This window comes from Malus domestica, chromosome 09 (genome assembly GCF_042453785.1).
Source record: "Malus domestica chromosome 09, GDT2T_hap1".
NCBI lineage: Eukaryota > Viridiplantae > Streptophyta > Magnoliopsida > Rosales > Rosaceae > Malus > Malus domestica.
In genome coordinates this window covers 7,154,982-7,268,881 of record NC_091669.1, presented here as the reverse complement: position 1 = coordinate 7,268,881, position 113,900 = coordinate 7,154,982, and the positions used below count along the sequence as shown (strand labels likewise).

The 113,900-nt window shown below is 38.8% G+C and overlaps 13 protein-coding genes, 2 long non-coding RNA genes and 1 other non-coding gene across 23 annotated transcripts; 10 read left to right on the top strand and 6 right to left on the bottom strand.

Moving 5' to 3' along the window:
- The first annotated feature begins 2,072 nt into the window (after positions 1-2,072).
- LOC103442581 (putative zinc finger protein CONSTANS-LIKE 11) lies at positions 2,073-7,102 on the top strand. Of its 2 annotated transcripts, none has more exons than XM_070805400.1 (5): positions 2,073-2,362; positions 3,613-4,511; positions 5,450-5,638; positions 6,308-6,645; positions 6,744-7,102. In XM_070805400.1, the coding sequence occupies exons 2-5, from the start codon at positions 3,828-3,830 to the stop codon at positions 6,868-6,870; spliced, it is 1,338 nt and encodes a 445-aa protein (XP_070661501.1). In that variant the 5' UTR covers positions 2,073-2,362; positions 3,613-3,827; the 3' UTR covers positions 6,871-7,102. The 2 variants fall into 2 exon arrangements, with proteins under 2 accessions (XP_070661501.1, XP_008379603.1); XM_008381381.4 differs by having other exon boundaries at positions 5,417-5,638.
- A 6,713-nt stretch (positions 7,103-13,815) lies between these two features.
- LOC103429079 (uncharacterized) lies at positions 13,816-17,352 on the top strand. 2 transcript variants are annotated; one of them, XM_070805012.1, is made up of 5 exons: positions 13,822-14,759; positions 15,480-16,013; positions 16,109-16,319; positions 16,643-16,793; positions 16,875-17,117. In XM_070805012.1, exons 1-3 carry the CDS (start codon positions 13,953-13,955, stop codon positions 16,217-16,219), a joined length of 1,452 nt encoding a protein of 483 aa, XP_070661113.1. In that variant the 5' UTR covers positions 13,822-13,952; the 3' UTR covers positions 16,220-16,319; positions 16,643-16,793; positions 16,875-17,117. The 2 variants fall into 2 exon arrangements, with proteins under 2 accessions (XP_008365448.1, XP_070661113.1); XM_008367226.4 differs by having other exon boundaries at positions 13,816-14,759; positions 16,643-17,352.
- Positions 17,353-18,154: 802 nt separating this feature from the next.
- On the top strand, positions 18,155-20,411 carry LOC103429078 (uncharacterized). The gene is made up of 3 exons (XM_008367225.4): positions 18,155-19,332; positions 19,471-20,001; positions 20,110-20,411. The coding sequence occupies exons 1-3, from the start codon at positions 18,544-18,546 to the stop codon at positions 20,221-20,223; spliced, it is 1,434 nt and encodes a 477-aa protein (XP_008365447.2). The 5' UTR covers positions 18,155-18,543; the 3' UTR covers positions 20,224-20,411.
- Positions 20,412-25,460: 5,049 nt separating this feature from the next.
- Positions 25,461-29,377, top strand: LOC103429173 (cysteine-rich receptor-like protein kinase 10). 4 transcript variants are annotated; one of them, XM_029107968.2, is made up of 7 exons: positions 25,461-26,801; positions 27,198-27,320; positions 27,518-27,657; positions 27,744-27,954; positions 28,109-28,346; positions 28,432-28,573; positions 28,711-29,377. In XM_029107968.2, exons 1-7 carry the CDS (start codon positions 25,973-25,975, stop codon positions 29,038-29,040), a joined length of 2,013 nt encoding a protein of 670 aa, XP_028963801.1. In that variant the 5' UTR covers positions 25,461-25,972; the 3' UTR covers positions 29,041-29,377. The 4 variants fall into 4 exon arrangements, 2 of the variants coding, with proteins under 2 accessions (XP_028963801.1, XP_017186102.1); XM_017330613.3 differs by having other exon boundaries at positions 28,432-28,577; XR_011571615.1 differs by having other exon boundaries at positions 25,467-26,801; positions 28,109-28,339; positions 28,711-28,850.
- A 1,058-nt stretch (positions 29,378-30,435) lies between these two features.
- On the top strand, positions 30,436-32,497 carry LOC139188140 (uncharacterized). 2 transcript variants are annotated; one of them, XR_011571353.1, is made up of 4 exons: positions 30,436-30,747; positions 30,879-31,046; positions 31,238-31,702; positions 31,957-32,497. It is a non-coding gene; the product is annotated as an uncharacterized lncRNA (long non-coding RNA). The 2 variants fall into 2 exon arrangements; XR_011571352.1 differs by having other exon boundaries at positions 31,238-32,497.
- Positions 32,498-40,655: 8,158 nt separating this feature from the next.
- On the top strand, positions 40,656-41,747 carry LOC103442578 (uclacyanin 1-like). The gene is made up of 2 exons (XM_008381377.4): positions 40,656-40,884; positions 41,088-41,747. Exons 1-2 carry the CDS (start codon positions 40,716-40,718, stop codon positions 41,639-41,641), a joined length of 723 nt encoding a protein of 240 aa, XP_008379599.1. The 5' UTR covers positions 40,656-40,715; the 3' UTR covers positions 41,642-41,747.
- Positions 41,748-44,295: 2,548 nt separating this feature from the next.
- LOC103442910 (leucine-rich repeat extensin-like protein 3) lies at positions 44,296-44,895 on the bottom strand. Its single transcript, XM_008381696.2, has one exon. The coding sequence runs from the start codon at positions 44,893-44,895 to the stop codon at positions 44,296-44,298; it is 600 nt and encodes a 199-aa protein (XP_008379918.2).
- An 8,047-nt stretch (positions 44,896-52,942) lies between these two features.
- LOC103442577 (beta-amylase-like) lies at positions 52,943-57,088 on the top strand. The gene is made up of 8 exons (XM_008381376.4): positions 52,943-53,582; positions 54,427-54,495; positions 54,610-55,008; positions 55,105-55,269; positions 55,364-55,627; positions 55,716-55,925; positions 56,294-56,533; positions 56,614-57,088. The coding sequence occupies exons 1-8, from the start codon at positions 53,349-53,351 to the stop codon at positions 56,827-56,829; spliced, it is 1,797 nt and encodes a 598-aa protein (XP_008379598.3). The 5' UTR covers positions 52,943-53,348; the 3' UTR covers positions 56,830-57,088.
- LOC103442907 (putative pentatricopeptide repeat-containing protein At3g11460, mitochondrial) lies at positions 56,891-59,215 on the bottom strand. 2 transcript variants are annotated; one of them, XM_029107967.2, is made up of 2 exons: positions 57,743-59,215; positions 56,891-57,561 (listed from the first exon to the last, which is right to left on the bottom strand). In XM_029107967.2, exons 1-2 carry the CDS (start codon positions 59,115-59,117, stop codon positions 57,506-57,508), a joined length of 1,431 nt encoding a protein of 476 aa, XP_028963800.1. In that variant the 5' UTR covers positions 59,118-59,215; the 3' UTR covers positions 56,891-57,505. The 2 variants fall into 2 exon arrangements, with proteins under 2 accessions (XP_028963800.1, XP_008379914.1); XM_008381692.4 differs by having other exon boundaries at positions 56,891-59,117.
- A 123-nt stretch (positions 59,216-59,338) lies between these two features.
- On the bottom strand, positions 59,339-59,411 carry TRNAA-AGC (transfer RNA alanine (anticodon AGC)). The gene has a single exon. It is a non-coding gene; the product is annotated as a tRNA-Ala (tRNA).
- A 2,190-nt stretch (positions 59,412-61,601) lies between these two features.
- Positions 61,602-66,556, top strand: LOC103429074 (formin-like protein 3). The gene is made up of 6 exons (XM_008367221.4): positions 61,602-62,338; positions 63,106-63,871; positions 63,961-64,420; positions 64,509-64,711; positions 64,868-65,103; positions 65,213-66,556. Exons 1-6 carry the CDS (start codon positions 62,180-62,182, stop codon positions 66,077-66,079), a joined length of 2,691 nt encoding a protein of 896 aa, XP_008365443.3. The 5' UTR covers positions 61,602-62,179; the 3' UTR covers positions 66,080-66,556.
- A 1,057-nt stretch (positions 66,557-67,613) lies between these two features.
- Positions 67,614-68,819, top strand: LOC103429075 (STOREKEEPER protein-like). The gene has a single exon (XM_008367222.4). The coding sequence runs from the start codon at positions 67,614-67,616 to the stop codon at positions 68,817-68,819; it is 1,206 nt and encodes a 401-aa protein (XP_008365444.1).
- Positions 68,820-75,599: 6,780 nt separating this feature from the next.
- LOC103442573 (protein VASCULATURE COMPLEXITY AND CONNECTIVITY-like) lies at positions 75,600-76,819 on the bottom strand. The gene is made up of 3 exons (XM_008381375.4): positions 76,468-76,819; positions 76,137-76,342; positions 75,600-75,998 (listed from the first exon to the last, which is right to left on the bottom strand). The coding sequence occupies exons 1-3, from the start codon at positions 76,564-76,566 to the stop codon at positions 75,821-75,823; spliced, it is 483 nt and encodes a 160-aa protein (XP_008379597.1). The 5' UTR covers positions 76,567-76,819; the 3' UTR covers positions 75,600-75,820.
- A 1,592-nt stretch (positions 76,820-78,411) lies between these two features.
- On the bottom strand, positions 78,412-89,716 carry LOC103442574 (histone-lysine N-methyltransferase ATXR3-like). Its single transcript, XM_029107966.2, has 20 exons — positions 89,487-89,716; positions 86,722-89,305; positions 86,502-86,558; positions 85,152-86,333; positions 84,610-84,983; positions 83,968-84,525; positions 83,700-83,800; positions 82,520-83,570; positions 82,337-82,408; positions 82,011-82,121; positions 81,827-81,927; positions 81,184-81,283; positions 80,987-81,082; positions 80,635-80,802; positions 80,416-80,541; positions 80,267-80,320; positions 79,551-79,798; positions 79,348-79,456; positions 78,953-79,255; positions 78,412-78,866 (listed from the first exon to the last, which is right to left on the bottom strand). The coding sequence occupies exons 2-20, from the start codon at positions 89,174-89,176 to the stop codon at positions 78,690-78,692; spliced, it is 7,443 nt and encodes a 2,480-aa protein (XP_028963799.1). The 5' UTR covers positions 89,177-89,305; positions 89,487-89,716; the 3' UTR covers positions 78,412-78,689.
- Positions 89,717-93,417: 3,701 nt separating this feature from the next.
- LOC103442576 (uncharacterized) lies at positions 93,418-94,244 on the bottom strand. Its single transcript, XR_011571557.1, has 2 exons — positions 93,779-94,244; positions 93,418-93,651 (listed from the first exon to the last, which is right to left on the bottom strand). It is a non-coding gene; the product is annotated as an uncharacterized lncRNA (long non-coding RNA).
- Positions 94,245-101,992: 7,748 nt separating this feature from the next.
- LOC103411262 (scarecrow-like protein 32) lies at positions 101,993-104,016 on the top strand. Its single transcript, XM_070805518.1, has one exon. It carries the CDS (start codon positions 102,265-102,267, stop codon positions 103,594-103,596), a length of 1,332 nt encoding a protein of 443 aa, XP_070661619.1. The 5' UTR covers positions 101,993-102,264; the 3' UTR covers positions 103,597-104,016.
- Positions 104,017-113,900: the final 9,884 nt, after the last annotated feature.

The following is a 113,900-nucleotide window of genomic DNA, read 5'->3' as shown; positions in this document are numbered from 1 at the left end:
ATTCTTCATCGCTGGCATTATTCTTTCAATATAATTTTTCAATCTGTTTCTTTATAATTTAGGGATTTAAGGGTTTAGGAATCTTTGACATTACAGTCCTGTGTGGTGCAAAATATATGTCAAGAAGATTTGCTTCAATTGGTTGTGCTTTGATATTAGTGTTATTAAGGTTTTGTAGATCGCTTCATTAATACAAGTACATACATAGATATATATACATACATATATATACACACACACCAAGAGTTAATTTGGCAATGAATGATTGGAATTATATTTACAAAGTTGATCATCGATTCAATTTACGTGAACCCTAGCATATTGACAAAATACAAATGTAAACCCTAGCACAGCTTACGACTATGCAGGGTGCAGCAACCCAAAACTGCATGCATTACATGTACTAAGCGTTACAGAATTAATCAGTGTAGCAAATTGCAAAGCACTACATATTGAACAATAAACAAATTAACTAGTAACCTACATCCGTTCAATTTCATAACGTGAGACAGAATTGAATTACTCGATTAATTACTTATACGAAAGGTGATTACCGATCGAATTTCAGTGGTATACGTAGCTATATAAGTTGACTCCACATGTCCACATGATTCCCACCACTCTACCCCAATAAGCAAGCAAGCAACAATGTGGAAGTTGTTGACAATTTTGGTTGTGGTTCTTCTGGCTGCTGTAGCAGCTCGTGCTGAGGAGGCTCACTTTGGGCCTTGTGTCATCGACAGAGACTCACCATGCAATGGGAAGCAATGGGGGAGGCGGGGAGGAAGGGATTATAACTTTGGTGTTCCGGCACACACGGTTAACTCCGATCAACCAGCATCTAGCCCCGATAAGCTCAGTTCTGATGATTTTGTTGATACTCATTATCATATTCCAAAATCAGAGCCACCATCATACCTATGATCAACAACTTCTGAAAATAAAAATACATTTTCATTTTCTTACTTTTTTTCTTGGAAGGTCTTAAATAACTTTTTTCGTAAATTTATAGTGAGTGTGGTCCATGAATAAAGAAGATGAATTTGTTGAAGTTCCATGTATGGTGGTGCCTATGGTAGGAAGGTTTTATTTGTGAGATGTAATATTATCATTATAAACTGATATTTATAGGAATGCCATGTTATTTACATAAGGAATAACGTTCTTTGTGGGGGTCTCTTCTTTATATACATTATTTAGCGAGCACCTTGTTTATCATATTTTTTTTAATTAAGGAAAACAACTTACATAATACTTAAATTGTCACATAGCGTCTCATGCAATAAAACAAGAACATTTGAACAAAAGTTTACAAACGTCATTATCTCATTGGCACATAACGCCACTGTGACAATGTACTCGTACCATATAAATCCATCTACTAATAAAAGTGCATGTATATGTGAGATCCAAGCGAATTAGAGTGGTGATTGGTGAGTAAATGCAAGAATATATCTACGTTGCAACACTCCTATACCAACGTAAATCACTCCATGGAACCTCACAACTATACCCCAAAACACAATTCATCGTTACCATTGCATCTCTAGATCTCTCCTACGTATGAGATGATAAATACCAAATAAAATGTTCAGTGATTACCAAAACAAAAATAAATAAATAAACAATGATTTTTATTTATTTTTTGTGAAAATAAAATGATCTATAAAATGCACAAAAACACCTAAAGATATGCCCCTAAAGTCTCAATGAGCCAAGACCACAATTGGTGAAATTAACATATAAGATTTCACAAAGAGAGTTTGATTCCAGGAGACTCCAACACATGTCACTGCCATATCCACAACCTTATACATTAGAATATTCAAAATGTTTTTCTTTTGAAACAAGAATATTCATATAAACTTAAATGTCTAAGTTTCACATAATTGTTCATCAATGTTATTTGTTCTTAATATAATTATGTTTTTTTTTTTTCAGTGAGTATTCTGTTTTATCTAATATTAATACAACTAAAACTGCGGGGAGCCTCACAAGTTCCAACCAACCCCATCGAAAAATTTGATTTACTAATTAATTACTCTGCTTACCTAATTAGAGTAACCCTAGGCCTCAATCTGAATACACAAAAGCACAACTGGTGTTTCCAAGAGCTAAGAATAGGCCTTACCGTAAGGTCTTTTTGGCTTCGATACTTAAATCTCTCACCTAGAAGCAACAGAAAGCAGCAGAGTTATGAACAGCGAAATCGAGAGCAGTAGTGATCGAAGCTTCAACCAAGCTGTCGTCAACATTAAGTTTTACAGAGGACTCCCCAAAAGGTTCGACCCAAAGTGGAGCAAGAGCTTGTTGGGTCCTAAGGTCAATTGTTGAGGTTAATTGGCAGAAACCAAATAAATGGGTGGGTGTTCATTCTCCTTATTAACTGTGCTTCTCACTTTAATTTGTTTATTTCAAGGATTATGAATTTTGTACTTTTGAGTTATAGAGTAAATAATGATTAACATATTGATTTGAAGAAATATCGATTTTGGATCGGATTTCATGCGGCCATCAAATAAAACTTCGAGATAACATTTGCCATCTCATTGAAGATACTTTCAGAGTCTGTTTGATTATGGTTTTAGTTTGTGTTTTCCGATCAGAACCTTCTGGTGGACGGAGCCACAGTTGTGGATGTTCGGCCCATGGTTGATCAGTAAGCTGTGGCCTTTAGCACAGTACCTTAATTTTTCACACTGTGGCGAACCAATCTATGGCCTTTGGTGGGGTTATTTTTTAAGGAATGATCATTTGCTTGTATATACTTTAGCTTTCGGTTTTTGGCCCGATGAATTCGCAATTTTGTTTTTCAAAAATTGATTATTTGTTTCATTAAATATATAAGTTTTTTTTGTTGAAGTTAAAAGGATGGATAGATTGAGAGAATAAACCTGCTTAAGATTGGATTCTCCATGTTAATAACTTCTTAACTCATAAAAGGTCTCTCCTAAATCCCCACTTCACATCTGTGATCTTTGTATTCCGAGCTTCGCTGACTTGTCGATCAGCTTGTGATTGAATTTCTACACTGGCCCACACCTCCTTTTTCCACATATTCATTGACAGGCCCACATATTGCCACGTCTCAACTACCCAGAAACCCTAGGACCGGCTTGAATATATACAAACCCTAAAGAACCCTAACTACCTTTTACTTACTCAGCTGATGAGCTGCGTCAATGTCAAGGTTTTGAGTTCTTATTGCTACTGCTACCTTCTCACCGTCGACACTTCTTGTTTTCAATAAAAAAAAAATCATTTTAATAATCAACAAATTTTGGTTTTGATGCGCTTACTGATGGAATGCATGTTTGATCCTGATTTTGTTTTGATGGTTTCAGCAGGAATTCACTCCATTTCCGGCCAGTGAGCGCTTATTGCAATCGCTCTAATTAGTTTGTTCCAGTTATGATATTAAAAAACAAACATAAAATTAATATGTTTTACATAATATTTTCGAAGTGAAATTAAAATTGATTGTAACCATAATCACTACCATTGTTTTGGAGCATAGTTACTCAGGTCACTGGTTAGATATTTGTATTTCTTGATCTGTGAGTGTTGTGTTGCTGATATGTTTTTGTTTTTTGTTGTTTGAAAATGATGAAGGATAAGAGAAAGCCTTTTTGTGGTTGGAGCTTAAAACCATAAACGAGACGGAATCCCGCCATGATCCATGATTTCCAGTCATAGATCGTAGCTAGGAGGATAAGCAATAACAGTAAGAAGGGTAGTATTAGTAGGTTAATTAGAGAAGACGAAAGCTATTTATCTTCATATTTATATTCAGTTCACATATATTTATCTCCACCAATAAAAAAACAATGGAGCCTCTATGTGAGTTTTGTGGGATGGCAACGGCAGTTGTCTACTGTAAAGCGGATATGGCTCGCCTTTGCTTGTACTGTGATGGATGCGTGCACTCAGCTAACGCTTTGTCACGCCAGCACCCTCGTTTCCTTCTATGCGACAAGTGCAATGCTCAGCCTGCTATCATCCGATGTATGGATGAGAAGACGTCCTTATGTCAGAGCTGTGATCACTGGAGTCATAACAATACTAGTATTAATGGAATTACTACTGCTTCAGCAGGAGGTGGGATGGGGGGACATAGGACACATGCATTGACTTGTTACACGGGTTGCCCTAGTTTGTCTGAGTTTTCGAGAATTTGGTCGGTTCTTGAAGGATCTTCTTCTTCAGGTGGTAATTTTGAAAGTAGTAACTGGGATCAGTCACTTGGATCAGCTGTAGTGGCAATAAATCAGGATCAGACTAATTACATTAGTAATAATGGTTTGGAAGGTAGAGATAATAATGACAGATCATTTGGGGTGGTTGTCACTGCTGGCAAGTTGAATGGAGGATCATCATTAGATCAGTCTTGTGGCCGCAAGTTTGATCCTTGGATAGCCAGTAGTTCAACTTTGATTCCATCGAATCCGAATTGCACTCCTCACGGGAAAGATCAAACACCTTTCTTGCCTCAGGAGTCTAGCCTGCTAAAGGTAACGTTCTGTACTAGCTAGTTATGGTATTTTAATGCAACTACATCTTTAATACAACTATAGATTAACATATTTTTGGTATCCTTCTTAAGACGGTTTGGATAATTGGATCTTATTAAGAATTAGATAGTTTCACAATCCCATATTGAATGTGATTCAATGATCTGAACCGATTATTTGTTAAGTCCCCATTCAGGGATCATATTACAAGAAGTCAATTAAATCGGAAACCATGTGGTCATCCAATTATGACCAAATAAATTGACGAACATAGTGTTTCCGATAAACACAAAAATGTTCGTATTGATTATCAAATGGTCAAGCGATTTTTCAATTTTTGTTGATTCTTTGCAGGGAAGATTCTAAAGAGGTCGCACTTGGTGCGATGGCAAGTGCCTTCGCCCATGAGCGGTAGGTCTCGGGTTCGAGACTTGGGAGCAGCCTCTCCATAAATGGGGGTAAGGCTAGCCGACATTCACCTCTCCCAGACCCTGCGTAAAGCGGGAGCCTTGTGCACTGGGTACGACCTTTGCAGGGAAGATTCTCATATGAGGATATCAAATTAGACAGTTCGGATTACTGAAGCACATTGCAATGTGACCTCAACAATGTGATGTAATTATTTATTTATTTATTATAAAAAGGGATCCTCTTAAGAAGGGAATATATACACAAGGGTTTGGGAGATGAGTAACAATGCAAGTCAATTTTGTGGCAGTAAGAACTTTAAGAGGGCCTCAAAAAGACAATAAATATAGTTGCAAAAACCATATAGAGGCACTTTTAAACTAGTTTTCTTCATCATTCTGTGCTATTTAATAAATTCCTTATAAGTGATTTGTTTGGGTTTTGCTTGTTTAAGCTTGATTAATGCATTGCTATACCACTTATCACATGTGCTTCAGGGTTGTACCAATTTTAAAGATCTTGCAATTCAGGATAGCAATGTCCTATGTGATGGCCTCAATGTTGATGATGTTCCACTGAACTTTGAAAATCCTGATGGGATATTCTGTCCACAAGTTCCTTCTCCATACCAGTTTGAGGATAGAGAAATGGATTGCTTGTTAATGGAGAAAAGCTTATCAGTCACTGAGTCTATTGGTCCTAATGAGAATGCTGCACAGGTGCTCGCATACTCCAAGTTAATTTCAGATTTTCTCGTGAAATCATCTTTCTTTTATTATATGATGCCTCTGATTTGAGATATGAAATTAATGATAATGATTAGTTAACAGAAATTGGTCAAAATGATAGTTTTTCAACCCTTGCTGAAATGGTCAATTCTCAAATAAAAGTCGTCAATATACCAACACTAGCTATGTTATTAATATTTGATCAATATGTTGTTAATATTTGATTTTAATCGGTTCAACAGTTGAGATTTTATTCCAAATATTAATAGCCAACTTTACATTACTCAATGGTATCTTAGGAATGAAATGATTCTGTTGACACAGGATATAAGGTTAATTTCGTGGTCCATTTTTCCACATCACTTGGTGCAGCTCTGATTTGGTAGGTTAAAAACATGTGACTATTAGGAACTGCTAGTTACCATATTAACAATTATTTTTTATTTTTTATGATACACTGCAAGAAATAAACATTTGTCTATGCTTTGAAGTTCAAGGAATGATTACTATGAGCTAACAATTTGAAAGAAAAAAAATGACTGAAAAGAAGATGTAAAAAATGACTGAAAAAGAAGAATTCTTTTCCTTTCGTTGCAAATCCGGTTGCATTCTGACTTGACCTGATTTATTCACAATGCGCATGATTATTGTTTTCCTTAGGCATCATCATCAGGACAACAAGACCGTGCAGCATTTCAATCCTCTTGTGGATCAGATACTGTTATGTCAGGCATGAATGGTAGTGCAAACTGCTTACTCATGAATCCTACTTGCAGCAGAAGCATCAACCTTGGATTTCCTGCCGCCCAACAAGTTCATCCGAGCATGTCACTTACACTGTCCAGCATCAGCAGGGAAAGCAATCCTGATTACCAAGATTGTGAATTGTCACCAGTCTTTCTAACCGGAGAGCCTTGGGAGTCAACTTTGGAGGCTAGCAGTCCACAAGCAAGGGACAAGGCTAAGATGAGATACAAGGAGAAAAAGAAAACTCGCACGTACGTGTCTAACCTATGTATATTAGAATGGCATATGCACTATTTAAGGCATACTTGCTTTACATTTACTTAGAGTTTTTTGTGTTTTTGATGTGTAGGTTTGGTAAACAAATAAGATATGCCTCTAGGAAGGCCAGAGCTGATACCAGAAAACGCGTCAAAGGAAGATTTGTTAAAGCTGGCGAAGAATATGATTACGATCCCCTTGTGACAAGGAGCTACTAAGGCATATATCAGCAGAAAATCTCTATTTCTTCAGCTGCAATGCAAGGCCTTATTGGATAAAATAATCCACCTACATCCGTGCGCGCATCATGTTCCTAGTACTGAGATGACTGTGATTCCATAATCATAGAAAAATAAACCCCACTTTTTTTTCCTATGAATTTGCTTTGCATAAATATTCTGAACTCAATCATGTTTTCAATAATGATTATCTGAGTCACCATTTCTTTAAGTTGCACAAATCATTCATTGGCGTTTCTAAATGAAGCCTTAAGTTCACAACAATTAAGAGCATCTGACAACTACTTGGATCAAATTGGTAACTGACTATATACTATATATTCAGTCAAAGAATTTAGCGAAGAACTCCGCAAATTCTACGTCCCTACAACGTACCTTTGCTGCAAACATCCCTAACTACAACTTACATTTTGCAGCAATGGTCTCTGTCATTGTAATTTCCAAACTATTATGAGACAGTGGTATACTATATCAATTGTGTATTGGTAATTGGATATCAGGATTGCATACTAAAAACCTCTCATCTAAGCCATATATATCTACACTGGTTTTTCTTAAATGCAAGGCATCTTACCAAGTAAACTTTTGCACTTTAGAAATAACTGAGCACAGCCTTGCCAGAACAGGCTACTCATTGTGGAGCACGATCATCATATAATGTTCGACTGAGAAGGTAGCGAGAGGTTTGCAACGAACAATACTGCACAAATATGAAATAGTAAGTAACACCGTTCCAATGGCTCTAAACTTTTTCAGTAGCAATTTACAAGAATAGCTTCAAGTAAAACAATCAAATTGAGATACAACTCTTTTGTGTGAAGTATGATAATCATCTGAAACTGGTTGTACTTATAACCATTTCTTAATAAAAATCCGCTCCAACTTCTAGTTTTAGCAGAATTGGATGATTAATTTAATTAGGATGAATTTGAAAGGATGCTAGTAGGTAGTTAGGCAAAAGACGGAGCTTACATTTCTGTGATACTTACGATAATCAATAACTAAGAAGCATTATCTCAGTAATCTTGGTCCTCATGCCATTAAATTTAAGATTACAAATACATTAATAAGAATTTAAAGTTAATGATCTGACAAAAAAAAGGTGAATTCACAATTCCATAAATTCAGGACTCCATCTTCAATACCTCACAGACTACATTGGTTCTCTTATCAATTAACGATTCAAAAGACACAACACCACAATAGAATAAAATCATATAAAAAGAATAACTCAAGAATTAAAATGCATATCATAGAAAATTAAAAGAAGGCCTTTTCTGTTTAGCTGACCATGCACTGGTTTCTATCTACCCGACAAAGAATGGTTGGAAACATCACCTCCACCGCAATCCCAACAACATATCTTCGAGTAAGATTCTGGCATGTCTTACACAACAAACACCTGGCATGCCTTAGGGCTAAGAAATTAGCCCCATGAACCCATCGGTCACATTTCCGGCACAAAAATGCATCATCTGCTAGGCAATACAATGAAGCCCTTGAGTTGCATAGTTCACAACAAACCAACCTTCTTGAAGGAATGATAATTGGTGACAGGCAGAAGCCACTCTCTTGTACTCCTTTGCACATTTTAGAAGCTCAAAAATAATTTTATGTGACAATGGCCAAGAAGTTGGAACCAAAAAAAGCCATTTATAAGATGAATTCTGTCCTGGAATTTCAAGTCTCCAATGACAACCATGCATGCTCGACTAGATGACAAATGTATCATTGTTATTCCTTTACTTAAGTTCCACACAAAACTTGGTCTATAATTATTTGTAAAATAGGGCTATTAGATTAACCAAGTATACCACTAGTTTTGTCAAAATAAAAACCACTAATTTAGGAAAAGCAAAAGATAAACATGATTAAAGTATAAGGAAGCTTTATGAGATGACTTGGTGCGAGGTTTTGAGCCATAATTTTCTTGGTGGGTGGTTAACCAGTCAATTTGATTACCAAAGAAGAAAGCATTTGTTTATATTTGTATGGACTAGAATTAAAGCCTTTTCAAATTCGACCAATATTGTCATAGGGGTTGTATATATGCATGGAGAAAATGTCTTTGTTCATGTATTGTTTATGGTGTTGACACATTAATCCACTTGTACGGTTGGAATTGAAACCTTCAACTTCTTATATGACATGATTGCCATATAATCCTGCAATAGATATACTGATCAGTTTGTTATTATTAATAATTGGACTAAAAGGACTTGGTTTGGTGTGGTTTTATCAATCTCAAAAGGCACTTTGTTGTCAAATATTATGAATGAGGATCCTCTCCGGATCCTCTTTGTGAGGATCCTCTCCGGATCCTCTTTGTGAGGATCTCAGGGATCCTTCAATCGTGTCCATTCATCAAATATCGTACGGTTAGAAATTATTGCAAATTCTTTTATTTAAAATTGAATATAAACAGTATATGAAGAAAACTGGCCGCACAATGTACGATAAATGGACACGATTGGAGGATATCCGGGATCTTTACAAAGAGGATCCGGAGAAGATCCTCATTCAAATATTATGTCCACTTGTTTGATAAACCTTTTAATTCACCAAATTAATTGTGTTAAAAAACAAAAAAAGGTGATGGATGCCACCAATAATATGGGTAATGTTTGAAAAAAAATTGGTTTGGTGCTTAAAACATATGGAGTTAAAAACATTTTCATAAAGAGTATCTATATATATATATATATATATAACTGTTCACACATAATTGGAAATAATAGAGGTGACAAATGCAATGTGTGTGGTTCAACTAGTTTGGTAGGGAATATAAGAATTTCAGTCAAACAAGAACGGGTTATATTAGCTTTTTTTTCATATGACAACAAAACTTTAATTGATAGTAATTCAATTTCTCTTTTCAAAATGAGTTATAAAACGAGCACTACAACTCAACGGTACAATTTTAACATTGAACCTCACATAGTTGGTTCTAAAGCTGAAGACTGATGACATCCTGGGACTGCCCGGTTTGAATTCAAGAACATAAATCTCATTAATAACTTGAGCTTTCTTTGCTTCAATGTGCTCATCCACTTTCTCAATGGAAATGAAGAATCTTGCTTCTATTTGAAACAAGAACATTAACAATATAATGAGTCTTATTTTGGTTTGCAACAAATAGCTTGAAGACGTTAAAGGTTTCTAACTTGATTGTCTTCCTTGGATCCTTGAAAAGGTTCATTAAGATTACTATGTTATTCCGTGACCACGCTTATTGAATCATTACATCGAAATTTGTACGATTTTGGCGTTTGTTGATACAATTTGGAGCCTCCAACAATTGTGACTGGTACTGTTGGAAAATCTGGATCCAATGCACAAAAGAACATAATCAATAATCATTCTACTAGAACATAATAAATGTAAAAGGTAAAAAAAATGAAGTAATTACTATAGCTTGAACTTTAAGTAATTATATGAGGTTTTCCATTTGCACTGACTTCAATAATCACATTATCACATCCCTCCCTGCCCAAATTTCTAAAAGCCACTCATAGTTTTCAAAATGGAATTCAAGAAAAGATGATAGTGCCTAGTCATAAGCTCCTTGAAAGTAGTTACAGCATTCAACGATATGTCAAATTTGGAGTTTGAACGTTATAAAAAATTTCTTCATGTGGTCTGATTTCAGGACATACTTTGCAATATTCTGTTGGCAAATGCATACTTTTGCAAATTTGAAATGACATGAGTCCCCAAGCCTTGAAAGACAAACACTGACGAGCCTGAAAGTGTCCTCTTGAAAAACTCTTGGGTAAGTTGTGCACAAGAATTTATTTGGTTCTGAATCAATCATCTCCATATACAACAATTCTTGTCTCTAATATTACTTATGTTGATTCTTCCATCTTTTACTTGTGCTTTTGCGTATCATTGTTTTGATGACTGAAAATCTAAAACTCATGCATGTGCTTTACAAGCTCTATAGGCGTTCTCACCTTTAGCTTGGAAAGACCATTCATTGTTAATTTTATTGTCATCATAAGATATTCTTCATTAAAACCTCATACTGTGTTTCATACTTTGCATTTGTAATTCGACCTTAGAATGTTAGGGATTAAGGCGAAAGCGGGAAGAAAGAGATGAGATTGTAAAATTTTAGAATCTACAGTCCCACAGGTATATCAACTTAGCTTTCTATTTCAATGGTTAGTTTTCTCCAATATCTCAATGTATCTAAATTTATCCTCAGCAAATTTGATTCTTCACAGTTAAATGGTATTTTATATCTACAACAAGGTGTCGATAGAATGATGTTCACGTTAAATCCCTATTTACATGTAAATCTCATGATCATTAATTAAAAGGAGAATTGATCGTTTTACATAAAAACATGCAAAATACACCCAACTGACCACTCTGAAAATTGACAAATTGGACCTGTAATTTTGTCATATAATAAAGATGACCATTACGTGATATTTCAAATTAATTATGCACTATTACAAATTTTATCTTTTTTACTTGAAAATATATGACTAACTTGACATATCGTTAATGAAAGTACATCATCCTCATTTTATATAAGTCTTTATCCCCTTATTAAAAGAAGAATACTTATGTTCATAAGGCGTATGTAGTTTTGTATTCAATGTTACGTGAGACCATTTGTTTATGTAAACTCTAAATAATGAACAGTTTACGCTAAACACTTTGATCTGCTGGCAGATAACACGCTTATTTTACCACAAGTATTGAAAGTAAAAAAGCTAAGAAATTTGGGAATATAAAAAAGTAACGAATGTGAATCGGATCAATAGTTATCTTTGTTGATATAGAATACTTGCTTTGGAGTGTATACGACTACGTGTTAATAGAGGGACTAACATTTTTTAAGGCCTGTTTGAGGCTACTTCTAGACTATGTTCGACAGAAAAACCTAAAGGTATTATTGTGCCATTGAATTGATTTATGGAGAAACACATGTCACGTGCTCCTTCAAAAAGTATTTTCAAATGCTTTTCTAAGAAATAGTATTTACGAGTACTTCTAACAGAAACACATACCCTACTTACATCAATACATATCCTACTTACAGCAAGACCTAAGATAGAAATAAAATTGGGCCTTAGCCCGCATGAAATATGGTATATCGGCCTCTCGAACAAACGACAAAAGCGTAGAAAGAATCAATGATTGAAAACGTTTTTAAAGAAAAATGTTTTTGAGTTTTAAAAGTGTTTTAAGTGTTTTCTATGAGAAGTATTAGTATATGCTTCTTTCATAAAGTACTTAGATATTTTTTTAAGATTTATTAGCATTTTTACAAAATACTGTTTTTAAAAACGTTTTCAATCATTTTAAAGAAAAATGCTTTTGAGTTTTAAAAGTATTTTAAGTGTTTTCTATGAGAAGTATCAGTATATGTTGTTTTCATAAAGTACTTAGATATTTTTTTAAGGGCAAAAGATTGTTTACTACCCTCATGTTCCGTGGTTTTCAACATTTAGTACATCAATTTTTTTTCGTCTCAGAGTCATACCTAAAGTGTAAATTTTGGGACAGTTTCATACATCCGTTAGTCAAACTGTTAAGTCTCCCGTTAAGTGATGACGTGGCGCATATGTGGACAATGACTGGATGTCACGTGTCATTAAAAATATTAAAAAAATTAATTAAATAATTAAAATTTAAAATTTAAAAATTAAAAAAAAAAAAAACAAACCAGCCATTTTCCCCCTTTCCCCCCGTGCCCCCAACCCAGAGGAAGAAGAAGGAGAAAAAAAAAAGAAAAAAAAATTGTCTGCCAACCCAGAAGAGGAAGAAGAAGGAGAAGAAGAAGAAGAAGAAGAAGGAGAAGAAGAAGAAAGAAAGAAAAAAAAAAAAACAGAATCTGCAACACCAGAAGAAGAAGAAGGAGGAGAAGAAAAAAAAAAAAAAAAAAAAAAAAAACCGGCTGCCAACCCAGAAGAAGAAGAAGAAAAGGAAGAAGAAGAAGGAGGAAGAAAGAGGAGGAAGAAGAAGAAGAAGGAGAAGAAGAAGAAGAAGAAAAAAAAAAAAACCTGAATCGATGAATTCGTCCCCCCCCCTCGCGACCCACTTGTTCCAACGCCTCCACAACTGCTTGGGCTTTGTTCCTGAGTTCTACAGGAGTCTAATGGTGGTGGTGGTTGACGAGATTTACTTCAAAAATGGCGGATCGCCGTCACACCACCTTCGCCGCACCCCTCACGGTTTCTTCCATTTTTACCACCAAATCTCTCCAAATTTGGGATGTAATAGGTAGAGGGAAGGTCATGAAGTTGATTCTAGGTGGTTAGGTAGTGCAATTTGCCGGAAAAATGGGTGAAAATTTGTCGGAAAACAAAAAATGATGCGGGTCGGGTCGCGGGTCAAGGAGAGACCGGCCGTTCCTCTCCTTCTCCCCTCCCTCCTTTCTCTCCTTTCCTCCTCCCTCATTCGCCACCTCATTTCTCTCTCCTCCTCCCCTTGGCCGAAACTCTCTTCTTCCTCTCTTCCTTCTTCTTCCTCCTTCTTCTTTTTCTGGGTTGCAAACGGCTTTTTTTTTTCTCCTTCTTCTTTCTCTGGGTTGGGGGCACGGGGGAGAGGGGGAAAATGGATTGTTAATTTTTTTTTTAATTATTTAATTAATTTTTTAAATATTTTTAATGACACGTGGCGCCCAGTCATTGTTCACATAGGCGCCACGTCATTACTTAACAGGAGAACTAACAGTTTGACTAACGGATGTATGAGATTGTCCCAAAATTTACACTTTATGTATGACTCTGAGACGAAAAAAAATTAATGTACTAAATGTTGAAAACCATGAAACTTGAAAGTAGTAAACAATCTTTTGCCCATTTTTCAAAATTTATTAGCATTTTTACAAAATATTATTTTTAAAAATATTTCAATTTAAAAACGTTTTCAGTCATTTTAAAAACATATCTAAGCAAATTATCACATTGCCCTCACTTGCTCTGGTGGATCTAATCAAACAAACGCATGAATTCGTCACCTTCTTCTTCAATCATCGTCACTCTCCCCGCGACTGCGACTGCGACTGCAACTGGTTCATCATCTTCTCTGTAACTTTTTAAATGTACCAGAAAATCAAACGAAAAACCAACTCCGCCTGCAAAGCAATCCGATACCGATACCTCTCTCTCTCCCTCCCGTCCGTAATGCCCAGAACCTTAACCCTCGCCCGCTTCAAGGCCCTCCTGTTATTCCTCTCCATTTTCCTCAACCTCTACTTCCTCTTACTCCACGCGCCGCCGGCCGTTCTCTCCCGCTACACTTCTTCCCCCACCACGCGCCTCCACCTCGTCTTCGCCATAGCCTCCTCCTCCGGCTCCTGGTCCCGCCGCGAGCCCTACCTCCGCCTCTGGTGCTCCCCCGCCTCCACCCGCGCCTTCGCGTTTCTTGATCGCGCCCCAATCGACTCCTCCGGCGAGAAGTCCGTTGCTCCGGTCGTCGTCTCCGGTGATACCTCCCGCTTTCCGTACAGTTTCAAGGGAGGGCTCCGTTCCGCGATCCGCGTGGCGCGCATGGTCAAGGAGGTCGTTGATCGCGGCGAGCCGGATGTGAGGTGGTTCGTGTTCGGCGACGACGACACGGTGTTCTTCGTGGAGAATCTGGTGAGGACGCTGTCAAAGTACGATCACGATCGGTGGTTTTACGTCGGGAGCAACTCGGAGAGCTACCAGCAGAATGTCAGGTACTCGTTCGATATGGCGTTCGGCGGCGGAGGGTTCGCCATTAGCCATTCTCTGGCTACGGCTCTGGCGAGGGTGTTCGACTCGTGCTTGATGAGATACGGCCACTGGTACGGAAGCGATGCTCGGGTTTTCTCCTGTGTGGCGGAGCTCGGTGTTGGGTTGACCCATGAGCCTGGGTTTCATCAGGTAGTGAATTTAGTTAATTTTATCTGCAATATCAAAAAAAGTAATTATCTTGATAAGATTTTAAAGATTTAAGCATGCATTATCAGAAAAAGTAATTAACTTTATAAGATTTCGATGATGTAATGCCGAAATTGGTTTTGGTAGGAAGGAAAAGGAAAGTAATTGCTTGATGGTGTTGGATGAACTGATTGTGTTTAATGAAAGCTTTGCTAAGGAATGGTTTCGGCTTTCTTCTATAACTCACCTTTTAGGTGGGGGAGGTCCGTTCGTAGGTGTTCCTTAAATTTATAGAGAGCTACGAAATGGGAGGACAAGGCATTTAGCTCATAGGGCTTCCGAAGAAACAGAATGAATGAACATTAGAACATTAGTTGTATGACTTGAAACAAGTTTATACTACATTTTCTGCTCCTCTGCTTCGTTATGTTTGTAATTGGAATATGATGCAATCGCATTGCTGGTCTGGTTTTCTAGTTTATAGTTTATTTTCAAGTGTACAAACTAAGTTAACGATTTTGTTGTTGATAGGTTGAATTGCTGATTGAGTTATGTTGGATTTCGTTAATGATAACCGGAGTTTTCAGATCATGATATAGTTTTGATTGGTGGTCCTTTGATCATCCGTTGAATCCCATTTGAGCTTGTTACCAATGAGTTGTTGTGAACTTATTTCAAGTTATGTGCTGGATTTTAGGGCACTTATTACTTTCATATTACCAGGTCGATATGCGGGGGAATTTGTTTGGAATGCTATCTGCACACCCGCTGTCACCTTTGGTGTCCCTTCATCATGTAGATGCCACAGATCCAATCTTTCCTAACATGAACAACACCCAAGCTTTGGAACATCTTTTTGAGGCTGTGAATCTTGATCCTGCCAGGATATTGCAGCAAACTGTTTGCTATGACATGTCGCATTCGTTGACTGTTTCAGTTGCGTGGGGTTATGCTATTCAGGTGTATGATGGCAATGAACTCCTTCCAGATCTCCTTTCTCTGCAGAAAACTTTTATGCCATGGAGGAGGAGTGGTAGTATCGATGCAAGTCAGTACACGTTTAATATGAGAGATTATCCTAGAGATAAGTGTAAAAGACCAACTGTATTTTTCCTGGAAAGTGTCGTATCCAATAGCCATGGCATCTGGAGCAACTACTCCAGGCACAATGTGGAAAACTGCTCCAAAGCAAATGCAATAAAGAATCTGGAACAAATCAGAGTGTTCTCACAGAAGCTAGAGTTTGATCCAGATGAGGTATTGCTTCACTAATATTGATGTAAACAATAAGTTTTCTCTCATCTTCAGTTTTAGTCAACGCCATTAACTACTGTCCACTTGTTACAATCCAGATGAAGGCTCAACGCCGTCACTGCTGCGAAATTTTGCCGTCGTTTAATGACTCCATGACTATAAACATTAGACGGTGCAGAGACAATGAGTTAATCTCCATGAATTTCTAGAGTTTTCTGTTGGATAGTTGCTCTGAGTACTCAGTACACTTAAGTAGATGCAGAATTCAGAGAACCACGCACACTTTTGGTATACCGTCATCTTATCAGGGTAAACACTAATGTCTTGTCTTGTTCCTAAATTATGTTTGAGAAGTGCTTAAGGAAACCCTCCCTCTCTCCTCGCATTTCATTCATTCATGTGATTTATATCTCACGATTAGTTGACATAATGGAAAATCTGAGTTTTACTCGTGTTCTCTCTTCATTATTGGGCTATTAAGCTATCGGACATAGGTTGTTCACTTGGTTAAGAATGCTTGAGATTCCTAAATTTTATTTTTATGAAATGGACCTACAAGCGGTCTGTTATACGTGATATTATGTGATGTGATCTGCACTTCATAAAGCTTAAGTTCCTTTTCTTCTTGACAGGAGGAGGAGGAAGAGAATATACTTGGAAGAGATGGCTATTTATCTTCTGATCAAGACTAAAATAATTATTCTGGAATGATGTCCTTGAAAACACTAAATCAAAAGAAAAAGATTTGCCGAAGGGGGAAGTCACTGTGAAAATCTGCTGCCAGTTAAGGTTTCGACATCTGTTAAGGCTCAATCTTGGTTAAACTTTTCAGTGGCTAATTATCTCTGGGAATTTGATGGACAGACAAAAAGGAAGTAGAACGCCATTCACACATCTGCTGGTGGAGACTACCCCAATAAATGTGGAAATCCAGAGGATTGAAATGTAACTAGTGAACTGATAGGTATGTAATGTTTTCATGTCGTAGGGTAACTTACGTTTTGAGACATCAAATGACGAGGAATAGTTTCGAGAATAAACATTAATTCGTTGGATAAGCATGCGAGGGAAATATTCTTCAAATGCTGGCCGCGTTTTCATGCCGCAGTTAGAGTATCTTGCTGATGAACTGTAGATGATAGATTGCAGAGTATAGGGTCTGGTTTTGTAATGTTGGAGCTGGGGTGAATGCCATACTTGGCACGCACACCTATTCCATAATCTGCTTCGTCCTTCGTCCTTCGTCCTTCGTCCTTCGTCCTTCGTCCTTCCTCGTTCAATTATTCTGGATGATAGCCCTTCTTCCAAACCATTGAAGTCTAATGCATGTGCATCCTTTGAATCTGCGAGTAACCTAGTTTGTGAGATTTTAAATTATTTATGAAGCTCCAGCATAGGATGGTGTCATGTTTCTGACTTCTCGGATCTGGTCGTCATAAAACAAATTAGAAATCAAATCTAACTCGGTTGCTTGCGTTACCATGTTTTTGTGATTAATTAGCTTAATGTATCGGGTTTATACGTCTTAATTAGCTGTATCCATGGATCTTGTATCTGAACATTGCTTGTAGATTTTTCTAAGCAAACATTTAATTACGAGCTAGCGGATTGTCACTCAAGTGATTAACAGTAGATACTTGCACTTAAATTCCCGTCGATTTTTACCTTCCAAATATCGTTTGTATAAAAAACATGTAATTTGCATATAAACATATTTTACATGCATTGATCACTCGGGATAATCGTTGGCTACACCGAAAATGCTACTTTTACCACATATTTATACCATCATTTGTACTATTTTTCTAATAGAGATGATACAAATGATAGTACAATTAGGTAGTATGTGTAACATTACTCGAGCTGCACAAGAAACCTCAAATATGTGAGTATTTGTTTCATTGGATTTTTTTTTTTTAAATTACACATAATCTTGGTTATTCATCCAAGAAAAAAATGAAATAAAAGGAGAACTTACAAGCATTCCGTAACACGTTTACACTTTATTTTTGCCAAGCCCGTTAAAGTTATTTTCTTTCTAAATCTTGGATCTGAAGTTGCTGCTTTCTTCACGTTTTGCATTTAACAAAGATGTACATAATTAAATCTTTTGTTTTGCCAAGTCCTAATACGTTTTAACACGTAACCCCTCTTCTTAATCTCTCACACTCCAGTCAATGCCATTGCTGTCAAGTAGCTGACCCTTGACTCTAGTCTAACCTAACGCATCAGCTCGATGCAGAAAAAGAGACACATTGTTTTAGCCAACTTGGTTCAAATTAGGTCTGCGGTTTTTGTTTTCTTTGGGTTGGCAGGAAATGGAGGACTTTTGCGTGAATTCCACGCCTACCCCATGTTCTTTTGGAGATTTGGCTAACTAAATAGACTTTGGTGGAGAAGAATACAGGTCAAAGTTTGCATCTTTCTCTTGCCGTTGATAACGCTTCACAATCGACATCTTGGTTTTGTCCCACACTTGTATTCTCTAGATACATTTCTGTTTTCTTCCTTTGTTCTTCTTACTTTCCTTAAGATGCTGCTGTTTCCTCAGTCGCCTTCGAAAACCCAAAATCCGTCTCGGTTGATAAACCTCTTCATAATCTCGTCTTCCGTCTTCACGCTCTTTCTTCTCGTGTCGTTCTTCCTTGTGTTTACAAGCTCAAAGCTTGCATATATTAGTTCTTTGTCTCAAGATGCGTATTCCCCGCCCTCAACCTCTCTCGAGCACATTGTGTTCGGGATTGCTTCGAATCAGAAATCGTGGTCTGCTAAGAGGAAGGAGTACGTCAGGCTCTGGTGGAAGAACCAATCCATGAGGGGATGTGTGTTTCTGGATAGCCTTCCGCCTGATCATCACCATCACGCCAACGATACCTCTCTTCCTCCAGTGTGTATCTCAGGTGACACTGCTCGTTTTCGTTACACTTACAGAGGCGGTCTCAGGTCTGCTATTCGCGTTGCGCGTGTTGTTTCTGAGATCGTGGCGCTTAACCATACGAATGTGAGGTGGTATGTCTTCGGAGATGATGACACGATTTTTTTCCCGGAGAATTTGGTGAAGACACTATCGAAGTATGATCATGGGCTGTGGTACTACATTGGGACATCCTCCGAAGTTTACGAGCAAAATAGGGTGTTCGGATTTGGAATGGCTTATGGTGGTGCAGGTTTCGCTATAAGTGCCCCGTTGGCAAAAGTACTGGCGAAGGTGTTTGATTCGTGTTTAGAACGATATCCGCATCTCTATGGAAGCGACTCTAGGATTTCCTCTTGCTTGGCAGAGCTCGGCGTTGGGTTAACACGCGAACCCGGTTTCCATCAGGTACCCTTTTCTTCGCTCATCAAATTATATGTGACATTAAATTTCAGTAGTTTAAATCGAAATTTCAGTGTGCTTGTTTGTTTGTTTATATGTCATAGAAATAATACTTTTGGTTTTGGGCTGGGAAAATTGAATCAGAATGACATTCACGGCGATATGTTTGGTCTGCTGGCTTCGCATCCAGTGACACCTTTGGTATCCCTGCATCACATCGATCACGTAAACCCCATCTTCCCCAACATGACGACTCTCAACGCTCTGCAGCATTTGTTTAAAGCTGCCAACGTTGATTCTCAAAGAATGTTACAGAAAACAGTCTGCTATGACAGATGGTTTTCGTGGACTATCATGGTGTCATGGGGTTACGCTGTTCAAGTATACGGAAACCATATTCTTCTGCCGGATGCCCTTCCCGTGCAAGAGACATTCAGCCAGTGGAAAAAGGGAAGTGTTTTAACAGGAGCTTATCTCTTTAACACAAGAGAACATCACAAGGATCCATGTCGAAGGCCTGTTGTTTTCTTTCTGGATGATGTGTCTTCTGGTGCGGGTAGAATCAAGAGCACCTACAAGAAGTCTTACGAAAATTGCTCCTACGACATGGCTTCTCCGAGGAGGTTGGAGGAGGTCAAAGTGTACTCACATAAGCTAGACTTTGATATGAAACAGGTATTGCTTACAATATTTCGGACATACATTGCTCGATCACTTGAACATTGTTATACGTCTTGATGAAACTTATATAATACTAATTCCATGTTTTCGTGAATTAATCAGTTGCAGGCGCCACGAAGACAATGTTGCGATGTATTACCTTCTTCGGGCAACAAGGTGATGGAAATCGAAATCAGAGAATGCAAAGAAGAAGAACTAATACACATGCATCCGTAGGGGTGTTTCGTATTTGCATATAGCCGGATTAATTACACAACATTATTATATCGTCCAGATAAAAAATAACGAATTATTGTAGATGTTAGGAAAATTAATACTACTTAATTGTCTAATCCAATGTAAATTAGGAATGCCATTGTATTCGACATTGAAATGTGTTGTCTCAAATTCGACTGCTTTTGTCATGCCCCGATCCCAACATACGTTTAGGATCGACACGTGACGTCACCAAATACCCGTATCTATCATACCCCTCCTCCGGGATATGGGTAAAGCACAATTCAATAATCGAATCGCATAGTAATTTTTCGTATGCTTTATGGCTGCATCTAACCTCCTTGTTAGACTGCCTATGTACCCTAAACAGGAATCAAGCCATTCATAGTTCGTCATGCACTATAATTGACATATATCACAGTCCGTTTAAGCCGAAAGGCATAACATTTCTCAATCAATCAATAGAACTTGACAAGCATGAAATTACTAGACTCAGGGTTACATAACAAACCCACCTGAAAATCATGATTTCCCTTCCATCTTCTATATAAGTCATTATGTCGCAACATGATACCGCAATTCACAACATATATCATATCAAAGAACCGACGAAGCACAATACAATTTTCTAGCCACATTAATTAACTAATTTGACCAAAATAATAACAACTATAACCATATCTTCTAAATTCATAATTTATGAAATCATAATCGAATCATAGAAAATCCTAAAGGAGTCACCCAAACGTCCAACAGCTTTTCTAATTCAATTCACGAGATTCTCAAAACCATTGCTCACAAATATACTAAAACTAAGGCTAGAGTGACACAGTTAAGCCAAGCCTACATATCTGCAGCTGATATCAAATCTAAGAAACCAACAAGTCAAGTGATGAGACTTTTGTTTGTACCATACTTGACTAATCCCGAAACTACTGAGCACCGATCAATGTTATACCGTCAAGGACCCAGAAGAGTTTCCCTCCAACCAGGAGGCCAATCATAATGCGACACGTGTCGACATCAGAAGCCAATCAATGCGCGACACGTGTCAACATCAGAAGCCAATCACAACACAACACGTGTCAATGTCAGAACAAAGCTAGAAACTCTTCTATAAAAGGAGATCATTCTCCCACAATATTTCCTAATGTGATTTGTACTAAATCATTCACTTGTACTCACTGAAGGAGAGCTTGAACCTATGTACTTGTGTAAACCCTTCACAATTAATGAGAACTCTTCTACTCCGTGGACGTAGTCAATCTGGGTGAACCACGTACATCTTGTGTTTGCTTCTCTGTCTCTATCCATTCACATACTTATCCACATTAGTGACCGGAGCAATCTAGCGAATGTCACAAACTTAACATTTTCTGTTGTACCAAAGTCCTTACTAATTTTGTGCATTGTTGACCACTCAACGAAATCCAAACCAGGAAACGATTCTGGACTATCACTCGACGGAATCGCGGAGTAAAAGGGATTCCGGACCATCACTCAACGAAATCCAAACAAGGATACGATTCCGGACCATCACTCAACGGAATCGCGAAGTAGAAGGGATTATGGATCATCACTCAATGGAATCGTGGAGTAAAAGGGATTCCGGACCATCACTCAACGGAATCACTTGCACTATCAACTTCTCATGACCACTAACTATCTTATCATACAAGCATAAAAGTTATACATAATACTTCTCATAAGATTCTGGGTTCACATCGTCCTAGAAACAATCATACACATCATACTGATCATACATATCTAACCACATTTCATAAACGTTTCCAAGCTACAGTCGAATCACAATTAATAAACATAGATCGATGCTAAAAATAAAATAACACTTCAATAGAAAGCACATTTAATTAACAAGTATAACTCAATATGATGCCACTAATACATATATCGAGACACACATCAACCGAGAACGACACGTCATCGTGATGAGCCAACTAAGTTCCATCAAGCCGCAACAACAAACTAGAGATAAACGATACTCTATAGTATAGCACGTTGACTAGAACGTCAACCGTCGATAAGGTAGGTCCATTAAGATCAACAATATAAGGTTATTCAAACCGGAAGATCCACACATCGGATTTTCGATCCGTAAGTTCTCAAAGGTCCAACAACTAATAACTAAGGTGCTCACAAAATTGTACGACGATCCAACGATCGAATTGTCGTCAATCATAAAAACAAGTGGTGGTCCAATTTGATCACCACATCAAACAATTGAATTTCGGGAAACCGAGCTAGACATAGGTTCATAGGGTCACTAGAAGGTATTTGGTACTTAGACAACACTCGTGGACGGTCCCACGTACCGCTACACGCGGTGGTAGCCAAGGTGGAGGGTTTTGAAAACCTGAATTTTCAATATTAACTAAATGAGCTCAAATTTATGTGGTAGCTAGAGCTCAACAAGGGAAACACTTTTTACAACTAGGCTGACGATAAATTCTAACCAGAAACCGTCCAAATTCGCCGGAGAAATTCGGATTTCTAGGGTTCTAAACACCCAACACTAAAATGAATACGAAAGCACAAACCAAGCATACCAACTTGAAGATTATGAAGAGTAGATGAAGTTTCATACCTCACTCAAAGGAAATGGTTGCCGAAGTCACCGAAAAAATGACAAAATCGCCGGAAACCCACGGAACTTTGCTGCCTCGAACTGGAAAAATGGATAAGAAAATGGGAAATCTAACACTGCAGAGATATAGGGCTCGTCAAAAGCTTTTCATGGACACCAAGATCATCCAAAACGGAGCTCAGATGAAGAAGGTACAAGCGGGTCAAGTTTGTGGGTTAATGGGTCCAATTCACCCCCAAAACGGGTTAGCACCTACCCCCCTTCCCATTTTTTTTCAGAAACCTTCCCCTTTGTAATTTGATTCCTCCTTCTCCTTCTAACTGATTGGTCCTCTTATTTTTGCTTAAATCTAATTAGGCTTCTTCCTTGTGGAAGTTTAAATGATTTAAAATCTATAGTTTAGTAAAACAACTTCAAATGTTCGTAACTATACCGTTATAATTTGGACTCGCAAACGACTTTCACCTATACGTTCATAGTTTCAAGATCTATTCGAAATTATAAATTGTGACCTCGAAAGGTCTACGGATTTTAAATAATTAATTTCCAAACTTCAAATTTCGTAACTAGTTTAATTAAAATCTAAACTCAAACAATTTAAAATAAATTCTCGAGAAATAATATAAAATCTCAATAATACAAATACGTAGATTATAACAGTGAAAACCAAGAACGGGATTTCACAGCTTTCTTGGATGGAGGTTTCAAGGATCCACAAACCTAGGAAAGCCTAAATTCAAGCAAATTTGAGTTGAAATATATACAATGTTGAGTAAGGAGGACACATGAGATTGCTTAAAAAGCATTTCATATGTACCAATACATCAAGCTTTCGCATCAAATATCTTTGTTATATTTATTTACTTTGGGCATAGTTGGATTAAGAAATAATGCACCGTGTGAAAAGAAAAATGGTGGTTTGACTAAGCAAAAGATTCAATCTTTTTCTTTTGTTTATGTTATCTTGAAGTTTGGGACGTTCCTCTAATTAAATTTCATTGTCAATAAGGGAGTAACGTTCGAGTCTTCGATTATTAAGTACACCTGTCTCTCACTTCACGTGGTTGATTTGGAAGTTCCTCTATAGTGCGACATCAAGACACTTCTTACATTGAAAGTGTTGGAATTTATTAGGTTTATTTAGGAAATTTATTAGAGATTTGATGTGATTTTGTAGTAGGGTATTTTTGACATTTATGCATTAGGGTTTCTTAGGTTTATTGCTATATAAATAGAGCTTGTAATTTAGTTTGAGAATCAAGTTATTCACAATGTAGTCTCTTAGCCTTTTGTAACCGTTCCGGCATTCTCAGTTTATTTAATAATATTCTTATTATTCTTGTTAGTCTTGTTCGTTGCGCACTCTGATATTCAACTTGGTATTAGAGCAGATTCGATTCTTCGGAATTTAATCTGTTCTAGATGGGTATCAATTTGTTCATCCGTTTGTCCGCTACGTATCAGTTTGTCATGAAGTTGGTTCGGAAGTGGCACTGGCATGGAAATCTTGCACTGGCACTGGAATCTTGCACTGGCACTGGCATGGAAATCTTGCATTGGCACTAGCACTGGCATTGAAATCTTGCGCTGGCACTGGCATTGAAATCTTGCACTTGCATCGGTGAAATTTCATATTGAAATTGGCATCGGAAATTAGCATAATGAAGTCTTGCAACCGCATCTGCTTGTTGGCAACCCCATGTCATGTACCGCTATGAGTTTGACGGGGGTGTTGGAATTTATTAGGTTTATTTAGGAAATTAATTAGAGATTTGATTTGATTTTGTAGTAGGGTATTTTTGGCATTTACGCATTAGGGTTTTTTACGTTTATTGCTCTATAAATAGAGCTTGTAATTTAGTTTGAGAATCAAGTTATTCACAATGTAGCCTCTTAGAGTTTTGTAGCCGTTCCGGGCATTCTCAGTTTGTTTAATAATATTTTTATTATTCTTGTTAGTCTTATTCGTTGCGCACTTTGATATTCAATTGAAAGGTCACCAGTGCATTGAACTGTATCGTAAATCGAATCGATGTTAGGTTTCTAGAATTGTAGCTTCCCATGAGCATATGAAGGTGATTAAACATAAAATTTTGTACATAATCGAGTAACAAGTCACAAACTTTTTCATCGAACAATGGGGGTGCATCAACGAATTTGGCGTCTTTGTCACGTAAAGAGCATTGTTCGTGTCACCGTCACTAGGTATATGTATGTGCATCTGCTCGGTATTTCACAAACAAACCTTTGTACCAAATAATAGCACCTTGACTTGGAGGACATCGCTTCCGAAGATCTCGATCTACTTAAAGTACACATATACAACGTAAATTCCAAATCAACCTATTCAAGTTGGTTTCTCATGTCCCGAGTAAGAAGCTCCAAACTTATGAAGGGAAAAATAAAGATAAGAGACTCGAAATGGTTAGTATTTTCGACGAAAATATGTTGAATATAATTGAATTAATCCTAACGCGTGTTTGACGCGAAATGCCCTAAACACAAACATGTTGACTTCGCTCGCGCATTGACGACACTCAGCAAGGCGTGTGAACAAAACTCAACAGGTCTCTCTCACATTTCCCAATTTTCTATTTGCCTATATATGCCTGTTGGCCGGCCAGGAGTGAACATCGCATTTAAAAAAGAAGAAGGAAGCCATTGTTTTTTTCCAAGTCGTTGCTTAGAAACGAGTACGTACTTGTTTCACTTTTGTATTTCTCTCTTAACTTGGTTGCTGAGAGGATGGTCATGTACGTCGTGTTTACTTTGACTCTTTCATGGTATGCGACATTTGGATTTTATGTTTGGTGTTACTTTGATCTTCGTAGAAACAATGATATTAAAATTATGCAGACCTAATGAACTACACGTAGTCAGATTCCGAAAACTACATTATGCATATATAATCTTTCTTTCACCATTTTTAAATATAAGTACTTGCTTTATATTCAAACCATTTTATTGTTTTTTATTTCTCCATATATAAATTATATTTTCGATGACGAAACGTCGCGGAACATGTGAATGCATGTGCTAGTATGTTGTTCTACTTAGAATGTTGCAGGGGACAAGTTTATTCAGCATTGGGGTTTAATTTGCTGCAATTTTTTCTGCTCCTAATCCTTTTTATCATCTTTTAAAATGAAATTTCTTGCATTATACGTTTCTTATTTTCTCCTTATTTCATGCATTCTTCAAATTTACTATCCCGCTAAAGCGCAAACGATTTACTCTTTTTCGAACTGTAACACCGCTGCCAATTACTCTTCCGGGAGTGTCTACGAGCAAAACCTAAATCTTACCCTCACTTCCCTTGTTGCCAATGCATCTCAAACTGGATATTACATCACAAGCATTGGTCAGAACAACGATGTGGTTTATGGCCTTGTTCAATGCCGCGGCGCTCTCTCTAAAATCGATTGCCAAGCTTGTGCAAATATAGCAGCAACTGAGATCAGGCAATTCTGTTTTAGCAAGAAGGAGGCTTCGGTTGGCTATTTAAATTGCTCGTTGCAGTATTCGGACCGACGTTTCTTCTCTACCTTCGACAGTTCCCCGAGGTTGACCTTATACTACAATCAGACAGCAAATGACCCAGTCTTTTTCAGAAGTCAGGTAGACAACTTGGTTAACAACCTATCATCAAACGCTGCATCCAATCCTTCAAAATTTGCTATCGGGGTCACCAATTACACGGATTCCAAAGATTTATATGGCATGACTCAGTGCACCCAAGACCTAGCAGAAAACAGCTGCTTAACGTGCCTGCAGCAGATTGCCAGTTATGTACCGCCGGATGGATTTGTTGGGTATACACTAATTTCTGAGAGCTGTTTTCTCCGGTATGAGATATATTCATTTTTCCTGTCACCAATTCAACATCCACCACCTCTAGCGGCACCCTTTCCATTTCCTAATTCAACTCCATTTCCTAATTCAACTACTACTGGTGGCACTAATAAGACTACTGGTAAATTTTTAGGCTCTTTTGATGCATTCAAAAGCTTCCTGTCATGCACATGTAATATCTGCAAGATGGTTTTCCAACGGGAAATGATTTCTGCACATTCTTTTCTCCTTATGCACGTATACCCTGTTTATTTTTGTTCCTTGATTTTCCTTTGCTTTATTCGATTCCAATGCCAGAAATAAGCAAGGGTGTGCATCAGGAAAAAGTGGAAATCATTTCCCTTTATCCAATTCCTCAAAGTTAACTAGTATGTTAGTCTTGATAAGAATCAATTGCATCAAATCAATCATCATGTTATTAACTTTGTCAGCATACGAAACTTTTAGTTTTATGAATTGAGTACTCCTTTAGAGAATTAGATATGAATAGAGTAGTAATAATTTCAAGTTTATGCAGGAAAGGAGAAGATTTCAAAAACCATAGTCATCATAGTTATCCCACTTCTTTTGGGATTGCTTGTGGTAGCCACAAGCTGCGCTTGTTTCTTGTTGTGGAAAAAGACCAGGAGAAGTGGAGTTGGTAAGTAGAACATACATGCTTCAATCGCAAACGTTAACTTATATTATAGTTTAGTTTTTATTTTTATACCTGCAATATTGGAGAAGGGCGAACCGAAACTAGGACTTCTCCAGCGTATACATTCACTTGAGCTACAAGCTTTCTGAAGACTAACTTATATGCCCCTGAAGACATTAACTTTGCATATTTTCATGCAGATTATCTTTCGGATGTTCGTGAAGATGGTAACAATAGTAGGGATGCACTTTTGATTGGATTAAATACACTTAAAGTTGCAACCAGCAATTTCTCAATAGCATATAAACTCGGAGAAGGCGGATTTGGTCCAGTTTACAAGGTACTTGCAGTTCAGTTGTAATCAATGCATTCTCTACAATTTTATGACATTTGTGTAAATGACTGTGTCCATATATACACCTCTAGGGAAAACTGCCCGATGGACAGGACATAGCAGTGAAAAGGCTGTCACGTAGTTCAGGCCAAGGTCTAGCAGAACTAAAAACGGAAGTAATTCTAGTTGCTAAGTTACTGCATCGGAATCTTGTAAGACTGTTAGGGTTCTGCTTAGAAGATGAAGAGAAGCTACTCGTCTACGAATACCTACCCAACGGGAGCTTGGACAAGATTTTATTTGGTATGAATTATCAGTTCCTTAGTTGTTTGCTTTTAATGGAGAATCAGTATGAATTACCAGTCCCTTAGTTGTTTGCTTTTAATGGAGATTCAGTATTTTTCTTTCTTGATCACAATAATGTTATGTTCTTATTAAACTTAAACTCTGAATATAGGTCAGGGGAGAACATTTAGTTTGGAATGGGAAAGAAGGTTCAAAATCATTGTAGGAATTGCTCGAGGGCTACTTTACCTGCATGAAGATTCTCAGCTTCGGATTATACATCGAGATTTGAAAGCCAGCAACATCCTGTTAGACGAAGACATGAACCCCAAAATATCTGATTTTGGTTTAGCCAAACTGTTCGGCGAGAGCCAAACTCATGGCAATACGAACCGGATTTCTGGTACTTTGTATGTCACAAACTTAATACCTAGTTAGATATTTACTGCTTATTGCTTGATACATGATCTCTAACACTACATTCACGATGTGCAGTGGATACATGGCACCAGAATATGCTAAAACTGGAAAATTTTCAACCAAATCTGATGCCTTTAGCTTTGGGGTTTTAGTTCTTGAAATTATAACAGGTCGGAAGAACTCTAGCTTCCGCACCTTCTCAAATCTACAAAGTTATGTAAGTACGTAAAAAATAATTGACATGATTAATGATTGAGTTTCACAACATGACAACATATATAACACGTTAACTTGACTGAACAAATTTCTTAAAGTTATATTGACTTGAAGTTAACACTTGAAATTGTCACATAGGCATGGCAACATTGGGCAAATGGAACATCATTGGAGCTATTGGATCCGAGTTTGGGAGACCAGTGGCCTAGATATGAAGTTTTGAAGTGCATCCACATTGGGTTGTTATGTGTTCAAGAAGCTGCGGCTGAAAGACCTACTATGTCAGAGGTTGTTATGATGCTCAATAGCTACACTATTACCTCCGTCGTGCCTTCGCAGCCAGCATTTTATGTCCGACAGGAAAGCTCCGCCAACTCACAGAACTTAGCTGCATCTGAGCTCGATATGTTATCAGAAGCAGCTCAATCAGTAAATGATGTTACAGTCTCTGAACTCTATCCTCGCTAGGTTAGCTAGCAATTGCGCAATGTCCTAATAACTGGATAGATATTAGATATCTCTTCTAGCTAGCTACCTAGCCACAAAGTAGATTAAACACTCAAATTATTAGTCTATGGGAATATTTTTGCTCAACACACTCAAGTAATGGTGATGTTCACCACCCTATATATCACTGTTTGATGAGTTTAAACTTTAAAATTTATGTCTATTCACCACTTGATGATGGTAAGCAAAAATGGACTCTTAGTTTGCTGTTTCTCATTTTTTGTTATACAAAAATGTAGGTCCTCAAAGAAACTTAGAAAATTATGTATACATACTTTGATTTGATTTTTATTGATCAGTAGAGTAGATGATGTCAACTTGCTCAAATTGTCAAACCACTAATACCAACTTATCTTCGATGAACTCCTTAGAAGCTCTAGCAAGATTTTACTTTCGCTAATGTAGGACGACTCTTTTTACTTTCACATTCTCGAAAAAAAAACAACCACTAAAGAACAATTTTCTTTGCTTGACATCGACTTTGCAGGCCAGGGGAAAGGCAATTGTTTACACCAAATTATTAACATTCATCACAGAATGTTTTCTTTTGTGGTGATCTACTGAGATTTTTACAGTTCTCTCCTGTCCCCATTGTTGAAATCTTGTTTACCAAACCAAAATTTGGTGTACCTTTATCTTTTTTGGTAAACCAAACCATAATTTGGTGAAGCTATAATTTAATGTTCTTCCATATCATGCAGATTCCATCAGCTGCTGAAAGTTTGTAGTGGAATATGTGAGCATTTTTTGTTTTCAGTAGTAACTTATAGATTCTATTTTCAAAGCAATTTTTCAATATATTTGAAACACGATCACATGACGTTATATTCTACATAAATTATAAGAAACGAATTTATTTTGTTAATATACCTTAAAATAAGACTTATTCTTATTTCAACATGTAAAAATTTGGTGCCATCTTTTCGTAATATTGCATGGGGTCTCATTGAAGCTGCATCTTCGTAATTCTTATGAATCTAAGTTTTTTTTTTCATGAAACAGAATATATGAGTGCTTGTTGGTTTGGTTAGTTGTGCAAATATGTGGAAATAAAACGTGTTAGTGTTTGATTGGACCACTTCATGGTATTTTTCTAATATACTTGAAACATGATCACTTGATGTTATATTCTACATAAATTATAACAAGCGAATGCATTTGGTACAATATTAACTCTGTCGTTCATTTTTATTATAACACGTGAAAATTTGGTACAATCTTTTTGTAATATTGCATGGGGTCATTATTTCATTGGACCACTTCACGGTAGCTTCATACTTTTTCTTATTTAACATTCTGCTGGGTTGGAATATTAGATTAGGTGAACGATATATATACCATACGAATGTGAGGTAGTATGTCTTCGGAGATGATGACACGGTTTTTTCCCCTGGGAATTTTGGTGAAGATACTTTCAAAGTATGATCATGGTCTGTGATACTACTTTGGGTCAAACTCCAAAGTTTACGAGCAAAATAGGGTATTCAGATTTGGAATGGCTTATGGTGGTGCAGGTTTCGCTATAAGTCCCCGTTGGCAAAAGTACCGGCGAAGGTGTTTGATTCGTGTTTAGAACGATATCCGCATCTCTATGGAAGCGACTCTAGGATTTCCTCTTGCTTGGCAGAGCTCGGCGTTGGATTAACATGCAAACCCAATTTCCATCAGGTACTATTTGTTGAGAATAAATCTCACATTGATATAATGAGGGATCTTGCAAGGGCTTTTAAGTAAGTTAAACTAATCTTCATATTGTCAATTGATTTTATGGTGGAACCTCAACTTTCTTTCGGTATCAGAGCAGATTGGCCCACGTGTGAAGCCGTTGCCACATGTGCTCCAAGTCACCCAATTTGTTGTGTGTCCACGTATTTGGCTTGAAAATTCGCTACATATGAGGGGGCGTGTGAGAATTTGAAGATAAAAGAGTCACATGAAAGAAGAAACCTTGCAAACTCTTATAAGAGGTTGGGCTACTTCTCATACATCTAATTTGTTTTATGGTAGAACCTCAACTTTCTTTACCATTTTCTTAGCTCATCAAATCAAATGCGACATTCACATTTTAGTAGTTTTAATTTGAAATATCCGTGGGCTTTTTGTTTGTTTCTATATCATAGAAATAATATTTTGGTTTTGGGTTGGAAAATTGAAACAGAATGACATTCACGGCGATATGTTTGGTCTGGTGGCTTCGCATCTAGTGACACCTTTGGTATCCCTGCATCACAAAACAGGAGTTTATACTTTTAACAAAAGAGAACATCACAAGGATCCGTGTCGAATGCCGGTTGTTTTCTTTCTGGATAATGTGTCTTCTGGTGCGGATAGAATCAAGTGCGTCTACGAGAAATATTACGAAAATTGCTTCTACGACATTGTGGAGCCTAAAATAATTCAAAAAATTCCAAATGTGACATGTGGACTTTTATTCAAGAAAGACAAGATTGTCCTCAATAAATGGGCAGACTTCTCAGATGCTCCTACTCACACCCCTGGAGGTTTTAGCAGCTAAATACGATTGTCCACATCTCACATGTCTTTGGCAATAAATTAAAGATAATGATTAATTACCCAAATCTTATCTTTAATACATTCCCAATTAAAGATTAACTCCAATCAAGTAAGTAATTATAATTTAAATAAATTAAAGATTATCACATTATTATCTCAATATATTATTTCCTATTTAATATCTTGGGAATATTTAGAAAATATCTCTCCATTAAACATTATGACTGACCCTAAAAAAGCCCTAAACACTTTACTCTCTCGGAAAAACTAACTTAGGCATCGGAGATCCATTGACCTAACCCCCCCCATCTCGTGGGCGTGTGAGGCTTAGGTCTCTAATAAAAAGTGTTGATTGTTTTGCAGGTGCATTTTTGTCAAGACTGAAGACAACGGAAATTTGCATTGACAAATTAGTGCTTTCATTGAGAGCTGATTCAAAATACTCGAAGAAGCCTCTCGCATTTGTTTTTTGAATTTTCTATTACGTTGAATTTCTCACACGTCGTATCAATTAATTTTTTTTAGAAAAATTTCTTGATCAATCCCTGGAGAAAGGATACAATGGTAGGAAGTTCAGCTCAATGGGCCCAAGCTCAAGTGGGTCAAAGAAGTGAAGCTCAACCTCACTACAAAGAACTTGCATCCCGTCATTGAAGATGAGACAGACAACTTGGTTAGCGAAGCTGAGAAAACCACTACTATGATCTTCATCCAAAGACATATTCATGATGCCCTGCAAACCGAGTACCTTGCTGAGGAGGATCCACGAGCACTATGGGTCGCTATGGCTGATCATTTTGATCACCAAAAGGACATTTTCTTGCTTGAAACAAGACATGATTGGCAGCATTTGTGCTTCCAAGACTTTAAGTCTGTGAATGAATATAATTCTGAAGTTTGTATTCGACCTTCTCTGCCATTAATATTGCCATGCAACAACAATATAGAGCTCAGAAGTTTATCAAGTTTTTTTATTTGATTTCTATTTTACTTCTCGCTGAAAAGCAGAATCAGTTGTTAATGAAAAATCATCAAGCTCGACCTACTGGGGCGACTGTCGTGCCTGAAGCACACTATAGCACGAACCAACACCCAAAACATCATCATAGGCATGGCAGAGGTGGCCAAAAGCCACCCCATCAAGGTCAACATAGCCAAGGCCCACCTAAGGAAGGAAACAGCCCAGAAGCGCCTTAACCTTGTTCCCAAGGCCCCAAACTTCAGGAATAAGGGCAAAGCATCTGAAACCATGGATGCAGACATGTGCTATCTCTGTGGTTCAAAGAACCATTGGTCCCATGTTTGCCAAGCTCCCCAGAAGGTTGTAACTAAATATCATTCTCGTCACAAGAAGTTTGAATCAAACTTTATGCAAGTGGACGAACTGGATAGTACCAAGATGGAGATTTCTAACTTTCAAGAAGTCGTTACCCCTATGGAATATTAGAATCCTATACATAAACTATTTTTCTAGTTGAATTTTAGACATCAGGGCCGAATTTCACATAGTGGCCGAACCCTTCCTTTGTGTTTTTGGTTAAATTTTGAACAATTTCCTTTTATGATTGGATTATTTGTTGGTGATTTATTTTTGGATATTGAGTTTTAATTTGTTACCATCCTTGAAAACTTAAATTATTTTGAATGGATATTTGTTTTTAAGAACTTTTATGCATGTAACCGATTCAAATTAATTTTTCATTCTAGGTATGACTAGTGGAGAAGCTAGTTGTCTGGTAGATAGTGCAACCACGCACACCATTTTGCGTGACTGCAACTATTTCACTAACTTTATACCTAAAAATGCACCTCTGACAACCCTCTCATGCCCATCTAACCTGATCGAAGGATACAGTAAGACACGTATAATGTTGTCTAGTGGTACAATTTGGACCATTGATGAAGCACTTTATTCTCCACATTCTGAAAGAATGTTGTTGAGTTTTAAGGACATTAGAGATAATAATTACCACACTGAAACCTATGTAGAAAATTGAGTTGAATTTATGTGCATAACTTCCTATAAATATGGCCAGAAACGTATTCTAGAGAAGATGAAATGTATCCTAAGTGGTCTGATACTACGACCATACGCCCTTTAGAGAGCCATTATGTGGTCAACCCTACCTCTGGGACCGCGCACGAAATTTGGCATGATCGTTTGGGACATCCTGGATGAACAACGATGCTTCGTATCCTCAAATCACACACAGGAATCCACTAATCCATTAAGCCTTCTTATAACAAAATTTGTTCGAATCATCCCATTTTCTACAAAGGATTCAGGGGGACATTTGTAGACTAATTCACCCTCTATGTGGACCATTTAGATATTTTGGTTTTGGTTTACGCTTCCACATGTTGGTTACACGTGTGTTTGTTATCCACAAGGGACACTGCATTCTCCAAAATATTGGCTCAGGTTATCAAGCTAAGGACTCACCACCCTGATTACCCGATCAAATCTATTCGATTGGATAATGATGGAGAATTCATATCTAAAACTTTTGATGATTATTGCATATCGGTTGTGGTTAAAGTTAAACATCCAGTACCCCATGTTCACACCCAGAATAGCTTGGCAGAGGCATTCATTAATCACTTACAAATGATTGTTCGATCATTAGTCATTCATACCAAGCTCCTGATCGCTGCTTAGGGTTATGCAATATTGCACGCAGCCATGTTGGTCCGCCTGAGGCTTGTTGCAACCCAACCATGTAACGCCCTTCAGTTGGTTACCGGATACGAACCTAACATATCACATCTGCGTGTTTTTGGTTATGCAGTCTATGTACTGATTTTTTCGCCCTTACATACAAAAATGGGGCCTCGGCGAATGGTGGGAATCTATGTCGGATATGATTCTCCTTCGATTATTCGTTACCTAGAACCTTTGACAGGCGATCTGTTTACCGCTCGTTTTGCGGATTGTCACTTCTATGAGACAGTTTTCATGTTGTTAAGGAGAGATAAGAACACCAATGTTCCTAAAAAATGATGCGAATTATCATGGACGACTCCTATTTTGTCTCATTTAGATCCCTACACTGCTAGTATGAAATTGAAGTGCAGCGTATATTAGATCTCCAAAGCATAGCTCAGAGCATGCCAGATGTTTTCACCGGTATAGCGCGAGTGACAAGATCACATATTCCAGCTACAAATGTGTCTGCAAAGATGGATGTACCAAATATACGATGGACTTCCCTCTTGGAGGCCCGGGACACTACTTTGACCAATCCACATACATTTGTGGCTAGCCAATCATCTGCTCGTACACAAAAGTGTGACAAACTTCTTGGTTTAAATGATTCACACCCCCGGAAAAAGAAACCCATGGCACAGGCTCCTGCTGAGCTTACCGTGCATCCGACTGTCACTTACTCATTTTATCCAACTTATGAGAAAATTCTAGATTACGGAAGAGTCCTTAAAGAGACTAATCCACCTACTGAGAATTGTGAGATTTCGGTCTATTATGCTAGCTTAGATGATGTGTGGTGTAGAAATGAGATGATCGTCGACGATGCATTAGCATATGCAGTAGCTGCGGAGATCATGTTGAGCAATGACATTGAACCCTGTTTCATTGATGAATGTCGACGTATAACCGATTGGTTAAATTGGAAACAAGCAATCTAAGTCGAATTCAATTCGCTTGCGGAATAAGGTGTTTGGACTTGTAGCTTATTCTCCTCCACATGTGAAACCCGTTGGCTACAAGTGGGTTTTTGTTCAAAAGCATAATGAGAATAATGAAATTGTGCAGTATAAAACTCGTCTTGTTGTGCAAGGCTTCTCACAATGCCAGGGGATTGACTATGACAAAACTTATTCACCTGTTATGGATATGATTACTTTTTGCTACCTTATCAGTTTGGTAATTTCTGAAAAACTGAGTATGCAACTAATGGACATAGTAACTGCGTATCTCTATAAAGATCTTGATATGGAAATTTACATGAAAGTTCCCAAAAGACTTCCGTTGACTGGATCAAATATTTCCAAACCCCGGAACACGCTCTCTTTCGGCAAAGGTGTTCACTATATGGTTTGAAGCAATATGGAAGAATGTGATATAACCATCTAGGTGAGTATTTGACTAGTCAGGGATATGTGAACAACGATCTATGCCCTTATGTGTTCATTAAGAAGTCATATTTTGGTTTTGTGATTGTTGCAGTATATGTCAATGACATGAATTTCATCGGAACTCCTGAAGAGCTCGCGAGCACTGCTGCGCACCTGAAGTCGGAATTTGAGATGAAAGATCTAGGAAAAACTCGATATTGTCTCGGTCTCGAGATAGAGCATTGTTCATATGAGATCTTAGTACATCAATCGAACTATACCCAGAAGGTGTTGTGCTGCTTTAACAAGGATAAAGCGAAGTCTTTGAGTACTCCTATAATCGTTCGATCGCTAGATGCAAAATGAGATCCCTTCCTTTCGAATGAGGATGATGAATAGATTTTGGAGTCTGAAGTTCCTTATCTATGTGTGATAGGTATTTTATTGTACTTAGCTTAATGCACTAGACCCGACATCTTCTTTGTTGTTAATCTTTTGGCAAGATACTGTAATGCACCAACACGCAGACACTAGACTGGCGTTAAAGACATTTTCCACTACCTTAAGGGTACTACGGATTTGGGCTTATTCTATCCCTATAGATCCTCGAGTGATGCCGCACCCCCTTTTCTTGAGTCCATTCTCGCCTTGTTGGTTATACTGACGCATGATACTTATTTGATCCGCACAAGGCACATTCTCAAACGGGTTATTCTTTATCATTGGAGGCACCGCAATCTCTTAAAGGTCAACTAAACAGATCTTAGTTACCACTTCGTCTAACCATGCTGAAATTCTTGCCTTACATGAAGCAACTTGGGAATGTTTTTGGTCGAGAGCAGTTGTAGGCCATATTCGAAACTTTTATGATCTTTACCTCGTCGTTGATGTCCCTACAACGATCTATGAAGATAACGCAGCATGCATCGAACAACTCAAGAAAGGTTACATCAAAGGAGACAACACCAAGTACATTATGCCGAAGTTCTTTTTCTTACATCAACAACAAAAACTTCGGAAGATTGAAGTCACGCAAATCCGTTTACAAGACAATATGGCCGACCTCTTCATCACTGCAGAAGACGATATTTCAAAAGCTTGTTCATAGAATTGGTATGCCTAAACTTCCTAAAGTGAAGCCTTTGAGTACTCCTATAGTCATTCGATCGCTATATGCAAAATGAGATCCATTCATTCTGAATGAGGATGATGAAGAGATTTTGGAGCCTGAAGTTCCTTATCTAAGTGTGATAGGCGTTTTATTGTACTTAGCTTAATGCACTAGACCCAACATCTCTTTCGCTGTTAATCTTTTGGCAAGATACAGTAATGCATCAACACGCAGACACTGGACTGGTGTTAAAGAAATTTTTCGCTACCTTAAGGGTACTACGGATTTGGGCTTATTCTATCCATATGGATCCTTAAGTGATGCCGCACCCCCTCTTCTCGAGTCGATTCTCACCTAGTTGGTTATGTCGACGCATGATATTTATCTAATCCGCACAAGGCACGTTCTCAAATGGGTTATGTCTTTATCGTTGAAGGCACCGCAATCTCTTGGAGGTCAACTAAACAGACCTAAGTTACCACTTCGTCTAACCATGCTGAAATTCTCGCCTTTCATGAAGCAACTTGGGAATGCTTTTGGTTGAGAATAGTTGTGGGCCATATTTGAAGCTCCTGCGATCTTTACCTTGTTGTTGATGTCCCTACAATGATCTACGAAGACAACGCAGCATACATCGAACAACTCAAGAAGGGTTATATCAAATGAGACAACACCAAGCACATTATGCCGAAGTTCTTCTTCTCACATCAACAACAAAAACATCAGAAGATTGAAGTCACGCAAATTCGATCACAAGATAATATCGCCGACCGCTTCACTAAATCATTGTCGAAGACGACATTTCAGAAGCTTGTTCATGGAATTGGTATGCTTAAACTTTTTTAGTTGTAACATTACTAGTTTTCTTTGGAATTGTGTCAAACTCAGAGAGAGTATCCTGAAGTATACCTGCTTGATCTTAATATACTTTTTTTCCTACGATTAGGAGCATTTTTCCCATTGGGTTTTTACTACCTAACTAGGTTTTAACGAGGCACCCATCTTAGGTTGATCATATCCCTGATGACTTCCTGTAGATGTTTCATTTGATTTTGCATTGTTCACGCATTTTTCCTTAGATTATGAATTTTGTCCCTACTCGGGTTTTTGCCATAGCCTTAGGGTTTTTTTTTTTGTGAGACTTACTTCCTTATGCAAGTTCCTACCTTATTTGAGAATAGCATGTTCCCAAAATCAGTGCCGACAAGTTGACTTCCTCAACTTCTACATGATGCCGAATCTACTTGAGATTTTGCACACTCAATGGGGAGTGTTATAAACTTCTAATTTAAGTGTGATTGTGTAAATCCTAGATTATATTTGATTCTAGTTATTCTTTCCTATATGGTCTTGTATTCCTTGGAGATGAATGATTTCTTCTCTCCCTTATTACTATAAATAAATGCACTACTTTGGGGGGGGGGGGGGGTAACACATATCCCTACAAACACATTCTCTCTACAATCTATCTCCTTGCCGCCGGCCCCCTTCCCCAGTCAGTTAAATATAGGTCCCAACAAAAACAATTTTTTTTTTTTGGAATGTTAGTAGAATAAGGGATCCACTATTAAAATGAATTAAAAATAAATTTGACAAAAGAAAAAAACATCGCACGATAAGATCAATCGAAACTGGGTTTTACATTTTATCTTTCCATATTACAAAGACCCATCTTTGTAATTAGGTCACAAAGGACCCCCTTGGGGGGCTAATAGAATAATGCGTGCATCACGAATATTTATTGTTTTTTATTTATTCGTTGTTCCTCTTTCTTTCATTGAATAATATCTACTATTGTTACTTGTTACTGGGTGGCCAATCAATTCCTAAAAAAAAAAAAGATTCCAACAAAAAACATCTTATACAACCACAAAACGTTCAAATTTGACTTCAAATCACAAAGCCTTCAAATCTAGTTAGCAAATAACATTTTAGTTTGAGAGACTTTTGATGTCAAATATGTACAATGGCATTCCACCTATGATTTTGACATCTCCTTTAGAGATGCTCTTATAAAGTTATGTATACATACTTTGATTTGATTTTTATTGATCAGTAGATGTTGTCAACTTGCTCAAATTGTCAAACAAGTAATACCAAAATTATTTCTTATGAACTGCTTATAAGCTCTTACAAGATTTTACTTCACTAATATAAGACTTTTTTTTACCTTCAGATTCTCGTAAAAACAACCACTAAAGAACAATTTTCTTTGCTTGACATGCATGCTGCAAGCCAATGGAAGGCACAATTTGTTTACACCAAACTACTAGCATTCATCACTGAATGTTTTCTTTTGTGGTGATCTACTGAGATTTTTACAGTTCTCTCCTGTCCCCATCGTTGGAATCTTGTTTACCAAACCAAAATTTGGTGAACCATTTGCTTTTGGTAAACCGAACCAGAGTTTGGTGAAGCTATAAGTTCATGTTCTTCCATACATGCAGATTCCATTAGCTGCTGAAAGTTTGCATTGGAATATGTGAGCGTTATTCTCTTTTCAAAGCAAATTGTCAGAATATTTGAAACATGATCACATGACGACGTTATATTCTACATAAATTATAATAAATAAATTTATTTTGTTAATATATTTTAAAATAAGACTTGTCTACTATGTCATTTATTATTATTATAATACGTACAAATTTGGTACATTCTTTTTGTAATATTGCATGGGGTCTAGTTGAAGCTGCATCCTCGTAATTCTTATGAATCTATGTGGGTTTTTTTAGGAAAACTAATGAAAATGGTTTGAAAACTTTGAGTTTTAACAAAAATGACAAAATAAAGGGTAAAGTAAATAGTACCATAATTGACTTTTTAGTGTAAAAATGTAGTTTTTTTGTTAAAATAAACAATACCGAAAACTTTTCGTTAAAGTTCTTTTTTTTTTTGGGTGAAACACAATATATGGGTGCTTGGTTTGGTTAGTTGTGCAAACATTTGGAAATAAAACGTGTCGGTATTTCATTGAACCACTTCATGGTAGCTTAATTATTTTTATTATTTAACTTCTGCCGGGTTGGAATGTTAGATTAGGTGAATCGATGTATACCCACTAAACATGCATGAAGATGAAGTCAGCCACCTTCTTCATTAACTGTTTAACGTGGAAGCCATAAACCACTCCATTTGCGCAAGTTAATTTGGCTTGGCTCTTTTGTTTTTCATGTCTACTTTTTTGCTTTTGTTAACAAAATTTAAACATCAGATTTAGTTTTACACCGCCACGTAAAAGTGTTATTCAACTCAAATCATGACACTTATGTTTTTTGTTTTAATGTACTCTAGAAATGTAATATATCAACATTTATATACTTATACTATAAAAATAATACACTACGATACATGTTAAAATTTATCTTCACTTTAATTGTTTATAGATTTTAATTATGTATTCATTAAAAAAAAACATTAAATTATGTCAAGAAGTTAATATATGAATCCACATTCAAAACAATGCTTGAATTAATAATTCACATTAAATAGTGACAAGAAAAAATTGAACTATTTACTCACTATGTTATCTACATAAAGAAAGATAGGTAGTGTTATCCACACAATCATTTTTACTTCTTACACAACCTTCATAATTTTTAACCGAATCGAATAAATTAAAGAATATCAATAATAAAAATTTAATAAGTATGTGCAGAAGGTAAAAATAAGTATGTAAATAAAGTATCCGAAAGATATCATTGTTGTGGTAGAAAAAGAATATATATTTGTACCAACATGAGCCTACAACTTATCCTTGCCTAGTCATCATGACACTTGACCAACTAAAACAACTAAACCCTAAATTAATATTATCTTCACTTTCAAATGCCTCTTCTTTTTCCTTCGACCTCTCTATATGTATGTGGTTGGCTCTCTCTACTACTTCATTCTATTCTTCAACTTATTCGCCCTTTCATTACTAATTAAGTAAAATATGGCAGCTCCAAGAACCACATTGATGAACCTGGTTATTGTGACCATGCTCATAGAATCGGCCATGGCAACCACTTACACAGTCGGAGGTCCGAATGGCAGGTGGGATTCAACTACTGATCTTAAAACTTGGGCATCGTCACAGTCATTCTTAGTCGGAGATAATCTCAGTAAGTTGTTTACAAACCCAAAGATATTGATTGGAAATATCTTATAGTATAGGAGTTGATATTCGGACACTTCAACTAGTCAACATTGAGAAAAAAAAACAGTGAAGAAAGGGAAGACCGCGTGATGAGGATTTTGAAGTGCTACTACCATAATTTTATCTGATATTTACTTAAATTAACAAATACCTTTTGTATGTACGCAGATTTTCAGTACTCAACAAAGCATGATGTGATTGAAGTGCCAAAGGCAGACTATGATTCTTGTCAAGCAAGGAACTCAATTCAGTCTTACAGTGGTGGAAGCACTACCATTACTCTATCTTCTCCAGGCAAAAGGTATTTCATCTGTGGAACAACTGGACATTGTAGCCAAGGAATGAAGCTTGAAGTCAACACTCTTGCAACTTCTGCCGCACCAGCAGCTTCTCCTATAAGCCCTTCCCCACTAGAATCTCCTTTAGTTCCAACTCCTTCGCCGGCTACTCCTAGTTTGGCTCCGGAACCTTCTATTGCCTCGCCGGCAGAACCGGTACCACAATCTGCTCCCACATTGTCCCCTACTCTGCCATCTGGATTGCCCATCAGTCCTGCATCAGACCCTACCGATCACATTCCTTCAACTGAAGCTCCTAGTTCCATTTCTCGAACCGGGTCTTCACCGCAACCTTCTGCTTCATCACCAAACTACAAAGGCGGTCTCCCAATCAGTCTCACCGTCGCTTTCAGCGTTTTGATCATGTTGTTGCTAGCCCACTAGGGTTTTAAGCAAGGAAGATTTACGTAATTGTTCATGAAGAATGTATTTATTTGTGTGACAAAATTTCCTCAGCATTTTATTCCAATTTTATACAATATTTATAAGATGTTCAAGCTATAACTAAAAATCCAGTTTTACTTGGAAATTGTAAGTACTACTAGCTAGCTACTACATAAGTTGGTTACTTTTTTTTTTAATATACATTAAGAAAAAAACCAAGATTATTGGAATATAGAAATACCCCATTGATTGTATGATTTTAAAGATTTTGAAACATTCGAACCAGATTAGTTGAAGCAGACGCAACTGCACCGGCAGTTGATCTAACCACTCAACATCTATATTTAATAGATAGATGAACAGTTTATCATAAATTTGTTACTCAGTAACAATGCCGTCTATTTGTTCAATATGTATGAATGACCAAATTATCTCTTATTTGATTGATATTTAATAGATGTGATACTTAAATGAAAATTATGAAATAAGCGGCTCGAATTATAAAATTTTGTGCAATCAAAATACATTGATCACAATTAATAGATAAGGTGATGCATTTTCATAAGAGGTGAATGAAAGTATTTTCTTTTATAAATTATACATCAATAGTATTGACATATTGCATTAGGGCTGGAAAAAATTCCTGAAAATCTCGAACCAAACCGAAAAAATTCCAAACCGAAAATTCCCGAACCGATTCCGAAAATCCCAAACCGATCCCGAATCATTTGGTATGGGATTTGGGATTGCTCATTCTAAGTTTGGGAATCTCGAAAATATATATTATTATCTATATATATTTAATTATATATAGAATAATTGCAAGTTTGCAACCATTGGATTGTTTCAAAACAATCTAGGTCGTCCATTCTTTGTTAGGGGTCTCTAGCCCTACCCACTCTCTGTCTCATTTCATTTCGACAGCCCTCCCCTCTTCACTCAAACTCTCTCTGAGTCTCTTATTCTCGAATTAGACCAACACACCCTCCCACAATCTCACTCGAATTCTTTCGACAAACTCTCTCTACTACGGCCACCACCACACCTCACGACCACACAGTCTCCGACCCTCCACCTTCCCTCCACCACACACAGTCACACAGCCAACCCTCTCTCTCACGATTCTCTGTCGCGATTTTCTCTCTGAGACTGTCACTGATTCTCTCTCTGTTTGTGGGGTTTCGAGTTAGGGTTAGGATTTCGAATTGGGGGTTCGAATTGGGGCTTTTGCAATGGGGTTTCGAATTAGGTTTATGTGTGTGGGGTTTCGGGTTAGGGTTAGGGTTTCGAAATGGGGCCTTGAATTGGGGCTTCTGCAATGGTGTATACGAAGTGAACGGCGGGTTTAGCGTCGGCGGAGCTCCAAGGAGGTATTTACCTTACTTTTTTTTTCAGTTTGCTTTTCTTTTTGTTATGCACCCTTTCATTTCTTTTTTTCCTTAGCTTTTTGAATGGGAACTGGCATGAGACGGATGGGAACCAAAAACAGCCAATGGCCCACTAAATTTGGCCATAATTCATCTGATGATGTTGGGGTAAAAGAGGAAGGAGATAGGTGGAGTCTGCTTTCTTTGCTCATCTGCTTTTCTAGGTTTATAACAATTTTGAATTTTTTGCAATTGGTATGAATTTTCTGGGTTTATACAAATCCCAAATGCGTCCCGAAATCCCGAAATTTCGGGTTATAAAATACCGTCCCGAAAATTATTGGGTTGGGAATCAGGCTTTGGGTTTCGGTACGGGATCCCGTCCCGAACTAGCCCTATATTGCATGATGGTTATTTACAAACTATGTATACATCAATAGTATTGACATATTGCATGATGGTTATTTACAAACTATTGATACTTTCTGTCATAACAAGTTGAATTATTAGGGTATTTGAGTGAAAACCTCTATGCAATTTCGCATATATATCGAAAGCAAAAATTGCAATTTGCAAAAAGAAAATGCAAATATTGCAAACAAAATACTCGTTTGAAAGTGTACTAAATATATATTTATGAAGTTCAGAAGTACTCAAAAATTCTTTTTGCAAGAAACAATAGCAATTTTTTGTATGAATATTTCAATCATTTTAAAAAATAAAAATTAATTAAATGGTTTGAAAATTTTAAGTTTTAACGATAAAGATAAAATAAATTATAAAATAAATAATACCATAATTGACTTTTTAATGTAAAAATATAACTTTTCGTTTAAATGAATCGTTTATCTTTTAAAAATAACTTCAAATTAGACCAAATATTGTATTAGTAGGAGTAGGACAACCGACAACGTAGTAAACCTGATTGACAAGGGCATACGGAGACAGCGAAATCAACAGAAGAAAAGAGAAAAAGTAGGCATCATCATGTAAAACAAGAAACGCTGGAACACTGACTGAGACTGTCTAAATTCACGAAAAGTTGTCGATTTGCGTGATAAATGATGCTTGATTCTGATCCGCTCACCGATTGAGATTTGTAAAACGATCTCGTTCGGATTTCGCGAATCAAATCCACAAAAATTTACAAACACCTTATATACAAATCCAAGTACCCAACCCATTGATCGTCAATCCAAGAATATGAATCAAAAGAATAAAAACAGCTGCTCTCCAAAATTCGAAATAAATTGGGCCAAATTTTTAACTTGTACTAAGAAATGGCAGCTAAAGACGGGCAGGACCTGGAGTCACCTGGCCTTCACTTGGCGGATTGAACGGCGGCGCCGCCTTTGTAGCTGGCGGAGGCTGCTGAAAAGATGGCGGATTGGAAGTTGGGTTAGGCGGAGGTGGACTCAGAATTGATGTCGGCGGAGGTGGCGGCGGAGTTGGGGGAGGTGGACTCAGAATTGATGTCGGCGGAGTTGGCGGAGGTGGACTGAGAATTGATGTCGGCGGAGTTGGCGGAGGTGGGCTTAGAATTGATGGCGGCGGAGGTGGAGGAGGCGGGCTTGAAGTTGACGTCGGCGGAGACGGGTTTAAATCTGGGTTGCGCGGCGGAGGCGGGTTGAAATTGGCGTTAGGTGGGCTGGGCTGGGTCAGAGTTGGATCGGGATTTGGTGAGCTCGGCTGGTTCGAACCGGAACTGGGGTTAGGGAATTGAATTGGTGGGGAGGGGAGAGGGCTGCAGGAGTCCGAATCGGCGGAGCATTTGTGGGATTTATGGAGGCCGTGGCGGAGAACCCCTAATCCGAAAACCAGCCCGAACACTACCAACACTGTCACCAAAAAAATGAAGATCTTTGTTGCTTTTCCCACATAGCACATTTTGGTTTGCTGGGTTTCTGCTGGGTTTTGCAGGGTGTGGGTTCAGGGAGATTGGCAGAGAGAATGGCGGTGCTGGTGGGGTTTGCTGGGTGTTTTTCGTCGTCTTCTTTTCATGGCGACGAAGGCGGAGGAAGAGAGTGAGGGTAGTGAGTGTGCATTTTTCGTCCTTTTTTTGGAGTTACTAGAATTGAGAGGGAGAGAGGGAGAGAGGGAGGAGAGAGGGTAAGTGAGGCAAATGAAGGCTAATTTTCAATGGGAAAGTGGGTTTGTCCCAGTTCTGGCCATTTGCCAAGCCCAACAAAAGATTTATTGTGACGATAACACGAGCGGTATATCACGTGTTTTTATGTAAGTTGTAGAAAATTTTATTTTTTAAGTTATTAATTTTTTAACACACATATTTCATTATTTGTATAGTGACACGTGATATACCACCTCATTTGCTGGTCACACTAAAAAATCTCTCATGTTTCAACTACAGTTTTGCATACTGATTTCCCACAATGCCTTTCTTCTTGACAATAAGTAGGGATGCAACTCGATCGGGTTAGATAAATTGGACGATCAACCGATCCAACTCTAACATATTTCTTCCCATTCAGTAATTCGGGTTCAATCGGCTTGGAAAATATTAACCATCACAATGCAAAGTGAATTTAGGTTAACTCTACTTTAAATGAAGGAAATTATAATAATGGTTTCTCAACTTTAATTCTATTGGAGTAAGTTTTTTATTTTTTTTGGAGAACTGGAAAAAGCATTTCCAGGATCAAAGCCAAAGAGACAAGGAGGTCTACAAGGAGGCAACAACCAGGAAAAGCAAACACAGAGTAGTGATTGAGGTACAAAGGCATGAGACACTGCACCAAGTGCAAGGGTGTCATCCCCATCACCACCACAACAAAATTAAGGAGGACAAGGGAGACCATCCTTATTCAGGATATGCACCAACGAAGATGGGGGTTGGTTAACCCAAGAGGAACCGCACATCTCCGTATTAGACCTCGACGCCAACCGATGTGCCGCCATATTGGCTGATCTCAGAACCCAAGACCAACGACACCTCTGAAAGACATCCATAAGCCTCAAAATCCTTGTCAACGTAGGGAACGCCTCCCAGCTACCAGAAGAAATATCATTCAACAAAAAAGAAATGTTCTCCTTGGAGTCTAACTTCACAACAATTTGCTACATATCCAGAGATTTAGCAAATTTGCACCCCACAAATATAGCATTAGCTTCTACCGCCATAGTGCTTGGAGCATGAGTCTGCCATTTCCTCACTGCCACAAACCGACCATCCGAATTCCGAACAACGACCCCAACGAATCCTTCACTAGTGGTAACAGACCAACTCGCATCAACATTGACCTTCATAAAGGGAAACTCGGGGGAGACCACATGACCAAGCCAGACGAAGAAACCTGCGAAGGGAGAAAGCTTCCCGACGGCGAATGGGAAGCCTCCAGGAAAAAATCAACCGATAAGGTGAGAGACAAAAAAACTTGCCGGGGTAATATGATATTCTTATTAAAAATTGAGTCACACCGAGCCTTCCAAATGTGCCAACAAGTGAAGGCAACATACAACAATAGCCAAGTAACATCAACCATCGACCCCAAATGAGAGTTCATCAGCGAAGAAAACCAATTCGCCAAAGATGTAATGCTCGCCCTATCCACTTTATAATTAAGAGAACCTCCAAACCATAAGGTTTCGACCCACGGGCATAACAGAAGCATATGCTCGATAGATTCCTCACAAGCATGACATATAGGGCAAATTGGAGTAGGAGAACATCGACGCCTATAAAGAGCCTCCATAGTAGCCAAAGCCCTACTAAACGCCTTCCACATAAAACAACGAATCTTCGGAGGGATCTTCAAATTCCAAAAAACCTTCCAAACACGGGAATGAATAAAGAAAGAAGTAGAAACCAGCCTAGTCACCACTTACACTGCAGAGGAATGCACCCAATGATAACCAGATCTCACAGTATACACCACATTCCTAGTCATTAGTCAAACTAATATATCCTTCCTTAAATGATCCCCAATATGTACTTGAACAATCGTCTTGCACTCCTCCTCTGAAATGAAAGGTTTGAGAAAATCATTATCCTAATTCCCCACATGCCCACCAAATAACAAGTTCACTAGCAAATTCCTCGACACCCTAACATTAGCTGGAGGAGTAGGGTGGCCAAGAGGGAGAGATGGAATCCATCTATCATGCCAAACTCGAACACTTTCACTATTCATAACTTACCAATGTGCACCCCAAAGAAGAATATCATGGCCAGCCAACAAACTCGTCAACCCTAAGACGTTCTGCCTCCCCGTTTGGCCTCTAAGAACGAACATTGAGGAAAGTACCAGGCTTTGAGAACTTGAGCCCATAGCGAATTAGGATCCTGCAGCAACCTCCAACATTGTTTAGCAAGAAGGGCATCGTTAAAGTTGTTGAAAGTGCGAAAGCCTAAACCCCCCCTTAGACTTCAGCAACCCCAAAATAACCCAAGAAACCCAGTGAATACTCTTATCCCATCCATGCTTCCCTCACCAAAAATCAGCAATCAAACAGTCTAACTTCGAGTATAAGGTTGTCGGGAATTTAAAAATATTCATGGGGTATGCCGGGATGGCTTGAATAACAGCCTTGATCATAACCCATTTCCCTGCTTGTGATAGAGTACATTGTTTCCAACCTTGAATTTTCTCCAAAATCCTACCTTTGGCATAGGTAAGGCCCAGTTTTTTTGAATGACTCCACAAAGAAGGAAGACCTAAATAAGTCCTAGGATTAACCACCATAGGGATGCCTAAAACCTAATTGAGGTACATCGAGATTCCACTCAGAGTATTCGCGCCAATAAATACACTGGATTTTTGTAAATTCACATGTTGCCCAGAAGCCGCAGAGTAAGCATCGATTATTTTCACAAGGTTGCAACAGTTGGGTGATCCACCCTCAGAAATATCAAGGTATCATCTGCAAAGAGCATATGAGAAATAATTGGTCCACCAGTATTCGTACGAATACCCAACAAATCACGTCTTTCAACCACCGATTGGATAAGCCTAGATAAGACCTCACTGACAAGGAGGAATAGATATAGAGATAAAGGGTCCCCATGACGAATACCCCTAGACGGGAAGAACCTCATACCTGACTGCTCATTCAAAATCACTACAAAATTCATCGATTTCACGCAGCCCATAACGAGATTCCTCCATCTAGCACAAAAGCCCAACTTCTCCATCACCACATCCAGGAAATCTCACTCAACACGATCATAAGCTTTATGCATATCGAGTTTAATTCCCATCTCAAACTTACCTTTCACTTTCCAAAGCTTTAAGGAATGGAACATCTCATGCGCAATACCAATATTATCATGAATCTGTCTCCCTTCCACAAAAGCATTTTGCATGGGAAAGATGATATTCGGAAGAAAAGACTTGAGACGGTTAGCTAGCACTTTGGATAAAACTTTGTAAGAATAATTGCACAGGCTTCTGGGCCTAAACTATCCCACAGATTCTGGGTTTTTAACTTTCGGGATCAAAACAATGTGGGTAGAATTAAGTCTTTAAGGTGAACTCACCCCATTGACGATATCCCAAACCAGCCCATTAACTTCCGTCACAAGAGCATCAAAAAATGCATGGTAGAACACACCTTGGAAACCATTAGGACCCGGGGCCTTTAAACCCCCTATTTGATGAGCAACAGACTTAATTTCCTCCTCCGAAATCAAACTAATTAGAAACTCATTCATCTCACCAGTCACCGAGGTGTGCAAACAATCCTATAAAAAGCCTCAATCCTTATGCCCCGAGGAAGTAAAAATATTTGCAAAATACTCTTCCACCATATTCCTCACCGCCCCTAGGTTATCAATCCAAACAGCATTCCTATCTTTAAGCTTAACCACATTATTCCTCCTATGTCTCTGCAACGTAGACTGGTGAAGAAAAAAAAAACGATATTAGCATCCCCCTCCCTAAGCCATTTAATCTGGGATCGTTGATACCAGTAACTTTCCTCCACCTTCCACAATTGCTTAAGCTTCATAGAGACCACTTTAATGTCTTCCCAATTTTCACTCTAATCATACTGAAGTTCCCCGAGCTGAAACACCAGACGTTCAATCTCCTTCCCTTGAGCCTTAAACTCTCTGCGACTTCAACGAATTAACTGAGATTGGCAATCGGTCAATTTTTTGTGCCATCGTGAAATCCCATCACCAAGACAACGTCTCCCCCCAGCAAGTTTCAACAATCTCCATGCACCTAGCTTCCTTAGACCAAGAGGCTTCAAATCGAAAGAATTTTTTGGAATTAAAACCCCATGCTGGCATTGAATAATTAAATGACAGTGGTCAGACTCAATGACAGTACCATGAATCACTAGCGTGTTAGGCCATTTCTCCTGCCAAAGCTTATTAGACAGGCCTCTATCCAATCTTTCCTCTACCAACTGCCCATTTCTAACGCAACACCAAGTAAACTGAAGCCTATTGAAATCTAAGTCCATCAACCCTGCATTATTCATAAATGCCTCTAAATATCTGGTCTATTATAAAGCACCTCCGATCCCCTTGACTTATATCATGGTCCAAAAAAAAACTCATTAAAGTCACCACCACAAAGCCACAGGAGGTTGAAAGGACTAAACGAAGACCTCATCCAGCTCCAAAATGCAAACTTCTCCGCCCTATACGTAGTACCATACACCCACGTGGCCCTGGCCCATACGTCATCTCTCATCCCTCTAAATCTCACATCAATTATATGTTTTGAAGAAAACCCAACATCCACCTCTAATAAACCATCCCACCATAAGCTTAAACCTTATGCACGCCCAACTGGAGTAACTTTAAAACCCATCGTATATCCCATACGTCGTTTAACACCATAAATTCTATGATCCTTCATTTTAGTTTTAGAGAGAAAAATCATATAGGGCCTATACTTCCTAATTAGCCCCTAAAGGGCCCGAACTACCGTGTCCGACCCAAGACCACGGCAGTTCCACAGAAGATAACTCATGGCTCCCTTACGGTTGTTGAGAGCTAGCCGCCACCACCCTGGTAATAAACACATTTACCTTTCCTCAACATAACTATTTTCTTCATTTCTGCAATTTCCTCCAAGTTCTCCCAAAGTTCTTTATATTCCGCGGGAACATCCAACGACTCATTTTCAGTAAATAAGGCATTAGCGATTTCTAAGCATCTCTCCCGCACAGACATGTCCCAGAGACAAGTTATAGGCTGGTTGTGTCCATCAGAGCTACCTTCTTCCAATTTCATTTTCTTACGTGAAGATTGATCCAGCTGTTGTGTATCCCTCTTATAACCTCTTTTCAAACTGCCCGTTTCCAAACTCTAGTTGAAGGTGGAATTAGACAGATGTAGAGGCCCACCTAACTGATAAACAACCTAAGGTAAATCCACATTCCTCAATACCAAGTTTGCATCACGAGCGTCCGACTGATCCATATTTAAAGTAATTAATAGCCCAGAGTTATTCACAGTTTCCAAGCACATAGTTACATGCAGACCCATTTCACTTATCTCTTGGATCCACGCAGGCTGAATAACCAAACCTGGGCTTAAAGTTTCACTAACTTGAATGGGCTGCGTGCCCAACAGCCCAACACTCATTACCCCCTGATGATCCACGTGGCGAGGATGACCCTAAGATAACCATTGACCAGTACCCCTCTCTTGAACATTTCATCTGTTGCGAATCATATGCCAAGTCTTCTGCCCCTGTCTTGGACTGTGAGCCACTTCCTGTTGTGAAATGGCCCGCGAGTATCCGACTGAATCCCCACTGTCCATTCCTTCTGTAGTTGTCATGCACCTCTCAGAACTTGACCCTGGTCCTCCCCTAATAGCTCCAGCAAGTCTCCACTCCCCTATATTGACTACCAATGGTCTTGGAACCTCAACCTAATCATGGACATGAGCAGTTCGTGTCTAGTCTCCATACACAGTAACAGTCCCTCTCCCAAGCAGAAACGAACAATCAGTATTGGCATGTCCAATCCTTCCACAGCGATAACAAAAGTCTTGAAGTCTTTCATATCGAAATTCAATCCACGTGTCTCTGTTATTGTTTCGTGGGATCCAGCACCCTGGAATAAGCGGTTTCCTAAAGTCAACAACTACCCTTACCCGAAGAAAACCCCTAGCCTTCGCAGGATCCTCTAGTTCCACGAAATCCCCAAGTTCCCTTGCTAGACGCCTTACATTCATTTATGTGTAGAGAGATAAGGGAACATTTGTAATTTGAATCCAAAAAGGAACCGACTCCAGTTGAATCTCCTCTAAAGCTAACTCAAGTGGCCACCTCTGAACAGAGAAGTTCTGTTTCACGACAGCCTAAGGCACTTGATTCATAATCCTTCCCGCAGTGCTTTCATTTTGCACTATAATTAGATAAGTATTTTCTCTGACCCATTTGACTTGAACTTCCCCCAAATCCTTCCAAGCCGACCGTAAGATATTCTAAACCCTCAACTTATTCAACATCTTATTAGTCAGAGTTGCCCCCACCAATTTAACCCCACATTTCAAATTCGAAAGATCCATTGACTGCTCCAACTGGACCACCAAATCATTCATCGTCAAGTGCTCCATATGTTCTTTGATGTTGCTTCCTACCAAATGTCCACGAGCTAAAGTGAAAATGATAGATCCTTGAAGACTTAACTGACTGCTCCGATAATAGTTAGATTTCTCCACAAATCTTCTTTTGGCAAGTTATCCTTTTGACAAATACAGAAAGCTCCGACAACTAGAAGGTTCAGCACACAAAACCAGTGTATTGTTGTAGAATAATCTACCTAACCAACCAATAGAAATCGAAGGGTATTTGGAGTACACCAAACTTCAATAAAAGCAGGTAAGAAATAAGCAACATAAATTCCCCCAACCCCAGCCATAGGGGGTGGTTAAGATCAATCAAACACCAAGAGATCACCTCGCACAAGGAAATACAGTGCAAATAAAACAAAGCCACAGCAGAGCAAACTAAAAAACAAACAAGAACCAGCGATAAGGGAAACTACCAAAACTTTCACAAAGGAGAGAACCAACACTCACAACGAAGGTCTCTCACACCAGCGGAGAGAAATGACTTAATCTTCTTGTTTTTTTTTTTTTTTTTCTATCTATTGGAGTAAGTTTCTCAATTAAAAATTCGTTGGTTTTTTAACTCATCAAAACATGCAGCTAAGGTTTTTTTTTTTTCAAATCCGTTAAAACTTCCATCAAAATGAACCACCTGCCACGCACATAAGACTAAATCAAGGGGCAACTATGAAAAAAAAAATTAAGAAAAATTATAGCAATGGTTCCCAACTTTAACCCAATTAGAGAAATAATCTCTCAACTTTAACGCACTTGGTGCAGTGATCCCTCAATTTTAACATAATTATAGCAATGGTCATTCCAACATGACTCGTTTTGATGCAATTCTGACATAATAGACGAAAAATTCATAGATACATGTTTTGATGAGTTAAAAAACTGATGACCATAAATTTTTAATTGAAATATCGTTAATCTAGTTAAGATATAAGGTACCATTATTACAAATTTTTTTGTTAAAAGGAGGTGAGCGGTATAGAAAGTTAGTACAGGTTTGACTAAATTAAAGCCGTTGAAGAGGATATATATTGGGAGTCAAGCCACTAACCGTGTCATTTCTCTTTGGGATGGAGCTGGATCAATTGATTGTGACAAATTACCCTCGGTTTCGCTCTTATTTACAACTTTTCTAATGGGCTCCGACCCTGTTGAAGCTTTTTAGTTGTGGGCTTTTTCTGGACTAAATTCAATCTCTATAATGGATGGATAAGATGAAGCTCGCACTACGTTTTGGTTAGCTTCTCTTTGCTACTTACATTACCCTTAAACTCTCTGAAGTATTTTGTCAAGCATCTTGCCTTCATAGCCAAGGGACATTGCATACACTTTATCCTTTATGTGGATCTGCCAGTAGCCGTGACTAGCCTACTGAAGTGACGAAGCTTTGTTATGAATAAATATCCTATCATTCGTCAAAAATAAGAAAATGCATGCCTCTTTTCAAAGGGATACAAACTTTTTTTGTTTGGATGCCATTTTTTTTGTTTCTATCTTTTGAACAGATGCTCTCAAGTCCACAGAAAAATGGAGAAGAAAATGACTTGAAAGATACAATAAATCAGCAAAATAAGCATGGCCAGAAAATAACGTGGCCTCTGTCTTCTCTTTCCCTCTCCAACCAAAACTCTCTAGAAAATCTTCCATAACCATAACCTATATATCGTTGCAGGCAACAAGAAACCAGAGTTTTCATGCTACATCACGCTTCATGTCGTACGGACTTCTTTTCTGCTCAATAATGTTATACAATTGTCGTTTTGGTGACAATTAGGCCGTACATATAGTCACCATGACAACATTGACAATAACAACAGCTCTAGGTGGTTTGGGGGAGAAAACAAGTGCTTACCACAGTAGGTGCTTCTTCTGCCCGCATTTTCCATTTTTAAACGTACTCGAGAGTGCAGAGGGAGCAAGTAAAGTATGGAGGCAAGGAGCCAATTCAGCTCCGGCATTCTGCTCCCGCAGCGCAATCCAAAGTCCTCGAGCTATTGCATCAGAAATCTCCACCACAGAACGAACGGTAAGTGACTGCCTCAAAATCTTCTCATGTACAAATTCTTCCATAAATATCTAAAGATTGCAACAAGAGAAAAACTTCCCTAAAATAGGAATGTCACTGTGACGGTATCTCAAGTCAATCATTAAAAATGTTAAAACGCATACATAATAATGCATGATTGGGTTGAGATACTGAAACAGACACAAGAAGCATGACTTTGCAGTACTGACCAAACAAAAAAGCATGAGTTTGAACTAACTTTAAAGGACTTGGATTGTCTGCCCTCCCGTTTCAGTGCCCTCCATGTGCCCTCTTGTTTGTGTGGTCACGATTAAACCACGTCAATATTTTATATTACTATTTTTTTTTGTTTTATTATTTTTATAAAAAAACAATATAAAATGTTGACGTGGCTTAATCGTGACCACACAAAACAGGAGAGCACGGAAAGGGCACTGAAACGGGAGGGCAGACAATCCAAGTCCAACTTTAAAAACCTTGAAGGGCAACTTTACTTTTCACTCTAAGATTAATGAAGCTGTAGGTGTCCCATGGGGTAAATGACCTTAATACCCCTTGTATAAGCCTTGTATAAGGCTTTATGAGGGCATATATGGGATCAGACCCTCAGAGGCGGTCCTAATAGCACCTAAAGAATGCAAACAAAATAAGCATTGGGGCTACCAATACTTTGTGTGTGCAAAGATAAGGTACAGTAGAAGTCGTCCTTATCTTTCTTTTTTAGGTTACCAAGGATAGTGAGATATTTTCTATAAAAAGGCAGCTGGGAGTGGTAAAGTAGCACCAACTCCATCCTCTCAGACAAATCAAACCCTAAAAAATCTTCTCTTACACAACAACGCAGGTTGCAACTACTCTCACTTATCAAGAAAAAATGCTCAAAAACTATGTGCCGATCTTCGTGATGCTCCCTGTAAGTCATGATTCTTCTTTTCACTCACACTATGTATGCATAATGGTACGAAATATAATGATCATCACAAAGTAAAAGTTGTAATTTTTCCTTTCGGGTTTTTCTTCGTACCAGTTGGGAGTTGTTACGGTTGACAATGTTTTGGAAGACGGGGACAAACTCGTTAAGGACCTGAAGGAGTTACGGGCAGCGGGTGTTGATGGGGTGATGATAGATGTGTGGTGGGGGATCATAGAATCGAAAGGGCCTAAGCAGTATGACTGGAGTGCTTATAGGAGCGTGTTTCAAGCAGTTGAAGATTGTGGGCTGAAATTACAAGCTATAATGTCATTCCACCAATGTGGTGGGAATGTAGGAGATGTTGTAACCATCCCCATTCCCAAATGGGTACTTGAGATCGGAGAATCAGACCCCGATATATTTTATACCAATCTCAAAGGTAACAGGAACCCGGAATACCTCACTCTAGGTGTGGATAACCTGCATCTCTTTGACGGACGAACCGCTGTGCAGGTAAGGTTCACATGATTTCTATATGTAAAATGTTCATGCCATCAACCAGCATTCATTTTTATCAAGGTTACTTATATGTTAATAGTTGTGTTACAGATATACGGTGATTACATGAAAAGTTTCAGAGAGAACATGTCGGATTTTCTAGAAACCGGACTTGTTATAGACATTGAAGTAGGGCTTGGACCTGCAGGAGAGCTCAGGTATCCCTCTTATCCGGAAAGTCAAGGATGGGCTTTTCCAGGGATCGGAGAGTTTCAGGTGGGATTGATTTATTAATATGACGATCCTATGGCTTACTGGAAATATTCAAGCAAGTTTAAGTTTTAAACACGTTACCTATTCCATATTGCAGTGCTTTGACAAGTATCTCCAAGCAGAGTTCAAAGAGGCTGCAACAGCTGCAGGTCATCCTGAGTGGGCTTTGCCAGATAACGCCGGAGAATATAATGACACTCCTGAATCCTCGGAGTTCTTCAGATCAAATGGGACATATGTTACTGAGAAAGGGAAGTTCTTCTTGACTTGGTACTCTAACAAATTAATGATCCATGGTGATCAGATCCTGGATGAAGCCAACAAAGTTTTTGTGGGCTGTAAATTAAAGCTAGCAGCCAAAGTAAATATTCTAATGTCATAAAAAACTGTTATTAGCAGTACCTACGATCTTTCGCCCAATGTTAATCCGAGAATCTGCTTGATTACAGGTATCTGGAATCCACTGGTGGTATGAAGTTGATAATCACGCCGCGGAGCTTACCGCAGGATACTACAACTTGAAAGATAGAGATGGGTACCGACCTATAGCCAGGATGCTGTCAAGGCATCATGCCATTTTGAATTTCACATGTTTAGAGATGAGGAACTCTGAACAAAGTGCTGATGCCAAAAGTGCACCTGAGGAACTTGTTCAGCAGGTAAACATCTTGAAATTTATTAAGACCAGCTTTCCTACTTCAGTCTCGTTTCTCATTGGAAAAAAATACCGTTTTACTGTTGTTTTCTCGTACAATTCCCTCCATAAAACATGTCGAAATGATTGTCTTGGAAAACCATACAAAAACTAATCTTTCTTTAGTTTGACAGTTATACAGTATCTAGTAAAACCCATGTTCTAAATAAAATATGTTTCTTAACGAATTTATGCTATTCAATTACAAAAATATGGAAAGTAAAAAGCGCATCAATAACAAATTTAAAAAGGAACAAACAAGTTAAAGTAAGGATGGATTGAAAATGGACAACTGCATTCTTGACAATTATGTTTTGCAAAATGCATGTGCAGGTTTTGAGTGGAGGTTGGAGAGAAAACATAGAAGTTGCCGGAGAAAATGCACTTTCTAGATACGACAGTGTGGCTTATGACCAAATCCTTCTAAATGCTAGACCAAATGGCATCAATAAAGACGGCCAACCAAAATTAAGGATGTATGGGGTGACATACCTTCGTTTATCTGATGAACTACTGCAAAAGACGAATCTTGATATATTCAAGATATTTGTAAAGAAGATGCATGCTGATCAGGTAAACAAATCTTTATGTATGTGATTTAAGAATATGCTCTTTCATGGTGAAATATGTCATCGGATCCCTCATTTATGCAGGATTACTGTCCAGACCCAGAGAAGTACAATCACCACCTAGGTCCTTTGGAGAGGTCGAAACCAGAGATTTCGATTGAAGATCTTCTGGAAGCAACCAAAGCAGAGGAGCCATTCCCATGGGATAAAGAAACAGATATGAGTGTCAGTGGTGGAGCTGGTGGACTTGTTGGCCTACTCTCTAATTTGATAAGCAAAATCTTAGCTCTATTTAAGTGATACAACAGCAAGGCTGGGAGAGAAGCAACCTATAAATTCGCATACGGTGGCAAACTGGCAATGTGAAAACAATTTGAGATGTTTTCTGTTTGAATAAAAGAATCTGTATTTCCCATAGAATGAATGTACAGACAATCTCATGACAGAATCATTCACCAGTAATCCCCACAAGAGCAAACTCCATGTCTAAAGTGGTGGAACCTGTGGATATCTCGCATTATAATCTCTCGATTCATAAGCATAGAGATCATTTTTGTTACCGTGTGGCAATCGTTACATACACGAAGATTCTTGGTTATCCTGATTGTCGTCCCAGGTTGTGTGTTAATAAGGGCAAAAGCAATTGCCAGTCTCTCGCTATGATCCCAAAGCATTTTCTCCTTTACTTTCTCTTCAACGTCATAGAACACTGAAGCGGTGTCCGGCTTGTATCCAGCCTCCTTGAGCTGCAGATTCAAGTCTGTTAACTTGGCATAAATATCTCGTGTCTGTGGGTGTGACTTATCTCCAACTAAAAACCTATGAACCATCTTATCTAACTCCACAAAGCTGCAGCCGGGTGGTTTCTTCAGTCCCTTCCTTCTCACCACAGCTCTCACTCTTTCCACGTCATCCCATCTCTTCTCAGAAGCATAAATGTTGGAAAGGCAAATGTAGCTCCCCACTCCTTTTGGGTTCATTTCAAAAACATTTTGTGCTGCAATCTCCGCCAGCTTAACATTCTTGTGTAACCTGCAAGCAGAAAGAAGTGCAGCCCATATATCACTGCTAGGTTCTACTTGCATGCTCTTAATGAGCTCATATGCTTCATCTATGCGCCCTGCTCTTCCCAGAAGATCCACCAAACATGAATAGTGAGCAAGTCCAGGCTTCACATTGTATTCTACCGTCATTCTATTAAAAATATCTTTACCTTCATTGACTAGGCCGGCATGGCTACATGCTGACAAAACAGAAGTGAGAACCCCTTCATCTGGAGTGAAATTATTTGCTACCAGTTCGTGATAACAAGAGATTGCTTCTTCTCCCCTCCCATGAGCACCATATCCTGAAACCATAGCACTCCAAGAAACCAAGTTTTTTACAGGCATCTCATCAAAAACACAACGGGAACAAGACAAACTTCCACATTTAGAATACATGTCTATAAGGGCAGTTCCCACAAAGATATTTCCACCAAACCCTTTCTTGACGATGCATGAATGAACAGACATGCCAAATTGCAAGGCGCTGATCTGGTCACAAGCTCCGAGCACACTTGTGACAGTTACTTCATCAACCTCTGCACCTTCCATAACCATTTGGCAGAAAAGTCTCAAGCTTTCAAAAGCATCTCCATTCTGCTCATAACCACTGATCATAGAGTTCCATGACACAGTATCTTTCAATTTCACCCCATCAAATAATCGCCTCGAATAAGCCGCAGACTTGCACTTACAATACATCTCAATAAGAGAATTGGTCAAAAACTCGTTATGTATTTCACCACTGTTTCGAACCACATATGCATGAACTGCTTTCCCCTCCTTCAAGGCCATCAACTCAGCACAACCAGAGAGTATCCCAAGCAAACTTGTCCCATCTGCTCTCAATCCCGCCTTCCCCATTTCCTCAAAAATCATTAAACCCTCTCTTGGGTCACCATTCTTCACACAACCCGAAATCATTGTGTTCCAAGAAGTTAAATCTCTCTCAGGCATTCTATCAAACACCATCCCTGCCAACCTCATATCCCCGAACTTGGAGTACATTGCCAGAAGAGCATTACCCACATAAACATCCGACTCCAGCCCACTAACCACAACCTCCCCATGAACCGTCCTCCCAATTTCCACAACCAACAGATCACCGCACGCCTTAAGAACAAAAGGGTAGGTAAAATTGTCCGCCTTCTGTCCAAAACTAAGCATTTCACGGTACAAAACCAGAGACTTGATCGGACATCCATTGCAGGCATATCCCCTGATCATGAAATTCCACAGGAACGAGTTTTTCAGTAAAATTCCATCAAAAATCAGCTGCGCTTGGGGCATTTTACCACAGTTTGCGTAGAAAGCGGCGAGCTTGGTGCTGAGATAGGTGTTGTTGATGAGATTTCCGGCGGTGACAGCGACGGCGTGGAGCTGCTGGCCTTTTGGGAAGGATTTGGTTTTGGTGAGGGATTGGAAGATGGTTCCGCATTGGAGGGAAGTGAATGGTGGGCTGAGAGATTGATGTTTGAGATGGAGAGTGGAGGAGCAGATAGATTTTTTGAGGAGTTTGAGATTGAGATTGCCATTGCCGTTCATCAGAAACAAGTTTGCAAAACATGAAATATAAATATATATATATATATATGTGTGTGTGTGTGTGTGTGTGTGTGTAAATATATATTCACGAGCTTTCAAAGAGTAGAGAAGAAGGAGGTGGCGGGCATTTCAATTTCGCTATCTCCCGTTTGTTTATGCAGACTGCAGTACTAAAGGAGTGAAAAAAAAAAAGGATAAAAAAATGAAAAGTTTAAAAAGAATGGAGAAGTGGGGTATCGATCCCCATACCTCTCGCATGCTAAGCGAGCGCTCTACCATCTGAGCTACATCCCCTGTTGACATATTTGTGCACGAATTCATTTATAACTGTTTCCGTTGGGGGAGACAAATACATGAAATAAGTGCCCGTCTGTGATTTAGGATTGTTTTGGCTTGGATAATCTACTAAAAGATTATTATTGTAAGGGGATGGGAGGGGAGGGGAGGGTTTGAAATTAATATAATAATTTAGGGAGACAGGAGTTTGGGACGCATAGGAGAAAACCTAATATCCTACCCACTAGGATATTGGACCACATGTCAAATTATATTCCTTTTCTACGATACTAGCCTTGTCGCATCCCGGTCCGAGGCGGACCACTTTCCGGGCCCGCTCCATCATCGTAGCACGATATTGTCCACTTTGGGCCCTGACCACGCCCTCACGGTTTTGTTTTTGGGAACTCATGAGCAACTTCTCAGTGGGTCACCCATCATGGAAATGCTCTGGCCACCTTCTCGCTTAACTTCGGAGTTCCGACGGAACCCGAAGCCAATGAGCTCCCAAAAAGCATCGTGCTAGGTAGGGATGAGAATATATATTTAAGGATCACTCCCATGGATGATGTGGGATGTTACAAGCCTTCTAACCCGAGACCATGAGGCCAAATGCTATAGCACTTAACTATACGGCTAGTACTAGAGTCAATGAATATTGAATAAAAATATGAATGTCAACTTGCATATTATATTTAAGTGAACATAAAATATGGAGAATTCATGAAGAAAACATTGAATTTGGTTTGATTTTATAAGAAGGGTGGTGAGTGGGGATGGCTTGGGTAATGAGTTTAGGGTTATGTGAGAAGGGAAGATGGTGGGTGATTAAGATTAGTAATGAAATCACCTTTTTACTCCTGCATGTGGATGAAATTTTGACAAAAATTTCGATTTGATAACGAACTTTACCACAGGTTAAGATTAGCAGGTTTTTCACTACATAGATTTATTTAAAGGGAGTTTTAACGAAAAGTCTGCAGTACTGTTCACTTTAACGAAAAACCACATTTTTACACTAAAAAAATCAAACATGGTACTATTCATTTTACCCTTTATTTTGTCATTATCATTAAAACTCAAAGTTTTCAAGCCATTTTCATTATTTTTCCTTTATTTAAAACTAGTGTCTCACCACACTACGAGAAAAAAAATTTGGCAATTAAAATTATTTGACCACACTAGGATATTGGACCACATGTCAAATTATATTCCTTCTCTACGATACTAGCCTTGTCGCATCCCGGTCCGAGGCGGACCACTTTCCGGGCCCGTTCCACCACCGTAACACGATATTGTCCACTTTGGGCCCTGACCACGCCCTCACGGTTTTGTTTTTGGGAACTCACGAGCAACTTCCCAATGGGTCACCCATCATGGGAATGCTCTGGCCACCTTCTCGCTTAACTTCGGAGTTCCGACGGAACCCGAAGCCAATGAGCTCCCAAAAGGCATCGTGCTAGGTAGGGATGAGAATATATATTTAAGGATCACTCCCATGGGTGATGTGGGATGTTACAAGCCTTCTAACCCGAGACCATGAGGCCAAATGCTATAGCACTTAACTATACGGCTAGTACTATAGTCAATGAATATTGAATAAAAATATGAATGTCAACTTGCATATTATATTTTAGTGAACATAAAATATGGAGAATTCATGAAGAAAACATTGAATTTGGTTTGATTTTATAAGAAGGGTGGTGAGTGGGGATGGCTTGGGTAATGAGTTTAGGGTTATGTGAGAGGGGAAGATGGTGGGTGATTAAGATTAGTAATGAAATCACCTTTTTACTCCTGCATGTGGATGAAATTTTGACAAAAATTTCGATTTATCAATGAACTCGAGAGCTGATGTTCAATGTTCCCTCCACTCCAAATAAAAAATGGAACTTTAACGAAAAGCTCCAAGTACTGTTTACTTTAACGAAAAACTACATTTTTACATTAAAAAGTCAATCTTAATATTATTCAATTTACCCTTCATGTTGTCCTTATTGTTAAAATTCAAAGTTTTCAAGTCTTTTTCATTAATTTTCTTAATAAAAAAAAACGTAGATGCTAAATTTGGGAAAAAAAAAGAAAAGTAATAGATAAGAATAAAATGAGAAAAACAAAAAAATTGGATGAAGGCAAGTGTTGTAAAAGCCGAAGGGAGGTCAAGAGACAAAAGACCAAAATAAGTCTAAAGACAACCATGGACGTCCCACATTGTTCTCCTCACGTCCATATCACGCGTCATTCTCTTTCTCTCTCCTCCTAAACCCCCGAAAAACAAGAAACATCCCGACGAACAAAAATCTAAACAGAAAAAAATATTATCACAATAAATATCCAGATTAGCTAAAATCCTTCTGGGTTGAATTAGATTAGAGCCCCCACCCCATGAATTTGTGTTTTGATTCAGCTTTTTTCTTGCGTTTATTAATGGCGGTCGTGAAAACAGCAATGCTTTGACGTTTTAAAATAGTATAAAGTTTTGCAGGCGTTGTTGTTTTTGGTCTGCTCTTGCATGTTCGTATCTCGACGTTTGAATCTTCAAAGTCTGTGTTTTTCCGATTGTTCGCATAGCTGAGAAACTTGACGTGGGTTGCCGTCAAAATTGAAGATTTTAATCACGTGGGGATAAGAACGCGGAACAGAAGGGCGCGCGGCCGCCATTGTTGCAACTTGCAGGTGGAGCTTCGAGGCCGGTTTCTTCTCTTTTGGAAACGTTTCGTTTCTGTTTGGTTGGAGAGAAAATTGAGGATTGTGCGACAAGTTCGATGAAATGAAAAGGAAAATATATGGACGGGATGGAAATGGGAAGAGGCAGCTATGCGGTTGTTTTTGTGATTCTGCTTTGCGCGTTGGTGATAGGGGCGTCGGAGGGTGTGAGGAGGACGAGAGAAACATTTTTCGGCAATGGCGGCGATTGGCTCTCCGAGGAGATAGACGAAGACATGGTATGAACATAATTTGAATTACCCTCTTAATTCTTTTTCCTGCTATCTTCTTCCTTCGTGATTGTTAGCTACGTTGTTGCCAAATTTTGCATTTAATTAGAAATTAATTAAATTTTACTCGAAGTAAGTTTTTTTTCTCGCTTCTGCAATGCGATGTTGTGTTGAAACCAAGAAATAACTAGTCTTGATTGCTAATGGGAAGAGAAAATTAAAGTCAAATTTGCAATGACCTGGGCGTACCTAAGTTGGCTAGAGTAGTGTGTTTCCCCTCCGCTCCTCTGCATGATGTCGATTAGATTAATTAGAATATGGCTCGAGAAAAAATGAATTTGATCTTCAATTTCCGCTTGTCGTGTTTGTATGTAACACTAGCAGGTTCCTGTTCTGAAGAAGCTAAGAACCTATTTAGGTGACACAATCCTTTTTTGTTTTGCTAATACATGGAGGGATGAATTTGCAAATTATGTGCACTTTGTTCTTCATGCTTAAGCTATATATGCCAACATGTAACTCTACATTGAGTTAAAGACAGATAGGAGCAAATGGCTTGTAGAAAAGATAGAAAACTCCACCAGCAAAAACAATAGCAGATTGTATACCGCGAAACTGCATTCGGCTGTGTGAGAAATGACAACTGCGTATAGGCAAAAGATTGAAATATTTTGTAATTGTTGTATTGAAAATTGAACTCATGATAGCTACTTCATTATTGTACAAGAGGAGTACATGTTTTATCACCGAAATTTGACTAGATCTTGTGACTGCAGGCAGAGCAGGCATGGATCCATTGCAGGAAAGAACTGATAGATGAGAAAGATGCTATCGAAAAGTTTAACTTGTACATTCCACAGGAAGCAGCCGCTGACTCTGAAACAACGTTCTTAACGAAAAGAAACATACACCATGCAATTTTAGTTCTTCCTCATCATGTGAAAAAAACACTTTTTGATTGCTTAAGAAAGAAAGGGCTTCTGCTTCATGCTTCTGAAGAAAAGGCTACCTCGAAAAATTGGTTCATCAGCTGCTTAGGGTGGCTTTTAGGCTGGCCGGATGCTCCTAGAAGACATTTGGCCAGCGATTCACGTAAGCCAACAACGCCAAGTCCTTCTCCTTCTCCACAACCCGGGCATGCTCCAGTTCTAGCTCCCGGCCCTGCAGCTAGGTTGCCTAGATATCAAGCACCTTCACCTTCACCTTCATCCTCTAAGAAAACTCATACTACTTTTCACGCTAGTCCTAATCCCGCATCAAAGGATCCCTCGTCGAAAAAGAAAAATCCACCATCAAAGGATGCGAAACCCTCACCAAAAAAGAAAAATCCACCAGCAAAGGATCCCTCATTTGGTAAAAAAAAGGCGCCACAAAAGGATAACAGCAATGTGATTAAACTAATTGCTATTGCTGGAGCTGCAGTTGTAATATTTATCATTGTTGCACTTCTCTGTTTCTGCTGTATTAAGAAAAGGAGAAGCCGAAAAATTGGTCCAAGAAATGGACCAAATGATGATAGGCCTCTTCTCACAATATCCGCTGGTATGTTTACAATTATTAGCTTTCTTCCACAAATTGATGATGATTTTCTTCGCATTCTAAGGCCTGTCACAACCTTTGTAATGCCACAGGTTCTTCTCAGAAGTCTACTAGTTTAGGAAATTCCAGTAACAAAGAGTTCGGCACTAGTGCAAATTTTGCAAACAATATGGCCCTGAAAAAAGAAAATGAATCTGCACCTGGTGATGCAACTACATCAGAAGCCGTGGCAGGAGGGTCAGTTCCTCCCCTAAAACCTCCCCCTGGAAGACAAGCTCCTCCACCACCTGAACCACCAGGTCCACCACCACCTCCTCCTCCTCGTCCTAAGGCCCCACCACCTCCGAAAGTTGCACCTCCACCGAAACCATTGCCTGGTAAGAGCAACCGTCCGCCTATAGGACTTCATCGCAAAGCAAACAGTGGAGGTAGTGGTGATATGGATGCTGAGGGATCTCAAAAGACCAAGCTAAAGCCATTCTTTTGGGATAAGGTTAATACCAATTCGGATCAGTCAATGGTCTGGCATGAGATCAGTGCAGGATCATTCCAGTAAGGCATTAACTTTCCCTTGATGGATCTAATTTTTCATCAAAAATTAACTTTAAATACTCCAATTTAACTTCCTACTTATTTACAGATTCAATGAGGAGCAGATAGAGTCGCTATTTGGTTATAACACTGCGGATAAAGCCAAAAATGATCGCAGGAAGGAAGCATCAGCCTTAGAACCTGCAGTCCAGTATATTCAAATTATCGACAGAAAGAAAGCACAAAATCTTGCAATTCTTCTACGAGCATTGAATCTGACAGCGGAAGAAGTTGCTGATGCCCTCCGAGAGGGTGAGTCTCTCTCTCATCGTGAGACACTTTGCTATGAGATATTCACTTTATATTGTTTACATGGGAACAACTCTTCATCATTGGCCACTTGTCTCTCTGAAGTTCCATGTTATTTCTTATCAGTAACATGGTTCTTACCTTTATTGATTGAATCAGGTAATGAGCTTCCTGTGGAGTTCCTCCAAAACTTGTTGAGGATGGCACCAACTGCGGAAGAAGAATTGAAGCTTAGGTTATTCACAGGGGATACTGCTCAACTTGGTCACGCAGAGCGGTTCCTCAAAGCCATGGTCGACATACCATTTGCTTTTAAGCGCATGGAGTCACTGTTGTTTATGTGTTCTCTGCCAGAGGAGGTTTCTACCACTAAAGAGTCCTTCATAACTTTAGAGGTGAGACTCTTGATCTGCGAACGCAATCTATCTATTGAACAATTATGGTTAGTCAAAGCAACCTTCAATGTTTCTATGTTATCTAACTATTCCTCGCCATAAATGTCAGGTTGCTTGCAACAAACTCAGAAAGAGCAGGCTATTCCTAAAACTTTTAGAAGCGGTTCTCAAAACTGGAAACCGTATGAATGATGGCACCTACCGTGGTGGTGCGCAGGCATTTAGGCTTGATACGCTTTTGAAACTCGCTGATGTAAAAGGCACTGATGGCAAAACCACACTCTTGCACTTTGTAGTTCAAGAGATCATGCGTTCTGAGGGTCGTAGAGCTATTCGCACAGCCAGAGAAAGCCGGAGCATGTCCAACTTGAGTACAGAGGACATAACTGAGGATGTCAATGAGGAATCAGAGGAGCACTTGTGTAACCTCGGTCTTCAGGTTGTCTCAGGTTTAAGCGATGAACTTGAAGATGTGAAAAAGGCTGCACTTGTAGATGCTGATGGCCTAACGTCGACAGTTGCAAATCTTGGCCAGTCCTTAATAAAAAATCGAGATTTTATAAATGTTGAGATGAAGAATATGGATGAAGATAGTGAATTCCAACGCACACTAGCCAGTTTTGTGGAGCGGGCGGAATCTGATATTACATGGCTGTTGGAAGAAGAAAAGAGGATAACTGCTCTTGTGAAGAGCACAGCGGATTACTTCCACGGGAACGCAGGGAGGGATGAAGGCATTCGCTTGTTTGCCATTGTACGAGATTTCTTGGTAATTCTAAACAAGGTATGCACAGAGGTCCGAAATTCGACAATGAAGGCGGCGAAGAATGCCAAGAAAGAGGCTCAGGCCCCAACGGCGACAGAAACAACTCCAGAAAATCGTCAAACACCACCTACAGATATGCGTCAACGACTATTTCCAGCAATTGCAGAACGGCGGGTCGAGGAGGGTTTCAGTTCAGATGATGAGACCTAGCTTTTCATTTAGGATAGGTGTATTTTAATTTGGAAGCACATTGACGGTTGCTTGGAGTTCAAGTAATGCAGTAGTGCTAAAACCATGTGTGCAGTATGAAATTGGCCTTCAAGTTTTTGTGCCATTCTCTCTGTGACTGTATAGTCCACAAATTCAGACAGCATTGAAATCGCTGTGGCACGATGAAGAGACGGTACTTTCGCGCAATTCATCGGTGTCTAATTTCTTTTGAGCCCTAGAATTTTGTTTTTGAAATTTGTTGGTCGCACAAAGGTGGTGTATTTCCAGGAAAAGTGCTTGTTGAAAAGGGACTCCTGGATCCAATGGCAAATGGGGTTTCTTAGGTACAGAAAGACTTGTGAAGTTTAAAAGATCAGATACTTTGTTGTTGTTTTTTCCATCGTTTATCATTTTACACTCTCATACCAAAACATAATTTGGATTCTGCAATGTGAGGTTTACTGTATAATTTGAGGACTTGATGCGTGCTTAATTTGACTCAAAAATAACTCGTCTGAATCTTATTTCTCTGATCGATTGCAACATTGTAAGCGAACAAGTAGTATGACTAAAGTGAGTACTCAGGCGAACAAGCATTGATGTGTCACATCCCGGCCCGGGGCAGACCACTTCCCGAGCCCGCTCCACTACCGTAGCACGATATTGTCCGTTTTGAGCCCCGACCACCCCCTCACGGTTTTATTTATGGGAACTCACGAGCAATTTCCCAGTAAGTCATCCATCCTGGGAGTGCTTTTGCCTCCTTCTCGCTTAACTTCGGAGTTCCTACGGAACTCAAAGCCAGTGAGCTCCCAAAAGACCTCGTGCTAGGTAGGGATAAGAATATACATTTAAGTATCGCTCCCCTGGAGCGATGTGGGATGTCACAGATGTGAGTGACTCGTCAATCATCATAACACATATGAATATGCACTCATATTCTGCAGCTATCAAGAAACAATATACCGATCGAACATTAAAAATTGAATGTATATATTACCATATCAACATTTCTCTCGTTTTAGGATAATGCTAGAGAAACTATCTATTTAAATTATATTTTTTTAATCTGTATAACGTGATTGTTGATTATTTGCAAATATAATCTAAAAAGTTAGTTTACGCAACATTACTCTTCGTTTTATCATATTTCCCATTTATAATTTAAATTACATATTAATAAAATCTCGATTGTCAATCAAAATTTCATAGAGTACCATTCTAACATTCTAATTAAAATTGAACATAAATAAAAATTATAATGTAATTTCACGCAAGTCAAATTTTGTTTTATTATAAAAATTCCCGTTTAATTAACGTGGGATAAACATTGGAGAGTAACCAAAAACGACGTGGTCCCACCGTCTTTGGCAAATAGACTACCGACACGTCACAAAGTTTCTGGTCAAAACCCTACTACGAAACTCTATATAAACTCTGTCCTCTAATGTAAAGGCTCTCACTTCTGGCTGTCGCTCGGCTCTGTTACAGAATCAAAGCTTTCCCAATTCAAGACCCTCTCTTTCTCTCTCCGATGGCTCCGAAGAAACTTGTAGAAGACCCGCCGGCCGCCGTGATGGAGGAATCCGATGATGAAACCGTCGACGAAGAGGAAGAGGAAGGGGAAGAAGACGACGCCGTTGAAGTCAACAAAGCAAAATCTGTGGATCTCAATGATGATGATTTAGAAGAGGAAGAGGAAGAGGAAGAGGAGGAGGAAGAAGAAGAGGAGGAAGAAAAGCCCTCTGCGGTGGTCACGAAGTCAAATCCCCAATCGGGTTCTGCCTCCGAAGACGATTCCGGATCCGGGTCGGAGACCGAGTCCGATAACCACTCGCCGTCAGCTTCCGACTTCACCGTCAAGCCGATCGTCTCCAAGCCCGCAAACAGCGCTGTTATGCCCAGCAAGAAGACTGCTTCGGCGAAGCCTACGGCCGCGCCCAGTTCCGGGTCGAAGCGACCGGCGGAGACCGAGCCCAGCCTGAAAAACTCCAAGAAGAAGAAGGTCGGCGGCGACGATGAGGATGCGAAAAAGGGGCAGCGTTTTTGGAGCGAGGACGATGAGATAACGATCCTGAAGGGCATTATAGAGTTCGAAAGCAAGAAAGGTGTGGCGGCGAGTTCGAATGTGGCTCCATTCCTTGAGTTCATCAAGAATGATTTGCAGGTCGATTTGAGCACCGACCAATTGGCTGAGAAGTTGACTGATAAGATCAGGAGATTGAAGAAGAAGTACCAGGCTGGAGAGGATGGCGAGGACCCGGTGTTTTCGAAGCCCCATGAGCTTAAGTGCTTTGAACTGTGCAAAAAGATTTGGGGTTCTGAGGCCAATGGACTCGATAGCAATGTGAAGGGCGGTAAGAGGAAGCCGCCGAGGAAGAATAATAAGGTTAACAACGATACGGTTCTGGCCTTGCCGGTTTCAGACGTGTCTGTGAAGAAAGAGGTGCAGAATAATGTGACTAATAGAGGAGTTAAGGCTGACCCGGATGACTTTTGGTCTAAGTATCCATGTCTGAGTGGTTCTTTGAGGACGGGCAATTGTGCACCGAGGTCGGATTTAACTAGACTTTTGACTGAGAAGATGCCTTCTTTGGTTGGGAGTTCCAAGGCTAAAGAGTTGGAGGAGAGGTGGAGGGCATTGCAGCTCATTGAAATGGATTTGTCTGTCAAGAAGCTTGATTTGATGCAGGAACAGACTAAACTTGTATTGGATTCGATGAAGTCTTTGAAGGATTAGAGGTTATCTTGAAGGTAGTTCATGGTTTTTCATGGATTTTATGTTAATATTTTGAGTCCAAAACTCAGTGGTATAGGTTCTCTTGTGATAGAACCTGTTTTGTTTGATGCATGGAGGTTCTCAAATTTTGGTAAAGACCAATGTTTTGCTCTATACATGATATGTCACATGGAGATCATTTTCGTATAATTCAAGTAGTTTTCTTCATGGCATTGTGGCTCTATTTGTTTTGCAGTTTACCTTCATTGGAATTGAATTCCTTTTGATTTGTTGTACTGGATGATGTCTGATGAATAGTGTGGTTGATTGGGAAATATAATATTACAAATTGCTCGGTATTTGATAAGACTGGCAAGTCCGGCCTAGGATGATTGTTGTTTAATTCGTTGGCTTTGTTTTATTGGTATGAATTTGTTTTATGGTGGTGGGGATGTTGGTAGGACTGTATGTATCTGTAGTCTGAAGAATCAGGTAGGCAATTTATCAAGTTGATATGAACTCAGGGGAAGATTTATCCCTGTAAAAAAGGGAATGCTGTCGAATATTTCACATGTGCACTCTAGTCCCAATCTTAGATATAGAATCATAAGCCGTCCCATAACATTCAATCATGTTCCACAATTGTTGTCCTGGAGGCCCATCCTTCCAAGTTGGGTCACTTCGGCGATCCTTCTGTTTTGTCTGCAGATATCAACCCTCCCTAAGGTTACTTCACCATGGATTTGTACCTTGTACCCTGCGTATGGATGCTATGGTACCAAATGATATAAACTTGTCCCTGTAAAATTAGCTCGCTAGGCAGTTGTGTCCAAGAGTTTATACAATTTTGATGCATTTCAAAATCCTGCTCCTAATTAGTACACATTCTTGCTCGTATTAGAGTCCATCTTGAAGAGTTTCCTTGTTGTCTGAAGAATAACATTAACCAATCAGTAAGCTTCTTTCTGGATACCAGAGACCCGCCTATCCGAATTTTTCACTTGCTATACTTTCTCAAGGGTGATTAGAGTTAATATTTACTTGATAGAACTATCATACTGTAGGGGTCTTTTACTTTGATAGTGTGTCAAATGGTGGAACGTGGCTACAAATCCCTTCTGCATCTGCATTGATATGAAACTTTTGACTGTGTCCACTGTTGCCTGGATCCAAAGTGATGCACTTTCTAAGTGGCAGTGTTTACCCCGCTGATCTATTTGAAGGATGTTTGAATTTGGACCTAGGCAATCTTTTGGTGCAGGTTTTGCTAACGTAGATTCAAACTCTATTGACACGAAAAATGCTGTTCTAGTCTCTTTAGTGTTCTCTCACCCGTGCTGCTCCATCTACATGGATCTGCAACACTATGAGCTCGAGCACCATGTTCCGAGGTGAGCTCCCTCCCATACGCAGAGGCGAGCTAGCCTCCTGTGTGTTCCTTTTTGCCTGTTCATTCTACATCCACTCTGCCTTAGCTCTGGTTCTGCGTTCTGACCACTCCTGCAGAAACAAATTTTAGTTTTTTTCTGCATACATCCAGAAAGTGAATAAACAAATAGAGTTGCATGGCTCTTTGATGATGCACTTTGCATATGGTGAAAGATGAATGAACGACTGGAACCCTAATTATTTTCTTTTCTATCACAATCGTCTGTTTTTTTTTGGAACTGCTTCGAGAAAAGTAGGCGAATCAGAGCAACAACAACAACAACAAAGCTTTTTCCTATTAAGTGGGGTTGGTTATGTGAATCATAGAACGCCATTGCGCTCGGTTTTGTGTCATGTCCTCCGTTAGATCCAAGTACTCTAAGTCTTTTCTTAGGGTCTCTTCCAAAGTTTTCCTAAGTCTTCCTCTACCCCTTCAGCCCTGAACCTCTGTCCCGTAGTCACATCTTCGAACTAGAGCGTCAGTAGGCCTTCTTTGCACATGTCCAACCCACTCATTCCTAATCTTATCCTTTCTCGTGAGCCCGCACCTCCAACGAAGCATCCTCATCTCCGCTACACCCATTTTGTGTACGTATTGATGTTTCACCACCCAACATTCTGTGCCATACAGCATCACCGACTTTATTGTCGTCTTATAAAATTTTTCCTTGAGCTTCAGAGGCATACGACGGTCACACAACACGCCGGATGCACTCTTCCACTTCATCCATCCCGCTTGTATTCCATTTATTATGTCTTTGATCGGCTTAGGCGAAGACCTTTAGATTTCAACACTTCTCTCCAATGGTTAAGCTTCGCATTTACCCATTCTTGAGTTTCATCTATCAACCCTATATCGTCTGCGTAAAGCATACACCAAGGAATAACATCTCGAATATGTCATGTTAACTCATCCATTACCAATGCAAAAATGTAAGAACTTAAGGATTGTTGATGCACAAAATCAATGAGGACTTTGGTACAACAGAAAGTATTAAGTTTATGACTTTCGCTAGATTGCTCCGGTCATTAGTGTGGATAAGTATGTAAAAGGATAGAAACAGGAGAGCAAACACAAGATGTACATGGTTCATCCACATTGGCTACGTCTACGGAGTAGAGGAGTTCTCATTAATTGTGAAGGGTTTACACAAGTACATAGGTTCAAGCTCTCCTTTTAGTGGGTACAAGTGAATGATTTAGTACAAATGGCATTAGGAAATATTTTGGGAAAATGATCTCCTTTTATAAAAGAAAGTTTCTAGCCTTGTTCTGACATTGACACGTGTCGTGTTGTGATTGGCTTCCGATGTTGACACGTGTCGCGCTATGATTGGCTTCTGATGTCGACACGTGTCGCTATGTGATTGGCCTCCTAGTTGGAAGGGAAGCTCCTCAGTTGGGGACTTACAAGATCCAAGCAACTGAGTAATCACGAAACTTCTAAGTACCGAAGTGTGGTATCGTCTTCACTTGCCTTATCTGTCTCATAGGTAGATGTGACATCTTCTCTGGAAGTACTCTTCATCCGTCTAGGGGTGGTATCTTTAACTGGTGGAGATGATCAAGGTAATGTATCAATTTCACTTGAAGCTTACTTGTAGTTTCAGGCTTGGTCAAGCGCGATACAAACCATGTAGTAGGAGTCCCCCAAGTCGCCGAGCTAGGGGATCTGCTGAAAGAGGTGACATACAATGTAAGCAATCAGAGCTCCAAGCAATCAGTCCCAGATCAGAAGTTTAATTTCGAGTTCCGGCTGATTGTTCTCATTCTCCTTATCTTGCAGGCAGCATGAAGAATAAAGAGAAGAAAATGAGAAGAAATAATATGAGATACTTTTGTTTTTGAAGAAGTAACTTTCCACAGGCTTATTCTTGAACTGGGCTGGAGGGTTTTCTGGTTACCTCCAGAGTATAAGGCCAACTAAATAATTTGAGGGTCAAAACAAGTCCATCAAATCTAGAGTACGTTCGACCCTGCTGATATATGATACTTTTGCTGTTGACAAAGTAGTGGAAGTATTGGCACGTGTTCTGTTACGCTTGTCTCCACATGCTTCCTTGTATCTTTCTCACTTGCCCTATTTGTTCCTCAGACAGATGTGGTATCTTTTCTGGAAGCATAAGATGTTGAAGATGAGTACTCGAGAGCAATGTCAGGTAAGTAATCAGGTAAGGGGTTCCAGGCAGTCAGTTCCTGACTGGAAGCTTGATTCCAAGTGCTGACTGATTGCTCTTTATCCAAGGAGATCTGGCTCTCGAAGTTGAAAAAACGATGCCTCTTCGGTTTTCGAACAAGCGATCCTATCGGGGATCTGGCTCTCGAGATTCGAAGAACGGTGCCTCTTTGATTTTTTAGAAAGCAATCATGCTAGGAGTCTGGCTCTTGAAATTATGAGAGTGGTATCTCTTCGATTTTTGATAAAGTAATCCTGTTGTGAGTCTGGCTCTCGAGATTCGAAGGGCGGTGCCTCTTCAATTTTGGAGCAAGCAATCTTGTTGTGAGTGTTTTCTCGAATGTGAGTAAAGGTTGGGCATTTTTACTAGTCTACCTTGCCACAGAGCACATAGGTTGACACACAGGGACTTTCCAATTATCCAGCAGTGGTGCTGTTCCTTTACCCTTGTGGGTAATAATATGGTAGCTAAACCTTCAAAATTTATGTGTCTAAACTTTGTTAGTGTTGTTTCTTTGCTATTCTTTTACCCTTCTTGGTCATAACGATGTAGTGGGAGCTGCAAGTTTCACGTGTCTAAATTTTGTCAGAGATCTTTGGTAAAGTTATATGTGGTACCCATGAGCTGATGTTGCGTGTGGAAAGTGGATGATTGAACAATAAGATTCACGTGCTTTCTACTTCACCAGAAATCTTCGACAGATTGCCCGTAATTTCCGCAAAGCTGAGTGTGCATGTGATAGGTGCTGACAATGCTAAGAAAGCATGTGCCTCTTCGATTTCTGAGATCGGTCATCGTGGTCTCTGAGCAGCCCAGCTTTTGAGAAAGCAAGCGCCTATTCGATTTTTGAGATCGACCCTTGTGGTCTTTGAGCAGCCCAGCTTTTGAGAAAGCAAACGCCTCTTCGATCTCTGAGATCGACCCTCGTGGTCTCTGAGCAGCCCAGCTTTTAAGAAAGCAAACGCCTCTTCGATTTCTGAGCAGGCGCCTCTTCGATTTCTGAAGCTCCATCGAGTGCAGATTTTTATAGAGGCTGGCATTAAGTTCCAAAGCACACTTGAATCTCCACCAGTAGAAGCTCCCTTCTTGCACTTCTAAGATCTTGATTTGTCCGACCTCTTCTCTCTTCAACACCTTTGAAAATGACTGTCGCTTTGACTTGAACCTTGGTGAAGAGGCAGCCGCGCATTCTCCAGACAACATATGACGCCCATCCTTCTTATCCCCTACTGGTCCTCTTACCGTTAGGGATTCCGTGATGAAGAATGATATGACCGCTGCGGTGGTGGTCAGGAACATTCTCACTCCCAAAGATAACAGACTTCTTTCCAAACGGTCTGATGAGTTGGCTGTTAATGATTCTCTGGCTCTTAGTGTTCAGTGTGCAGGTTCTGTGTCGAATATGGTCCAACGCCTATTTGCTCGAACCCGCCAAGTTGAATCATTGGCGGCTGAAGTGATGAGTCTCAAGCAGGAGATTAGAGGGCTCAAGCATGAGAATAAACAGTTGCACAGGCTCGCACATGACTATGCTACAAACATGAAGAGGAAGCTTGACCAGGTGAAGGAATCTGATTGTCAGATTTTACTTGATCATCAGAGGTTTGTGGGTTTGCTCCAAATGCATTTATTGCCTTCGTCTTCTGGGGCTGTACCACGTAATGAAACTCCAAATGATCAGCCTCCGATGTCTCTTCCTTCTAGGGTTCTGTCCAGTACTGAGACTCCGAGTGATCCCCCTTCGGTGCTTTCTCTTTCTGGGGCTCTACCGACTGCTGAAACTTCTCCTAAGCAACCTTTGTGAAGGCCCCCTCTTGTTTGTTTATTTTGACTCATGTATATGTATATAATTGTAACTTATCGGAGATATCAATAAATAAGCTTTGCTTCATTTCAATGTATTGTGTTAAATACGCCAAAGCCTTCTTCACTAAGTTCTTTGAATTTTTCTTTTGTTGAAGCTTGTATGTTGAAGCTTTGTGAGTGAAGCATGTAGGTTGAGGTAGTGTTCCCTTAATTTCTCGAGTGAGGAAATCTTCTCGGTTGGAGACTTGAAAAATCCAAGTCACTGAGTGGGGTCAGCTATATGAATCTTAGAACGTCATTGTGCTCGGTCCTGTGTCATGTCCTCCGTTAGATCTAAGTACTCTAAGTCTTTTCTTATAGTCTCTTCTAAAGTTTTCCTAGGTCTTCCTCTACCCCTTCGGCCCTGAACCTCTATCCCGTAGTCGCATCTTCTAACCGGAGCGTCAGTAGGCCTTCTTTACACATGTCCAAACCACCGGAAATAGGAGGGTAGGCAATCCATCTCCCCTAAAGAATGCATGGACTTATGTGGATGGTCCTGGACTCCGAGCAATTCTGCATGCTTATTTGTTGCAAGGATGTCACGCCACAACAAAAAGCTCACTAAACTCCTTTTAGCATGGCTCTCAAATTATATATTGGTCATCTCTAATGACTCGACTTAGCGATGATTTGGGCACTTTCAAGGTAAATTTTTTGTGTTATATCAGCTTAATTACCTATTCATGTTACACCGAAATTTAAGTTTAATGGATCTTTTGCAACGCCCTAACGTGTGTGGCAATTTACTTTTTATGTAGGATTCTTTTATTTTTCAGAAATTTTAATTAATTTTCGTTTAATTCAAAATATTATCATTTTACTATTTTATCTCTATAAATCACATTTTGTTTACATTCTACTCAATTTTAGTATATTGATAGCTTTACCGTTTTAAAATGCTGGCTTTATATATAGAGATTATTAATATTTATTTCAACCGACTTCATAATATTAAGTTTAACGGATTACTAAAAGCTTTACTGTTTTAGAATGATGGCTTTATATATAGAGATTATTAATAATTTAATTAAAGAGATCGCAAATTCCATATTTATATCTCAAGGTTAGGATAACACATACGTTAGGGCATACGCAATCACATGCATGCGCTTATGACATCCCAAAATCTAACTTATATTCTACACCCTTTAAAAGATAAGGATATGCTATCCACACATCCTTTTTACTTCTCACACACCATTTGTTAATTTTTGTCCGTTAATCTTCTTCAATTCATCCAATCCGACGGTCGAAAACCAAAAAGATGTGAGAGAAATAAAAAATGATGTGTAGATATCACATCCCAAAAGATAAAGAAAGACAAAACAAAATAAAGAAACATCCAACATTATCGCAATATTATTATTATAATAATCTCCATTCCTTGTCCAAAACTAATCAGTGGAAAAGAAAGATTAGCACATTGTCTTAAATTAATCAAAGGGGTAAAAGAAAGATAAGCACGACTATTGTCTCGCATGGAAAGAGGAGGTAAAGTTAGGAGATATGAAAGGAACAAGGCAACATTAATCCTTCATCACGGCTTAATTAACGAAACTAATTAAATTATTAACCAGTAGAGGCAGTGACAGATATGTAATAAGCTACACAAAACAGCCCATGAACAAAACACACGATGCCTCCAATCGACAGAAAATGATGGTGTGTGAAACCACATGAAGATCTTGACTTATGGTTTGACCAAGTTCCTATCACCAGCATCGACAATCCAACGGCCAGAATGATCCTGATCATCAACAACGAACAAAATAAGAACATGAAAAGAAAACTGAAAACTGAAAACGACCATGGTTATCAAACACGACAATGGTTATCAAACACAACCGCTAAACAATTAACCTAATCATCGATTATCGACATGTACCAAGTGAGGACGAGGCAAGCGACAGAGATTTGCTTATTAGGAGGGGCCTTTTGGAGTTCATCCTGAGAACAAATGCAGTTGCATCCACCAAGCAAGTTTGCAATAACATGTGCAAGAACTAGAAGTCCGGCTGCAGCTAACCCTAGCTTGAATGCTGCATGGCTTGGTTCTCTACACTCGAAGATCCAGAGTCTCAAGTGTTTCACCTATTGCAAGCAACAGTATTATGGCAAGACGCTTTTGTAGCTCAACTGATTAAAAACATTTACTCATGTAACTGAGATCTTGTAGTATCGCTTGTGTAAAAATAAGCGAGGCAATAGGTATGTACCTTGTTTTGTTCGAGTTCTGCTTCGATGCCAAGAATCCCGGCTACGATGTCCATTGCCACGATCAAGAGGCAGACGAAGAACCCTCCAATCTTAACCATTATCTCTCTCTCTCTCTAGATCTCTCTTAGATGATGAGGAGGGTGGGAGGAAGGGGAATATGTATGAAAGGGGATAGACTACACAGTCCACACTGCAGAGAAAAGTATGTGTGGAAGAAAGGATTACAAGGAGGTGGGATAAGTGGGTAAAAAAAGCTTCTTTTGTCTACACAGTGCGAGCTTTAATTTGCTTTAGGGACTTCTTTCTCTTCTTTTCTCTTGGGTCGTGTCGTGGATTCCTTTGATGGGAAGCAAGCAAAGTAGGGCATAAACCAGCTCATATAAACCAGCACATAGAGCAGCGTGCCTCAGCATCTTTCACCACCCCCACACATTCCCCAAGGTCAATCTCTGAGTAAGTTCAGGACACTTTTTTGACTTTTAGGTTGTAACAACTCAGGATGTTTTGGCACCATTGAGTATTTGGATTAATATGCCCTGCTGTATGCCAATAATCGGTTGGTCCTCCAAGGGTTAATGGTTTTCACACTGTCGTTTTTTCAGTCTACACTCGTTTCTTCATTTTCTTTTCATATTAGGGAGTTAATTTTTCATGCACCATTTTTAGTCTCTCACAATTCTTTATTTATTTCTGGTCATCAAATAAAATAAATCAAACACAAATAATAAACAAAAATAAACGGAATTGTGTAAGAGGAGGAAAATTGCATGTTTATCCTTTATATTTTGATTAATCTTTCTTGAATTTATTCAAATTCAAAAGCTGAATGAAAGGTAGAAGTGGAATGAGATATAATATGGCTTAAGTCTTATTTCAATCATTTTCTTTAGAAAGGTAGTAAAAATACTCCTAAGTATATTGACAGAGATATTCATATTCTCCAAGGTTAAAGGATTTCTATATTTTCTCAAATTGGGGGACTATTCCTTTTCTTTTTAGGTCGGCAGGGGACTATTTCCTTTCTTTTTGGGTCGGTTGGGGATTATTCCACTTTAGGATAGGACGAAGTAACTTTGCAGGTATGTATATGGATCTTTACGTCTCTTGGGTTACATATTTTGGGTCTTGGGCCTACTTTTCTATTCATCTGGACCCAGATGAGATGGGCCTTGCACTTCTGTATAGGACATGATTATTTGATGAGAAAATCTTCCGTAGAGGTGTCACGTGATTAGGTTTGTTCGATCACTTAATAGCAAGCTATTTCGTTGCTACGCATAGAACCATTGTTGGGCTCAATGAATGGAACTCACTGTTGCTTTTTTTTTTTTTTTTTTTGGCCCGGGAGGCTAAGCGAGCCAAACACAAAGTATCTCCGAATACCATCTCACTCACATAGGTACAACTTTCAATGCAAATGGATCCGTGTTCTTATCATGTAGAGAGAACAAATTGACTTATTGGCAAAGTCTAAAAAATGCAAGAGAACAAAGTGGATTCGTAGTCGTCGTGCTGGAGATGACGCGGCGGAGCAGGCGGTGTTGGAGAGAAATGGGTGGTGGGCAGCAAGTTGAGATCAGGCGGGCAGTGGTAAAACGTTGGGGTTGGGAAGTAATCCCTTGTAGTCCGAAATGGGTTCGTGTCAGGGCAACCTCAGGAGTTGGGAGTAGTCCGAGGCGGCGGAGTTGAGGTTGAAGGCTTCAACGGTGGCGGGGCTAACATTGGTGAGGGTGACTTGAGCGAAATCAGAGCAAGAGAGGGGCTTTTGGGTGAAAATCATAATCCTATGAACATCATTCAAGTCTAGAAACTGCATTATTCAAGTCTTGCCTCAACGGAGTTTCGCAGAGGGTCACCGGAAAAAGCTCTTTCAGATCGGAAAACTAAAAATGCTCCAAGTAATTCTGGAGATGACGAAAACAAAAGGCAAAGACAAGAGCTAATGCATTGGACTACTTCTCTACTTTTCATATTTCTCTCCAAAATTAGAAGTGGAGGTGAAAAAAACAGGTGTTCTACTGCTACGTAATGAATTACAAATTACAAAGATGAAGAGCTGTACACAAGAATTGGAAAAGCTCGCTGTTCGGGAATGATTACAAACTCCCCACATTGAACGGGGCAGCAGTAAACTTTAAATCAAAAAATCATTCCGAAACAAGTGGAAAAAAAAGAGTTAGGGCGAGTAATCCGGCTGTCAGTTCCTGACGCTTGCAAAACTTCACCGATCCCACATTGCCTGAAATATCGCGGGTCTGTGCTTTAACCAATGCACCATCTCCCTGTCCAAATGAGATTTATGCACAACAGCGTCCAGCATTGGACTGCCGATAACTTTTGGAGAGTTATCAAACGACCATATTCGATCCTTAGGCCAAGGTCTCTGCGGCTGCTTCTCCTGAAAAGCAATGGAATATATGAGCAAAGCCACATCTCGAATCAAACGAAATTAAAGGCATAGATATACGAGAGACCAAAACTCACCATCCTTGCTAGCATAAACTTCACTGTCCTTGGGCCATAAACACGCTGCAGTGAAGGTTTCTGAACCTTGGCGTAGAAAGAACTGAAGTTCGGTAATGACAAGCAACCCCTACTCGCTCTTGCCAGGCTACAATCCGGCTCTGCACTAGTCTGGTTATACCAAAAAATAAGCTGCCCTAAACAATAGTTTTCCCCGTACGTCTTGCAATACTCCTGAAAACCTGATCCCAGTTTCTCGGTGTACTTGGGGCCTAGGTCAAGTGGACTAATGTATACTGGTGGCGAAGTTACAGTTTTGTATTCCTGAGAGTAGAATGAAGCTCGCTTCAGATTCAGATAGCAGAATTGCACATCAATTAGAAAACTTTTTAGAGGTTCTAATTAGAAAGACGTACCCGTATTCTAACAAAACAACGTGTGTAAGCATAAATATGGATCAAGTCAGCAGCAGCATCGTTTCTAGACTTGTATGTACAAGGAAGATTCCGGACTTCATCTCTCAACCTTCAAAAAGAAACAAAAAATTCCCATAAAGTTGGAATCGTTTACCGAGTCAAAACCTAGCATAAGAAAATTAACTCATGCGTATGTTACTCACCATAATAAAGATCTTTTAAGTTCTTTCCATATGTCATCTGAACCTGATGGATCACGAGCAAGGATCTTCGTCCGTAGATCATTTAGCAAGTGTTCCTCCACATGAGGAGCCATGCTCTGAAGAAGCTCCTGTACAAGTGATCCTTCTCCCTTCCATAGAAAGGAAACAGCTTCTAAAGGACTTAACCTTTCTAGCGGAGGTGGAGCATCCTTGGGGTTGCCAAAAGCGCATCTCATAACATACCTCACCTGTAGATATTATTGATCAGATCTTCATACGGTGGAATAGAATACAACAAAACGACCACTTGTTGATAGCAGAGAATAAGGACTTAAAAATTAAGCCTCATTAGGTGTAGTTTCTCCGTATAAAACAGTGTAGATAAATTTGAGAATCAATTAACATGCATAAATATAGACAACAGTCAAATCTGTGCAGAAGTTTGGCAACAAAAGTGATAGAAATTGCAAGCTAAGCAAAACCATTAATTTCAAAATCTTCACATCATGCAACATTCTATTGCGAAATTAGTATAACAAGGCCCACCCACGATAAGCCTATACCACAGTAAGATTCATTAAGTCATAATAATGTGCTAGACCACAACCTCTAAGTACTAAAGATATCTTACTAAATATGTTTATCAAATATTTAACAAAGACAAAAGGAAATAAAAGGATGATAAGTCTCTTTACACATAGGAAAAGGGTAATCACCTTGTCAAGAGTTACAGCCAAATTCTGAAGCCTTTGGTTGTACACACCCTCGGCCTATCATGCAAAAAGAAATGGTAAGCCAGGAGCAACCACAAATGACGTGATCTTAAACAGACACACACAGATAAGTAAAAAAAAAAAAAAATCACCTGAACCTCAGCATCACTTTTCTCAACCTCAAGGCAAATATCTGAGAAGTACTTCCTCTTTTCTTCCAAATTGTGCTTTAAAATCTCCTCAGGAAGCTTTGTTCTTTCAAAATTTATAAACCTCACCTTCAACCAAAATGAAAGGGAATGAAAATAAATGACAGTTGATTTCAATAATTACTAAAAAGGAAAAACAAAGGCAGCAGAAAAACAACATACCAAGCGAGCTGAATATGCAATCACCCAATCTGGCAACCCACCCAGCAAGCAACTGCCTAAACCAGCCCTTCCCAACTCAAGATAGTCCTCCTCAGATACTGAATTTAACTCGCAAGCCTCCAGCATTAACTGATGACGATCAAGAGTTCCATGCCACTCTTTTAGCACCTGATGAATGGACAATAATCCAGTTAATAAAACTAAAATGACTTTAAAAGATAAAGGAGAAGAATACGCACAGAAATTCCTATCTTTGGGCACCAAGATTGTGAGGTTGAAAGAAAATATTTTAGTTCCCTCATGAGGAATCTGAGCCTCTAAGAATTAAGTGCAGCCATTACTTTTCTCTTACCTTTTGAAAAGCACCTTCGCCTGTTAAATTCAAGTAGCTTCCCCGGCAAACTTGGCTGCCACACAAACAAACTGACGCTTCGTATTCTTCCTTACTCTGTCATAAAAATAGATGAGCACAATTGTTACATGTGTACTTGTGTAGTCATGTAAATTGCAATTTAGTGTACATGAGACCAAGAGGAAAAAGAGTCACACCTCTGTAACGGAGTTGTAATCGAATGTCACCTCCTCACCATATTGAATCTTTCGTACAGTGTAGATTCCAATTTGGTAACGACCATCTACAGCAGTAACTCTGCATTCAACAAACACTAGATGTTATAGAACTAGCAGGAAAAGTTCAAGCAAATCTTGCAATTACAAAGCAACACTAGATTACTACAGGTACTTCTGTCCGATATAAGACAAAGCCTTATTGTTATCAACATATAAGCCTTCATAACACACAGAATCAAGCCATATACTGATAATACTCATATATTGAACTCCAGTGCTAAGCAAAAAAGAATTATTGTTTATCAAGTGCGAATACAACCATTAAAATTCCAGCAATAAAGATCTGAAAAGGCATGTTCTGACTTCTGGCAGCCAAACATTAAATGCTCCTCAAATCATAATACAAACCAAGACACAAAGGTAACAATAGTACACAATTAGCAACAAAGGTAACAGTGGTGCACCATTAGAAACAAACTACTAAAAAAAATACAACTATATGAAGCACAATGTTTACAGAGATATAATAGCTTAAATGTAAAATATGTGAGTGTGAATTTATAAATAGCAAGGTGACTCAATTGAAAGTCCTAACTAACAAAACTAAAACAATAGAACTTACTTTGCTTCACAATTAGGTCGGCATGAGTGACAAATTCTACTTGCGTAGTTTGCCTTATGCATGGCATCAACAACGACTAAATCATACCCATCAGCGTCACCCTGACAAACAATAATGAACGATCAGATGCTAATCCATAAAGCATGTACATAACTACGTATGAACTTGTGCAACTGAAAAGCACCTTGGGCCTTTCGAGATAAATGTTGTAAAACTCTGGAGCTGGATCTTTATTATTTTTCTGCAAAGATCGAATCCCATCTTGCTTCTCGAACCATTTCCAAACAGGATATACCTATATTATATTAAGTGTAGAAATTAGCCAATCACAAGATCAAAAATCAGTTTAACAAAATTTTATCATATGATTGCATGAACAAGTTATGCACTACTTTTCCATGGGGTTTAAATAAAAATTGGACGAAAGTATAAGACAAGGCAGCATCGTATAAAAGTATGGGATGATTAAATGACTGAGAAAACAACTCCACAAACAAAATGGAGCCATACCTCCCCCAAAAACTCAACAACAAAATCTTCTTCTCCAAAGCCTTCTTCTTTGTTGCAAACAACACCAAGCCCCTGGTCATCATAACAAATTAACGATTACACAAGATTAAATAGTCATCACCTAATTGCTTGACATAAATCCAGGAAGTAACGCATCAATAGGGAATGGGGCAAAAAGTTTACCTTCCTATAAGCAACATACTTATCATCATGTCGGCTCTCTATGGCCTTCAAAATACCCTGACACATCCTAACAGTTCGGACATCACCATCCTCTTCAGCACCTTTTAGGATTTCTTCAACAACAGGATGCAAGGGATAGATCATAGGAGTATTTCCACTCCCAGTGTACCGCCTGACTTGCTTATTCAATGTGCGAAGGAGCACATCTTCAACAAACATATGCTTCTCCGCAAGATCCCAGTCCAACTCCTCTGGCATGGAGTCAAGTAAAAGATTGTGGCTATATGGATCAATTCCATAAACTTCTTGCTCTAAAACCTCTTCTCCAAGCATTTTCCTTGGCTTGTAATCCTTTACTTCAGGAAGCTCCATATCAGACTCCTCAGTTCCACTCTTCTGAGAATTAAGTTTCTCAACATAGTCATCTGGTAAAGATACCTGCATTTTCCGTTTCACATCCTCCTCATTGGATACAATAACATATTCCTCAATAACTTCATATTTCCTCGTAACAGGAGGAACCAAGCTTGATTTTGTCATGCGAGCACCCCACTCCCGATCATCAGTCATAGAATCAAAACCCTCATCAGGTGTAAAGCTTCCATCTGCTCTTGACTGCCCCGTTTGACTTTGTGACTTCAATTCAGTGTCACTTTCTGTATCCGAAGAAGTACTATCAGTATTGCTCTTGCTATATTCAGAAGACTTGTCCATATCATCAGAGGTTTCACTTTCTGAATCCATAGATTTTTTATTCAATCTGGATAAACGCCTTCTGATTTCTCGATCAGATGCATACTCTCCATAATCCATACTACCATTCACAGCGCCATTACTCCTATTCGAGTACTTCCTTTCAGTAGCTACTTTATTGAGCTTCTTTCTACACTTGGAGGATGAAGAGAACCCTGCAAATGTATCATCTTCCCATGACTTAATCAACTCATCTCTTTCATGAGAAGACTTAGAAGCAGCTTCTAAACGAGTGGCAAGTTGAATAAACAATGTTATAATGTGATTCATGTCTCCAGCATCCCCCCGATTCTTTGCTCTGCAGCACAGAAAAATAAAATGAGAAAGAGAGAGAGAAAGAAACTTTTATCACATCGTTAAGTAAAAAAAGGTTCTGAAAAATACATCATGAACCCATACAAGAACCAAAAAGTGAAATAGAACTCACTTTATTGCATCCCTGCACATTCGACTGATATCCTCCTTGACAGAACTCAATCCCCGGCGTATGTAATGACCATTTCTCATTCTATCCTGAATTTCAGCAACCTGGTAAAGAAAAGGAGGTAACAAACTTTCAGAACATATTTATATGAAACTGAACGTAAACATAAAAGGATAAAAAAGGGAACCAAATCTAAAAACAAGACAAAGATAAAGTACGATAAAAAAGCATCTCAAACATGAAAACAATGAAAGCAAATGACTACCGGTACCTTGGGCACAAAGAAATCATAGGTATTCTCCTTCATGATATCCTTCAGACTTGAAGCAACAAATTCTTCCATCTTCTTGTAACCGTGTTCAGATTTCTTAATGGACAACCGCCTCATGCGAGCATCCCTAGATAGAATGGATGAGGACCGTCTAGCATCAAATAGTTTTGAACGTTTGTATAAACTTCCCCGGAATGAGAGATTTGCAGTCTCTCTCTTATCCACGCTATCGAAGTACACTTTCAGTTCACTAAAATCATCCATATCATTGCCTAGAACCTTACTTCTAGAAACAGATGAAGATTTCTCACTGATCTGTTTCAGACTCCTAATTTTCGAATGGGATTCCTCAAATATCTTCGTACCAGATGAACTTCGGCTCTTAATCCAGTTCAGATTCTGAAACTTAATTACCAACTCGCCAAACTGGTTGCAACCTCTGATATCTATGGTAGATAAACAAGGAAGTGAACTAAGGATCTCTTCAAGAGTGTGGGGGGTGATGTTGGTGCAACCATTCAGAACCATAGAGTTAATCTTTTCTTTGCCGTAACCCCTCTGCAACCAAAGAATTACATTAGATTTATGAGGATGTACATAGATGCCTACTGTTCTGTGATGCAAAAAAATAGCAAAACCTACCATAATGTTCACAATCCCGGAATCAGTGCAGTTGGGACCCAAGGATGAAAAATCAACCTGTCTTGAAATATCCTTATAAAACCTGACAGCAGCTCTCCAGTGCTTACAGGTCATAGAAGCAAAGGTAAGGGAATTCATGTCTAATCTCAGAAAATGAAAGATTCGCGCCAGCACTTGCCCATCTAATAAACCCCAGCTTCCCGTCTCTGAGCCATAACTCCTACTCTCTTCTGTGTACAAAGAAGCATCACCACATAGATCCTCAAAAGTGGATTCATCCTTTTCAACTGTTAGCAAATCATCTCCCAAGTCATAGTCATCTTCACTTTCATCAACCAGCAACCGGGCTCTCTTGGCAATACGGGCATCAACATCTGAAGCAAACCCCAAATAGATTAATGCATGGATAAAACGAAACTTCATGACGAACACCAAAGTTCAAGTTGAAAGGAAATCAAACCAAAATGTACATACAAAAAAGATTGAGGTCAAGGAAAAGAGAAGATAGAGGGCAAATGGACATTAAATTGAATAGATCATACCTATTTTCCAGTACATATGCTTCTCCACCTCTTTCTTTGGCTGCTTTGCATTAATCCATGGATCTAGAACATCATTTATGGCCGCAGCAAACTCCCGGCTTTTGTATGATTTCATCACCAGTTCATGAAGCTTTCCGCATGTATAACCAATGAATTGAGGGTGCAGGTTGTGCAACCAACTCGACCTTGTGGTCAACTCTTCAAATAAAGCACTTTTAGATTGTGATGAAGCAAGTCCTGAAGTATCACGAGATCTTGTGTTCTTCTCCTGCCGATTCAAATTAGTAGCTTCCGAAGTCTCTGCAGCAGATGTCACTGGAACCCAGACTTTATCAAATTTCCGGAAAATACTGGTATGTTTTAAGATCACTCCTTGATCAACCAAGACCTGTAGCTCAGAAAATGATGAAGGTCCTCGTTCGTGCCCAGCACCATCAAGGTAGTACCAGTCACCCAAGTGCAATTGCAGCTCATCGACTGTGCAAATACGGTCTTTTTTGGTGTTAATAGATGTAATGCATTTCGAAGACCCCTGTGACTGCCGTTCACAAACTGGTTTCAACTGGGTATCACCTTCTCCCGATGATCTCTTCCCATCACTACCTGAAGTATATGACCGAGAAGACCTTGATGTATACCTCTCCATACCACGGGCTTTTATGCGAGGCTCAGAAACAAATGAACCATGGTCTTTAACCACACAAGCATTTATCCTGACTACTGGAAGCATAGTTCCTATTATTCCTTTTATGACAGTAGGCTTAATTTGAGTTGTTCTGCTCATGCCACTAAAATCACTTATCTCATCTGGACATGAAAAAGCCCAAGTAGGTAGATCAAGTCTTCTGCTTTGCGAAGGATAATACAATTCATCTTTTTTATGCCATCGAGGGTCTTCATAACCAGACTTTGGCATCTGGCATAATGGGAAACCATCGTTTACAACAAATTTCTTTCTAGAAGACCTCTCTTGTGATGCTTCATCATTCCTCTTCCAATCACCACCCTTGCATGACCACCGATCAGAAAACCAGTCATCAGAATCACCACAAGCAAACCCAGCGTCCTTGTCAGAAGGTGCAGTCAGCCTAATTTCTGCAGCTTCCTTTATTTTAATGTCAGAGTATCCAGGTTCCTCGGTTTTCTGATCATACTGTTCCGCATTGTGGCCTTGACTGAAACCTGTGCATGCCAATAGATGCGTAAGTAAAATACTTCTCGTAAATAAAAATACAATTTTTAACATCAATTTCACGTCCTTTCTAAATTTCACATTCTATGTTGTCTGAACATCAACTTGACGTCCTATTTAACTCCTAAAAAAACTGAAAAACCAATGTAAACCACTACCTGCAGTGTTTTCCCATCCATCTCGTTGTGCATATTCAAACGACATCTGCAAAACTTCTGCAAAATGGCAAATATAAAAGAGGACAAAAAATAAGATATCTCCACACAAAAATATAAATAAATAAATAATGAAGGTAAAATTTGTTACTTCACAACAGCAAAAATCAAATTTCAAATTTCAAATAATAATAATAATAATAATAAATCAGATAAAACATGCCTCCAATAGCTTCAAGCTCCCTGCCAGGAATAACTGTCAAACCCTCCATCAGAGCTCCAACCCTTTCTTCAATACGGAGATCTTCTAAAGGCTCAGAAGCAGCTCCACCAACATCTGGGCCAAATCCTGGTGGCAGCAAAGTGATCGCTGCCTCCTTCCCACTCTGGGCATCATATTGCCCAGTATCTCCAGTATCTGCCAATAGATTACCGGGAGCTTCTGGAGGGCTTACTAGTCGAGTTATAGAGTCTGATACAATGGATGGGAAATGTACGGTCACCAGTGGTGAAACTGCATTTTCAACAGTTACCCACCTATCACTATCTGAGTGCTTGACCATGTGGTCAGACATGAGAGCCCCTTCTTCAACAAGTGATTTAAGCTCACACAATTTTGAAGGTCCACGTTCTACACCATAATAATCGAGGTAAAACCATTTCCCGGTGGATGAATCAGCAATAACTGGGACATGTGGTGGTGTATCACATATATCCATATCTTCTTCCATCGAAAGCAGCTCTTCAGGAGGGGCTACACTGATATGAGAATTTTCAGTGCAATTTACACTTGGAATTTGAGATGGTTCTTCTTTGTGAGACTCAATGGTGGTATTTGTCTCCACAGATACATTCATATCAGGGACAGTGCTTCTATCTAGAGATTCTTTAACAGTTGAATGTGAGTCTTTTCCACAGGGATCCTTCTGCATCAGCTTATCTTCTTGCCCCCTATTACTGTAATGGGAGTTGCGCCTTTCACTTGCTCCCCCTTTTCGACTTGTGTCTCGATGATTATTAGGTCTAATCCGATCATGTGGGGACCGCTCCAAATAATTTGGAGTGTGATTCCTGCGGTCATGGTATCGAGGTCGATCTTGTGGAGACAGACTCCGGTTCCTGTGACCATATTGACGGCTCCTATCATATGGAGATCTCTCCTGACCATATGGAGATCTCTCACGCCCATATGGCGATCTCTCACGCCCAAATGGTGATCTCTCGCGGACGTATGGAGATCTCTCATGGCTGTACGGAGATCTCTCGCGCCCGAATGGTGATCTCTCACGGCCATATGGAGATCTCTCACGGCCATGTGGAGATTTTTCACGGCCATGTGAAGATTTCTCACGACCATGTGGTGATTTCTCACGACCATATGGTGATTTCTCATGACCATATGGAGACCTCTCATGGACATATGGAGATCTTTCACGGCGCATTGGGCTTCTGTCCCGATGATCAAAATAACGGGCCCGATCACGTGGGGATCGCTCAGAATGACCTGGAGGTCCTGGACTTCTCCCATGCCTGTCATAAACTACTCTGGAAGACAGAGTAGATTCATAAGGCCTGGAGGAGTACTTGTCTGATGCAACTCTTGACGACGAAGAATTCCGATAAGACCTCTCCACAGAACTGCGTGAATAATGCTCAGAGTGGGCAGAGCGATTGGTGTCATCAGAAACCCTACGAAATTTTGTACCTGGATAATCACCATAGTCTCCATAGTTCTTCCGCTCACCGATACTTGTATCAGTACCAAACCTTTTTAACCGATTAACAGAAGGGTATTCTCCAGGGTGGCACTTAGCATTGCTGTACTCATTTCTGTACGCACCGTCCTCGTCAACGATTTTGGAACTGATCCTCGTCTTCCGGTCAGGGCCACTCTCCCACCTGGCATTACTCTTGCTCTGCTGGCTTCCACTTCTACTAAAGTCTTTCCTTCTAAAAGGATCATCATTTGAATACTTCCCGGGAGGTGGTGTACGCTCACGATCAAATTTCCAGCTCTTCTCCTTACCCATATCATACCTGCGGAATTTACTGGGAGTGTAGTCATCTCTGGCCACTTCCCCTTTCTGCCATCTATCTGGAATGAACTCACCTTTCTCAATTTCATCCTTGGGAGGTCTCCACGACCCAAATTCAGCTTCGACTTTTCTGCTCCTCTCTGGAACAATCTCTCCTTTCTCTACATCCCCTCTTCGCCATTTCCCTGAAAAGGACTCTGCTTTCTCCACCTCACCTCTCCTCCACTTCTCACCAACAATCTCTCCCTTCTCAATTTCACTTCTTCTAGACTTCTCTGGCACGAATTCACCATTCTCCTCTTCAACTTTGGGCCACTTCAAAGTCCCCAATTCACCCTCTTCCACTTCCTCCTTCTTCTCCTCAGCATTTTCACCATTCTCAGCTTCCTTAGTTGCACTGTTAGCACCCTTATCCAATCCCAGTTCACTTTTTTCGGACTCCACGTTCGTCGAAGACCCGGGCTTCTTAACAACTTTCTTCTTGGGCTTCATTACCTTCACTATCTTCTTCTTCTTAACCGTCTTGGAATTGAAGCCATTGTTACCGTTCTTGCCTCCGCAAAGCGTAGTCTTCTCCTGAATTGGAAAGGTGTCCATGATATTATGCTGCAAAGGCATGCATGCGACGCCTCCATCGCCCATGGAAATCCCAACCCTCCGCACCCAATCCGAAAACCCTATATGTCTCCTTCCCCGGGGCTATGGATGCTCATACTGCAATTCGCTTCAACTGGGTCTTCCTCTCCTCAATCCGCGCTCCAATCGAAAACCCTATTTCCAAAAATTCAACAAACAGATCAATACAAACCCAATGTAGGGTTTCAATGTCCAATACAACGCATGCATAAACAAACAAAATATGAAGAAAGACCCAGAATTCCAAAACCTCTGTAATTCAAAACTCTAACCCAGAATGCTTACAAAACAATCGAAATCGAAAGGGGGAGAATACCGAGAAAATTGACGAGCTGAGTGAATAGATCGGCGAGAAAATCTAGCTTGACGAACCGAAGGAGCGCGCGAAAGCAAAAGACTTGACGAAGACAGATCAATAAACTGCGAGAAATCGAAAGCTCGAAGGCCAATCTCTCTCTCTCTCTCTCCGTATCTCCGAGTCTCTGTGTCTCTCTCTGTTCGTTCCTCTCTCTCTCTCGTTTGCTGTTGTTCTTGGTCTGAAAGACGAAACCTTCGTGGTAGTATTTATTTATTTTTACCTTTGGGGCTCGTACTTTCATTGCGAGAGGTGTTGAAATTACCATAATAGCCTTGGGGAGTTTGGTCCACGTGGAAACGGACTAGTTAGTAGTTTCAATAGCACGGAGGTCCACTTGAACTGTGACTCGTTCACCTTGAAAATTTTTTTTTTTTTAGTACATCGATATTTTACTTTAAAAAGAGGAAGAGTTCGGCTAAGTTAGACAATGGACATCCTAGTTATCCACAAAATTCGAATTTAAGAACTCTCATTTTCAGACCATAGTACTGAATGACTGGTTTGAAAATTAACTCTCTGTTTTCTTGTCTTGATATATGGCTTGTTTGGAAATACTTTTAAATAACTACAAACGTTTTTTATAAAAATATTTTTGAAATCAATCTTTAATTAAAACACAAGTGAATCTTAATAAAGCACTTGAAGTGCTTTTGAAACCAAAAGCATTTTTTTTTAAATTATTTTGAAAGCACTTCAAAACGAACAAAAATCTTACCGTTTAAATAGAAAAAAATATTCGAGACATCATTACAAATACAATGTTAACTTCTTGGTAAATCTTTGCATTCTAATTCTAAATATATTTATTATAATTTTCTAGCTTCGTTAAGCAAATGAAATCGCTCATTGCCTAGCTTGCTATATCTTTCTTTTGGTAAGTGTTATACTAATTTGAGGAACTCTGACATCTTCTCAAGTTGAAAGTTCTTGTAATTGGTTCAATGAAAAGCTATCAATTTAAAAATTAAAAAAATTAAAAAATGTATAAATACAAATATATTGAGATGTGTAAAGTCATTTTATGCAAGTTATAAATTGACTTGATTTAGTATGCTAATAAAACACATAAGAAACAAGGAAAAAGGAATTCAAACTCATCAATTCTTGCACATTCAATACTCAAGCACACGATAGAAAAACATTATAAAAGTAACTTGAGAAAGATCATTATTTTATAACAAGATTAACATTACGATATTTTCTTATGAAAATAAGCTTGTAACTCAACTAATTAATAATACTTACGCATACAAAAAGTTAGTTTCTAACAGGTCAATGTATTAGTATTTGAGTCATATCGCGTAGATTTGTCCGGAACCACCCTCCTACACGTTGAAGAATGAAAAATGGTCCAAAAGTAAATCACATGATTAAGCATAGGGATTGATTAAGAACGACAATGATGCATAAACTGGGATTAGCCTAGGTAATAATACATGTGAAGGGTGTAATTGTCATTGTGGGTGAATGGTGGGGTCCATATGGGGGTAGGGAATCATAGAAATAGGGCAAGGTTATTTTGGTAAACGTGGTTTTGGCGCTCAACTGAAGTTGAGCAAAATAATTTGAGGCAGATTGCAAATGTGGAGGGAAGTCCCAACTCCCTAGGTGATTGTGTTTGTGGTTCTCAGACGTTGGAGCCGTATTGTGTTGGGACTCCTTGGACCAAAAGCAGGTTAGGGCAAATTTAAAGGACTCGTTTCCAAAATATTTGGAAGTTGCCAAGTGTTTAAGCAATTTAAGCCCATCATGACAAACCCACTGTTAACTAGAATGATTTGCACTAACCATACAACGCACTAGATTAGTTATCTCACACGGTCATATCAAACGAAAACATATCATGACAAACCCATTGTTAACTAGGATGATTTTAAATGCGACGAAGAGCACAATTCCAATTTTTGAAAATCTAACTATTGGCACATGTTTTTTTATTTTTTTTGGTCTACTAGTTTCCTCAATCCTCATCTCTGCTACACTTATTTTTTGCACATGTTGATGTTTTACTGCCCAACATTATATGTTATAAAGCATTACTGATCTTATTGCCGTCTTATAAAATTTTCATAGAGCTTTATTGGTCCCTGGTAAAATGTAAAATAAAAATCATTGGCTGCTTGAATCTTTTACCATTTTGTTGCTTGTGGTGACCAATGAGTGAATATTTGATCAGTCTTTATTGGGTACTCACAAGGCCCACAGACTCGTGCAAATTGACTCTACCAATAAGTCTCATGGACCCAAAACTGAACTTTGAAGCCCAAAGCCTCTCTCTCTAATTGTTAATGTCTCCCTTGAGACTGCAAATCAGCTCCTTTGAAGCCCAAAGCCTCTCCCTCCACTGCAAGATGGGCAGCACGGGCTTCGGATTCCAAAGGGGAAATAGCAGTACCCTTCTTTGCACTACCAGCCACCAGAGAACCATTGGAGTCACGAGCCACAACTCCCCAGGCCCATGGAACGGGAAGGGGACATTCTTCCGATTCCTTTCACAAAATTCTACCAATCAACAAATCTGAATTTCAAAGGTTCGGATTTGTTGATTGGTATGATTTTGTGGAAGGGATCCGTCCCTTTCCCATGGAACCGTCCTCCTTAGACCATGCCCCATCAAAATTTACTTTGATGATATTAACTGGACGTGAACACCAAAAATACGTGTCATCCTCACTCGAAGAAGATAAACCATTAGGACTAGCACTAGAGGCTTCCACAAGGATGAAGCCAAACACTCAAAAGCTGCTTTAGTAGCTCGAGAAGCCGTGTTCCGCTGAAGGCTGCTGGTCGTCGAAACTACAATGGCATCGCGATTTCCAAATTTCCCAGCAAACAAACGAAGCAATAGTATAGACCCTAATCTGGTTTTCCTTACAGGGGGCCAGCCACAACCTTGAGAGCTAGGAACCGCGTGTCAAAACTTGGTGATGATTTGGTGGTCATTCCGCTAGTTAAGAGCACTAGCAAACCAAACACCACACCATGGACACAAAAACAGAAAACGTTCATCTGATTCGGGGTAAATTTGGAAGGGTAATTGATTCATCTCACATCCAACCTGCACTGCTCTTCCCTTATCAATGGATCAGAACCATTTGTTTTAGACCTCAATGGCACACGTTCGTGTTCTTTGACAGCATTTTTGTGTCATTTAGAGTAAATAACATAAATAGGTATCGCGTATATCTGGACTCATAGAAAAACGGCAAGAGAAAAGAAAATAAAACAAGTCATGTGGCATTCAGTGGCCTCATTTTTCACATGGGTTGGTATGTAGTAGTCAACCAACTTATGCGGCAATTGATTTAGTGGTGCTATCTTTTCATCCACAAATATGTAGGGTTTGTTAAGCTGAGATGAGACATTGAGCCATAACGCACCATATAGTGACTCCATGATCCATTATGCTGTGGATACTTGAAATTTGAGCTGAATTTAATGCACTATAGAAAATTTGGAGAATGTTTCAAAAGCAAGAAACTCTCTCTTGCAATCATGACATAATTTTAATGATGTTATTCGTTCAATAAATATCAAAAAATATATTATCGGTTCAATACTTATCACGAATTCAAAAATGAATCACCGGTATAATACTTCAAAAGTGGTCAGTCTATGATACCAAGGCATTGATGAATTTACGCAAAACAAGAAAAAACCAAACCCAGAAAACAAACTCAACCAAACCACAAATACACAGAAACCCTAGAAAGAGGGATTTACAAAACACCAAAGCAAGGGAAAAGCAAACCTAGCTAGATGCCTTATATCTTTGTTGAATCTTATTGCCATGAAATATAAAACTGCATTCCGACATATTTGGACCCTTTTTCTAGTAAAACTGTAAAATCTTAAAGCAATCAATTAAAAAAATTACTGTTTCGTCAAGTTAAGACAATAATATAATCTTTTGCTATATAGATCTTTAAGTATGTGGAAGCGATGAAAATACAGATGGTTCTAAAGAAAATTAAATCCATCGATCTTATCGAAACAGTACATATAAAACTCCAATAATATATAGTTACATCAACAAAAAGCACTTAAAAACATAACATATCGTCAAAACATGAACGGCGTTGCTGAGAACACTGCAGGTACCATCGTCGGCCCATCGTTTTTCCTGAAAATATTGGTAGAAATGAACAAATTAAAATTCCATAAATTATATATATATATACACACACACACGCGCACGCACATATACAACCTAAAAAAATCAAACACTGATCCTGTGATAATATAATTACCTGGAGTAGTGCTGAAAATCATCACTAGTAGTATAACCGAAACTTGGAACTTTGGCCCTTGGCCGTCGACCTTTGGCTGATGTCATCTTCTTAGACTGAACGTTACCCTCATGACCAGAAACAACCCCATCCTCTGAGATTGCAACCAGAGCTGGCCTCCATTGATGACCACTTCCAGATTTGGAGCTTCTCTCATGGGTTGATCTCTTCACATGATTTTGTGTTCGCGTCGACGATGAGCGGTAACACGACCCCAACTCCAAGAGGAACTTCATAGTTCTGACTTGGTTCGGATCAGTTTTTTCGAGAAAACTCAAGAACATGTGTTGTAGAATTAGCGTGGGATGGAGGTACTCGTAAAGGTGTGACATTTGATCTGTTTCTTTAGCTTGTATTTATAGAGAGAGAGATAGGGTTAGGATTTTTTGGGCTGACGTGTAGTGTCTCTTTTTGAATCTTAATGGATATGTTAATGTGCTAATTGTCCTTATCTTATCTGCGTAATCTGAAGGGGTCTAATACGTTTGGTTTGCCTAATCCAATTGTTACACCTTCCACAGGTACCGTGCACCTCTTAATTACTACTTATTACGATGGGTTTTAATTATCGTAACATACTATACTACCTATGGTAGTATGGTTATTACTTATTAGTTAGGATAATTACTATGTTAGGTTATATACTTGTGGCCAGGATATTGGATGGAGCCCGAATATATCTGAATTTCAGTTTTTAACAAAATTTTATACGATGAGGAAATATAAGATTATTTTCTAAAATAACTAAATTTTTATTTTTTTAGAATTTGTGAATTTTCTTGTTTGGTTAATCTAAAAGAATAATGGAATTTCAATACAAAATTAGTATGTGTATAGAGTCATTAATATATAAATGAAGATAGTAGTTAGGAAAATGTGTCAGCAATGGTGGTGGCTATGGGTGGTAGCGGCGTCAGTGATAGCGATGAGTTGTGGGGCCCACAACGGTATGCGGTCATGGCGGCATCTATGATAGTGATGATGATGGTGCACTGGTGGTGATGCGCTCATGGTGAGTTTTTTTATATTTTGTATTTTTAAACTCTCATTCATTAAAATTTGTAAATGGCACATATTTATATAGAATTTAAACTTGAGAATTGGAGGTTCCAGATTTTTCTTTTCACTCGAAATTTTTAAATTTCTATATTTATGAATACATACAAGAGAAATTGGTGCATATTAATTTAAATTCTATTTTTTTACTAAATTCCAAATTTAATATTTTTGTAATCTTTTTTTATTTATTATTGCAGTCTAGTATGAATCTTCGTGAAAGTTTGACAATATTTTGGAGTCTTGAAGATGTGTAATCTCTAGCATAACATCGACAAAAAATACTTAATAAGAAGAGTCTATGATATTGTTAATAGGCTAAATTGTTAGTTGTTCGAGGGAATGGAGATCAGTGGGAATTTAACTTGATTATTTATTACTTTTATTTTGGTTTTTATATCTTCAAAACATTTTATTTCAATATTTCCTCCATGATTATAGTGAAAACTATATAAAAATTGGATTAATTTCCAATTTTCCTCTATTACAAGGAATATTCTCCTAACTGTTGTGTCAATTCTATGACTCTAAGTGGAATGTCATATAATCAAATTTGAATGTCAATTCTATGTGAATAAACATATGAATTTACATGTCAAATTTGACATATGAGAAAATGTGATGTCAAATAGTTTTTTAATTATTTGATTGTGTGAGTCCCATTAATGCACTAATTATAGATTTTGAAATATTATTTTAATTGATTTCTTTTCAAAAATGGGTCTTGCAAATATCGTTTATAAGAAGAAAAAAAACATATGGGTTGGAGGAAGAGAAAATCTAACATTATCAAATCAACCATTAAATTAACAATTGATATTTATCTTTTGATATCTCCATTAGAGATGTTGTTAGAGCTATTAATTAGTTAGTCTCATTGGTGACCACCTACCCAAATTGAGAAAAAATTAATGTTGGGCCCCTATCTGCACATTGGAGTCTTATTGGTCTATCAATTAGTTGGCATGGGCCTAATAGATTTAAGGCCGAACATAGTGGTACAAGAAGAAAGAAATATATATGAAAATTAAATGACTAAAATGCCGCACTATCGAGGGAAGCACCGACACTTCTCCACCACAACAATGGCAGTTCATGCGCCCTTTCCCAGATATTTTATTCCCAACAACAATCAGAGCCTCAAGGAAAAACGAATAGGAAAAAAATTGTCCTTCCCAACCTCCAAATCTACCTGACTAATGGGGATGCCTGTAATGGTGTTGGCTTAATTGTCGAGCTTAAATATGAGGATGAATGCATGTACGCTTAAATATGTCGTCTGTCTGTTCAATTCAAAGACTTCATTTAGTAACGTAACAAATGTGAATTAGGCCAACTGATTAAGGTAGTATGCATGTTTTATTGTATTCAAGTTTGAATCACATTCATCTTCACTTGCAAGTGAGAGATCTTAGGTTCGATTATCGTAATAGACAAATTTGAACCACATTATTATTAACCTATTATGAAGCTAAACCCACACTCTCCGCTTCTTGAAAAGCTCTTTAGTCGGTCGATGACAAATCAGAATATTGCCGTTGTCAAAAGAATAATGGAAGAACCAAAAATCCTGAGGATCATATGATCATCAGAAGTGGAATATAGTGGGAAAAGTTAGCTCAATTACCCCACTTCGTATCCCCGATGATTGCTTGGATTAGGAGCATCAAATTCCCTCCTTTAAGAATATTGCAAGTGAGAGATCTTATGTTCGATTATCGTAATAGAAGAATTTGAATCATATTATTGTTAACCTATTATGAAGTTAAACCCACACTCTCCGCTTCTTGAAAAGCTCTTTAGTCGGTCAATGACAAATCAGAATATTGCCGTTGTCAAAAGAATAATGGAAGAACCAAAAATCCTGAGGATCATATGATCATCAGAAGTGGAATATAGTGGGAAAAGTTAGCTCAATTACCCCACTTCGTATCCCCGATGATTGCTTGGATTAGGAGCATCAAATTCCCTCCTTTAAGAAAAAATTTAAAAGCACAACTGCTTCATGTGAAAGAGAGAGATTCATAAAATAAATGTCTATTAATTCAAATCGTAACTATAATGGAAATGTCATCATTTCATAGAGTAATGGGGGTTCAACGGTCCACTATCATATTGTTCTCAACTTAATTAAGTGTTGAGCACTTGCATGATATTGTGGATTCAATCTATTGGTGGCTAATCTAACATCAAATATAACCAAATCTATCGTTTGTCAAAAAAAAAAAAAAATTACCTGCTAACTCAACATGTGTAGGTTTATCACATAAGTTATCATCAATTTGGATCTAGATCATTGGAACAATTTGAACAATTAGAGTTAGTTTGGGTCGAGTTTCGCTCTAATGTCATGAAGAAATTTGAGGCACACTGTAAAACCAATTGGCAATATATGGGCTAATTTACTCCTTATAACACTCGTAAAAGTCCCCTTATTATTTTACGTGGGATTCGTAGTTTCACACCCTCAAACAAGAAAAGCCTATTATTCAAGAGACTACTATATATATATATATAAGTTAGATTGATTGTTAGGGTGAAAATCACTATGCTTAGATGAGTTTATATTTCACATAAATTAAGTAAGCAGAATTGCCTAATTGTTTTGACGTGGCATAAATGCCGTCTTACCCTACTGATTAGAGGACACATACATTTCCATCTTCTTCAATCGTTCCACTACAAACAGAACAGAGTTCGAGAGTTCTCGGTATTGTTTCTCTTCATGGTTCTCATCACATGCATGTCTGGATTTGGGGTTGGAATAACCTGCACATTCCATATATACAATACTGTGATCTCTAAGCACTATGTTCTCCACAGGTAATCTATAAGTTGATTATTGATCTTGGAGAAACTTTTGACAATATAGTTAAACTATATTCCGTAACTTAAAAATTATAATATAACAATATAAACGTGTTATAACATGAATGAGTCGATAACGTACATGTGATAATATAATCGCCTTTAATTCCTTAATCAGTTTATATAGGGATACTTTGGATGCGGTCTTTAATCCTTAATATTCTTTGATTAAAACCTTAATGATATTCAAAATTTGATCAAAGTCCCTTGACTTTGGACACCTCATTATATTACTATTAATATTTATGTTTTCATAGTTTTGACATTAATTGTTTGATATTTTATGAGATTTATAATCCTATAAATTTAAAATCCCTCATTATGGAACTATTAGAAACGGTTACAATAAAAGAATTCAAACATTTTGATTGAATAAATGGATAAAAACTATGTAAAAATAAGAAATAATAAATGGCAAAAGAATGTATCCATAGTGTTAAAAAAATTGGTACATTTTACAAAAAAATTGGTACATTTCACATATAACAAAGTGATACATTAATAAAGAAGAATGAGTACATTATAAATAAATTAGGGTACATATAAAAGATTAAAAAATTATGAGTACAAATGAATTTTTAAAAAATATAGGCCCTAAAAGAAGTTAATACATGGGTACAAAATAAAACTAAAAAGAAAATACTACAAATTTAAAAAAAAAATGTTGCAAATTAAAAGTGGGTACAAACTAAAAATATAAATATATGATACAAACTTTAGGCATAAAACATAAATATACCATAAGTAATTTTTCTATCATTGATTAAATATACAATGTCATGTGACGGTATATACACATGCGTACAAACACAAATAAAACTTTAAAAAAGATGGGCACAAAAAGAAACTAATAAATGGGTACAAATTAAAAATGAAAAGAAAATTGGTACAAATTAAAAAATATTTGCAAATTAAAAATAGGTACAAACTAAAAATAAAAATATATGATTAAAAATTTAGCCATAAATATAAAATACTAATTGTAACATTTTTAACACTAAAGGAATATATTTAAAAATAAAAATATTTTATTATTCAAATAATTAATCATGTTATTAATACCCAAGGACCTTGATAAAAAATTAAAAATGAATAAGATTTTAATTAATGGGGTAACAAAAAGAATGATGTGAACCTAATTTCTCCAAACTTTTAATTAGTTTCCGCATGATATCAATTATCGATCAAACAAAGTAAAAAAATTTCTGCATGATGGACTCATGGAGAGTCGAGGAGTCCATTACACATAATACAATTCCCTTTACCCTAGCCTGTAAAGGAATTATGTAAAATCTAAACCACAAGATTTTCGTCGGATTGTCAAGGTAAAGTGAGAGTGACTTGTCTCTTATAACTGTACAGCAGCCTGCAGTCCAGGCAAAGCCCCAGCTGCACAGCTTTTTCAGCAACAAATTATTCCGGAGAAAAATATGTAACTGATTTTTATGAATCATCCTCGATGGTTCAAATCAGAATCGAAGTAACTGCTTTGTTTTCTTTTTGTAGTTTTCTTACCGTCTAAATGCATGAAGAATATATATAATTGTCTCAGAGCCAGTAATAGTAATACGAACGTACTGTATCATAATTAGTGGTATTGTTCTATATGAACATTACTTGGCTACTTAAAAATGAGTAGAAACTCCTATTCAAAACTCTTAGTATTTGAATCACAAAGTTTTGTACATATAATCAAAACCATTCATATTATCAATTACACTGTAAAGATCATCTATGCAATTCATATTATCAATTACACTGTAAAGATCATCTATGCAATTCATATTATCAATTACACTGTAAAGATCATCTATGCAAAAAATAAATTAAAACTAAGGTCATTTAGTCAATTTATTCTAGCAAATACATATATTATGACTGAATTTCTTTGGTTGCCCTAGCATCAGTAGCATGCACGACCAGCAGGCAACTGAGTTGTGGATATCAATCTAATATGCAAATTAAGTCAATTAATCCAGTGCCAAATACAAATGACGGGGGTGTGTGAATCAATTTATTTACACAGCTTTAACCATGCATGCATGCAATTATCTGTAATTATGTATCACTCTTCTCTTCTGTGCTCATATGTGATTTTGATAACCTCCACATCTTCTACCCATGAAAATGATTGTTGACCAACAAAAAAAAAACCCATGAAATAGCTTTGCATTGTATCCTGATGGTTTGGGGGTTCGTTTGTAATATGCACGTAGGTGGAATGTATATGTAACTTCTTCTGCGTTTAAATAGCATCCCTACAAAAAAATATATAGACTAATACATCAGTTTATACATATATATCAAATCTAACTCTTGATATCAAATTCAAAGGTGAGGGAGAGTGACCATGTATTTTTGGTGACTAAGTGACTAAGGTGACCAAGCTTACGAAAAAATATTGACGTGTATATGTACGTACACACATACATATATATATATACATACACATTGAAGGACAAACATTTTTCAGCCTAAATAAGCCTTGTTTAGTTTGTGGCACGACCTTCCCCTCGTGGACTTCCATTCCCTTTACTATCAAACCATGATTGAGTAACAATTCTTTCTTTTTTCCTTTGCCGTTTTTAAATAAAAAACCAACTTTATTCAAAGGTTTATGCAAAATATTCCATGGTTTTTAACCCTTATGGGAGTGACATCTTTGTGAGATAACCAAATTTTGTAGGTCTGGTTTGTTTTTTCCCCTGGCTTCACATGGCGCAAGAAACCAAGTTGAACTCTCATATGCATCGTGTATACAAGTGGAAGGGATGGGTAACCATCATGAAACTCAAAGCAAATCGATTCTAATTAAATTTTAATGTTATATTAATGTTGTAGTTTTGTCTTAAATCATACTGCATGAACACTAATTCGACAAAAGACTGGCCGGCCAAAAGACAGCTTCTTTAACCTACTCTTTACTCTCTTCAACAAAGTGGCCACAATAACTAGTCTCTTAAGAAAATGAAGGGTGCAAAGTAATAATCAACTAGCAATATGCCAAATTTGCTTGGAGAGTTAGCCCTAGCAGAGCTCCATCTATGCAAAATCATTAGATTCTTTTGATTGTAGTGTGACTAGTTGTAATGTGACTAGATGTAAATTTGCAATCAAGTGAAAGATAAAATACCAAATTTGACACCATGTTCAATTTTTTTTAATGTGTAAATGAGAAATTCCTGTGACAAATAACACAAGAAATCGTGTACAAAATAATATTTGTACTAATGAATTTAGGGTTACAATTTTTTTTACAAAGTTGAAATCCTCTGATTCGATCTCTGGGTTTGTAGGATGTATGTGTGTGGTCGTCGATCCAAGGGGTTGCAATGACTTGACCTCGAAAGAACGAATGCCGCAAGGTTTGGCTTGTGGAGATGGAAGAACCGGCATGTGTAGTGATACTTGATGATTCCTTACGGATTTAATGAAGAACACAGAGAGTTTTCTGAGTGTTTGTGTGTTTGGGAGTTTGGAGCGTCTGGGTATGTGGATGAATTTCTAACCTCTTTCTTTGTCTTGGAGTCTCGTATTTATAGGCTCGCCAAATCTTGCCTACAACTGGATTTGGCCTTGATTCATTGATGAAAAAACCAGGACTTGATTTGAGGCTTGGTATTTCACTCCATCAATTAATTTAAATCAAAATTTGTTTGATTTATATTAAAATTAATTAAAGAATAATAAAGATAATTCTTTAACTATTTTTACCAAATGTCGCCAGGTGATATTATTAGTGACTCGTTCGATTTTGATGAGTCACATTTCATGTGTACAATTTGTGAGACACATGGTGCATGTTACGTAAACCTTGACATATCCAAGTTTAATGTGTTGGTGAATATTTATTTCACCCAAATTTAGATGTCTACACTAAGTATGATTCAAAATTGAGATCTCTTTCATTTAAGTGGCGAGAAATACTTGTAGCCAGTAGATCATGCTCATGTAATTAATCTATCACATAATTATGCTAGTTCTTATAGACTTTTCCGGATCCTTATCTAGCTCACTCTTTAACAGTTAATATACCACTAAATTTCACACGTATACAACTTATTAAATTTGTTCGGATAATTCAAGAGAAATGTCAATCTACAATCATACGTGCAGCCAATTACCAATGTACTCTTGTCATTTTATTATGAATCTGAAAGTCCTTTTGCATAGTCACTCTATTTATGTAGGGATATATACATACTCACTCTATTTAGTATATATATGGTACGAGAAGCAGATAAGCTATAGACCTCAACCCTCTGCATCTGTGCATGTCTCAGAGACAGAAACACACCTAATACACAAAAGCCATGGACAGATTTCCATTAGCTAGCTAAGTACCTTCCATATTTCTCTTGAACTTAGAAACTCGCATACCAACAAGATAAAACCCTAGCTCTTCAATCCAATCAACCAATCTTCACCGGCCGGGTGTCTGACACCTAAATATCTCTTTCGTCCACCCTATCCTTCCTTCCCCAAACTCCTAATTTGTCACATACCTACAATAATCAACAGCCATGAAAACTGAAGTTAGAGGAAGCATTTCCTCCATTTCTCTCCAAAATCCAAGTACTGCTGTCTTCACCACCTCTCAGGGAAAGTCTCTCACCGGCGCGCTTACAGGGTGTCTTGGAAGCCTCGACGGGGCATGTATTGAGAAGCTACTACTTCACTGTGCAAGTGCCCTGGAGAGCAATGATGTGACCTTGGCTCAACAAGTGATGTGGGTGCTCAACAATGTTGCCTCTTCTGTTGGTGACCCTAACCAAAGGCTCACTTCATGGATCTTGAGGGCACTGATTTCAAGAGCCTCCAAGGTTTTCCCTACACCTATGAATTTTAATGGAAGCAGTAGTACTAGTACCATTCCAAGTAGGTTGATGTCGGTGACTGAGCTAGCCGGGTATGTTGATCTAATCCCATGGCACCGATTCGGATATTGTGCATCAAATAGTGCAATTTTAAAGGCAATTGAAGGGTGCCCAAAAGTTCATATCTTAGATTTTAGCATCACTCATGGTGTGCAATGGCCTACTTTAATAGATGCATTGGAAAAAAGGCCTGAGGGTCCTCCTTTGCTTAGAATCACTGTTCCTAATTGGAGGCCACAAGTCCCACCTTCGCTCAATGTCTCAAGCGAAGAAGTTGGTCTTCGTTTGGGGAATTTCTCTAGGTTTAGAGATGTTCCTTTTGAGTTCAATGTGATTGAAAACTCATCCTCTTTGGAATTGCTCCTGAGCACTCAATTAAACCCTTCCTCACTAGGCCTCAGGGAAGATGAGGTTTTGGTTGTAAATTGTCAAAACTGGTTACGCTATCTTTCCGATGAGCCGCTTGGTGGTATCCCCGGCTATCAAGATGGTTCGATGCGCAACACTTTCCTTAACACGATTAGATCCCTTAACCCTAGAATCATAGTTGTGGTAGATGAAGATTCTGATCTTACCGCACCAAGTCTTAGCTCAAGAATAACAACTTGTTTTAATTATCTTTGGATACCCTTTGATTCCTTGGAAACATTCTTGCCTAAAGATAGTACTCAAAGGATGAATTATGAATCTGATGTTGGTCACAAAATTGAAAACATTATTGGTTTTGAAGGGCAACAAAGAATAGAGAGGTTGGAGTCAGGTGTCACAATGTCACAAAGATTGAGAAACATTGGTTTTTCAAGTGCTCCATTTTGTGAAGAGACGGCTAAGGAAGTGAAGGCCTTATTAGATGAACATGCAAGTGGTTGGGGCATGAAACGTGAAGAAGATATGTTGGTGCTCACATGGAAGGGACACAACTCAGTTTTTGCGACAGCTTGGGTCCCAAATCCAAATGAGTTGCTAATTGAGGATTAACTCGGTGCATGTGTGGCCTAAGCGATTTCTGCACTCTCGTTTACTTGTTCTACGCTTTCCTTGACCTACCATGTGGGGATTACGGTTTTGCTTTCCTACAGAGGTCCAGGAGATTAAAGGAGAGGCAATGAGATGACAAGGCTTTTGTGGTTGCTTTTTTCTCTTAGTCAAAAAGCTGCAATGAGCACAAGACAAAAAGGAAAACGGCAGGCATTTTGTGGAAAAATAATTTTCACGAGCACTTTGTATTGAAGCTTTAGCTAGCTATGATCTGTCACATGAAAGGCAAAAGAGAGACATGTTATTGTCCGTTGTATTGTATGAGACGAGATCTAGCACTTTATGCAGGCTTTTGTACCATATGACTACGGTGAAATTAATTTTGTTAGCCTTTTATTTAATCATAATTGTAATTGTTTCCTTAAGATTTTCTATTTCTGGTAATACTTCACACTTCTAGTGGAAAATGTGAAAGGAATGACTTGGTGGTTAGTTCTTCTTACTCAAATTGGTAACCATGATACATCTTACATTAGGTAATTTGCATGCTTCAATAAGATCAACTTCTGTTAAAGGCGACATCGTGTAACCTAGAAGTATTGGTTGTGCATCTAATTTGCTGCTTGTGTGAGACAATGAACAGGCATGTGTGAGTAGTTGTCAGTAGTTGATTAGTGTGAACTCTACTGAGACTCATGACAATCACATATAAGCCCTTACAGTTTGAACTTAAAGAGTAAATCTATGAGCATAAGCATACATATGAACGGAAGTGTATAAGTATGAAAAGAGAAATAAAAAAAGGACCACCACATTACCTTTTTATTCATCCTTTTCTCAAATCCTAAAATTAATATTACCGCAATCCAAGTACGATTATATGTTACGTGTCATTTTTTTTACACAAAAAACAAGATTTTTAATGCTTTTGGCTAGGAGCCTAGGAATTAAAGTGTTGGTTTTTTGTGTAAAAGAATGACACAAGACAGTTGGTAAAGTGAGAATGTTGAAATGCAAAGATTAGCGTTGTTCATGCACAAAATCAGTGAGGACTTCGGTACAACAGAAAATGTCAAGTTTGTGACCTTCACTAGATTGCTTCGGTCACTAGTGTGGATAAGTATGTAAATGGATAGAGACAGGGAAGCAAACACAAGATGTACGTGGTTCACCCAGATTGGCTACGTCCACGGAGTAGAGGAGTTCTCATTAATTGTGAAGGGTTTACACGAGTACATAGGTTCAAGCTCTCCTTTAGTGAGTACTAGTGAATGATTTAGTGCAAATGACATTAGGGATTATTGTGGGAGAATGATATCCTTTTATAGAAGAGAGTTTCTAGCTTTGTTCTGTCATTGACACGTGTCATGTTGTGATTAGCCTTTGATGTTTACACGTGTCGCCTTGTGATTGGCCTCTTAGTGTTGACACGTGTCGCGCTGTGATTGGCCTCTTGGTTTGAGGGAAACTCTTATGGATCCTTGACGGTATAACGTTGACCGGTGCTCAGTAGTTTTGAGATTGATCAAGTATGGTACAAACAGTGCTCCCCTAAGTTCCCGAGTGAGGGAAACTCCTCGGTTAGGGACTTGCAAGATCCAAGCCGCTGAGTAATCACGAAACTTCTAAGTACCGAAGCGTGGTATCGTTTTCACTTGCCTTATATGTCTCATAGGTAGATGTGGCATCTTCTCTATAAGTACTTTTCCTTCATCCAGGGGTGGTATTTTTAACCGATGGAGATGCACAAGGTAATGTATCAATTTCACTTAAAGCTTACTTGTAGTTTCGGACTTGGTCAAGCGTGATACAAACCCTATAGTAAGAGTCCCCCAAGTCTCTGAGCGAGGAGATCTGCTGAAAGAGGTGACAGACAAGGTAAATAATCAGAGTTCCAAGCAATCAGTCCCAGATCAAAAGTTTGATTTCGAATTCCAGCTGATTGTTCTCATTCTCCCTATCTTGCAGGCAGCAAGAAGGATAAAGAGAAGAAAAAATGAGAAGAGATAATATAAGATACTTTTTCTTTTGAAGAAGTAACTTTCCACATGCTTATTCTTGAACTGGGCTGAGGGTTTTCTGGTTTCCTCTAGAGTATAAGGCCGACTCAAGAATTTGAGGGTCAAAACAAGTCCATCAAATCTAGAGTACGTTTGACCCTGATGATATGAGATACTTTTGCTGTTAACAAAGTAGTGGATGTGGCATGGCAAGACTTTGCTCTTTGGTGACGGTGTCAGCAAAAGGTTGTTGAAGCTTCTCGAGCTATTCGGATAGGGCAACGATGTCGAGCTTAGGTTTGACTTAGACTGCCTCCGTCTGGATTATGCAGTTCTACATGGAGGGCGTCGTGTTATAGTGATATGTTCCAGCTCATCGTTGAACCTTCTGCTTCAATCTTTTGCATTGAAAAAGTGGTGCGCAACCTTTGCATTTGAATGGTCCTTCAGAGCACTACTTCTCGGTGACTCATCCATGCTTGGTAGCTTTAGTGTAAAGAGTCAATATTGTATCAACTGTCTTGAGGTATTTGCCAAAAGAATTCACGACCTTGACAACAGTTGATGATGAGTACTCGAGAGCAATGTTAGGCAAGCAACCATGCAAAGATTCTGGGTAATCAGTTCCAGATCGGAAGTTTGATTTCAGGTTCTGACTGATTGCGTTCTTTCTCCTTGTCCTGTAGGTAAGAGCAAAGGTAAAGGAAAAGACAGGGAAAAAGCATGATATGTGATACTCTTGCTTTTGACCATGATGATATGAGATACTCTTGCTCTGGTGTGGCTAGTTTGCAGAGGTATTATTGAGGGGAAGAAAGCTGAGTATTTCGAGAGGTTTCGTTGGGAGTGCCCTCTCGGATATGAAGAAAAGTTGAGCATTTTTTTTATTTGCAGGTCTGTTTGGCTGTGGAGGAAGGAGGTCGACATATACAGGAATTGTTCCAACAGTGAGTAGTAATGTTGTTCCTTTACCCTTCTCGGTAATAACAATGTAGTGGGAGTTGCAAGATTCACGTGTTTTAACTTTGTCAGAGCACTTTGAAAAAGTGGTCTGTGGTTTATGGAAAGTTGATGTTGCGTGTGAAGATTGCAGACAAATTTTATCCAAGGAAATCTGGCTTTCAAAGTTCGGAGAGTTGTGCCTCTTCGGTTTTCAAACAAGCAATCCTGTTAGGGATCTGGCTTTCGAGTTTCGAAGAGCTGTGCCTCTTTGATTTTTTAGAAAGCAATCATGTTGGGAGTCTGGCTATCGAGATTCGAAAAGCGGTGCCTCTTAGATTTTTGAGCAAGTAATCATGTTGAGGGATTTGGCTCTCGAGATTAGGAGAGCAGTGCCTCTTCGATTTTTGAGAAAGCAATTATGTTGGGAGTCTGGCTCTCGAGATTCGGAGAGCGGTGCCTCTTCGATTTTTGAGCAAGTAATCCTGTTGGGGGATCTGGCTCTCGAGATTCGGAGAGCGATGCCTCTTCGATTTTTTAGCAAGTAATCCTGTTGGGGGATCTGGATCTCGAGATTCGGAAAGCGGTGACTCTTCGATTTTTGAGAAAGCAATCTTGTTAGGAGTCTGGCTCTCGGATGTGAGTAAAGGTTGGGCATTTTTGCCAGTCTGCCTTGCCACGGAGCACATAGGTTAACACACATATGGACTTTCCAATTATCAAGCAGTGGTGCTTTTTCTTTACCCTTGTGGGTAATAGTAGGGTAGTTGGACCTTCAAAATTTATGTGTCTAAACTTTGTCAGAGGTCTTTGGCAAAGTTATTTGTGGTACCTGAGGAGCTGATGTTGCATGTGGAGATTGTCGATAGATTTTACTCAGGAAAATCCACTTCTCGAAATCCGGAGAGTGGTGTTTCTTCGATTTTTGAACAAACGGCCATGTTGCCCTTTCTTTTATACCAATTGTCTGCAAGAAGTACATTCAGAAAGTTATTTCTTGTATGAATTTTCCCCTTATTTTGTACTTCAAAGATTTATTGGACTCATTTTTTCTTCATCATTTCTGAAAATGTCTGGCATATCCGATCGTCGTTTTGATTTGAACTTTGGTGAAGAGGCAGCTATGTCTCCTCAAGACAACATATGACGCCCATCCTTCTTCTTCCTTACTGGTTCTCTTACCATTGAGGACTCTGTGATGAAAAATGATATGACTGCTGCGGTGGTGGCCAGGAACCCTCTCACTTCCAGTGATAACAGACTATTTTCCAAACGGTCTGATGAGTTGGTTGTTAAGGATTCTCTGGCTCTTAGTGTTCAGTGTGCAGGTTCTGTGTCTAATATGGCCCAACGCCTATTTGTTTGAACCCGCCAAGTTGAATCATTGGTGGTTGAAGTGATAAGTCTCAAACAGGAAATCAAATGGCTCAAGCATGAAAATAAACTGTTGCATAGGCTCGCACATGACTATGCTACAAACATGAAAATGAAGCTTGACCAGCTGCAGGAATCTGATGGTCAGATTTTACTTGATCATCAGAGGTTTATGGGTTTGTTCCAAAGGCATTTATTGCCTTCGTCTTCTGGGGCTGTACCGAGTAATGAAGCTCCAAATGATCAACCTTCGGTGCCTTATCCTTCTAGGGTTCTGCCCAGTACTGAGGCTTCGAATGATTACCCTCTAGTGCCTCATCTTTCTGGGGCTCTACCGACTGCTGAGACTTCTCCTAAGCAACCTTTGTGAAGACTCCTTCTTGTTTGTTTATTTTGATTCATGTATATGTACATATTTGTAACTTATCGAAGATATCAATAAATAAGTTTTGCTTCATTTCAACGTATTATGTTAAATACACCAAGGCCTCCTTCACTAAGTTCTTTGAATTTTTTCTTTTGTTGAAGCTTGTATGTTGAAACTTTGTGAGTAAAGCATGTAGGTTGAGGTAATGCTCCCTTAATTTCCTGAGTGAGGAAAACTTCTCGGTTAGAGACTTGAAAAACCCAAATCACTGAGTAGTCGCAAAACTTTCAAGTACCGAGGTGTAGTAGCATATGATAGGAGTCCCCCAAGTCTCCAGTTGAGGGAGTTGACGAATGATGTGTCTTGCTAGTAGCCAAGCTTCCAAAGTAACAAAACTTCACCATTTTCCTTTCTAAATGGTAGCCCAAAACTCCTCTTTCATATATATTTGTTATGAAAGTTGTTAGGCCCAAAAAAGGGGAGGGCTATGCTTTTTTTTTTCTTTTTTCTTTTTCAAAATTTTTTTTTTTTTAAAAGCTTTATAGGTGAAGCTTTGTAGGGTGAAGTTTTGATGTTGAAGCTTTGTAGGTAAAGCTTTGATGTTGAAGCTTTGTAGGTGAAGCTTTTTTGTTGAAGCTTTGTAGGTGAAGCTTTGGAGGTTGAAGCTTTGTAGGTGAAGCTTTGTTGTTGAAGCTTTGTAGGTGAAGCTTTGTGGTGAAGCTTTGTAGGTGAAGCTTTGTGGTGAAGCTTTGAGGTGAAGCTTTGTAGTGAAGCTTTGTAATGAAGCTTTGAAGGTTGAAGCTTTATAGGTGAAGCTTTGTGGTGAAGCTTTAAGGTGAGGCTTTGTAGTGAAGCTTTGAAGGTTGAAGCTTTGTAGTGAAGCTTTGTAGGTGAAGCTTTGTGGTGAAGCTTTGAGGTGAAGTTTTGTTGACACCATAAATTGATTTTGCTTCACACTATCTTGATCAAGAGTGTGTGAAGTTTTTGTCATTTGTAGTTGCCTTCCATTTGTTGAAGCTTTTGTTGGTGAAGCTTTTATGTTGAAGTTTTGTAGGTGAAGCTTTGAGGTTGAAGCTTTGTTGGGTACCATGAATTGATTTTACTTCACACTATCTTGATCAAGAGTGTATGAAGCTTTTGGCATTTGTAGTTGCCCTCCATTTGTTGAAGCTTTTGTGGTAAAACTTTTATGTTGAAGCTTTGTAGATGAAGCTTTGTTGGGTACCATGAATTGATTTTGCTTCACATTATCTTGATCAAGAGTGTATGAAGCTTTTGGCATTTGTAGTTGCCCTCCATTTGTTGAAGCTTTTATTGGTGAAGCTTTGTTGGGTACCATGAATTGATTTTGCTTCACACTATCTTAATCAAGATTGTGTGAAGCTTTTGGCATTTGTAGTTGGCCTTTATTTGTTGAAGTTGTTGAATTTCCCAATTTCCTTTTTTTTTTTTTTTTTTTTGGGAAAACTAGAAATTTGAAAGTGTGGGAGAGACAACATATACAAATTTTGTTTCCACAATGTTGAGTAAGAGATTGTGATACAAGCCACACCTTGAAGTAGTCGAATGTTTGGATGAACCATATAAATTGAATTTGCTTCGAACAATCATGATCAAGAGTGTGTGAAGCTTTCTACGAGTTGTAGTGTTTGCATTGTTACAGATGAGAAATGTCTAAAGCAGATGCCAGAGGGCTGAAAAGCTTAATCTTCATATACCATGCACCGAAGCCGTTGTTGGCTTGCAATAAGATTTTGTTAGTGACTATAACTCTTGTTAGGCATAAGTGTTCCCCTAGTTGAGTTGTAAAGCTTGATGGTTTTTGATTATTTGTGAATCTTAGGAGTTCACATGTACAAGTTGTACCATTCGTCTTCTGGTTGGTGGAATGAATGGTGAGTTGCTTTCATCACTTGGTTGATGGTACGAAGATGAGTTCCTTCATCACATTTCATCACCTGGTTGGTGGCACGAAGATGAGTTCCTTTTTCACCTAGTTGGTGATAAGAGTGGCAAGTTGCCAAATAATATTAGAGTACGGGTTGTACATTTCATCACCTGGTTGGTGGTACGAAGGTGAGTTCCTTCTTCACCTGGTTGGTGATAAAAGTGGCAAGTTGCCAAATAATATTAGAGTACGGGTTGTACATTTCATCACCTGGTTGGTGGCATGAAGGTGAGTTTCTTCTTCACCTGGTTGGTGATAAGAAGGGCAAGGTGTCGAGGCACATTGTAGCAAGTGTCGAATGACACAAATTATGTTGAACCATTTCAAAGCACAGTTGCTTATGTATGGATGTGTTGAAATGTATGATGTTTATGTATGAATGTGCTGGAATGTATGATGTTTATGTATGAATGTGTTGGAATGTATGATGTTTATGTTGATTAACATGAGTGATGCTTATGAATGTTTTGCTATGCATGAAGGGATCAATGCTTTCAATATGTGAACCATGTTGGTTGTAACACTTAGTATAAAATACTTCGTGTCAAAGTACGCATGTTGAAGCTCTGAGTTGGAGTATAGAGGTAGGCCAGCGTAGACCAAGTGTTCCAATGCTAGGAATGCAAAAGACTCAAAAGAAGTTGTCTGAATTCCCTCTTCTTTAAATATTTGCCAAATGGCTTGTGTGACAAAAGATCTAAAGTGGTTAAGGGTCAAAACATTTGTAATGTGTATGCCTTCTTATAATAGCATTTCCTTCAGTACCTAGTCCTACACTTTGAAAAAGTGAGGCTTGACCCCATAGTTATAATAGTCGACAGTACGTTCACTCCTGGTTATCTTGATACGAACTTTTATCCTTTTTGTTGTAATAGGCTTGCTGAGAGTAAAAATCTTTCCTCTTACTAAGAGACAAATGCGTTTGGTGACTTAGCGAGTAGCTAAATAAGGCAGGAAATAATGCAATGGGTGTCTGAATGGCCAAGATCTCATCACTTGGTAGAACTTGACTTCCACTTCCCACTTGTTGATAGGGGTTAACCATATAGAGGTTCCATTGGTATGTCATTGCTTCGGCGGAGGCGTGGTTGTAAGCATATGCCATCACCTCAGAGTAAGTTTTCCAAGTGTTGGCATTGATCATGTACTTAAAGAAACAATCACGTAGGCCTGCCGTGAAGGCTTTGAGGGCAGTCTTGTCATCTGCCTCAGCGCAGTGAGAATACTCATGGATAAAGTGACCAGCATACTCTCGTATGACTCGTCTGGCTTCTAGCGAATAGTGTACAAGTCATCTACAGAATGTAAGCAATCGGTCTGGAAGATGTGTTGAGAGACAAACAGTTTCCTTAGTTCCTTAAATGAGTTTACTGTCTCTAGTGGAAGACGACAATACCAACCACCATTGAGGGTGGAAGGGAAGAGTAGACATCGCTCTTCGTCGGTGTGCATCCGATATGCTATGGTGGACTCAAAAAGGTTAAGGTGTTCAATCGGGTCATCCCTTTCAGTATAGAGTTGTAAACCAAGCTTTTGTTTTGTCTTCGCTTGAAGGAAGGTGTCGAAGATCCTCCTTGTGAGAGGGTCAGGCTTTGGTTGGTTCCAGTCAGGTATCTCGGCCTGACGTTCGGCTTTCAACTTGTTTACTTGCTTAAAGAGCTGTAGGACAAGAGGGTCTTGAGTGGAGTCATATACCACTGGAATTTTCTTCTGTAAGTCTCCATCGCCTATTAGAAGTAGGAAAGTTTGAGCAAGAGCGTGTGGTTTTTCCTTAGACTCGTCATACTGACTTCTAGGGCGAGTCTGTCGGAATACCTCTGAGTCCCATGTACCTTCATGTTCCTCTGGGAACTGTCGTTCCTTCCCTAGATTGGCAGCTGGCCTAGGTTGTGGAAGAAGACTGAGTCTTTCAGAAACCCTTGGGTCATTGATCTTCGAGCTTAAGTGGAGGGGATTCTCTCGACGTTGCTTTAGGAAGTCTCGGCAGTCACGATAAACGGCTTTCGATCCTTCTAACCCTTCTGCAAGGAAGTGTCTTCCTCCAATTCTCTTGTTTCGGGTCAAAGTAATAGGGTTGAGAGAAGTCTCATGTTGATTAATGTTTTGATGATTAGCTCATTTCTCATCAGGGATACCCATGTCGAATGAAGGTGACCCTCCGTGTTTGAGGGTACCCATATGATGGTTGATGTCCACAGGCGTAACAAGCTCGCGTGTTTGAGTACGCCTAGTTTCGTGAAGCGTCTCGAAGAGCCTCTCATATTGTTCTTGAATGATCTCATTCTTTATTGCTATATTGTTGTTCTGAGCCTCCAACTCCTCGACTTTACCTTGAAGAACGAGCTTCTTTCGTTCTTTTTTTCGTTGCTTCACACTAGGTGCAAGGGGGGTGTCGTTCTGCGTGCTATGGTTTTCTTAGCTCCCCATGTTGGAGAGGGATGTCTGGTCAAAAGAGAGTGTACAAATGGTGGAAACCAACTTGACAAAGCGGAAGAGAGTAGGAATAAGGACGATTGCCACAGATGGTGCCAAATGTTGATGCACAAAATCAGTGAGGACTTTGGTACAGCAAAAAGTGTCAAGTTTGTGATCTTCGCTAGATTGCTCCAGTCACTAGTGTGGATAAGTATGTAAATGGATAGAGAAATGGAAGCAAACACAAGATGTACGTGGTTCACCTAGATTGGCTACGTCCATGGAGTAGAGGAGTTCTCATTAATTGTGAAGGGTTTACACAAGTACATAGGTTCAAGCTCTCCTTTAGTGAGTACTAGTGAATGATTTAGTACAAATGACATTAGGGATTATTGTGGGAGAATGATCTCCTTTTATAGAAGAGAGTTTCTAGCTTTGTTCTGGCCTTGACACGTGTCATGCTGTGATTGGCCTTTGATGTTGACATGTGTCGCTTTGTGCTTGGCCTCTTGGTGTTGACACGTGTCGCATTATGATTGACCTCTTGGTTGGAAGGAAACTTTTGTTGATCTTTGACAGTATAATGTTGACTGGTACTCAGTAATTGATGCGAAAATTAACTTGACACCCAAATGAAACCCTAATGATGACAATTATAGTAAAGATGTAAGTAGGGATCGTGGTAAACAATGTGTTTTTATTGCAAATTCGTGAGATTTTACCACCTAGCATAACAAGAGTTGTTTTTCATTGTTTTTAAGTGTTTTTAGAGTGTTTTTGAGTGTTTTAGTGTGTCTTTGATAGAAAATACGAAATTTTGAAAAAAAAAAGAAGTAGAAAACGTTTTGAAAAAACCCAAAAAGAGTCATTTTTGAGTTGTTTTTGTGTGTTTGTGTCTTAGGGTACCTTCTAATACAATGATGAGGATTTGATTTTTAATTGCATGACTATTAAAGAAAGTTACTAACATGGATGGAAGTTTGATATGCTCTTTGGTTAATGCTTGGTTGTAGTTGTCGTTTACAAATTCACATGTAATCACAAAGAAAAAAAAAATCAGTTTTTGTAACATGTTTGAAGGAAGGAACTCAAACTAACACTACAACCCTAAGAGACTTGAGCCTAAACTTTATTTGGAGAGTTATTAATCTGTGATTCCTTGTTTTCTAAAGTCGTTGCATGATCTCATTATTCTTTGCTTGGTTGCTATTTAGAATGCGTTTTATCACCTTAGTTCCAAATACTAGAACTCATGCCCGTT

What these genes read in the sequence shown, in the direction of transcription:
- LOC103442581 (XM_008381381.4), top strand. Translation starts at nt 3,828, where the DNA reads ATGGAGCCTCTATGTGAGTTTTGTGGGATGGCAACGGCAGTTGTCTAC. An exon ending in AGGAGTCTAGCCTGCTAAAG is followed by an intron (nt 4,512 to 5,416) that starts GTAACGTTCTGT and finishes CATGTGCTTCAG; the next exon opens with GGTTGTACCAATTTTAAAGA. An exon ending in CTAATGAGAATGCTGCACAG is followed by an intron (nt 5,639 to 6,307) that starts GTGCTCGCATAC and finishes TGTTTTCCTTAG; the next exon opens with GCATCATCATCAGGACAACA.
- LOC103429079 (XM_008367226.4), top strand. Translation starts at nt 13,953, where the DNA reads ATGTACCAGAAAATCAAACGAAAAACCAACTCCGCCTGCAAAGCAATC. An exon ending in ATGAGCCTGGGTTTCATCAG is followed by an intron (nt 14,760 to 15,479) that starts GTAGTGAATTTA and finishes TCATATTACCAG; the next exon opens with GTCGATATGCGGGGGAATTT. An exon ending in TAGAGTTTGATCCAGATGAG is followed by an intron (nt 16,014 to 16,108) that starts GTATTGCTTCAC and finishes GTTACAATCCAG; the next exon opens with ATGAAGGCTCAACGCCGTCA.
- LOC103429078 (XM_008367225.4), top strand. Translation starts at nt 18,544, where the DNA reads ATGCTGCTGTTTCCTCAGTCGCCTTCGAAAACCCAAAATCCGTCTCGG. An exon ending in GCGAACCCGGTTTCCATCAG is followed by an intron (nt 19,333 to 19,470) that starts GTACCCTTTTCT and finishes AAATTGAATCAG; the next exon opens with AATGACATTCACGGCGATAT. An exon ending in TAGACTTTGATATGAAACAG is followed by an intron (nt 20,002 to 20,109) that starts GTATTGCTTACA and finishes TGAATTAATCAG; the next exon opens with TTGCAGGCGCCACGAAGACA.
- LOC103429173 (XM_029107968.2), top strand. Translation starts at nt 25,973, where the DNA reads ATGAAATTTCTTGCATTATACGTTTCTTATTTTCTCCTTATTTCATGC. An exon ending in GACCAGGAGAAGTGGAGTTG is followed by an intron (nt 27,321 to 27,517) that starts GTAAGTAGAACA and finishes ATTTTCATGCAG; the next exon opens with ATTATCTTTCGGATGTTCGT. An exon ending in TCTCAAATCTACAAAGTTAT is followed by an intron (nt 28,574 to 28,710) that starts GTAAGTACGTAA and finishes ATTGTCACATAG; the next exon opens with GCATGGCAACATTGGGCAAA.
- LOC103442578 (XM_008381377.4), top strand. Translation starts at nt 40,716, where the DNA reads ATGGCAGCTCCAAGAACCACATTGATGAACCTGGTTATTGTGACCATG. An exon ending in CTTAGTCGGAGATAATCTCA is followed by an intron (nt 40,885 to 41,087) that starts GTAAGTTGTTTA and finishes GTATGTACGCAG; the next exon opens with ATTTTCAGTACTCAACAAAG.
- LOC103442910 (XM_008381696.2), bottom strand. Translation starts at nt 44,895, where the DNA reads ATGTGCTATGTGGGAAAAGCAACAAAGATCTTCATTTTTTTGGTGACA.
- LOC103442577 (XM_008381376.4), top strand. Translation starts at nt 53,349, where the DNA reads ATGACAACATTGACAATAACAACAGCTCTAGGTGGTTTGGGGGAGAAA. An exon ending in TCTCCACCACAGAACGAACG is followed by an intron (nt 53,583 to 54,426) that starts GTAAGTGACTGC and finishes ACAACAACGCAG; the next exon opens with GTTGCAACTACTCTCACTTA. An exon ending in CTGAGGAACTTGTTCAGCAG is followed by an intron (nt 55,926 to 56,293) that starts GTAAACATCTTG and finishes ATGCATGTGCAG; the next exon opens with GTTTTGAGTGGAGGTTGGAG.
- LOC103442907 (XM_008381692.4), bottom strand. Translation starts at nt 59,117, where the DNA reads ATGAACGGCAATGGCAATCTCAATCTCAAACTCCTCAAAAAATCTATC.
- LOC103429074 (XM_008367221.4), top strand. Translation starts at nt 62,180, where the DNA reads ATGGACGGGATGGAAATGGGAAGAGGCAGCTATGCGGTTGTTTTTGTG. An exon ending in TCTTCTCACAATATCCGCTG is followed by an intron (nt 63,872 to 63,960) that starts GTATGTTTACAA and finishes GTAATGCCACAG; the next exon opens with GTTCTTCTCAGAAGTCTACT. An exon ending in TGCTGATGCCCTCCGAGAGG is followed by an intron (nt 64,712 to 64,867) that starts GTGAGTCTCTCT and finishes TGATTGAATCAG; the next exon opens with GTAATGAGCTTCCTGTGGAG.
- LOC103429075 (XM_008367222.4), top strand. Translation starts at nt 67,614, where the DNA reads ATGGCTCCGAAGAAACTTGTAGAAGACCCGCCGGCCGCCGTGATGGAG.
- LOC103442573 (XM_008381375.4), bottom strand. Translation starts at nt 76,566, where the DNA reads ATGGTTAAGATTGGAGGGTTCTTCGTCTGCCTCTTGATCGTGGCAATG. An exon ending in CAGAACTCGAACAAAACAAG is followed by an intron (nt 76,343 to 76,467) that starts GTACATACCTAT and finishes TGCTTGCAATAG; the next exon opens with GTGAAACACTTGAGACTCTG. An exon ending in GCTTGCCTCGTCCTCACTTG is followed by an intron (nt 75,999 to 76,136) that starts GTACATGTCGAT and finishes GTTGATGATCAG; the next exon opens with GATCATTCTGGCCGTTGGAT.
- LOC103442574 (XM_029107966.2), bottom strand. Translation starts at nt 89,176, where the DNA reads ATGGGCGATGGAGGCGTCGCATGCATGCCTTTGCAGCATAATATCATG. An exon ending in CGACCTAATTGTGAAGCAAA is followed by an intron (nt 81,284 to 81,826) that starts GTAAGTTCTATT and finishes TGTTGAATGCAG; the next exon opens with AGTTACTGCTGTAGATGGTC. An exon ending in TGGCTGTAACTCTTGACAAG is followed by an intron (nt 79,799 to 80,266) that starts GTGATTACCCTT and finishes TAATATCTACAG; the next exon opens with GTGAGGTATGTTATGAGATG.
- LOC103411262 (XM_070805518.1), top strand. Translation starts at nt 102,265, where the DNA reads ATGAAAACTGAAGTTAGAGGAAGCATTTCCTCCATTTCTCTCCAAAAT.